The sequence below is a fragment of the Sinohyriopsis cumingii genome, chromosome 3 (genome assembly GCF_028554795.1).
Source record: "Sinohyriopsis cumingii isolate HCF-2022 chromosome 3, ASM2855479v2, whole genome shotgun sequence".
Lineage (NCBI taxonomy): Eukaryota > Metazoa > Mollusca > Bivalvia > Unionida > Unionidae > Sinohyriopsis > Sinohyriopsis cumingii.
Window position 1 is genome coordinate 11,836,755 of NC_142963.1, and position 144,179 is coordinate 11,980,933.

The following is a 144,179-nucleotide window of genomic DNA, read 5'->3' on the forward strand; positions in this document are numbered from 1 at the left end:
AATCATGTTGTTTTTTTTTTTTTTTTGTTTTTTTTTGGGTGTTTGAGGTGTATATTTGGAGTTAGACTGGATTGCTTTGCGTATGTGGATAGTCTATTGAAGTGATTTATAAAAAAATTTAAAATAATGATGGGTAGCATAAAAAGTGATTGAGTGTTTCTTTTAGGTCCGCGCGTTGTTGTTTTTTTTTGGTTATGATCTAGGTAAGATCAATTTTATGTTTTTAGGGGATGTTTTCCATCACGTCCGCGCTTTCAGTATAAATTGAAACTCGCTCGGCAGTCCAGCTACCCTTGTTGATTGATCAACACAAGAATGAATAGCAGAATTGTGAAACTGTTAGAACTCCAGATGCACCTGGAATATGCCAGGCGCATAGTAAACGAACTATCAGCGGAGGCTATCGTAGAAGAAGCAAGAATAAAGAAGGAAGAGGAGGAGAGAAGAGAGAGGGAAGAAGAGGAAAAGAAAATAGGAGAGAGGATGTCATACAATATTCCCGAGACAGAGGATTGGGGTGCTGAAGCGAATCATCCCGCCTCTGCACTCTCAAGACAAAAAGTAAAAAGAGACTGGAGTCAAAGATGCGTGTGTGGCGCCAGGCCAGGAAGGTGCAACCATTAGATAGGTGCATCTGGAGTTAAAAAAACAGCCCTTTTCAGGGCTACCCAATACTCTAGAAAAGAAATAACGATCAATTTGCCAATGTGTAGGTAGAGTAGTGTGAAAATAAACACTAACTCTTTATTGATAGTGAGAGTGTATGTGTTGGTGTGTTAGTGTTTATAAGAGCTCAGGTATGTTTGTGTGAATAGTAGATTATGGGTTTATTTATTGTTTCTTAGCGTATGTGAAGAGTATAGTTAGGGTTTTTATTATATGAAATGAGAAAGTAGGGGATGTTTTCCTTCACGTACGCGCGTTGTTGTTTTTGGTTATGATCAAGGTAAGATCAATTTTATGTTTTTAGGGGGATGTTTTCCGTCACGTCCGCGCTTTCAGTATAAGAACCCACCACGTTCGTCGTTGGAACCATTCTACGGAAGAACCCAAGAAAATGAGTATTGAACTATTTAATGAGCTAAAGGATAGTTGGTACTGGATGACAGATGCAGCCTATGTGGTGGAAAGGCTAGAGAAGGAGTGGATTTATGAAGTTACTAAGGACTTTGTCAAAAGTCAAGTAACGAGTCTAAAACTTGCCAGGGATCTGATTGTGGACATGATTGAAGAGGAAGTTAAAAAGTTAAGAGGCTTCATAAAACTTGACTATGTGAAAGTAGGTAAACTGAAAGAGGCCCTTGATTATGCTATTGAAGTGAGGTGTTTTTTAAAAGATATTTTGGAGTGGACAGAGTGGTCCTATGTGAAATGGGGTTTAAACCAAATGATGAAAGCAGAGGAGATGATGAGGAAAATGATGAGAGAACAAGTCAAGATAATAAAATAAAAGTGGTCAAAGGAAAGAAAAGAAGAAGAAAATAGAAGAAAAAAGGATGAATTCGAAAAACTGAACACAAACTGGATGAAAATCCAAGAGAAGTTCCGGGCCATGGGTCACCCGGACTGGCTGCCGGAAAAAGAAAAGAAGAAGAAGAAAGGAATGATGGACAAAATAAGAGGATGGTGGAAAAGGTTAAGAAGTTAAAAGAAGAAGAAGAAAAAAACCCAAAGGCCCTTTTCAGGGCCAGCCATATTTCTCGAAAAGAGATAGCCTTTCCATTGCCTACCCCTTTTTTTAATTTTTATTTTTTTTTAAAAAAAATCCCATGTTCAATTTCCCTTGACGCTATAAAGGCCCACTTTAGTGAAGGCCCTTGACGCTATAAAGGCCCACCCTGTTTAATTTCCTTTGACGCTAAACTGCCCCACAATTTTTTCTTTCTCCATGTTAATTTCCCTTGACGGTAATCTTACCCACGATTTTTCTCCATGTTAAATTTCCCTTGACGGTAATCTTGCCCAGGGGTGTTTTTAATACTAATTCCCATTGACCGTAAAGTGCCCCCCTTCACTACTGTTCTTTGTTGCCAAGGTGTCAATTGGCATTATTTTAGTAGATGTTGCTATCGATCTATCCAAATCCACATGGTGTTTCGTCTAAATTGGTTTTGACTCTACCGTATCAAATTTTCGAATGTCGATATTCTGCTATGATTTCGATACGTGGGACGTTCCTACAAATATTGATTATAGTTCACTTTATGAAATATTTTTACCTGAAATGTTATTTATATATTGAAATACTGGTATTAGATCCTGACTCAGTTGTGTTCATTATGATTTATGGTCTAATTCAAACTGGATTCTGTAGAGCACGGCACTCCAAAAATAGTTATAACTTCCCGTAATTTATATTGGAAAACTTCAAGTTGTTGATTATTAAATATCATAAATCCACCATAATACAATGTATATATCTTGCAGAAGTCTAAATAAGCTACTAAAGACGAGAGGACTTTCTTTAATATATGTATTATTGTATTTTTGCAGTGCCGATATGCTCATAAGGTGAGAATTTCAAAATATCTACCATCATCCACCTGGGATTAGTGGCATAATACTTTTTAACGAATAAAACCATTAAAAATAACCCATTATGTGATATGTGAACACATGGTGCTGCTGAATACGAAACACTACTAAAACATCTATTAATATGGTTGGGGATTACAACGGATAAACAAAATGAATTCGTGAAATATGTGTCTTTACAGGTGACTTAATACCGCAATACCTCTTCAAGAAAGGCCAAGAGAGAGAGAGAGAGAGAGAGAGAGAGAGAGAGAGAGATGTCACACACACTTATACACTATATATATTGTACGCAAAATATGGTTCTTTTTTGTACAAGGTACACCAAAATCTAAAAATGTGAACACTGTACACATTCTGTCATGCCTGTTTGCACACATTAACACATTAACATAGAAGAAATTATGCAAAACAGTGTATAAAACACAATATTCCCCAATAAATCTACGTAACAGCAGCATTTAGCTAAAATGCACGTACGTGTGTGTGCATGTGCGTATGTATACATGTATATATGTGTGTGAGTGTGCGTTTGTATGTATGCATGTATGTATGTGCACACACGCATTCTCACACATAGACTCATTATATATATATATATATATATATATATATATATATATATATATATATATATATATATATATATATATACACGGCGACTGTAAATTTCATAGTTATTTAGAAAGTAGCTGTGTGTGTGACCTATTAAAATAGATATATAAACTGTATACAATAATTCTGTTGCATTATATAGAAAATGTCTTAGAATCGAAACTTTGTAAATTCTATTATAACTATCAGAAGACAAATCATAACTACCAACTGAAATCTATGGTAAACTACCAATTAAACCTGAAAGAAGGAAAACTACCCAACGAACCTGATAGACAGAATACTACCAATATAAACTGAGAGATAGAAAACTACCAATCGAAACTGATAGATTGGAAGCTAAAAATCGAAACCCATTGATAGAAAACTACAACTGAAACTGACCGACTGAATATTACGAATTGAAACTGATAGAAGACCACCAATTGAACCTGATAGATAGAAAACTACCAATCGAACCGAATAGGTAGAATGCTACAAATAGAAACTGATAGATAGAAACCTATCAATCGAAACTGACAGATAGAAATCTACCAATTTAAATTGATAGAAAGAAAACTACCAATCGAAACTGATAGATAGAAAACTACCAATTGAACCTTATAGGTAGAATTCTACAAATAGAAACTGATATATAGAAAGCTAACAATCGAAACTGACAGATTGAAAACTAGCAATTTAAACTGATATATAGAAACTTAACAATTGAAACTGACAGATAGAAAACTACCAGTTGAAACTGATAGATAGAAAACTACCAATTTAAACTGACAGATAGAACCCACCAACTGAACCTGATATATAGAAAACTACCAATATAAACTGATAGATAGAAAACTATCAATTTAAATTGATAGAAAGAAAACTACCAATTGAAACTGATAGATCGAAAACTACCAAACGAAACTGATAGATAGAAAATTACCAACAGAAACTGATATATAGAAAACTAACAATCGAAAGTGACAGATTGAAAACTTGCAATTTAAACTGATATATAGAAAGCTACCAATTGAAACTGATAGATACAAAACTACCAATTGGAACTGATAGATAGAAAACTACCAATTTAACCTGATAGAAAACCACCAACAGAAACTGATAAATAGAAAACTACCAATTGAAACAGATAGATAGAAAACTTTCAGTTTAAACTGATAGATAGAACCCACCAATTTAACCTGATAGATATAAAACTACCCATATAAACTGATAGATAGAAAACGACCAATATAAAATGATAAAAAAAATACGAATCAAAACTGATAGATACAAAATTACCAATTGAAACTGATAAAAAACTACCAATTTAAACTGATGGATAGAAGACCACCAATTGAAACTGATCCATAGAAAAATACCAATTGAACCTGATATATGGAAAACTACCAATTGAACCTGATAGATACAAAACTACCAATTAAACCTGATAGATAGAAAAATACCAATTGAACCTGATAGATGGAAAACTACCAATTGAACCTGATAGATAGAAAACTACCACTTGAACCTGATAGATGGAAGACCACCAATTGAACCTGATAGATACAAAACTATCAATTGAACCTAACATTTAGAAAATTACCAGTAGTACCTAATATATAGAATACTACGAATTAAACCTGATAGATTGTGAACTACCAACTCAATCTGAAACTGATAGATAGACAAATACCTATTGAACCTGATAGATGGAAAACTACCAATTGAAACTGATAGATAGAAAACTACCAATCGAAACTGACAGATAGAAAACTACAAATTAAATCTGCTAGATAGAAAACTACCAATTTAAACTGATAGATAGATGTTGTTGTTGTTGTGGGGTTTACCATGATTTTTCAGCACACGATAGGCTATTCATGGCGGCCAGTATTAATGGTGGAGGAAGAACCCGGGAAAAGCCCAAGAAGAACCACCGACCCTCGAGAAGCTACTGGCAAGCATTCTTACATACCCACATTGGCCAAATCCTAGACTTGAACCCAGGCAGACAGAGGTGATCTGGCAGTGATCCGTAATGAACATGATAGATAGAAAACTACCAATTGACCCTAATACATAAAATACTACCAGTCGAAACTGACAGATAGAAAACTACCAATCAAAACTGCTAGATAGAAAACTACCAATTTAAACTGATAGATAGAAAACTACCAAACGAAACTGATAGATAGAAAACTACCAAGAGAAACTGATAGATAGAAAAGTACCAATCGAAACTGACAGATAGAAAACTACAAATTAAATCTGCTAGATAGAATACTACCAATTTAAACTGATAGATAGATGTTGTTGTTGTTGTTGTTGTTGTAAGGTTTAACATTATTTTTCAGCACACGATAGGCTATTCATGGCGGCCAGTATTAATGGTGGAGGAAGAACACCGGAAAAGCCCAGGAAGAACCACCGACCCTCGAGAAGCTACTGGCAAGCGTTCTCACATACCCACATTGGCCAAATCCTAGACTTGAACCCAGGCAGACAGAGGTGATCTGGCAGTGATCCGTAATGAACATGATAGACAGAAAACTACCAATTGACCCTAATACATAAAATACTACCAGTCGAAACTGACAGATAGAAAACTACCAATCAAAACTGCTAGATAGAAAACTACCAATTTAAACTGATAGATAGAAAACTACCAAACGAAACTGATATATAGAAAACTACCAAGAGAAACTGATAGATAGAAAAGTACCAATCGAAACTGACAGATAGAAAACTACAAATTAAATCTGCTAGATAGAATACTACCAATTTAAACTGATAGATAGATGTTGTTGTTGTTGTAAGGTTTAACATTATTTTTCAGCACACGATAGGCTATTCATGGCGGCCAGTATTAATGGTGGAGGAAGAACCCGGGAAAAGCCCAGGAAGAACCACCGACCCTCGAGAAGCTACTGGCAAGCGTTCTCACATACCCACATTGGCCAAATCCTAGACTTGAACCCAGGCAGACAGAGGTGATCTGGCAGTGATCCGTAATGAACATGATAGATAGAAAACTACCAATTGACCCTAATACATAAAATACTACCTGTCGAAACTGACAGATAGAAAACTACCAATCAAAACTGCTAGATAGAAAACTACCAATTTAAACTGATAGATAGAAAACTACCAAACGAAACTGATAGATAGAAAACTACCAAGAGAAACTGATAGATAGAAAAGTACCAATCGAAACTGACAGATAGAAAACTACAAATTAAATCTGCTAGATAGAATACTACCAATTTAAACTGATAGATAGATGTTGTTGTTGTTGTTGTTATAGGGTTTAACATTATTTTTCAGCACACGATAGGCTATTCATGGCGGCCAGTATTAATGGTGGAGGAAGAACCGGGGAAAAGCCCAGGAAGAACCACCGACCCTCGAGAAGCTACTGGCAAGCGTTCTCACATACCCACATTGGCCAAATTCTAGACTTGAACCCAGGCAGACAGAGGTGATCTGGCAGTGATCCGTAATGAACATGATAGACAGAAAACTACCAATTGACCCTAATACATAAAATACTACCAGTTGAAACTGACAGATAGAAAACTACCAATCAAAACTGCTAGATAGAAAACTACCAATTTAAACTGATAGATAGAAAACTACCAAACGAAACTGATAGATAGAAAACTGCCAAGAGAAACTGATAGATAGAAAAGTAACAATCGAAACTAATAGATACAAATCTACCACATTAAACTGATAAATAGAAGAGCACGAATTGAATCTGATAGCTAGAAAACTACCGTTTCAAACTGATAGAAAACTACCAACATAAACTGATAGACAGAAAACTACCTTTTGAAACTGATGGATAGAAAACTACCAGTTTAAACTGAAATATAGAAAACCACCAATTGAACCTGATAAATATAAAACTACCAATTGAAACAGATAAGTAGAAAAGTACCAATTAAAACTGACAGACTGAACACTACCAATTGAAACTGACAGATAGAAGACCACCAATATAAACAGATATATAGAAAACTTCCAATCGAAAGTGACAGATATAAAGCTACCAATCAAATCTACTAGATAGAAAACGACTAATTTAAACGGATAGATAGACAACTACGAATTGAAACCGACAGATAGAAAACTACCAATCAAAACTGATAGACAGAAAACTACCAATTAAACCTGATAGATAGAAGACCACCAATTGAACCTAATAGATAGAAAACTACCAATTGAACCTGATAGAAAGAAAACTACTAATTGAACCTGATAGATAGAAGACCACCAATTGAACCTAATAGATAGAAAACTACCAATTCAACCTGATTAAAAAAAACTACCAGCTGAACCTGATAGATAGAAGACCACCAACTGAACCTAATAGATAGAAAACTACCAATTCAACCTGATAGAAAGAAAACTACCAATTGAACCTGATAGATAGGAAACTACCAATTGAACCTGATAGATAGAAAACAACCAATTGAACCTGATAGATAGAAAACAACCAATTGAACCTAATAGATAGAAGATCACAAATTAAACCTAATAGATAGAAAACTACCAATTGAACCTGATAGATAGAAGCAATTGAACCTGATAGATAGAAGACCACAAATTGAACCTAATAGATAGAAAACTACCAATTGAACCTGATAGATAGAAAACAACCAATAGAACATAATAGATAGAAGACCACAAATTGAACCTAATAGATAGAAAACTACCAATTGAACCTGATAGATAGAAGCAATTGAACCTGATAGATAGAAGACCACAAATTGAACCTAATAGATAGAAAACTACCAATTGAACCTGATAGATAGAAAACTACCAATAGAAACTGAGTTATTAATAAACGACAAATTGAACCTGATAGATAGAAGACCACCAATTAAAAATGATAGATAGAAAACTACCAACTTACCCTGATAGATGGAAAACTACCAATTGAACCTGATAAAAATAAAACTACCAATTCAACCTGATAGATAGAAAACTACCAATTCAGCCTGATAGCAAACTATCAATTGAACCTGATAGATAAAAGACCACCAATTGAACATAATAGATACAAGACCACCAATTGAACATAATAGATAGAAAACTACAAATTGAACCTGATAGATAGGAAACAACCAATTGCACCTAATAGATAGAAGACCACAAATTGAACCTAATAGATAGAAAACTACCAATATAACCTGATAGATAGAAAACTACCAATTGAACCTAATAGAAGACCACAAATTGAACCTAATAGATAGAAAACTACCAATTTAACCTGATAGATAGGAAACAACCAATTGCACCTAATAGATAGAAGACCACAAATTGAACCTAATAGATAGAAAACTACCAATTTAACCTGATAGATAGAAATCTACCAATTTAACCTGATAGATGGAAAACAACCAATTGAACCTAATAGATAGAAAACTACCAATTCAAACCGATAGATATAAAACGACCAACTGAAACTGACAGATTGATCACTTCCAATTGAAACTGATCGACAGAACACTACGAATTTCAGCTGCTAGATATAAAACTACCAATCGAAACTGCTAGATAGAAAACTACCAGTTTAATCTGATAGACAGAAAACTACCAATTGAACCTGATAGATGTAATACTACCAACATAAACTGATAGAGGGAAAACTGAAAATAAAACTGACATATAGTAAACTGCCAGTTAAAACTGCTAAATAGAAAACTACCAATTTAAACTGATAGCTAGAAAACTGCAAATTTAATCTGATAGAAGAGCACTAATTGAATCTGATAGATCGAAGACAACCAATTGAGCATGACAGATAGAAAACTACCAATTGAACCTGATAGATAGAAGACCGCCAATTGAGCCTGATAGATAGAAAACTATCAATTGAACCAGAGAAAAAGAAAACTACCAATTGAACCTGATAGATCGAAAACTACAATTGAAACTGCTAGATAGAAAACTACCAAATGAAACTGACCGACTGAACATTACCAATTGAAACTGATCGACAGAACACTACGAATTGTAACTGCTAGATAGAAAACTACTAATTGGAACTGATAGATAGAAGAGCACCAATTGAACCTGATAGATCAAAAGCTACAATTGAAACTGCTAGATAGAAAACTATCAAATGAAACTAACCAATTGAATATTACCAATTGAAACTGATCGACAGAACACTACGAATTGAGACTACTAGATAGAAAACTACCAATTGAAACTGATAGAAGACCACCAATTGAACCTGATAGATAGAAAACTATCAACTGAACCTAATAGATAGAACACTACCAATAGAAACTGATATATAGAAAACTATAAATAGAAACTCATAGCTAGAAATCTACCAATCGGAAATGATAGATACAAAATTGCCAATTGAAACTGATAGATAGAAAACTACAAATTTAGGCTGATATATAGATAACTACCAATACATACTGATAGAAAACTACCAATTGAAACAATGATAAGAAACGCAGTGTTTGTAACTTGTGTCGCTCAGCCATAGACGTTGAATATCGTTACGTCTTGGAATATACATGATTATGTTGCCGAAGAAATTGCATATAAAACCATACTACTGAAGCATCCAAATATCTTCAGTTTCATATCATCAATGAGACCTACCAAGAAAAATAAACAAAAATGTAATCTCCTGTCGTTGATACCAGACATGTATCCGCAATATCACCAGATATAAGTCTAAACATGTAGGTGTTGTGTGTGTATATATATATATATATATATATATATATATATATATATATATATATATATTCCTCCTGGAGCCCTTTCATTTTTCCTTTTCTAAAAATTATTTAGTCGTTATTTCTTTATTTTTTTAATTCATCCTGCTCAATATGATAATTCATTTTATGAATCCTTACATATTGTATGTTATGTGGTCTGAGGGAATGATAAAAGCTGGTAGAAACCTGTCAGTTTTATTGCAAGTAGCATTTGGGAGACAGAGTTTATAAAGATACAACTAGAACGTTCAGTAAATGCTTGGAAGAGTTACGTTGGCTGAAAACTTAGGCTGAATGTCAGAAACACGGTTACTTAAATCAATCTGAATTACCCGTTAGTTTATCACATTGTCAATATAACATACACAAGATGCAAACCATTGGCCCTGTTGACGAAATTTGAATAGAAGCTTAACCGTCCCATCTCGGTGGCAAAATCCCCATAACCTCATTTGAATTAAAAATTGTAATTGGCATGGGCATAAATTACACTCAAAAAGCTAAAAATGGTAAAAGGAAAAATATTGGCTATTATTTATGCATTTTATGATCCTTCTGGTAAGTAGGTTTTAGGAAGGTGTATTCAGTACACATGCACACTATTGCTTGTTCTTATTTAATACAGATATATTAATTGATTACGATAAATGCAATAAACTGACAACGAACAGTGCACAGCTAGTATCTAGCTAGCCTGAGCGCTTTTGACTCATTATTAATGAATCTTTATTAAATATTAAACATAGACAAGACCAACAAATAAAACAGAAAAACGGTTATGTTTGCGAAACTTAACATGGCTGTTTCTACAGGAATTCAACCTTTTGACTACATTGTGTCAACTAGTTTATTTCAGTTTGTGGCTGATACTAGAAAATATTTGTATTCACCTAGAAATTGATGAGCCATAACGACATCTGTTATTTTATGTAAATTTATGTAAACGTAGATTATATCCCAGAGATTTCATTGTTATAGTAGTCATAGGCTATTAAGAAAATTTAGAGAATTATTTAAAAGAAAATGTGTCGGCTGCAAAAATTAATTTGATATGTGCATGGTTTTCTTTATCTAATCTTTTTGGTTCAAACCGCTTGGTTTCAGTGTTCTAAGGTGGTGTATCCAGTAAGATTACTATTCTTTCCTGATTTGGGGACTCCAGTTGGGGTTGTGAGTAATTGCAATAAGTGTTATATCATTGAAAGTGTGGCCAGGGGAGGATACGTGTTCTGCGACCGGGCTTTTGTACAGCTTCTTTGTCATCCAAGATCTATGAAGCTTGATCCTTTTATGTAGCTTTTCAGGTTCTCCGACATACTGAAGGCTACAGATCTTACACGTGATGAGATAAATTACATTCTGTTTTGCACGTTTTTTTGGACCATGTATGTTTAATTTTTCTCTAGTCACTGTGCTAGAAAATACCATTGTCTCTATCATATGTTGACAGGTTGTGCACCTTTTATTGCCACATGGGCCAGATTGTCTAGGGTGGTCTTCATTAGTGATTGGTGTTAGCTTCGCCCTGACAAGAATGTCCTTGAGGAATTTTGGTCTCCGCTAGGAAACTACAGGATTTTTAGGGAGGATTAACTTTCGTACGTCCGACGATTCCACGATGGGCCAGTGCTTCCCGATGATTTTACCGTTCCTTTTCAAGACGTTCAACCAACATTCATACACGGTGTCGAGGATTTCTTCAGAAGCTGTTTCAGTGACTTGTTTTCGCTTGGAATGGAATGGGCTTTTGTAAATATCGACATGTCCCAATGTTTATCCAAACGAAGAGATATTCCTTTTCCTTTTCCTTTTTTGGCAGGAGCGTTTTGTGCACTTCTGGGAGTGACATCTTCGTTCTTTCAGGAGTAAAAAAGTACTGAAGCCAATCGTCTGACACATCTTTGATACAGGAATTCGTCTCTACTGATTTTCCGTGCATTGTATCGTCTTCGTGGTTACACTAAAGTGAATAGAGTCATACTATGTTAGCAGATTGGTTACACTAAAGTTAATAGAGTCATACCATGTTCCATCGCTTAAAGCCTCACAGTATGGCACAGGGACAACTAAATTGTGTGTGTGATTAACATGGCTATCTCTATCAACATACTCTTTTAACATTTTTATATGGCAAAGTTGTTCTTATTTTCGCTCCCTGGAGTACTGATGATGTAATTAAAATCAATTACTTCATTTTTGTTATACCTTATATGGGCAAGAGAGCCAGAACTCCATTTCTAGGCTGAAAACTGCTTTCCTTTGTATTTTTGTTATACCTTATTTTCATTTTTGAATGACTGATAGTTCACTTACCACTCGTCACCAGCAGGTATCTCAAGTGGTCTCCATTTTCTCATCTGATCCTCATTTTTAACAAAACAACAAACAGGTATGTATGTGGCTGAAATTGTGCTAATGCCCCTCTGAGACAAACAGGTGATCTCGGGATCTTTTTCCTATCCCAAGACAAGCGATTGTCGTTTTTTACCCTGACTAAAATAAAGAGAACGATTTGTAAAAAAGAAGATCACTGTGATCAGTACCTTTTCATTGATCCAAACGAGGAGAAAATGTGCCCTCGTTAAAAGCCTGACCAATATATATGTCGGCTAAAGGAATAGTTTCTTGACCATCATCATTTAATTTCCTGATCAACACAAGTCTCAAGAGCTTTTTTCTCCAGAGCTCGAGTGACTACACAAATTGAGTATAAATTATTTGCTTAAAGAAAATAAAATTCAAGATTGCAGGTCAAGTAGAAAAAAATGAACTTGATTTTGGACAAGATCAAAACCAACATACAATGTTCCAGTGTCAATAATATATAATGAAAAAAAAAATACTAACAAATAATGCAGGTTAAATATATGTGTGTGTGTGTGTGTGTGTGTGTGTGTGTGTGTGTTTCCAAACAGTTTTAAAGTTGCATAAGTATTGAAACATGTTTTCAATCTTCACTCAAACAAACAACGGTATTTAAGGGGATCATTTTCTTAGCAGTAAATGCACAAAGTATTGACTTTATCCAATTTCAGCTATCTTTGATATACTATAATCCTTTTTCGGAACTATTTGGATAAATTTGTCAGTTGTATGTGACCCAGTAATCATGATATCTAGTCCTGGTATTTTTATCCTCTAGAATATATTCATATTGTATGCAAGCCATTCATTAATGTATCATCCAAAAGTACCAGTTCTGACTTATGTCAAAATTAGAAACCAAGACAAATAGCCTACCTGACTTGCAGGTAACAATTGTGAAATAATTTCGATTTATGATTTTCGTGGACCTTAACTACGATTGCGATTGTTTGAAATGCTTCGAAATTTAAGTAGTTAGCATTAAACCCTCTGAGTAATGTAAATATAGTTAGGTACGCGTTTGAATTGTATTCGTGTTTATTTATAGGTTCAGCATTTTTATAACATTTGTTGGGTTCAAAATTATTACGTGGGGAGGGGGCCTTTCTTCTTCTATTTAGATGGATACCTTTAATGTTTATTAAAACAATTTATTACAGAGAGAAAAAGAGGTCTCTTATCTAGTTCTCATTATTGGGGACACCTTAGTCCTGAACTAATTTGTGAATTTTGCGAATTGCATTCAGATTCTGTTATATTCATCAGTTATATTATCGAATTTGATGCATAAGGTAAAAGATTTATTACCAACTTAATGAGATCTCATGAAGATTAAAGCATTTATATATTTATATGCATCTTAAACATTTGTTAACATTTTTAGAACTTTGCGAGATAGTTGTTTTAAAAGTTTAAGAAATATAAAGTGTATTTCTAAATGTTTGAATTATTTTTGATCTTGCAAAGTTTAAAAGATAGCCGAAGAAAATCATTTTATAAGTCTTCAAAGAATATTCAAACCATGGAAAGCCTAAAACTTGGTGATACTATTTTTGAGTAACAGCAACTATCTGTAATGTCTTAGTATTCCGTCAGTAAGAAACGTATGTAAATTCCCAAGGAATCTTTTTACGACTTTAACAATATCAACAGCTTGTTTTCATTCTTAATGACAAAATAGGTTAAAAAATTATCTTTCTTGTGCAAAATGGTTTTCCATGTCACAAATAAATTCTGAATATTACAAATATAAATTAGATTTATTAACCATTAATCACATGTTTGACAAGCGTCACGTATGTCAACGCGGTGGCCAAATGGAATGCTGTGAAACATAGCCGGGTCAAGTGGAACTCGGAAAGAAAACTTCATATTAAAAGAAACCCAGCAAAACAAAGAAACAAATCCACGCGAGCATGCAATGGACTGTGTAAAGTTCTCTATCCGCCTAGTCTCGAAATTACTGTACCAGTTGATTCAGAGGTGGAGATACAAGAGTGTCGACGACAGCTGATTCAGAGGTGGAGATACAAGAGTGTCGACGACAGCTGTTTCAGAGGTGGAGATACAGTAGCGACGGGTAACCATGCTTAGCTAGTCGGAGATGGTTTGTGAATCCTAATTAAATAAACTCCCATATATATCTAAACCTGAATGGCGTTGGGACACAAAAAATGCCTTGGAATGCATGAACTATTCGCAAAATATTCCACAATAGATACTGTAAAACACGTATGCTAGTGTTACGTGCTAGTCTAGGTGCTAGAACACATCTTAAATTTGGCATCGGACTCAAATCACGCATTCAACTGTGCCGGACTGCACAGGCGCATATGACTGCAAATAAACCTCTGATAGCACAGACATCTAAGTTTAATCAGACAGATAACAGAAATAAACGAAAAAATAGCTAGAAGTGAAGCAATTGCAATTTCTGATCCTAAGTAAAATACCAAAACGAAAACACGTTCTTGACGGACTTCTTAATCATGAAGCATTACCTTTATGTAAGCATTCCTACAGTGCTTCGGCTAAAGCAAATCGCTAAAAATCATGGAATAAAAATACCAAGTCGTATTCGAAAAGCTGACATACTTGAATTATTGAGACATATACTTGCACTGAATGAACCTGTTCCACCACCGGTCACTAATTCTCCGCGGGTTGCTGCAACAGAAACAGCAACGGTACAATTGAAACAATTTGCAAGAGGTGCAAGAATACATAATTGGATTAGAGGTCGCTTTTGGGCAAACCATCCTCGTATCTGCTGAGTATGTTCATGCAAAAGCGCAGCCAACACAACTCCCTAAATTAAAATTTCAAACGCCAAGTGGTGAATTAGAAAGTCACGTGGCATTTATTCCATCCACATACAATCCAGGTAAAACTGCTAAATAAATATGATTCCTGGAATCAAATCGGCGCTGCAGCACTTTGGCCAATCTGGAGTTAAAGCTGATATTGTCCTTAATGCACATCTGGTTATGTTGCTAAGTCGCGACAATGATGGATTTAAAACTACTGCACCGTGGGTTCACATTGGTGCAAATGCAATCCTGAGCCGCAACAACACCAGCACCATCAATGAGGAAAATGAAAAGGACATTGATAAATATTCTGGATACGTTTGAAAAATACAACAACGCTGAGCCGGGATGGGCTCTCCAAATCGAGCCATGTATTTCTCCATATCATCCGTTTCTTGGATCCAGTTACATACGAACACCAGAATGTGTTCAGACGAGGTCAGTTATAAATGTAAAGAATTCTGACAACAGATGTTTAAATGAGCAATTTTGTCAGCATTATATCCGGGTAGTGATCCTCAAGACATGCCACCGAAAATACCGGTAGAACCTAGGTGAAATTCATTTTGGTAATAACTATTTTCCCTTGCAGGTTACTAAAGCCACACTAAACACATTTGAAATAATCACTCTGGTTATTCTGTTAATGTGTTGGGATATAGGATTTTATCCGCTTGTACTATCGCAATATGCGCAGCATGGACGAACTCGGATAATTTGCTGGTGCTGAGTGAAATGACAGAATCGGTATCGCACTACTTTCAGATAAAGAATCTGTATCGGTTGCTTTATCGACGGAAGAAATGTCAATGGAGACGTTGCATGAATGTATTTAACACCCAATAACTGCTCACCAACAATGACGTTTACTATGGTGGTACTAGTTAAAAACTGCAGTGGACAATAATGCCAGAACCATGTAAAACATTCTCAAATTCACTGAGTTGCAACGAAAGATGAAAGTTCCTCGTATCAATTACGCAGATTTTTGAATGTCTCAGCACTCCAGTAGAAATCTCTGCTTTAAGAGATACAAACTCGTCCAACAACGATCAAACAATACAAGTCGATGGCCATCCATCAAGCGGATTTTGTTGCATAGCAGTTAGGTGTTACTGAGCCACCAATATCGTGCCGTGGTAAGGACTCTGTTGATGTGTTTCTTACATCGCTCGAGGTTACAGCGAAATCGATTCGACAACAGTTCTGTTCACCATCATTCATGATTATGACCCGAGATAACATTTCCCAAAGCTATTAATTGCTGGATCTGTAAGAAATCATTTACTGCAACCCATAAAAAAGTCCGTGACCCTTGTCACATCACTGGCTTGTACAGATGAGCCACACACGATACTTGTATTCTAGTCAGTTAGTTAGTTAGCTGGATTTGCGTGGTTTTCGTACTGTTGTACATGTTACACAGGTTTATGGCTGCACAGCTGCCTGATAATTTATCCTGGGGGAAGGAATCATCCCCGGGCATTTATGTGCACAATGTGCACTGTTAATTATAGCCTCAGCCGTGAGTCCAAGTCGGACCCTAATGGTCTGAATGGAGGGCTTACATCAGTGGGACTGGACCCACACACTCATGTTTCTAAGGAAATTCTAGTTTACCAATCAGTGGGGTGTCAACCAATGCAGTATGTAACACCAGTCCCGATTGGTCGGCAACTATGACGTCACATCGGGTCACCTATTTGTTAGCGGGTGAAATCGTTTCACATATCCGCTTTTGTGTACGAATGTCAGGTATTGGAAGGAAAGAAAACGGTCCGACAAGAAGGCTATCCGCCTGAACGTCACTGAACACCAGCCCATACTAAATCAAATTTTAGTCCAGTTATTTATGGACCCTAACATAACCAATAATTTGTCAGCCACCTGTGCAACTGAGTCGAATCCAAACAAGTCTTTTAATTTTCCTATCTCCTAACGATTCCAATAATACTAGCACATAGTGTACATAACACTTGCCCCAACAATTTCAATTTGCTAAATGTCTAAGCGACATGTAAAAAGTTGAGTCACTATTAGGTAAAACAGTTTTTTAATTTTGAAGCAGGCGATCGAAAAGAGTCAAGTCAGTATAATGTGCTTTGTCGAACTGGGAGACCAAGCTAAAATGGTTCCCTTAAATAAGAGGCAATTTTGGTAGCCTTTAGAACGGCTGTTATTTTCTAGCAGGTTTAAATGTTTGCCGGCTGGTTTCTTCATCGCGTAACTTTTCAGCCATCCGGTGTTCCTTATACCGCCGAATTGGGGTTGCCTCTATCCCGTGATGTTGAGCAAGAAACTGCGATATCTAGCAGGGTTGACATCGGGTGTTGCATGTAAGCCTCGTTGTAGTGGTGGTAGAGAATGCGCCTATCATGGTGCCAATCTTGTGGTCGAGGTTTCTTAATTCTGAGAGATCTCCACGCCACAGTTAAGACAGCCTGCATAAATTCTTCAGCTTGATGTTGGTCTACAGAGGCTTCGTGTAAACCGAGTGTGTATAGTCTCATGATGTCAGGATCACTATCTTCATCAAACTGCATTGTTTTCCCTTTGATTGCCCCTTGTTTCTCTTTCTCCAGTTTTCTTTGTGTGGGTATGATGACCACTTAATTGGGTGCGTATGATGACCACTTAATTGGGTGGGTATGATGACCACTTAATAGCGTGGGTATGATGACCATTTAATTGTGTGGGTATGATGACCACTTAATTGTGTGGGTATGATGACCACTTAATTGTGTGGGTATGATGACCACTTAATTGTGTGGGTATGATGACCACTTAATAGCGTGGGTATGATGACCACTTAATAGCGTGGGTATGATGACCACTTAATTGTGTGGGTATGATGACCACTTAATTGTGTGGGTATGATGACCACTTAATAGCGTGGGTAAGATCAACACTTAATTGTGTTGGTATGATGACCAATTAATGGCTTGGGTATGATGACCACTTAATGGTGTGCGTATTATGACCTCTTAATGGAGTGGGTATGATGACCACTTCATAGCTTCATAGTGTGGGTATGATGACCACTTAATAGTGTGGGTATGATGACTATTTAATAGTGTGGGTATGATGACCACTTAATTGTGTTGTATGATGACCACTTAATAGCGTGGGTATGATGACCACTTAATAGCGTGGGTATGATGACCACTTAGTAGTGTTGGTATGATGACTACTTAATAGTATGGATATGATGACCACTTAATAGTGCAGGCAGTAGCAAAGGCGTCATAAATCACGATAAGCGTGATCCACAACAAGATGGAAAAGGAAATGACGTTTAGGCCCGAAATATTACAGTTCATGGATTCATTACAGTTTATGAACTCGGCTTGGACATGTTCGTGAGTATCTAACAGCTGAGAGGGTGTTGGTGCCAAAAATATATGGATTTGCTTACAAGATATGACGTGTATTGACACTAGCACACGAGTGACTGGGACGAGTTTGCCGAAACTCAGTTACCGCCGATCGAAGTGTTTTATAAGTCATTGGATAGCGAGGGTATCTCAGAAAAAGATAAAAATTACGCAAACAAGATTTGGTACAAATTCGAATGCAAAAACTTGGATGACTAGAACGATCTGTATCTGGACATTTTTATGTATTATGTATTGTTGCTAGCAGATGTGTTAGTGACCCTGCCATGCACGTGAACAAGTTATATCCCGTAAATTATTCTCGTCACAGGGTATGGCTTGAGATGCGTTGTTGTCCTAATTCAAAATCGAGTTGGAATTTCTCACCAATATTGACCAACATATGTTTACTGAGCGATCTCTTGGTGGTGAGATTTCTAAGGCGAGTCACATATATGCGAAAACAAACCAAGCGTGGACAGATATCTCCCCGCTGTCCCTAACACTTGTACCATCTATTTGACTGTTGGAGCGTGATTGATTCTACACACATTGACTTGCAGAAGCACATAAGCGATTATGACATCAACATTGATCACGGATACTCTTTGAAGTCGATCTAGGATGCCCTGAATGACATACACACTGATTATTTGCTGGCACCAGAAGCGTTGTCTGTGCCTGGTACGAGGTTGTCTCCGTATCAGCGCTCTATTCTTGATGAATCTGGACCTAAATACACCAAATGTAACAAAATAGTACAATGTCTTAGGACAAAACACAGTTAAGTATTACACTTGTGAAACTTCCAACTGTATCGGCGATTCGGTATGCGTGTAACTAAGATCCAGCACGCATGGATGGCACCGTATATATAAATGAATGCATATCTGAGAACAAAGGCCAATGTTTGGTCAGTGACTGTGATGCCAGAGATTATCCGAAACAACATCGGTTGTTTAGTAAGTCGAATCAAAAGGTTGTTGGTTATTACAAAGGCGAATGCTCGGGTAAACAAGCCGAAGGGTTTGTGGGACAGCAAGCTAAAATGTATTCTGTTGTAGTTGAACCACGCGCCTTTGAAAATTAATTGAAGGGAAACGGTATTCACCGGTTATTGTGCTTTTGTATTTCAAACACGAACTGTACGTGGACTATCTTCGAGAACGACGTGAAGTCGTGCACACGGCAAATATGATACGGTACCAAAAACATTGGATGGGTGTTTATTGATGCACTAAAATGAATTTGTCCCCGCTTGATGGGAACCTACTGACAGAATCATGGCCATCATGTAGTTATAAATCAACATAGGGCTGACACAGGTTGATGTAATGCATTAGTGCATGAAAAGAGACCTTGGTGGCAGTTCTGTATTCGCTGGGACAACTTGCAATTCCTTTCGCAGAAATGCTGGGCTTGATGACTTTGGTTCACGCGGTGACGGTCCCAAAGAGTAACTTGTTGGTTGCCTTGGAGTGTCGAGCTGTTTTGAAATGGTAAACACATCGACGGACCATACTGGGTCCGTATCACGATGTTGTCTACCTCTTAACTCGCCAGGAGCATATATATATATATATCGAACACACTTGTCTACAAGTGGTTGTAATGGTCCCGTGTGTGAGATCATTTTCTGAGTAAATGTGACAGTCTTTGGCCGAATTGCATTAGCTTGTTTGAATCCAATCGCACGTGTGACTTCATTGTTTAGTGCTGCTATGACTAATGGAAGTCGTGCTTCCCATTTGTGAGGCCGCTGAGGTTTCATCAAGAATTCCTGCGATTACTGATGACAAAATAATCGTTCAACAAATGTGAGATTAAATCGTTCCATAATAGCTTGCCATGAATGCTGGTATTCCGAAACGAACTCGTACTCTATGCTTGACCAACAACGCAGCAATAGATCCGAGAAATTATTTACCAGGATCCACGGATCCACGTGTAACAATCATTGCCATGTGACTTGTACGCGGCAGAAACTTGTATAAACTTTTGTAGTCAACGTCTCAACTTCTTTGAATCTACTGGCAGCTTCGACAATTGTAAGTGCGTACATCTAAGTGCGGCCCTTGATAGGATCTTGTGGAAGAAATAAGACACCGACCTGATGAACCTCCTTTGGTGTTTGGACATAAACCTCCCACGTAACAGTTTTCTTCTCACGAGTAGGTAAATTTGCGACAGCACTTTTTGGGCAACCATGTTCGAGCAATCTTATGAGTGACCTTTTCCGCGCTTGCTAACCTTTCTATAGCGGGTTCATCTTTCCAATAGCGGCTCGGACTGTTCGGCTGTTTGTGTTCATTGTTTGTTTATAACAGTATAGTTTACTTTTAATGAGAGATGTTACCTTCAAGTGTAATCTTAGTTTTTATAACTCCTTTGATGATCCATCTTTCAATTCGTTCTCCAACATCTGGTCCTACAATTGCATCCAACTCCAATCGCATCCAACTCCAATCGCATCCAACTCCAATCTCATCCAACTCCAATCGCATCCAACTCCAATCTCATACAACTCCAATCGCATCCAACTCCAATCTGATCTAACTCCAATCTCATCCAATTCCAATCGCATCCAACTCCAATCTCATCCAACTCCAATCGCATCCAACTCCAATCGCATGCAACTTCAATCTCATCCAACTCCAATCGCATCCAACTCCAATCTCATCCAACTCCAATCGCATACAACTCCAATCTCATCCAACTCAAATTGCATCCACCTCCAATCTCATCCAACTCCAATCTCATCCAACTGCAATCGCATCCAACTAAAATCTCATCCAACTCCAATCGCATCCAACTCCAATCTCATCCAACTCCAATCGCATCCAACTCCAATCTCATCCAACTCCAATCGCATCCAACTCCAATCTCATCCAACTCCAATCGCATCCAACTCCAATCGCATGCAACTCCAATCTCATCCAACTCCAATCGCATCCAACTCCAATCTCATCCAACTCTAATCGCATACAACTCCAATCGCATGCAACTCCAATCTCATCCAACTCAAATCTCATCCATCTCCAATCTCATCCAACTGAAATCGCATCCAACTAAAATCTCATCCAACTCCAATCGCATCCAACCCCAATCTCATCCAACTCCAATCTCATCCAACTCCAATCGCATCCAACTCCAATCTCATCCAACTTCAATCGCATCCAACTCCAATCGCATCCAACTCCAATCTCATCCAACTCCAATCGCATCCAACTCCAATCTGATCTAACTCCAATCTCATCCAACTCCAATCGCATCCAACTCCAATCTCATCCAACTCCAATCGCATCCAACTCCAATCTCATACAACTCCAATCGCACTCAACTTCAATCGCATGCAACTCCAATCTCATCCAACTGCAACTGCATCCACCTCCAATCTCATCCAACTCCAATCTCATCCAACTGCAATCGCATCCAACTAAAATCTCATCCAACTCCAATCGCATCCAACTCCAATCTCATCCAACTCCAATCTCATCCAACTCAATCGCATCCAACTCCAATCTCATCCAACTCCAATCGCATCCAACTCCAATCTCATCCAACTCCAATCGCATCCAACTCCAATCGCATGCAACTCCAATCTCATCCAACTCCAATCGCATCCAACTCCAATCTCATCCAACTCTAATCGCATACAACTCCAATCGCATGCAACTCCAATCTCATCCAACTCAAATTGCATCCACCTCCAATCTCATCCATCTCCAATCTCATCCAACTGAAATCGCATCCAACTAAAATCTCATCCAACTCCAATCGCATCCAACCCCAATCTCATCCAACTCCAATCGCATCCAACTCCAGTCCAATCTCATCCAACTCCAATCGCATCCAACTCCAATCTCATCCAACTCCAATCGCATCCAACTCCAATCTCATCCAACTTCAATCGCATCCAACTCCAATCGCATCCAACTCCAATCTCATCCAACTCCAATCGCATCCAACTCCAATCTGATCTAACTCCAATCTCATCCAACTCCAATCGCATCCAACTCCAATCTCATCCAACTCCAATCGCATCCAACTCCAATCTCATCCAACTCCAATCGCATCCAACTTCAATCTCATCCAACTCCAATCTCATCCAACTCCAATCGCATCCAACTCCAATCTCATACAACTCCAATCGCACTCAACTTCAATCGCATGCAACTCCAATCTCATCCAACTCCAACTGCATCCACCTCCAATCTCATCCAACTCCAATCTCATCCAACTGCAATCGCATCCAACTAAAATCTCATCCAACTCCAATCGCATCCAACTCCAATCTCATCCAACTCCAATCCAATCTCATCCAATTCCAATCGCATCAAACTCCAATCTCATCCAACTCAATCGCATCCAACTCCAATCTCATCCAACTCCAATTCAATCTCATCCAACTCCAATCGCATCCAACTCCAATCTCATCCAATTCCAATCGCATCCAATTCCAATCTCATCCAACTCCAATCGCATCCAACTCCAATCCCATCTAGCTCCAATCCCATCCAACTCCAATCGCATCTTGGATTCACCGCAGCAACAAATAGAACGACAACAATCTCTTTCACAAATTTCTTCAAGACAGAAAACTTCATAATCTTTTAGAAAAAAAAGGAAAGAATTTTACGATGCACATGATGCTGGTACTACTGGTAGCGGTTTTACTATTGGAAGTGTTCTTAATGCCTGTCCTAACAATATTCTCGATGATGTAGGACGACTAGAAGTTCTCATACGAGGAAAACGAGTCGGTAATAATTCTCCGGAAATAATCAATGAAGCACTTGATATTTGTCGACGATTATTTCAAGGCGGTATCATGGATATTAATGTTTATCGGGAACTTATTGACGAAATCGTTGATGATTATCATAGTCACTAGTTGTCACCATGATTATATAAATGAATAACAAATAAGATGATCATACACAACAACGGTCACCGCAGACCCGTGATGGTCAGAGTAGTAAATTCACGATTACCTGTTTACAGAATGTATTACGGAGATGGACTCGGTAATGTTATTCAGGGATTTTTTACAAGGATGGCTCCAAAAGCAGGACCAATCGCAAAACAATTTTCAATGACGTTATTCGTGAAAAAGCTTCTGGTGCAATCAGCGACGTTGCTGGTAAGGCATTATCGGTAGTCAAAGACAGAATTACGCGATTAATACGTAAACGTCAAAGAGGTTCACCGCAAGGGGTTCAGCCAAATCCACCAGTAAAATTACCCAGCACTGACGTTATGCCCGCAAATGTCAGTACAGTAATAAATCAAGCCGCAAATCAAAAACTAGCAGAGTTGGCTGGTGTACCTTCCGCTAAAGAAATAGAAAACAGCATAGCTGCAAATCTGATAGCAGGAAGTGGGCTTCGTGTGAGACAATAACAACTATAATAAAAATGTTCAAGCGCATATCCGACACAGCATTTGTCGTAGATGCACCAGCTCCCAAAGATGAGTCTGTGCGTGACTATCAGCATTATTCTTATGATGCGCGCACAACAGACGCACGTGGAAGAATCGAATTACAATTTCAGGATACAAGCAGATATTTCCTACCCTCCGAGGCATTAATTGAAGTTGAAGGTAGAATTTTAAAAGCAGATGATACAGCATACGGAGGTTGCAATCGAGTTGGGTTTGTTAACAACAGCGTAATGGCGTTATTTAACAGTGCTATTTACATGATTGACGGAAAAATATTGAATCGTGTCTTGAAAACGTCGACGTGGCCACGACGATACTTGGTCTTGCAAGATACTCCGACGACTATACAAGATCGGCTGGTCCAACAATGATGTTTGCAAAAGACACAACTGATCAACCAGAGAACAGAAACGTAACCGTGCGTAATGTGAGAAACGCGGCTGGAAACGCAGAAACACCTGCAGTAATATCAGTGAATGCAAATCACAACTTAGGATTTACCACACGTCGAGAAATGTTGAACGACGATGAAGAGTTTTCGTGCGCGATTCCACTGTCTCATATTTTTGGATTTTGTAAAAATGTCAAAAAGGTTATATTCGGCGCAAAACACACAATATTGCTTGTCAGAAAACCCACCGATAACGATGCGATATGGCATGCTGATGGAGTTGATGCTGGTAAAGTAACACTAACAAAACTGTCGCTATGGATGCCAGTAATGACTCATTCGATTACTGAGGAACAGCGATTGCTTTCTTTCATGAACACAGGCGGTAAATCGTTGCTGTCATGGCATACAATGACCACATATAGCGCCCCAATTAACGCCGCTGGGCTGTTCACGTGGTAAATAGCATCAGATCAGGGAGTGGCAGCACCACGAGATATTTTTATCGCGCTTCAGAATAATGCTAGATTAAACAATCAACATAGAAATCCAATGGTATTTGAAAATTTAGAGTTGTTTTGAGGATAAACGGACATCGAGAACCTTCTGAAGAAATATTGTTGGATTTTGAACACAATCATGTTGCACGTGCATATCATCGATTGATGTCGTATATTGGGCGTGATCAGAATATTGACACTGGGTTGCAAATATCTCAGCGTGATTTTACAACACTGTATCCGGTCTATTACGTTTCGTTGGTACACTTGGATTTATTCAGACAATCAGTCGTTGATATACACTTCCGAGCTCGCATAGGTGATTTACCCGCTGACAGTGCCAGAGCAATCGAGGTTATACTTAGCGACAAAGCAATGTTGCTTGAATGTGTTGGTGGTCGAATGAGAGTCATTGATGCACGAGTTGAAAACATGTAACTGGTGATTTAAAAATACAGTATAATCATACATGTCAACGTATCATCACGTTAATGTCAGTCTGACTCCTGGTTAGATTAAAAAGCTACAATCCGCATCAGTAAGAAAAACAGGAACCACAATAACGATAAAGCAGTCAGATTACATGCTGTGAAAACAAGTTGTCGTTGACAGAACGCCAGCTTAAACCCCTTAATAAAGCCAAACGATCCAAAACTGGAATAAAAATTGAACCTTCCGATGGTGCCATTAGAGATACTGCTAAGACCGGCGGTATATTTCCACTTCTCGCAGCAATACCAGGGCTGATAGCTGCTTCTTCCCCAGCTGTTGCAAAAGCGGCCGCGTTAGGTGCTGTTGGAACCGCTGCTGGAATGGCATTAAAGAAAGCAACGGGACAGGGCTTAATACGTCCAGGAACTTATCCTCGGGGAAAGAGTCTGAGACTTCTAGGAACACTGCGTTGAAAAACTATAGTTTTCTACCGATGTCAAATTTTGATTTATTTGATGCTGGTAAGCAACTAAAAATAAAAAAAAATTAGAGGTGTTTTTTTTATGCGCGATCAGTTACTACACCAACCAAACAGGTATAATTAACCTCGATAACAGCACTGGACCTGGAACACACTGGGTAGCATACTCAACTGATCCTCGTGGAATTGTTTATTTTGACTCACCGCAGGAATTTATCAACTATGTCACACCACTTCACGTAAAAACCTGGTACTCAACGCTACCAACACAAACATTAACCGATCCACCAATATGTGGCTGTGAAGAAATTGCTGTACTCGAAGCTGTATCACAATGATCGTTGCCACCTCATAAAGTCGTATCTAATTATACAAGTCAACAGTCTGAGAAGAAATCATTGATTTAGATCACCAGTTGGAAAAACGACAAAGAAAATAATGGTAGATATTTACAGAAGATCCCGCGCTTTTTTAAAATTTAAATCTCTTGAAGATGTGCAGCATAGCTGATGTGAATACGGCACGGTGGATTGTGGAATACCGAGAATGACCGCAACGACGTCATCTCGGTTGATATGGTTGCGTGTTATCCGGGAAGTTTTCTTGGTTACGGAGAATGTTCTGGATATTTTAAAAGATTTGGACACCCCACACACGAGATGACTAAATTATCGATAAATGGACCACTACCAGATTTTGATCTAACCGAATTCGCCCGTATTGTATCATTCGAGTTTGCTAAAGGTCTTCATCCGATCTGTTAGATTTGGTTTGGTAGGCATTTTTCAGAAAAACTTTGGGCACCAATAGTTTTATTACGATATATGCTTGATTGTAAAATATTAATATCGTTGATTGTAAGTGAGGCAATTATATCATACCGTCCTCAGAAAGAAATTTGGTTAGCACCACCTGATGATGATAAAACCGCAAAAGATCTTGGTAGAAGAATAATCGGCAAATTTACTCAAGGCGGAGCATATGATCATAAGCGACATTATGCACGATTAATCATGGATGATGTTGAATATGATTTTATAATCGCCGATGCAACAAAGAGAGATATAATTGTAAGTCGAGAAAACGTTTACTTGTCTTACCGAACACGAATAGGTACAATTGTTGGTTATATTGATGGTGAGTCACCTCAGTTTACTCATTTAAGATCCCCAATGCTCGCTTATGTTTCTATAAATTTATTATCGATGATAAGTAGATTCCCTACCACTGCAGTCAGAGTTGCAACGGATTCATTCTATATAGAAAAAATTATACAGAATTACTGACTCAATTTACTGGTCATGATGTATCGTGGGGTGAATGGAGAATAAAACAAGAAATGTTATATAATTATTCTGAATCCGCAGATATTGAAATCAAATATATTTATTACAAAAATAATCAGATATCAGAATTATCGTCTGATGCCTCTGTGTATGATCCAGTATTCAGACACAAGACTGTCTATCTAAACAGACCGGTGTGTTCTGGTAAAACAACGCTAGTTATTTAATTATTTCGTTAGAGTTCAGATGATATGGTTGTTTTAACACCTACACACAGACTCGCAAGAGAAATGATAGAACGAGGAGTGCAATCATGTACTTATCATAGCTTTTGCCTATGGAAGTGAGACGCATGGACTCCTGATCGAATGGGAGAGAAATATATTCCAAAGATCATCATTTGGATGAGATATGTACAGTGTCTCTAGATACATTAAAAATGTTTCTCGATTGGCTGTTATTGAAAAATACAGCTGTGATAATGTGCGGCGATCATGGACAACCACCGCCGTTTGTTGGGTTATCTCCGCACGAATGGCTAAAGAATTTTGTGGATTATTATGAAGTAACTGATGATCATAGATCTCTTGATGTAGAATTAAGGGTATTAAAATATTAATCAGACTACAACCAAATAAAATTCAATGTGAAATAATGCGTAAAATGATTTCAGAAACGTCTATAAACGACTTTCTGCAAGTGTGGAGACCAAATGATTTAATAGTGGCAAGTAGAAAGATAGTTCGTGATACACGTTAACAGCGGTTATTTGAAAAACATAAATAAAGGTTTTCACATCTACGTGTACCATTGTGCTATAGACCAGCTGACACACGACGACAGAATATCGACGATCATATACCAGGACAGACTGAGAAACAGAATCTCGTATTAAATGATGTTGTCGCAGTTGTTGTCAGTGTTGTTGAGGATACGCTGAGCGCGGATAAGACTCCATGAACAATGGGATACGCGATGACAATTCACTCATCTCAAGGGTTAACCATCTCTGATACGCGAGTTTGGATTGTCGATGATCGTGTCGAATGGTCAAACTTAGTTTATCTCGCAGTGTCTCGAGTCAGAAGAATATCTCAGCTGCGGAGAATTGTCATAGACGTTACAGAAACCATTGATAAATGTCAAAGTAATAATGATATAGTAAGAAAAAAATTAGCTGGTTATAAACAAACTGAAAACAAAACAACGAGATTTTGATCTCTGTGTTGAATTTGGCTGTAATTGTATAATGTTGTGGCGATATTCAAATAATGATCCAAGACAATTTACCGTGGATAGAAAAGATAGTAGTATGGGTCATACGCGCGAAAATGTGATGCTGACCTGTTTTGAATGTAATCGGCGTAGAGGTGCTTGTTAAGTGATCGCGGTGGTAATTGTGTGTCTTCAGGAATTACTTGTAATTGTTCAAGTGTAAATCCACGTTGAGGAGCAGTTGAATCAAAACATAGTTACGTTTAGAAATTTATTTAGTCAGGCTCAGACAACCCCGCATGGATTTATAACAATAAACTTACATGACCCACGATCGCGTTATGGCATAGGTCTTGATAACATTTTTGGATAGTAACAGCAGCGAGTGTGTTGTCTCGGCACCCCCAGTCACCGCCGCGATCTTTTTTTTTGTTGCGATTTTCAGGAAAGCTTATTTTTACGATTGGAGAGTGAGTCAATTAGCGCTTTTGCGATTTTCAGAGGAAGGCTTATTTTGCAATTAGACAGATAAGTCAATTAGAGTCTGTTCACCCTCTCTGCTGCTGTCTGTGCACATGCGGAAAGAATTATCTGATTTCCGTAGAGGTATATATGGCGAAACTTTTGCTACGAATTTTAAAAAATCAATGATTCAGGTCTTGTAGCAAATGAACTTGACGTTAGACAAGGTCAAGTCCAACATATATGTTTCAATAGAGTAGAATGAAATAAAAATAAATACATATATTTTAAAAAGTAGCTAACAATCAATGAAAATTAAATATACATGCCACAAGGCTGTTTGTAATTCTTTAATTATCTATAGCAGCTTGTAGAAGTAAGGTAACGTCACTGCAGTGATCTTAGTGACGTGTAGAGGTAAAGTAACGTCACTGCAGCGATCTTAGTGACGTGTAGAGGTAAGGTAATGTCACTGCAGCGATCTTTGTGACGTGTAGAGGTAAAGTAACGTCACTGCAGCGATCTTAGTGACGTGTAGAGGTAAGGTAATGTCACTGCAGATATCTTAGTGACGTGTAGAAGTAAGGTAATGCTACTGCAGCGATCTTTGTGACGTGTTGAGGGTTGTAACGTCACCGGAGCGGCCTTAGTTACATGTGGAAACACAGCAACTTCAATAGAGCGGTTTCACTGACGTGTAGGTAAGGTAACTTTACTAACGCGGTCTCAGTGCCGTGTATATAAGGTAACGTCACTTAAGCAGTCTCACTGTCGTGTAGAAATGCTGCAAATTCAGTGGAACCATACCTGTTCCATACCTTATGCAACAATCATCTGCAATGATATATTTTTGTATTTTATTATTTATCTTTAATGCATTTTTAAAAATTCCTGGTGATTATTATTTGAAATATTTGCCAGTCGTTTGAAATGATGATTTAGGATGGTTACAATCGATTTTTGCTCCTCCTTTAATGACAAAGTTACACGTGTACTATTTGAAATTCTGGATGGAAATTGCCAATATAATGAAACGCAGATATGTAAATAGCTATCAAGATTGCTAGACAACTAGATAGCTGGATGGATGGATTGAGTAATGAATTGATGGATAAATACATATACGAAAGACAGATAGATAGTGGGTAGGCAGATGAGTTGGTACATAACTAGATCCTTGCCTTCAAGAATAATGAATAATCTCTAGCACTACCAAATAACAAATAGGAAAGTTCCTAAGTCGCTCAAGCAATGCAGGTAGATATTTTTATTTGTACTTATGCTGGTAGCTTTTGGTTAGTTTGTCCATTGTCAATTTGTCCGTAACAAAAACACGTCTGAGAGTCGGTGTATGTATGTATGTATGTATGTGTGTGTGCGTGCGTGCGTGCGTGCGTGCGTGCGTGTATGTATGTATGCATGCATGTATGTAGTTATGTAGTTATGTATGTATGTATGACTGACTGACTGACTGACTGACTTTATTTCCTCTTAAAAAGAGATTACATCACGTTAAACAAATTCATGATAATACAAGATCATAAAATAGAACAGAAAATTGACAAAAATACAATAGTAATACTGTGTAAGCTACCGTATTGACAAAACGAAATATCTCAATACCTGCAATTATGCAAATCTGCAGTCATTTGGCGGAACAAGGCACTAATCTTTTAACAGTTGCTTGATGATGATAATATTTCGAAAAGTTAATACATCTATAGTGTTATATGCTTAACATTAAGTTCGAGATAGTAATGAAAATGAAATGAAAAACTTATAACAGTGTAATTCTATATGTAGTTTTTTTTTTCTTCATATGACGCATGTATTTATGCATATAGATACTTGTTTGCGCGTATGCGTGCGTGCATGCATTTATCTATGACTGACTGTCTAAATGACTTAGTTACCTCTTCAACAAAGATTATATCAGGTTGCTAAGATACATATTACACATATCATAGGATTATGAGACACATCATAGACGAGAACGCAAGCATGATATATACATCGTCAACTAATGCATTTACAAAATGAGATATATAAATACAGAAAACCATATAGAAATCTCTTGGAAATAAACATAAACAAATACATAAACAAATACATAAACACACACACAAACAGCTGTCATACAACAAAATTTGCGGATTTGACAAGAAGACTTTGGCCTTTAATTGTTTATTTTTAATGTCAATTTACTACTTACTTTTTATATCATGTTAGAGCATGTTAGTTGATAGTAGGGCACACATTTTATTGTAGAATGAAGCTATGCTGTTTTCGGTCACCAACATGAGCCTATCTGATACATCATCGTCAATAGACGACATGTAGTCAACCCTGCTTCCAAGAAGTGTCTCCAACAATATGTCTTCTTCTTGATTGACTAAGTTAACCCCGTCTCTCACTTCTAAAGAGTCAATCACTCTCTCAAAGAAAACGTTTCGTTCCTCAAGCAGCATTTCGCAGCCTAAAATAAGATGTTTCGCTCTGTCGTCAGTCTCTTTTCCACAGAGTTTGCATACCATAACTTTACCAACAGGCATGATATATAGTTTCATTACTTCAGAGAGAGGCCATAACATGGATGGAAATTTACGCCCAAGAAACCATATACTACTTGGTTTTAAGTCCAAATGAATGTTTCTGAAGTGAATTAAATCACCCCTTAGTTCCATATTTGCTCTCCAGGTAGTTTCTTCATGGTTTTGAATAATATCAATAATATGTCGATTCCAGACGAGTTTTTCTTCAGTTTGTACTCTTGCTGCATAGTCTAAAAGAACACTTCCCATACCATATTTCTTAGTTATTCTGTCAATATCAGGTATAAATCCCGTCTGTTTTAGCGGGTTGTTCAGATACTGACATAGGCGCATAATGAAAATCTTTTTCCAGATAAAAGTCCAATCGCCCTTACACAATCGGTTGAAAAAGAGCAATTTCATCCTATCTATGTACGCTTCCATTGACCAGAGTCCTAAGGTACTACTCGTTACCTCCGTAGGAGAATATTTATCGAAAGCTTGCATACGTCGCGCTGCATATCTCTGGCATAATTCAAGTTCTTCTATATTCGAGTTTGTGATACCTGACCATAGTTCACATCCATATAGGACCGAGGGTAGAATAATTCTTTTCCAAATCTTCAGACTTGTTAGTGGGTTCATTCCTCCATCTCTGATACCAATAAAATATAAAGAGTTTAACAAGTGTTTGCCTTTATCACATGCTTCTTTTATCGCGTCGTTTGGTTTTAAGTTGTATTTTAGAGGTATGCCGGCATACTTCTTACTTTTGACTGTCGGAATTGGAGATTTGTCGAGCATAAAAGAAGGTATACCAGTCGTTCTTTTGTTAGTAAACAAGATGGTGCAACTTTTATCTGCATTATATCTTAATCTCCACCTTTTCGCATAGTCGGAACTTGTATCAAGCAGCTGTTGCATTGAATCATGCGAGTTAGACATTACAGTTGTGTCATCTGCTAATAAGACACAAGGCAGGTGGAGATCGACAAGATTTAGACCTCGCAAAATGTGATCTAATTCCGTGATCAAATCATCTATTATTACAAGAAAGAACCAGGCAGACAAGATACGGCCCTGTCCTACACCCTGCCTAATATCGAAGCGTTTGGACAGCTTGCCCGCATATAAAACAGAGCTTTCTACTCTCTCAAACGAATCTTTCGTGATGCGCCAGGTCTTGATGCCAAGTCTGTACAACTTGTAGAATAACCCGTTGTGCCAAACTGTGTTGAAGGCTTTAGCATTATCAAGAAATGTAGCATAGACAGGAGTATTTTTATCCAAATAGTAGCATATAGATTCTTTAATACAGAACGCTGCAGTGATACTACCGCAATTATTTCTAAAACCGTGTTGCAATGGATTTGGAAAAGAAATCTGCTTAGAAAATATAAGTAGTCTACTATATATAATTTGTTCTAGAACTTTCTGAAGCACTGGAATGATAGTTATATCGCGGTAATTATTCATATCTAATTTGTTCTTTCCTCCTCCTTTGAATATTGGTATTACCAAACCTTGTTTAAAGTGGCACGGGTACTTCTCGGCCTCGTACACTTTTGTGAATATAATTTCAAGTAAATGTGCACTGCTTGGAGGGTCCGCAAACAGTAAATGCTCAGCAACAATACCGTCGTGGCCACATGCCTTATCTTTATTGAGAGAGCTAATTGCACTACTGATTTCGTCTCTAGTGGGAATTTTATCAACAACTTCATCAAAGTGTGAATAGGTTTCTTTAGTCTGTTACCTCTGCTAAGACCATCTGGTAATGATTTTCATCGTACAGATAAGTATTGTCAGGCAGTGATAAACTGGAGAAATGATTTGCCCATAACTCTCTAATAGAGTCGTGATCGCGTACAATTTTTCCGTTTGATTCGATTTCGTGAATGTAATCGCGTTTATTTCTTTTATTCCGTATAAACTTATAGAAAGTAGAAATATTGATCTCTGCAGCCTTTTCAAGCTCACTAAATTGTTCTCTATCGTATATTTCTTTAGCTTTCAATAATTCTTTTGCAAACAATTTCTTCGCTTTCTTATAGTTCGCATATGATATATATTCCCAGCCTCTTGGCCTACCATTAGAAATCCATACCCTGCGTTTCAGCCGCATTTCCGTGTGAGACTTTTTTACGTTTAGTAGTTTCCAATAGGGGTTAGCGTATGGGCAAAACCTCTTTATGGGGAGAAACCTAGAAGCTGCTTCATGTAAAATCTTTACGGTGTCTTGAATAATAATTTCAATATCGACATTCGTCGCTAGTTCTGCTTTATGCATTTGCGCTAACAATTCATTGCGTGTTGCTTCCTTATATCTATTTATTTGTTCTGCTGAGGCTTTCTTCCAATTTATGGAATGAATGATATGCTCGTCAGCCATTGTTGCATTATGTACTAAAGGTGTGACCAACTCTATTTTTACAGGAAGATGATCTGAAATGTTCAAAGGATGATCATCTATTATTTCTGCCTTAACCACTAAATCGAATTTACTTTTTTGCAATAGTATATGGTCTATCAAAGATTTTGATTTGCCATCGGTTGAGAAAAAGGTAAAATCTGGCCCTTCACAAATGGATTGACTATTAACAGATACTAAATGTCTATCGCTCAGAAACTTTTCCAGAATAGTGCCTCTAGTGTTTGATGTTAGACAATTTGCTTTGGAGCTAAACAGTGAACTTAGCTGACCATTGAAGTCTCCGGCAAGTATGGGAATGCCTTCTTTGCATTAATTGACGTACAGTACACTACATACATACATACATACATACATACATACATACATACATACATACATACATATACACACATATATACATACATACACATATATATACACACATACATATATTCATACATATATACATACATGCACTCATATATATCCATACACATTTATACATACACATATACACACATATACACAGATAAACACATATGCATGTATATATTATGAAACATAACGAAAACGCAATATCTAAACACATGAGTGAGAGAACTCGTTGCAAACGAGATATATACGCAAAATAGATTAAGAGAGGAAAATAAAGGAATTGGAATTCTTTACATTCGACTGTAACGATTTATATGGATTATCATGTTCTCTCTCACTTACAACACATGTAGATAATTTATAAGATCGAAATGAAATGGGTCCATTTCCCTAATTTACTGAACAAGCATAATATCAGATATGGTTTTCAAGTTCATTTGTTCTTCTGTACATTGTGTCTATTCCATCAGCCACCACACACATGAATGCCTGCCATGATTGATCATCCACAGAATCAAAGATGTCCACTCACTTGCCCAAAAGGATATGAAGTAATGAGTCATTGTCCTGACATAAAAGCCAGTGCGAGTCTAGAATGTCTATTGCATCTATTATTTTTTCAAACATAGTATTATGTTCGTCGTTTAGGGCTTGGCAGTATAGCAACATATGCTTGGCTCTGTCTGTAGTCAATCTCCTGCAGAGTTTACATTTATTTTCATTCTCTGTTGAAATTGAACACATAGTTAAATAGGCAATGTTAGCTAAAGTCCAAGTTTTATTAGGAAAACATTTACCAAGCTTTCAGACATCGAGTGGTTGAAGACTAGTATGGACACTTGCATAATGTAAATGTTCAGGTCTCATTTCAAGTTTAGATCTCCACAAAGATTCTTCGCAGCAGTGAACTGACGTTTCAATATTCCTCCTCCAGACTGGTTTCGGGACAGAATATAAGGCGTTCACGTATAGGTGAAAAAAAACCCCGCTAAGCTGGTATTTCAAAAGAACACGATATATATCTTTAACAAAACCTACGCTCTCGCTCTCGTGCATCAGGAAGTCAAGAATTCTACTGCTGAATATAATTTTCCATGCTAGTGAACCATTAGCTCTGCAGATTTTATTGAAGAAACCTAATTTGATTTTATCTACATATCCCTCAACTGACCACAGTCCAAGACTGCTAATTGTTGTTTCTGTAGAAGAGCGCTGATCAAGCCCTATAATTCTTCTTGCAGCTTTTTTTTGACATACTTCTAGATCATATACTTGTGACTGGCTCAAGTTGGACCATAATTCGCATCCATATGTCATTGCAGGTAGTACTATTTTTGACCATATTTTAGTACTATTAATTGGATTCATTCCATCCTTTCCAATGCCAGTCCCAACAAGGGAATATGTGTGTGTGTGTGTGTGTGTGTGTGCATGCATGCATGTATGTATGTTGTTGTTGTTGGGTTTAACGCCATTTTTCAGCACACGATAGGCTATACATGGCGGCCAGTATTAATGGTGGAAGAAGAACCCGGGAAAGCCCCCGGAAAGAACCACCGACCCACGAGAAGCTACTGGCAAGCTTTCTCACATGCCCACATTGGCTGAATCTGAGACTCGAACCCACGCAGACAGAGGTGAGATGGCAGTGATCCGTAACGGAGAGCGCTTTAGACCACTCGGCCAATCGGGGCCCCATGTATGTATGTATGTATGTATGTATGTATGTATATATATATATATATATATATATATATATATATATATATATATATATATATATATATATATATATGCATGTATGCTTTCAAAGAGCTTTAAAAGTTTTATAAGTTTTTAATATTGTTTTCGTTCAAACAATCAAATTGAAATTAAAATGGACTATATCTTTGTAGCTGGAACACAAATTATTGATTATTTTCACACCAACTTTTATGTTTCTTTGTATCTTTATCACATGGCTTGGTCCGTTTATCAACTTCGAAGATGATGAAATTTCGTTATCGCATGGCTTGGGCTGTTTATCAGCCTAGACGATGATGAAATTTATATTGTATTGAATTCATATAATAATAAATCATCTCAATTGTACTTTGGTGATAACGTCAAAATTAGAGAGTAGAGCAAATATTATTATGTGCTTGCAGGAAAATAAGAATTATGAAACTGACCCCATACTAGGATTGCTGTCAGCAATGCAAATATATATGAGTGTGCATGGAAATTATTATAGCCTTCGAGATTCTGCATTTTTTGTAAGATCTGTTGGTTTGAAGGTTAACTACAAATTTCGGAGGCCTTTGTCATCAATTTTTAAAGACTTAGTTCATGTTCATTAAAACAAAGTTTTGAAAAAAGAAGAAAAGGTGTCAATCTATTACAGTCTCTTTTTATAGGACAGTCTTAGTCCTGAACCATGTTAAATTCCATGGTATCGTCCTAATTTGCTAATGGCAGACACAAATGAGTCCTGAACCATGTTATATTCCATGTTGTCGTCCTAATTTGCTAATGGCAGTCACAAATGGTTTCAGATTAAGTTAAATGTATCACATGTCTTCACAAAATTTTATCTATAAAGTATCGTGTCAATCTTTTAAGATGCCCTTCTTAGTTAATTACAATTACATGTAAACTATAGTATCATTTTATTAGATTCCTCATCAACAGTTTTAGATAATTTATGAATTGTAGCCATATATATTTTGAAAGGTTATGAAATATACCATATAGTTAATGAAATATATCATATAGTTAATGAAATATACCATATAGTTTATGAAATATATCACATAGTTAATGAAATATACCATATAGTTAATGAAATATACCATGTAGGTTATGAAATATATCATGTAGTTAATGAAATATATCATAAAATTAATGAAATATATCATATAGTTTATGAAATATATCATATAGTTAATGAAATATATCATATAGTTAATGAAATATACCATATAGTTAATGAAATATACCATATAGTTTATGAAATATACCATATAGTTAATGAAATATATCATATAGTTTATGAAATATATCATATAGTTAATGAAATATACCATATAGTTTATGAAATATACCATATAGTTTATGAAATATATCATACAGTTTATGACTAATCCTTTTAATTACAATTCTGTTGTGTTTTAAAAAGTTTGCAAGATATGTCACGGACAAAAATCATTTTAAATATTTCAAAAGTCTTCAAAGGACGTAAAAACCATATGAAGATTGAAACTTCATGATAGATCTTTCAATAATGGCCAGTATCAAACCACCCCCACCACCCTTAATATGGCAATATCAAACCACGCCCACCACCCTTAATATGGCACAGATACAGTCGAGGCTTGTCGTATAAGTATTGCATGCCAACAAGTCAAAATTATTCATTCCAAAAGTCAGATGTGTATCATGTGTATTATGCCAAATATTTTAAACGTTTTAAAATAGCCAATATTATTTCGTTAAGATACCACTTAAGAATCTTATGAAATAGCTTGTAATGCTAGTAAGATGCATAAAACAACATTAGAAAATGTATGATAATGATAGCCCACCAATATTCATACCATGTAATGCTTACACAATATTCCACCAATATCCATATACAACCATGTAATGCTTACACAATATCCCACCAATATCCATATACAACCATGTAATGCTTACACAATATCCCACCAAAATCCATATAATATCATATAATCGTTACACAATATCCCACCAATATCCATATACAACCATGTAATGCTTTCACGATATCCCACCAATATCCATATATCATATAATCGTTACACAATGTCCCACCAATATCCATATAATATCATATAATCGTTACACAATATCCCACCAATATCCATATATAACCATGTAATGCTTACACAATATCCCACCAATATCCATATACAACCATGTAATGCTTACACAATATCCCACCAATATCCATATACAACCATGTAATGCTTACACAATATCCCACCAAAATCCATATAATATCATATAATCGTTACACAATATCCCACCAATATCCATATACAACCATGTAATGCTTTCACGATATCCCACCAATATCCATATATCATATAATCGTTACACAATGTCCCACCAATATCCATATAATATCATATAATCGTTACACAATATCCCACCAATATCCATATATAACCATGTAATGCTTACACAATATCCCACCAATATCCATATACAACCATGTAATGCTTACATGATATCCCACCAATATCCATATAATATCATATAATCGTTACACAATATCCCACCAATATCCATATATAACCATGTAATGCTTACACAATATCCCACCAATATCCATATACAACCATGTAATGCTTACACAATATCCCACCAATATCCATATAATATCATATAATCGTTACACAATATCCCACCAATATCCATATAATATCATGTAATCGTTACACAATATCTCACCAATATCCATATAATATCATGTAATCGCTACACAATATCCCACCAATATCCATATAATATCATGTAATCTTTACACAATAACCCATCATTATTCATATATAATATCCAGGTGAAAGTTTTCAATTGCATCAACTCCATAGGAAAAAGAATAACAAAAGAGCAAAGACAAAACGCTACAATGAATATATTTACCATTCGGGGAGGATACTCTTAAGAGAACAAATTCACATGATCGACATTGACAGACATCTTTCATGACAATGTCATTTTACAAAACACAGCGCTGTCCAAAATATCTTCAGAAGCTATTAAAATCTTCTCTCTCTCTCTCTCAGCGGGGTGTTGGATATATTGTGAGGAAATATATATTTACAGTAGGCTGGCATTAGTTGTAACACAGTGGTTGCTACACGAATGTTATTTATCCTGGATTCTGTACTAGTGTTTCCCATCGCAAAAGAGTAAAATGTTACTTACATTTAATTTTTCTTGGTTATCGATAAAATACTGCACAGAATAAAGAATTAAGTAACAGAATAGCAAATACCGCCCGGCAACCGACCCGTCCAGAAATTGGAGTTAGACATCTACTACGTTCAAAATAAAGAGAATATCAGTGATCTAGACGCAAAGGATAATATTAAATGTTACATGTTGTATATTACATATTACAATATCACATATTACATATTACATGTTGTATATTACATATTACATATTACAATATCACATATTACATATTACATGTTGTATATTACATGTTACAATATTTTCATTTTACATATTACATCTATGGCGTCTTCATCTGCGGTTCTATCTGAAAATGCGTGTCCTGAAATGAAATATAACAAAACGTATATATTGCTTCGTTGGTAACTGTTATTTGAGAGTCTTTCCTTCCCTTATATTTCAGCTTGAGCAGAAAGGATCAAATAAGATATAAAAGACCATATTCAATTTTTTTCTCATCTCACTCATTTGTCATATTTCTCTCAACCCGGTTGTTTCACTTAATTTGTTTATACCTCTAGGTAGGGCAGCACAGTCAAACTGGATAATTATTTGGTTAGTTATCGCTGGATATTATTACTTGATTTTGACATCTACCGTATTATTTCCTGTAGCCTGCGTGCCAGTGGGTTGCGGAACTTCCTTGGCAGAAAATGATTTGCTAATATTGTCACAACATTAATAAACAGGCCAGTGCAGGCCGTTCCCATAGCCATTAGTGGGGACTATCCACCCAACAAATATCGTCCCGAATTCATGTTTATCTTCTTCTTTTTGTTCTAGGGTAGAGCGCCAAAACGTGTTGGTAAAGTACGATGGGCGTGTTTTATCCATAATAATGTCACATGGTTCAACCATATCATTTCAGAAATATATTTGCCTGAGTGACCTTTGGATGTAATTTCCAACTCGTGTCTTTAGCAAGATACGCAAAGTTTCATGATGAAATTGCATCAAGCACTGTGTCTTGTTTCCTTGTATCTGACAGGTAAGATATTTTATTTTTGAATCAACAATATTTTCCTCTGGAACAATTTCAGTGATGGATCTTTGATTACGTAGAGGCAGATATGATCTGTTAATATTGCCTGAACAAAGCCTCACCGAAGAGTTTTTATTTAAATTTATTTTGAAAATTTGTCAAGAGTACTGTACAGCTGCAGCAGATTGAATGAAACATTGAGATAAGTTTTAAAACTTAGGACACAGCGTGAAATTTAAATTATGGCAGTATATTGTAAATGAATCATGTTTTTGTTTCTAAAACAGCATTAAGGGTACAAATCAGAAATCATTAAAGAGACTATGGTTTCATTTACCTGGCTTTTCTAACATATGAAACTGCACGTGACAATTTGTTTTGGTCAGAATATTTTAACATACTCGTAAACAAGCATTTTAATTACAAAAATTAAATAAGTCTTGCTTCTCAGTTCGTGTGCAGCTTCGACTACCTTTGTAAAAGTTTTAAAATGTTGCTCTGGAAAAGCATATGTTAAACGCATACAGGATATGTTATACAACAATTATGTTGGATGCCAACAGGTAAGAAATTGGGGATACCCTTCATTTACACACTACAATCTATAGAAAGTTATACTGTTAAAGTATTCTAGCGTTCAGCATAAAATTATTGGGCGTCCGGAACGCAAAAGTGAAGAACCTTTCAGATTAATATAATAACCTACGGATATCTGTTACCATATTTGTCGGGTATCTAATGCAGTTTGACGTGCTCACGCGCGATGAGCCAGTTCTTGCTCTTGTTGATTTTAATGTCATTTTTCAGCACAATATAGGTCACACATGGTGGCCAGTATAACTGGTGGAGGAAGAACCCGGTAAAACCCCGAAAAAGACCACCGAACCACGGAAAGCTACTGGCAAGCTTTCTCACGTACCAACATTGGCCGAGCCCGAGACTCGAACCCACGCAGAGGTGAGATGGCAGTGATCCCTAATTGAGAGTTTTAGACCACTCAGCCATTAGGGGCCCCGATATTTCTTATCGAAAGTCTGAGCTATTCTTTAAAATCGCTTGTCCTCTTCTTATGAAGCTATATTTCGCTGTGTCCATTAAAGACAGTGAATAGAGTAATAAAAAAACGATAATGGTCCAAACGAAACAGAACGAAAAGTAAAAATGAAATAACAGCACAGTCATAAACACATGCTAACAAGGTACACATAAAAAAATCAAGCTACAAGAATTAATACAACATCAACGAAAGACAACCTGTAAAGAGAGATAAACAATAGGAAAACAACTATTTCTAAATTAGTTCTACTACAGTGAAATGTACACAACTATACTTATAAGTACCTTCCAGGTGAAATACACACAACTGTGTTTATATGTATCTTTCAGGTGAAATATACACAACTGTGTTTATGTATACCTTTCAGGTAAAATGTTCACAATTGTGCATAGATGTACATATGTAGTGAATACTTAATTACATACCTAGCAATTTCCAATAGTACCTCCTACTAGATCTTCCATTTCATCCGTCTAGAATGCAGAAGCCAACTTTCTGCCGGCAATGTTCAATGGGACACAATGTTTCCCTTAATAAATATACTGTAGATTAACAACCAATACAAATGATTGCAAGACAGATTGCAAGAAATTATATTTTTGTTTTACTAAAAATCATACAACAGGAAAGTTTTACTCTTACTAAGTGTGTATAATAATTGTGAGCAAGGTTTATTAATTGTGAAAATGAGATAAACAAATTAAATATAAAATACCTGTAGGCAAGGTTTATAAATATTGAAAATGAGACAAATCAAATATCAACTTGTCGTTTAGAGAAAAATATCAAAGCATTAGATAATACAATTAGATATATTAGAATATGATTTGTCATATTTAGAGGTGTAAGAGGAAATCTAAGACAACTTAAAAGAAAAAGGAAATTGCAAGAAGAAAAACAAATTATGAGTAAAGACGATCCAGCATTAGTAATACTATTTATGTGTTTGCTCCTATAAGTATGATGTACCTTATCTATAAATGTAACGAGAAAGAGCATGTCAGACAGCAAACACATCCTACCAAATACATCCTACCAAACCAAACACATCCTACCAAGCCAAACACATCCTACCAAACCAAATACTTCCTAATAAATACATCCTACCAAACCAAACACATCCTAGCAAACCAAACACATTCTCACAAACCAAACACATCCTACTAAACCAAATGCATACTACCAAATCAAATACATCCTACCAGACCAAACACATCCTACCAAACCAAAAACATCCTACCAAACCAAACACATCCTACCAAATACATGCTACACGCAACTCCTACCAAACACATTCTACCAAATACATCCTGCCAAATACATCCTACCAAATGCATCCTGCAAACACATCCTGCCAAACACACCCAACCAAACACATCCTAAAAAATGCATGCTACACACAAATCCTACCAAACACATCCTGCCAAACACATCCTACCAAGCCAAACACATCCTACCAAACCAAACACATCTTTCTAAACACATCCTGCCAAATACATTCTGCCAAACACATCTTGCCAAACACATCCTGCCAAAGACACCCTACCAAACACATCCTACTAAATACGTGCTACACACAAATCCTATCAAACACATCTTACCAAACACATCCTGTCAAATACATCCTACCAAACACATCCTACACACACACATCCTACCAAGTACATCCTCCCAAACGCATCTTCCACACACATCCTACCAAACACATCCTGCCAAATACATCCTACACACACCCTACCAAACACATCTTACCAAATACATTCTTTGTTTATTTGTACAAGAAATGTATTATTGCTTTCATGGTAGAAGTTATGCGAATCACGCTCATCCAAACCAAAATAGCATTGATCACGCAGGTGTGGTCAAATAATATCATACTCATATTTTAAAAGACGAACAGTGTGTAGGTATTTTATCGCTCTTCATGGAATGTTTTTAAATCCTGTAATTGTAACTTGTTGGATAAAGTTATTTTTTAGAGTGTTTTAATTGTTCTTGTTATATGAATTGTAATTCGTGTGTTTATTAATTTGTGGGTTTTTTATGTGTTTTGACACTTGAATTCTTATATTCTTACGTATTTAGACTCTTACAAAACGTAGCAGAAAAGAGTGAAGACAACAAGCTTTGTAAAATTTAACAAATAATTTTTTCCCTAGAATGTCAGGTGAGAAATGAAACAAGAACTGGGGTTTTACGAATCAAATCCGAAGTTAATCCAAGAATAAAAAAAGAAGTCCTATTATTAAAAAGTCCTTAATGAATCTGAGTTCAAGTTCCGATGAAATCTTAAATAGAAGGCGATGACGTCTGTTCCAACCTTCAAAGTGCAGTTGTTTCAACAGTTCCTTGTTGAATCCCAGACCTAATTAATTCAGTTTTGAATTCCGAATACATTTTAATGAATGTCTTTATCCAAGAATATCTGTATGAGCACTTATATATTTCCAGGGAAACGAATCACTTGTATTCTATAAAATAAAATTTCAACTCAAACTGGTTACAACAAAACACCTTTAATTGTCAATGGTTTAGAGCCAGAACGCCCAAATTCTGTCCAGAAAACAGTTACACACTAATTTAAGACGCAAAAGAGATTCCAATATGAGGGTCACATAGTTACCCTTCCTGAACAAAATAGAAGCATTTTAAATGCCTAACATCACGTAATCCCAGTATGGCCTTAACTGAAATCAGTGGTTCTTACTCTGGGAAGAATGAAAAAGTTAAAAAAAGTTTTTTTTCTTACCAGAACTCTTACTGGCTCTGAATCAGGTTCAGCAGCTAGACACACTGTTTCTATCTTATAACAGTCAGGTCAAGCAGAACTGAACTAAATTGGTGAGAAAGAAAATGTAAAATCCAGTAGACAAAGTTACCTTGTGATATCTAGTAATGGAATTTACAAAAAAAAAACAACTAACAAACAAATAATTAAATTGCATACACATAAGACGTTCACAGACACAAACGTGCAGTCACTGCTAACTTGAAATTTGACAGCGCACGTTTTTTGGGTATTATGCAAACTTTGAGTAGATGGACAAAGACTTTTGCTTTAGTAACCTTTCAAACAATGTCAGGACCCCTTTGAAATTTTGGACCCACCCACCCAACACTTGGCCTGATCAGACTGTATCATGCATTTATATTATATCTTTCTAGTCTGTGGTTTATGAATACTTTTATAAGCATTATTAATATGAGGTTTCATGATGTGGAATTTACTTTTATATGTGTATTTTTGAGTGTTTTCAAATAAGTGGGTGTTTTATTAACAATATGTTCTAACCGTTAAAAGTAATAAAGTAATTACAATAAAAAGTGTTCTAGTAAATTTTTTTAATTGTTAAAACTAAGATACAGTAGTGGACAATGAAGTCATGCAAACAAAGGTGTTACAAAGTGAGCTAATATATTTGCAATATTTTAATATCATGCAGTAGTGAAAACAGGTAGAAATGCAAAACAGAATATAATACAAAAGTGAAAGAACGGTGGTACAGAAAAGCAATTGTGAAAAATTGAACCTGGATTTGTTAAAATAATACAATAGAAAAGCTTACAATCAAGCTTGCTTCAGAACTAAAGTAGTACAAAACGTAAGCATATGTAGCCCTGAAATACAGTAGTACAAAACATAGGCTGTGTCGCCCTGAAATAAAGTAGTACAAAACGTAAGCAGGTGTCGCCTTGAAATACATCAGCACAAGACGTAGGCATGTTTTGACGCCTGGAAATATCGTATTACAAAACGTAAGTAAAATTGTGGCCTATAAATAAAGTAGTACAAAACGAAAGGATGTGCTGACGCCTGGAGATACAGTAGAACAAATCATATGCATGTGCGGGCGCCTGGAAACATATAGTAAAACATACTAAAAGCGAATGGCTATTACGTATGGAAATAATAAACTTACAATATCTATGCTTGTATTGTATTAGTCGCTTCTGGTCGCCATCACATGAAGATTCATCCAAATTATTTAGTTCATACCATCTTCAGAAACATTCAGTTTTACTTGCAGCTATGAAAGATTTTCGAAGTTTTCTGAAACGAACTTTGGAGTGAAAGTTCTCTATTGAAACACAGGCGTTTGTTTATTTTAGGCCATTCTTGATTTGTTTGGCAGTGACTAGCAGTAGATTCAAAATGCAGCTATATTATGGAGGAAAACTTTGGTGTTCGTTCTTTTTAAATCACCATTCCCTTCCATTTTAATACATGTGCATATGCATAAGCTAAGTTCTGAAATGATGTTAAACAAATGACTGAAGACAAGTAGTTTTGTGATGTACGGACACGATATTAAACGACTGACTGAAAACATTTTTTTATGTACGGACACGATATTAAACAAATGACCGAAGACATATAGTTTTATGATGTACAGATACTAAAGAAATGACTCATGACAAGAAGTTTTGTCATGTACGGACATGGTATTAAATAAATGAATCAAGACAAGTAGTTGTATGACATACTGACATGTTATAAAACAAATGACTGAAGACAAATAGCTTTGTGATGCATTGAAATGTTTATTTGCAGGTATGGAGTAACATTTCTTATTTCTTTCAGTGTACACTGTAGCATTTAATTTTTTCCAGTTGTTTTGTAAAACGTTGTAATGAAATCTCATCCATTTCTATTAATAACCACTTTACATTGTTAATATAGTACTTAATACTTATCTTTATTGCTTTAAGAGTACGAAAGATACAATTCTAAGGAAAATCTCCGGCTTTTGAGCTCAGTGCATGCTTATGTGGGTCCCATTGTAATGTGCTATAACGTCTTCTAGTGGGCCCCATTGGTATGTGCTACAACGTCTTATGGTGGATCCCATTGTAATGCGCTACAACGTCTTATAGTGGGTCCCACTTGTAATGTGCTATGCACAACGTTTTATTGTGGACCCCATTGTTATGTGCTACAACGTCTTTTAGTGGGTCGCATTGTTAATATAGCACATGATACACATTTTTGCTGCTTTAAGGGTACGCTCATATGTGTACTCAATTCTTCACAAATATGGCAACATATGTCCAAAGGTTACCAGCTGAATCTGAAACTTTGTTCAATTCTGTGTTATACGCATCCAATAATTTGATGCAGGCTGCCTTGCATTTTCCGTGCATCCAATTACTTATTTACTTGTGTATTCCTTGCATCTAATTATTTGCATGTAGGGCAATGTCATCTTTTTTTAATTCTCAGAACAAGCAGCGGAGAGGGCGAACATACTCTAATTGACTCACTCTCTATTTCAAATAATAAGCCTTCCTGGAAATGGCAAAAAAAGTTTCGAAATGAACGTGCTTGGAGACTCGTAGCGAAAATAGGATTTACCACTCGAGTGCCGAGTAGAAAACTTCGCCCTCTCTGCTGCTATTAAATTTTTTATCAAGACCGATTCGATATCGTGACCGTGGGTCATGTAAGTGTATTGTTATTAAACCATACGTGAATAACTGAGCATGACTAAATAAATTTCTAAACTTAATTATATCCATATCACCGCTGCACCAAGTCTGATGAATATTTCGTAACGTGTGAGTATCAACTCCATTAAACACAGCTAAAATATTACAATTATCCCTGATCACTTTAGGGATTTGTGTATACCGCTGGGTTACATAAATCACGTCTGTGTTTTTATGCCTGCCTCGGGATTTGATTGCTTATCCAGCCTTACATCATCGTAAACAACTAAATTATTAATAAATCCATCAAGGTCATCTATGGACGGCGCTTCATCGATATCAGTAATAAACTCGATAACATCATCACCGCGTTCATCCAACAACTTTGTGTTTTCATTAAAGTCTTTAAGTACATCATAGCATCATTGATCTTCAACTGACGGTGCAACTAAGTACAACTTATCCCACTTGAGCCACCTCATTATCAAATTAAGCAGCAGTTGCGTCTTGCCAGATCCAGATGGACCTATGATAATCATTCGGACCAGTACACTGACAACTATTACAGATCAGCAGTTACAGGTAAGTGTGAACAATGCGGTACAAAGAAATTTAAGTTTGTTTCTGATCCAAACAATATTTTTAAAAAAGAGGAGGTGATATTGCCGCCCAGTTAGTCAAACTACCAGGAATTCCGTGGGCGACGTACCCAGGAGAAAAACACCTTCCAGAATATAATTACTGTGGTCCTGGAACTCGACTTGATATCAGACTTGATAGCCAAGGTCAACCAAAGGCAGGTGAATATCCAATAAATGCTATTGATAAAGCGTGTCATGCTCGTGGTGGATGCTTATAAAAGTAAAGATCTACAGTATAGGCATATCGCAGATGTGAAATTAATTCACGCGCTAAATTCCATCAAAAATAAATCTTTCAAAGAATCATTAGCAAATTGGTTGGTGAGATCTGCAATGAAGGGTAAGCTTGTATTGGAAAACGGAGTTTCCTAAGCTGGTAAGTAATCATCCGATTATTGAAATAATGGAGTCGATTTATCATTCCCCAAGAGGATACAGGAAAGGTAGAGCAGCGATTAGTAAACTCGCTGAAGCAGCAGGTGTCGAACGTTCTACTGCTGAAAAATGGTTACCCTGACAGGCAATACGGCAAATTTATCTACCACCGCGTAAAACAATACAATACGCGCATTTTGATGTCAGCGTACCTAATGAAGTTCATCAGGCTGATATTCTATTTTTACCACATGATACTATCAAAATTGGAAGACGTCGAGTAACGTACAAATACGCGTTAGCTGTCGTTGATGTTGCAAGTAGATATAAAGAAGCAGAGCCATTATCAACGTAGACAGCTGCTGAAGTAGATTCTGCGTTTAAACGAATTTATCGACGTGGTAGTCTACGATGTCCACAGCTGCTACAGGTTGATCCTGGCAAAGAATTTCAGGGCGCAGTATCATCGCTGATGAAACAACAACACGTTAAAATACGACGAGGACATAAAGCAATTCACCGCGATAAGGCAATTATTGAGCGATTTAATCGAACACTTGCTGAGCGGTTATTTGGATACCAATACGCAAAGAAAATAATTCAGGATACTAGATCTCGCGAGTGGGTTGCAAAAATGCCAAGTGTAATAGCTGCGCTCAATAATGAAATTACTCGAACAAGCAACATGAAACCTATTAACGCAATCACAAGCGCGCATATACCTGTACAACGACGTGATTTTTCAGCGCAGCCAGTGCTGGGTACTATCACAGTAAGATATTTATATGAACCCGGTCAACATGAAGGTGGTAAAAAAAGAGCAACTGATCCTGTCTGGAGTATTACAACACACAAAATTTCCAGCATGGTAAGATCCACGGGTAGACCTGCAATCTACAGATTAGATTCATCTGCTCCTCAACGTTGATTTACACATGAAAATTGCAAGTAATTCTCGAAGACACGCAATTTCCACCGCGATCACTTAACTAGCACCCCTACGTCGATTACACTCGAGACAGATCAACATTGTATTTTCACGTGTATGACCGCGACTAATATCTTTTCTATCTACGGTAAATTGTCTTGGATTATTACTCGAGTACTGCAACATTACACAATTACAGCTCGCACAGTGATTATTCTGCTGCTACTTCAGCGCTATGACAAATTCAACATCTAGATCAAAGTCGCGTTTGTTTGTTTTTTGTCACTTTGTTTATAACCGGCCAATTTTTTTCTTACTATATCGCTGTCAATAACATCATTGATGGTTTCTGTAGCGTCTATGAGATATTCTTCTGACTCGAGACACTGCAAGATAAACTAAGTTTGACCATTCGACACGATCATCTACAATCCAAACTGGTTAATATCTGAGATGAGTGAATTGTCATTGCGTATCCTAACGTCCACGGTGATTTACCCGTCCTCAGCGCATCCTCAACAACATTGACACCAACTGCGACAACATCATTTAATACGAGATTCTGTTTCTCAGTCTGTCCTGGTATATGAACGTCGATATTCTGTCGTCGTGTATCAACTGGTCTATAACACAATGGTACACGTAGATTTGAAAACCTTTCTTTATGGTTTTCAAATAACCGCTGTTGAAGTGTATCACGAACTATCTTTCTACTTGCCATTATCAAATCATTTGGTCTCCACACTTGTAGAAAGTCGTTCATTGTAGTTTCCGAAATTATTTTACACATTATTTCACATTCAATTTTATTCGGTTGTATCTGATTAATTTTTTAAACCCCCCTTAATTCTGCACCAAGAGATATGTGATCATCAGTTATCTCCTCGTAATAATCTACAAAATTCTTTAGCCATTCATGTGGAGATGGTCCAACAAACGGTGGTGGTTGACCGTGATCGCAGCACATTATCACAGCTGTATTTTTCAATCACAGCCAACGGGAAACATTTTTAATGTATCTAGCGACACTGTACATATCTCATCCCAAATAATAATTTTTGGAATATATTTCTCTCCCATTCGGTCAGGAGTCTATGTATCACCCTTGTTTCGAGAAAAGCTATGATAAGTACATGATCGAACTACTCGTTGCTTCATTTCTCTTGCGAGTCTGTGTGTAGGTGTTAAAACAACCATATCATCTGAATTCTGTCGAAATAATTGAATCATCCGAGTTGTCTTACCAGAACCTCCCGGCCCGTTTAGATAGACCGTCTTGTGTTGGGATACTGGATCATACACGGTTGCCGCAGACGATAATTCTGTTTTCTGGTTATTTTTGTAACAAATATCTTTGATCTCAACATCTGCGGATTCAGAATAATTATATAACATTTCTTCTTTTATTCTCCATTTGCCCCATGATGCATCAATACTTGTAAAACGAGTCAGTAATTCTGTATTATTTCTTTTTCGATATAAAACGAATCCGTTGCAACTCTGACCGCGGTACAAGGGAATCTTTTTATTATCGATAATAAATTTATAGAAACATAAGCGAGCATCGAGGATCTTAAATGAGTAAACTGAGGTGACTAATCATCAATGTAACCAATAATTGTACCTAACCGTGTTCCGTCAGATTGTCACAAGATGAAGCCGGGTTAGGACTGAATTAGTGAAGACGCCTAAAGCAACTGCGTTAATAAAGAAGTTTATTTATAAACACAAATTAAATATGAACAAATCTGACACCATTATATTCAAAAAGATAAGGAAAATGGTAAAGTTTCTAACATGTAACTATCAACAACAAGTAACTTAACGAGAAAACTCAAAGATGAATTTACGAATGGAATTTTAAACAAACGTGAATAACGTCCTATCACCGATCAACAAATAAAATTATATGATCAACACCCCAATATAAACAAGGTCTTATTAAACACCAAGGGTGACCAAAACATGTGATTTATGCACTTATCAAGATAATACTCATTTATTCATCAATCTATCAACTCATCAATTTAATCAGTTCATCAAGTGATATTGGAATATATATGATTTTATGAATCTATCGATCGTTCATATAACGATATTGCAATGGGAATGCATGAAATTATGAATCTACCGATCGTTCATATTACGATATTGCAATGGGAATGCATGAAATTATGAATCTATCGTTCATATAACGATATTGAAATGGGAATGCATGTAATTTTGCTCAGATAGCAATAGTGAAATAAAATAGCATGAAACACGTAATATATAACTATCGTGGCGCCCATTTGACGTCCAAGATGTATTTCTGGTTCCACCCACTCTAGCCAATGGTCAAGGAGCCACCACGCATGGTCCACCCCTCTCTGTCTGTTGAAGGATCCCTCGAGAGTCCTTACATTCAACACAGACCCGATGGTCGCGAAGCCTTGGTCCCTCGCACTGAGAACACCAGTACTCTCTTCCGAACCAACGTCACCAGACACAGCGTACACGTCACAAGAAACCACACAGAGTTCTGTGACTCCACATCACCAAACCATATATAAGGCAGCTAAAAGTATAACAACTAAACCGTGTAGTACATATGATACGGTTAAGAACTTCTGCATTGATATATGTTCCGCATGCGTGCACATGAATTCGTTACCCATTATATTAATCGTTCAATGCATGCAGCCTATAATTAAATTCAATCTGTCTGTTCAGTTACAACAAAGAGCTAACTCGAACCAGACTATAGTATTTCTAATATCAAGGCATTGTATAACCTAGGTATTGACTCTCTGTAGAATTTAGAATAAATTCTAAAACATCTAATATATGAAACAATTATGTCATATAAAACGAATAATGATAAAGAATACAATCTTAAATTTCAATACGTCTACAAATGAAGATTTGCTCCCGTACAGAGGTAAGCCTTCTGACAAGACTCGTCGTAGTGTAATTTGTATATAGAGAATTTGATCTATATGTATACTAGCTGTGACAGATATGCGCAGCTAGGTACTTAAGTTTTCACTGCAGGCAATTCGCACATGCAGCATGGGTTGGGTTGCGCTCAGTATTTCGAAATAACTAGAACCGAAAAAGTAAACCACCCTCGGGTGACGCTGTACGTGGCAACGAAACCTGAGTACATATTTCATCACATATATTGATATAAATCATATACAATTCTGTGACACATATAAGTTAGCGTTTTCTCGACTTACAAATATTTTTATCGCTATTGCATCATCGATTATAAAATCATATTCAGCATCATCTAGAATTAATTGTGCATAATGTCGTTAGTTATCATATGCTCCACCTTGAGTAAATTTACCGATTATTCTTCTACCGAGATCTTTTGCGGTTTTATCATCATCAGGTGGTGGTAACCAAACTTCGGTCTGCTTCCGATATGATATAACTGCCTCAGTTACAATCAACGATATTAATATTTTACAATCAATCATATATCGTAATAAAGCTATTGGTGCCAAGCGTTTTTCTGAAAAGTGTCTACCAAACCAAACATAACGGATTGGATGAAGACCCTTAGCAAACTTGAATGATACAATACGAATAAAAGCGAATCCGGTTAGATCAAAATCAGGTAGTGGTCCATTTATAGATACTCTTGTCATCTCGTCTGTGGGGTGTCCAAATCTTTTAAAATATCCAGAACACTCCACCAATCCAAGAAAACTTCCAGGATAACACGCTACCATATCAACCGAGATAACGTCGTTGTGGTCATACTTGTTATTACACAATCAACCGTGTCCGTATTCACAGCAACTTAATTGTACGTCTTCGAGAAATTCAAATCGTGTTGGCTTCTATGAATTTTTCTCTCTTGCAAAGTGAGCTGCAACAGATGGAACTGTATAACAATTGTTTAGTAATTGCTCAGTATTCTTTGTTGAAGGTTTCTGCGCAAGATTTTTCATTTCTTCATGAAGAGATTCTTTACGACATATTTCGCCGTTAGGTCGTACAAATTGAATATCTGAACTCTTAAATAGCCATACTGATACATGATCGTTTTTACTTATTTCGTGAATAAAATCAAACATGTCTCCAGTTCTATCTCGAGGAAACATTGTGACTGCGCAGGTCCAAGCGTGAGCATTATGATCAATAATTTCAACGGGAGCCACTCTGGATTTATTCTTTAATTCATATAAAATTTCTCTGGTTAACGTTTTTACTTTTATTGGAAATTTTAATTTATTTCCTAACTCGACGACATCAGTTATTGTAGCTCCGGTGTAACAGGCAATAGTATACCCCTAGTCCGGCGTATACCTGGGGTTAAAGCGACCTAGGCTAGATTATACCCGGGTATATTATGGCCTAGGCCAATTCATACCCCTCAGGCCAAATTATACCTCCATGATATCAATTGATATCAATAGCGTTGAGCGATATACACAAGAATTACTTTCTTTTTCAACATTTTATTGAGGATTCAGCTTTGTCAGGTAAGTTAAGTGACATGTTTCAGTCGTACTCGTAGTCTGTTAAGGTATATACATACAAGATAAGGTTATATATATATATATATATATATATATATATATATATATATATATATATATATATATATATATATATATATATATATATATATATACTCTTCATGTCCAGAGACAGTGTTAATCATGTGGTACACTATCGTGGTAGTGTCAATGCACAACAATTTGAGCTTTTTGTGGAAAACTTGAAGGAATCAAGAATCATGATACAATATATATCTCACATTCTTCCAGTCCAAAATTGTATTGATTAACTATTAGATTTCCAACACTCCCATCAGTGTGTTCTAGTTTTTAAATCACAATGGTATTCTTGTTTCTTTAAACTGAAGCTATAACATACCTCAATAAACTCAAAAACGACGGTGATGATTGTTGTTCATGTTTTCCTGCTACAAATAAAGACCAGAACGATAAGTAAATATTAATTTAATATACAAGTGGGGCATATTCTAGCCTGAAGGATTATGGTCTGGCCCAGGCTATTTTACACCCCCGGGCATAGTTTAGCTTAGGACACGTTTTGCCCCGGAGTATACTCTGGCCTGGGCAAAACTATACCCGGGTTTAATCCGGGCAGGGGTTAATTTGGCCTGCTACACCGGCATCCTTAACATATTCAGCCTATTTGTTTATTTTTTCACGTAGTAGATTCGATAACCCATTTCCACGCATCGCGTTTGTAAAATGTTCGAGTACTCGCTCGGCTACACAGTTCAGCTTTGAAAATCTCATTGCAGCAAGATCATTAATGTTGGATTTATCATTTAGGATACGCTCGTTGGTAATATGGTCTGTCAATACCAGTCAGTAATCCTGGCTGGGAATTTTTACTTAACACAGCGGTTTTTCCATTAGCAAGGACAGGGTCACGTTTGTCACGGATAATCCACTCAGCGGAATTTATTTTTGCTAGCACAATAAACGTCATTCTGAAAAATATTTCTGATCGTTGATATAATCGATAATCGTTTTCACCCACGTATCGTTCAATGTAGCAATAATAACATTTTCGACACCTTTTGGCGTCATGTATAATTTTGAATGTCGACCATGTGTGAGATGCCCCATCATCACGAAATTCTTTTTTAGCATCCCTGATAGCATTAATCAGATTAATCGTCCGATCAGTCAGAGTTCGCCTCCGCAAATCAGGAGTTATTCTGTCAAAATCAAATCTGGAAGTTTTGCAAGGCTCGATTGTAAATAATCTCTCAAACTCTTCCATATTATATTTCAGACAAGTATTTAAATAAAAAATATTCTATATATATAATTACTCAAACAAGAAATCAGTGCAAGTTCTTGATGGTAGGGTCTTCAACTCCATGTAACACATCCCGCGTAAATGAATTCTGCGGTCAACATTTGCATAGTATGAGGAGGGGTTGTCTTGGTCCACAACCGTGTTTACGGTGTGGTGTTGGAGTTAGAGGGAAAACACAGCTGTGCACGCGTTCTTCCGGTAAAAGATATAGAGAACTAAAACATTATCATAATAAAAAATAACAACCCTGTCATTGATAAGGTTATAAGAACCCCTGAAGGCTATATAGCCAGATTTGAAGATAAATTATAATTTAGATCAACAATATTATATATAAAATGGAGCAGAAAGAATTTGGCAGAGATCCCATACTTAAAAATTATGAAGCATCTCGTGATGGTACAATCAAAATTGACGGTTAAAAAGACCAGTCGGTACTGTTGATATCGCCAGTTATCTTAGATTCAACGCTTGGAGGAAGATTTATTACTGTCACAGGTTCGTGTACGAGACTTTTCACGGGGAGATCAAATACGGGTTAGTGATCGATCATATTGACTCGTATAAAAAATAATTCTTCACAGAACCTTCAAGCTATTACACCGAGTGAGACTTCTGCACGTGGGGGTACTGGTCGGTTTAAGACTGTTTCAAGAAAGGCGGTTAAATCTGTCAATATAGAGACCGGTAACGAAATAATATTTCAGTCAATGACCGCGGCTGCCAAGTATTTTGGTATAAACCCCGCAGGGGTACAATGTGTTGCAGATAAAATAAACAAATCGACCTTTTCAAACAGTTATGAAAACTGGATCTCATTTTCTTATGTTTAGATACAGTCAATGAAGAGAGATAACTCTACCGCGGATATGTAACGCGGTTGATAGACTTATTGTTGTTTCCTGTACTGATTAACCGCCTCCTAGATTCATTATCGTATAGTTGTATACACATTACACCAAAACTATTAGCCGCTTATCTGGGCTATTACAGTTTCTCAATGTATCATAAATGTACATGCTGGCTGAAATATACTCAATTGAAAATTATCATTCTTTCCTCGTTTAGTCGGTATCCTTATTTTTTCTCTGTCCTTGATTTCTGAATACCTATAAGAAATATTTTTTTGTGGTAACGGTTCGACAAACACGGAAGCAAAATAACTATGGTCTATCTCAACAATCAGTCTGGCATTAGATTTCATGGAAGTTCTATTTCAAGCCCTAACAGTTATCTCCGCTGTTTTATAATATTACTTCCCGTAGATATTTATCAAGGACTGTCAGTACGGGTAGGTGTAATCGATTATTAGTATAAATAATATTTTTTCAAAGACAGTATATTTGTTTTTCTGAATCCGTCCGGTTTTCTGGTTCATCTACATTTTTTCTGCAATTATAATTAAAAAAATTAAGAATCTAAACAACAAATAAGTCACGCCTATCGCGTGAACTATCTTTGAATTTCCAAGTATCAGTCAGCTTATATACTATAGGACCTGTTTTATTATTGGGGTTCTTCCCCATCGAAACTGATAAACACACCTTCCCGCCATGTCAACACGTGGCGGCGCCTTTGCACTCTCCAGGAGTTGATTTTTGGGGGAGATGTGCAAAATTTGTTGAGCGTAGAAAATGACCCCGTGTCCGTCTGTACCGTCCTATATGTGTTGTGCTGTCCTTATTGTAAATAGTGTAAATACCTTACTGTAAATACTGTATGTTTTGTGCCGTCCTTACTGTAAATATTGTAAATACCTTACTGTAAATACTGTCAATAATATATGTGTTGTGCCGTTCTTTGAATTAAGGTTTACTGTTTCCTTCTGGACTTGCTTGGATGTCATACGACACTCCAGGTGTTCACCACGGATGATTGTGCCGTCCTCCTTAGAATTAAGATTTATGTGTTGTGTCGTCCTCCACTAAACACACTTTCTTGAGCATACTAGGCTGTTGTTTGTTCTTTATAATAGCGGATTATGACACCGTAGATAGACCGGGTTAATTGGCTCTTGCACAATGAGAGATCCAGGTGGAACATGCCGGGTAAAAGTATAAAGGATATATCCTTGCCGTGTCTGCGCTGATATTTCTGTGTTTGTCTGATAACTTCCATCAATTGCATCACAGACGAGTTGACCGCGATCGTTGAAGTTATGTTTACGATTCCCGGAGATACATGGCGACCTTGTCCGTGGAGATCATTGTTGTACCTGACAATGTTATCCTGGAGTGGTGTTATATTTCTCCATTCGGCGAGTATTTTAGGGAAAAACTTATCAATGATATCATTGACAGATATTTGCAGTTCGTATGGGTTATACCCGGGAAATTTAAAATTTGGTAGAGCCGCGGCTGTTATCGAATATGCACCTAATAATCGTTGTTTATTGAGATTTTCGTCGTCAGTGTAATCAGTTGTTCCTGATTTACTCGCCGGTTAATATATTCCATGTCGGATATAAGTTAATTTAATATTTCTCCTTGTTTAATGATTTCCTCGCGTGAATTTTCTATATAAAAAGATGTTCTTGGAAACTTTGCCGTAGTTTTTCTCGTTGTGTTTTATATTCTTGATTAATAACTCTGAAATATTTAGCAATTTCATCTTGGCGAATAAACGTAACTTCAGCTCCATCATGTTTATGAAAATACCAAACTACAGCAGTCTTATTATTAAAATGAAAACCGCCAACCTGAGCTGCATCTTTTATATCAAGTAAACGTTTTTTATATGATGGGGCAACTTCGTAGTATGATTGTTTGTCAGAAGCAAAAATCAGATTTTTTCGGTTCTGGTAACGGCGGAGGTATCGGCGGTGCAACATCAGACCATCCTAACACTGATGTGATTGATGATTGATATATATCAACAACGTAATCGGGAGAATTTATCTCGATGGCCGCAGACAGTGTTGGTTCGTGGACAGTTACAGCTATCTTTGATTCTTTCTCGGTAATATGTTTTATTCTGCGCGTAAATTCATCATTGATTTGTTCGATTTGATAACTTCTGGTTGGTATTACAACAACGTTCTAGTCGGAGGTTCCATCTGGTTTATTTTTGTTCGCGAATACCAGCGAATTATTTAATTGTAAACCACCGAATGATTTTGATCTGATATTTGGCCAACTGTAGTATAGTCGCAACTGCACAAAGGCTATTTCTTTTACCGGAATCGCAGTTTGAAAATTAATACTGAATTCATGGTTGGTGGAGTTTACTGTTATCATTGTGTTTTAGGCGGACTTGTATTTGTGGCCATCTGCTGAAGTAGTTCGGTCATTATTTAAACCGTCATTTTTCAAATGGTGGTTTCTAAATCAATTAATTCATTGTATATCTTAACCATTATGGCATATTCGGAATCTGATATCGTTGTATCGCCGAGGCTTGATGATATCAGCGACAATAATTTCGAGTACGCTTTTGTTGCCGCGTGTAACCGCGTAATATAATCTTGCAATTGTGTACTCGCGCACGTGGATATCTTTTTCGCGATAATATTAAAAACCGCAGCAATTGCTTCTGATGATCAAACACATATTGTTACTGCTGCTACAGTTAGCGGGGTTAGAGCTGATAACACCACACCGGTGGACGCAACGAGTGTAGATACCGAATATACTACAACATCAATGGCAACTACACGTCTTCGGTATTTTTTTACTTTCGCGGTATACTTGTCAATGATGGTTTTTAACGCTGATTGCCATTTACGTACTTGATCATTTCTAAAGTTTTGAACTTCCATTATACCTTGCACAGTAACTAATTGAGGTGTTTCGGTATCGGTTGAATGCCGCCAGCGATATGTAGTGTATACACTAAATTTTGCAGTGCTAAACACAGACAGCCTGTACACACCAGTGACTTCCACGGTATGTTTGATAGTATTATTTTGCTGTGACCATGTTGCGAACCCGGATGAGACTGTATATACGTTATTGCTGATCTGTTTCTGAGGAATTTTAATCAGATTAATTTTCTTAACGATCTCAGGAATTCCCCTTACGACAGCTTCTAGTGTTTTTTTAATAGTTTCGATATTCGTCTTGACATCGGAGAGTTTCATATTAGCGGTCAACAGAGTACCACATAATTCCTCTGCGGTTTCATTAATTTTTCTAAAATTTCTACGAAAATTAGTGAACATATTCGTGAACGTCATACTCGGCCCGTAACGTGGATAATTTATTATCTACAGTGCTGTAGTTAACGTCCACATATTGTTTTTTTCCGCGTCTTCGTCGGATTTTGGCTCTTTTAAAACCACTATTTTATTTCCGTTCATGCTGAGTTCACCTGTTATTGTGTCACCGGTATTCTTCAAACGATTAGCAACACTTCTTTCAATTTCATCTCTGATAGCTGTAAACGATAAACTTGAGTCTCTGATTCTACCGCCGTCAGTAAACACAGGGATGTTATCCGTCACAGCACCGAGTAACCGTCGAACTATATCATTCCATTTGATATTGCTCGTTTTCAAAACACTGTTTCTGTCATGAAAAACAACAACCTTATCCCGGTCAACCCCAGCCAGGTTCATGAGATCATTAAGATCGTCTTTTGTCGCGTAATTTGACAGATCCATGTCAGAATTTATTTTACTCGTAGTAATATCATCACGGGAATTTCCGTAAATATCTACCATTTTTCTTTTATTTCTGATCTAAATCAATGATTAGAAATCGCAGATTTCCAGCGCTGACTTGTATAATTGTGCACAACTTTGTGAGGTGGTAATGATGATTTTGATATAGATCCGAGTACATCAGTTGCTTCACGGCCGCATATTGGTGGATCGGTTAATTTTTGTGTTGGTAGCGTTGAGTACCAAACCGCTACTTGTAGCGGTGTGACCTACGTGATAAATTCCTGCGGTGGAGCTAACCCATACGAATCAAAATAAATATTTACACGAGGATCAATCGCGTGTGATACCCAATGAGGTCCAGATCCAGTGCTGTTATCGAGATTAATAATACCGGTTTCAACGCTGTTTTGATGTTTTGGCAATTGATCTCGCATAAACAACCTCTGAAGTTTTTTATTTTTAGTTGCTTAGCTGCATCAAGTAAATCAAAATTTGACATAGGTATAAAACCGCTTGTTTCTTAATGCAGTGTTCCTGGAAGTCTTGGGCCCTTTTCTCGATAAGTTCCTGGAAGTCTTAAACACTTTCCAGTTGCTTTTTTTAATGTCATTCCAGCAGCGGTTCCAACATCACCTAACGCTACCGCCTTTGCAACAGCTGGGGCATCAGCAGCTATCAGCGCTGGTTTTGCTGAGAGAAGTGGGAATATCCCGCCTGTCTTAGCGGTGTCGCTGATGGCTCCGGTGGAAATTTTAAGTCTTATTCCAGTCTTGGATTATTTGTCAACAACAGTTTATTTTCACCGCCTGTGATTTGATTGTGCTTTAGCGTTCGTGTGGTCCCACATTCTTTTGCTGATGCGGATTGTAGCTTCTTGATCTGACCAGGAGTCAGACTAACATTAACATGATGGTAAGACATTTTTATAAAATACTCGTGTTTCTAAATGCCGTGGATTAAAGATTTTCCACTGACGCATCAACGACTCTCATTTAACCACTTCAACCTTCAAGTAATATTGCTTTGTCACTGAGTATGAACGCGATTGCTCTGTAATTAACACCTCCACCTGTATTCACACTGGTTCTGAAGTGTATATCAACGACAGATTGTTTGGATAAATCAAGATGTTCCAGCGAAAATAAATAAATAACGTCCCATACACGTCATTTACCGAAAGTATATACGTGCTATACGATTTTGTTCATAATTCAGTAGTATGTTTTCTGTTAGTTTTTGTTGTCCGTTTATTCTCAAAGAATCCTCGGTAACACCCAGTTTGTCAAATATCATATGGGAGTGAGTTTGTGAGTTCAATCGATCATAATTCTGAAAAGCAGCAAATATATGTCGTGGTGCAGAAATACTTTGATGTGATGCTATGTGCCATGTAAATTGACCGTTAATATCAGTTTGTATACTATCTGTGGTTGTCGTCAACTAGGACAACAGAGACTTACCACCTGTGTCCATAAAAGATAATAGTCGCTGTTCTTCTGCGATCGTTGGAGTCATTACCGGTGTCCACAACGAAAGTTTTGTCAGTACTACTTTATCAGCTTCACCAGCAGGTCTCCAGAGCGCGTTGCAGTCGTTACCCTTTCTCACAAGAGCAACTGTGTGTTTAGCCCCAAAGATAACTTTTTTAACGTTTCTGCAAAATCCAGAGATATGTGATAGTGGAATTGCGCACGAGAAATTTCTACGACGCCCTTTCAACATTGCTCGGCGTGTTACAAATCTTAAGTTGAAATTTTCATTAGCGCCATGGACCACCCGCGTCACATCAGCGTCAGCGTTTCCGGCAAAATTTCTTGGTCGTCTTATATCACACTGTTCGATAACGGGGGAATCAGAATTGTCCTTCGCAAACATCATTGTGGGACCTGCTGATCTTTTATAATTATCAGAGTATATTGCCAATCCTATTATTGTTGTATCAACGTTAACATCTAAATTGTATCGATGTTTCTTTCATCAATTATATAGGTGGCGCTATCAAGCAAAGCCATGATGCTGTTGTTTACAAAACCAATAACGGCATCATCTGCATACACAGTATCATCTGTTTTAATAATTTCACCTTCTACCTCAATAAAAGCCTCAGCGGGTAAAAAGTATTTACTTGTATCATGGACTTGTAATTCAAGTCTTCCCTGTTGATTGGGTAGTCATGCGTTATAAGAATAAAATTGATAATCACGCACAGACTCATCTTTAAGGACCGGTGCTTCCTTTGTCAAATGCTGTGTCGTATATGCGCTTAAACATTTTTATTATAATTATTCTCGTCTAACACGAGGATTACCCCTTCGGGAAACTCCGCTTCCTGATATCAAACTTGAAATATTATGCCCTGCTTCACTATGTCCTTGATCTGCTAACGATGCCAGTTTCTGATTTGCAGCTTGATTTATTATTTTACTGAAATTTGTAGGCATAACTTCAGTGCTTGGTAATTTCACTGATTGTGGTCGGACCGCTTGCTGTCTGCGTATTAATCTTACTAGTCTTTCTTTGAATGCCGAGAATGCTTTACCAGCAACGTTGACGATTGCACTAGGAGCTTTTTCACGCACAACGTCAATAGCTTTCATTGATAATTGTTTTGCAACAGGTGCCACATTTGGAGCTAACCTTCTGAATAATCCCTGAACAATATCATCAAGTCCATCTCCATAAATCGCTCTGTAGGTTGGTAATCGTGAGTTTATTGCTCTGACCATTACAGGTTCACGCTGACCATTGTGTATGATCACTTATTTTATTTGCCATTTATCTAATCATTGTGACAACTAGTCACTTAGTCAAGGTCGTCAACGAGTTCATCAATAAGTTCTCGGTAAACACTAATATCCATGATACCACCTTTAAATAATCGCTGACAAATATCAGTTGCTTCATTAATTATTTCTGGAGAATTATTACCAGCTCGTTTTTTCTCCTATGAGAATGTCTAGTCGTCCTACGTCATCGAAGATATTGTTAGGACAAGTAACAAGACCACTTCCTGTAAACCCACTTCCGGTTGCTCCTTCTTTCTCGCTTGTTGTTTCCGCCTTTTTCTCAAAGAGTCTTAAGGGTGATCTTTCTACTTTTGCTTTTTAAATAGCTCTTTAGACCTTTCAAGTTCCGACATCACCTTTTGCTGCGGTCGAGAAGGTTGTGGTTGTTTGTTAAGCTCTCTATCAAGTCTTCTTATTTCTTCAACAAGTGCATCGAATTTAACATCATCACGTTTGACTTTTTTTTTGTTGCAATATACACGATATACCCATTTAATAAAATTGTCATCAATTACGATTTCATAACCGGGTTTTAACATTTTAGATTTATCATACACACCAAGTAGTATTTTTGCAGGCAAATCATGTTCTTTAGTATTTGTAATATCCTCAATAACCGCTTCGTTAAATTTTTTAATCAATTCAATATTTTCTTTTATTGGTTTAGGTTTAGGTGCAAGTTCTCCTACTCGGCACTTGATTGGTAAATCCTATTTTCGCTATGATTTTCCAAGGACGTTCATTTCGAACCTTTGTTTTGCGATTTCCAGGAAGGCTTATTATTTGAAATAGAGAGTGAGTCAATTAGAGTGTGTTCGCCCCCTCTGCTGCTTAACATACGGTGTAATTATTGCTTAACATGTCTTGACATTTACTTCTCAGATTATATGTCTATTTATTTACTATAAACCATAAAGGCATAATTAAATTTACACATACAAGATACAAAGAAATGCAATGACATAAAAACGTGTTGTCGCTATATTATGTATTGCGCTAGTTTCTCTAGTATAAACCTAATTTATTTTCAGGTCAAAATGTCTGCCCAACATCTTCAACGTCAACATCTAGTTACTCGAGTTCAACAATTTCAGATACTACATCAATACCTATCACAAGTTCTAATATTGTTGCAACTTCCGAAAGTACAGTGACCACTTCAACAATCTCAGCTACAATGCCTACAACAAGTTCTAATAATGTTGCAAGTTCAGCTAGTACATCATCTGCAATGACTACATCCACAGGTTTGTGTTTTAAGAGATCAGTCATCTGTTTTGCTTTTCATATTAATTTGCAACGTGAATATATGAATCAAAATACCTCATATTTTGCATTATTTTTATATGGAGCAAGTCAAGTCACGTTTGGCGTGTTTCTGAATTCAGATACAATTAAAGTAACCAGTACAATTATTACTGTCACGTGTATACTGTTTATAAAAACAGTAGACTTATGTAGTAAATGACAATGTAAAAATGTCCAATATTTGGCATAAAATTCATTTGGCATATAAATGAAATTCAAATCAATTTAGTATTCGTTGTACAATTTGTTTTTCTTCATTTTGTTTTAACAACAAATGTTTGTTTGAAATATGGCAAACTTCTAGAACAGGCCATCAAATTATGACTCATAAATATTTAACGTTCACATTTACCACGAGCTCCTATTGTAATGTGCTATGCACAACTATTGATATTTGGTCCCATTTTAATGTAATATGCACAACGTATTATAATGGAACTATTTGGACAAAATGTTTGAGTAAGACTATTAAGATTGAAATTTTCTCTAAATCGTATGAAAAGTAATTTTTCGTTAAATTATATTGACAGTAATTTTCCACTAAAATATATTGAGAGTAATTTTATTTATTTCTGTGTTACAACTGTATACTATTTTAATAACGAGCCAGTGAAAATCCCGTGTGTACTATATATTTCTCTTGTGTCAGAAAGTCAGCAAAATTATGACTCGGGAAGTTGTGTAAGTTGAAGAACAAGCAATTTCCTAAAATTTCCCTTGATTGAGTAAGCCAGGAGATTCGCAAAGCAATTTCCTAAAATTTCCCTTGATTAAGTAAGCCAGGAGATTCACAAAGCAATTTCCTAAAATTTCCCTTGATTAAGTAAGCCAGGAGATTCACAAAGCAATTTCCTAAAATTTCCCTTGATTAAGTAAGCCAGGAGATTCGCAAAGCAATTTCCTAAAATTTCCCTTGATTAAGTAAGCCAGGAGATTCACAAAGCAATTTCCTAAAATTTCCCTTGATTAAGTAAGCCAGGAGATTCACAAAACAATTTCCTAAAATTTTCCTTGATTAAGTAATCCAGGAGATTCACAAAACAATTTCCTAAAATTTTCCTTGATTGAGTAAGCCAGGAGATTCACAAAACAATTTCCTAAAATTTTCCTTGATTGAGTAAGCCAGGAGATTCACGCGTTTCTTGAAGCGAATAAGCTGATGCAGCATAATTGTCTGTCTGTTGACGTACTCAGACGCAGTCGGTTTCAATGAGAAGAGACGAGAACCTCGTTCTGACTCTAAATGATCGAACACAAGTACATAGACGAATGTCCACATTTGGCCATGAGCATACTTTCAAAATTGCGTATAAATTAAGAACAACCTTGTGCAAAGTTAGTTCGTTCATCGAGAATGGGAAAGAGTCTGTCTTTCCTTATAACCGTTCCCATTGTACGTCCGCTTGCCATATTCCCCAAGATGTAGCCGTATCTACACCGGTAGGAGTACACCCTTTTGTTAAGCGGACCTGAAATCTTTCCATCTCTCTCACTCTAACCCTGAGCAAAAACAATTCTTAACTTATGAGTAATTCCTCGTCATAGCAAGAAATAAGAAGTAGGTTATGATCAAACTACTTATCATAACAGATCCCATTGTAATGTGTTATGTACATCGTCTTATAGTGGATGACATGACCGAGCAGTTACTATGTCCTGTATCGTCCACGTCAAAACTGTATTCATCTGCGTCTTGTTTCACAAAAGTACTCCTAGAACAATTTAACGAAGCTGTTTTTTAAACAAAGGTCATTCGATATCTATTAACGGTAAGACTGTATCATAAATTCTTTCACAAAGCTAGCTGAGAAACATCGTTCAAAGTCATCCCAGAAACTATCTGTTATTTAATTCACATGCATACAATTTGCACAGTGTCAGTTCTCCACCAAATATGACGGCCGCCATGTAAAGATTATCATTGCTCAAAAACGGGCGTTAAACTAAAAAATCACAAATCATCTGACAACCTCAACTAATATTGCTAGTAAGAACAACAACACGTGTCTAGTAGGTAATTATACATTCCTAGTGGATACAGATGAAATTGCCAGTAGGTAATTATACATTCCTAGTGTATACAGATGAAATTGCCAGTAGGTAATTATACATTCCTAGTGGATACAGATGAAATTGCCAGTAGGTAATTATACATTCCTAGTGAATACAGATGAACGTGCTAGTAGGTAATTATACATTCCTAGTGGATACAGATCAAAGTGCTAGTAGGTAATTATACATTCCTAGTGAATACAGATGAAAGTGCTAGTAGGTAATTATACATTCCTAGTGGACACAGATGAAAGTGCTAGTATGTAATTATACATTCCTAGTGGATACAGATGAAATTGCCAGTAGGTAATTATACATTCCTAGTGGATACAGATGAAAGTGCTAGTAGGTAATTATACATTACAAGTGGATACAAATAAAAGTGTTTTGATATTTTAACATCAGGATCCTGGTGATAGTGGAAATAAGTTTGGGAAAGAAGTATAATCGTGCAATCCTTGTCTCAAAGAAGTATAATCGTGCAATCCTTGTCTCAGTGAAGTATAATCGTGCAATTCTTGTCTCAGTGAAGTATAATCGTGCAATCCTTGTCTCAAAGAAGTATAATCGTGCAATCCTTGTCTCAGTGAAGTATAATCGTGCAATCCTTGTCTCAAAGAAGTATAATCGTGCAATCCTTGTCTCAAAGAAGTATAATCGTGCAATCCTTGTCTCAGTGAAGTATAATCGTGCAATTCTTGTCTCAGTGAAGTATAATCATCGTGCAATCCTTGTCTCATTGAAGTATAATCGTGCAATATTTGTCTCAATGAAAATAAAATATTCATTACTTTGGTTACTACACAATGCATTCTATTTGGCTCGAAGCAACCCCCACCCTCACTGCAAATTGGAAATCAATCTGTAATGGCAATATAATAATTTCTGAAAGTTATATTTAATATGTTTCTATTTCTCTCTGTATATAAGTTGTCTTTGGGTACAATCAATAGGATACAATCAATAGGATAATGAATAAATTAAATGCTAAGTGAAGTTCTCCTTTGGCAAAGTCAACGTTAATCATCCGTACCCTGAAACATTATGTTCTGCTCTAACACAAATCATTTCTGTGGCATTAGAGTAAAATCTCAGAAATAAACTCGATATGGTTCGTAATAAAACTTTACGATTTATTAGTAACTTTACGATTTATAAGTAACTTTACGATTTATAACTAACTTTGAACCCAGATCACGCATCTATGACTTTGAAAGCTGAGGATAGAGTAAAACGGGAAATCATACATTTCACACTTTTATGAGATATGTCCATTTTATATGAGTCAGAGATTTGTAGTGATTAATTATCACGAGACCTGCAGTAGTAGATTTAATTTTGATGCACCATGTTTCAGTAGTGTAGCCTTGACAGCTTTCTTTTCTGTAAAGGACTGTAACCAATTGTGTCAAAACGTTTTTAAATAAAATTATTAATTCAAATCCGCTTTTTCTTTTCAAACAAAATAAACCAATAGAATATAAAGTAACTCAATAGAATATAAAGTAACTCAATAGAATATAAAGTAAATCAATACAATTTAAGCAAAACAATAGAATATAAAGTAAATGAATCGAATATATTAGTGTTGTTCCGATTATCGATTATAATTGATCATCAGTTGGTTGAGCGAACCAATAAGATAATCGATTGTGAAACCCCATAATCGATTATGTGTAAAGGGAGACTACTTTTTAGTTGCATGCAAAGCACAAAGGTTAGCAAAACTCCCAGCCACTAAAGCTGACCTGAGATTTATTAATTCCCTTCACAACTACAAATATAAAACCATATATTTCATAGGTGCAGAATTTCATAATTAGGAACATATAGCAATTATTACAGGATCAAGTTGTTAAATAGTTGAGTTAATACATTTAAACACATTTTGTTCATTTGTTTTAGTTTTAAATGCAACATTATTTGTAGTATTTGTAAACAATGACAAACAAGAAAACCATGTCCTTCTACACTTAAAATTGAAAACACATCACATATGAATGAAAAGATTTTGGGGGATTGCAGCATTATTTCAGTTGCATATCACTTATCAGCCATAAAATGTTGCGTTTATTTAACAAAGATGTAGAACAAAAATAACACACAACACAATAGACAAAAATGTAATATTATTATCAGGTTAAAGTATACATGTCGTTAATATTGATTACTCCTGTACATTTACTAACATCTTGAACTATTGATCAAAGATATAACTAAATAACAAACAAAAATTAAAATTTGCTCTTAGTAACCGATTATAATCCATTATCAGTCGGTTAAGTGGAACCTATTATCGATTATGAATTTCTGACCGATTCCCATCACTAGAATATATATTAACTCAATAGAATATAAAGTAAATGAATAGAATATAAAGCAAATCAATAGAATATAAAGTAAATCAATATAATATAAAGTAAATCAATAACATACAAATTAAATCAATAGAATATAAAGTAAATCAATAGAATATGAAGTAAATCAATAGAATACAAATTAAATCAATAGAATACAAATTAAATCAATATAATATGAAGTAAATCAATATAATGTGAAGCAAATCAATAGAATATAAAGTAAATCAATACGATACAAAGTAAATCAATACAATACAAAGTAAATCCATACAATACAAAGTAAATCAATATAACATGAAGTAAATCAATACAATACAAAGTAAATCCATACAATACAAAGTAAATCAATAGAACATGAAGTAAATCAATACAATGCAAAGTAAATCAATAAAACATGAAGTAAATCAATAGAATATAAAGTAAATCAATAGAATATAAAGTAAATCAATAGAATATGAAGTAAATCAATAGAATATAAAGTAACTCAATATAATACAAAGTAAATCAATAGAATACAAAGTAAATCAATAGAATTCAAAGTAAGTCAAGAGAAAATAGTTCAATGGTGTTTTATTGGAATGAAGTGTTTTAGTGCTCCCTATTATTTCTGAAATCAGCTTTTACATATTTTAACACTGACTGAAATCTCATAATTCAGTAAAATATATAATTTCAAATTGCCAAACGTACCCTTTGTTTCAGGATATTGATCCATCAGGATCACAGTTTGTTTTGAACACTGTTATGGGTCAACCTTGATGGAAACTTTTAACAAAATATGTTATTCGTTTTTTCATATCATTACGGCTTTTTTGTCTTAAAATAAGTAAAAAAATAGCGTGAGAATCATCATGGTTTTGAAAATTCAACTAATAATTTATATTCATAGAATACGAAGTGAAAATATAAAAAGAACTTACAGTATTGCGAAATAATCTCCAAATTGTCCTAGAATGTCGAATACAAGTCCTAATGAATAAAGGTTGAACAAACCATCGCCTGAAGTGTGGAAGTGCCTGTGGTGGCCAGTTTCCTAGTGATATTCCAATAGTCTTTTGTTCAACCACAATAATACAATCCAAGAATATATCCTTATTTGAAATTTCCCTATAAATTCAAATCTCTATTTGCAAGACTTTGTAGCACTTTGTAGTTCCAGAGATGATAAATGAAATAATTTGAATAAATAAATTCCAGCCCAAAAGAAATACTAGACACAATAGTAATGCAACGATTCTGCTCAGATCTTATGCACGAATAAAAATTTTCTTGAACAACAAGATTATATAGTCATCTACTTGACCTCAGGTCACAATTAGCATTTTCTAAATGAAAAATAATATTACCTATTGGAAAATATTATTCTGGAAGATTCCAAATGTTTACAAGATAAAATCTTAGTTATAATTAGAAGGCCTATTACTAAAATTATAATATACGAACATGGTAAACACGATTGCATTGACCCTGATAAAAGAATGATCCTAATATTTAAATGTTATGTATTTTTTTATAACTCCTGGTACATGGCTTTATCTAATTTTTATAATTTTTATTCATGACTGTAATGTGTACAGAATATCTTTAGTTCAGTCTGGCATCGTGCGTTGAGTATAGTATTACATATGATTTATGATTAGAAGTTTACGTATGTGTTGACAATTAGTACTAATAATCTTAATAATATGACTTAAATGGCGTATATGAGTAGTTTCTCAGTAACTCATGGGATATCGATGTTTCTAGAATAATTATGTGGCTTCCCATTGGTTGCGCGAGGTTACGTGAATAATCTTAAATGACGGAAAATCAATAGTTTATGTTGACACATGGGGTCTATTGCGAAGTCGCAATATAAGGTGTATATAAAGAGAAAGTTAAGCAATCAGATTCATTCAGAGTTTTGGTGTTATTCACACTTATTGTGGTCCTGATGTATGTTTGCAGACTATTTTATCATGTACTTTGACATTGTTTGAGAGAAAACACATTTGTCTGGACTGTTCAGTGGAAATAGAAAAAGTGCTCATTATGGGGACTATAATATTATTCTGGAACTGTTATAAATCGTTCGAAAGAATTCTGGACAACGCAATCTTGACAACGTCACTGTTCTTGGAAGACCAACATATTTCCGGTATTGAAGTTGATAAAGAACTTTGTTTTCGTTTAGGACTTTAATAGACCTTTATAGTGACTAGTTTGGATTAGCATCATAATACTGTAGGTTCCTCTTATATTTGTTATTTATAACTTTGACAATTAAATTGTTTGTTTAGTTTGATTAACTTGTTGGTTTTGGTTCTTTTCTGTTGCTTTAGTTTGTGACCATAGAGGCGTAACATAACCCCTACTCTTAGAGAAAATATTAGCTATATTTTAGTTGTTTACAGATGTTTTAAAAAATCAACTATTCGGGTCACGTAGGAATTTTGTTGACAAGGTCAAGTCTAAAAAACAATTGTCCATAGCATATAATGAAATCAACAACATTAAAAAGCTAATAATGCAAATTAAATATACATAACACTATGTATGTATGTATGTATGTATGTACGTATGTATGTATGTATGTATGTATGCATGTATGTGTTGCAAAATGTTTATCGTGTTTGTATAATGTTATGTGTGAATGTCCTTTAATCATTATGCGTATGAATGTAATATTACTTGATATTTGCTTATCCTACCTAACAGTGTATTATTATTATTGTTATTATTATTATTATTATTATTATTATTATTATTATTATTATTATTATTATTTGCTATAGGCTACAGCTCGATATCAACAGTGACACCAGCGACAAGAGCCACAACAACCCCGGTACTGAAATCACTTCTATTGCTTTCTCCCGTCCTCCCTTTCTTGCATTCCTAATGGCATCAGCATCATGGAAATGAAGATATGATTTTAAATTGTTCAGTCAAATAAGTACATGAATGTTCTTAAATTATGCACAATTCAGTCCCTGTATCTCGCGGAACATTTATTATCCCAATGTCTATAGTAGTAGTGAAGTGGGATACTATAGGGTCTATGGGACTTACCATTAAAAACACCCCTGGGACGATATAGGGTCTATGTAAATTTAACATGGACAAAAACCCTGGGACTGTATAGGGTCTATGTAAATTTAACATTAACCACCCTGGGACTGTATAGGGTCTATGTAAATTTAACATGGACAAAAACCCCTGGGCCTGTATAGGGTCTAGGGGAATTAGCATTACAGACCTCCCTGGACCTGTATAGGGTCTATGTAAATTTAACATTAACCACCCTGGGCCTGTATACGGTCTATGTAAATTTAACATGGGAATATAGCTTGGGCCTGTTGAGCGTCAAGGGGAATTAACATGGGAATATAGTTTGGGCCTGTATAGCGACAAGGGAAATTAACATGGGAATATAGTGTGGGCCTGTTTAGTGACAAGGGAAATTAACATGGGAATATAGTTTGGGACTGTTTAACGACAAGGGAAATTGAACATGGTGGGGATTTGGGGTCAGAGTTCTCCCCCCAATTCTACAGACAAGCCTACACTGGATACCCCCTCAGTCAGCTGGTAGAAGCCGCTGACTACAGTGTCGCCCATCATGGCTACGCATTTCTTGATATCAAGAATCATGAGACTAGGAGTGCGGGAAAGATCGTGAGGGCGAAAGAGAGACGTGGTACCTTCTGGCAGAAAAAAACAGCCCTTTTTAGGGCTCCAAAAGATTGCCTTTAATTAAATAGGGAACCATATTTGGCTTGGTGTCCCTCCTTGACTAAACTATTCTCGAAACAAACTTGACCCATCGGAACACCACAACAAACTTAACTTGTTAAACCTAACAGTGACAAAACTTGTATATGTCGCTTAGACATATTAATTTAAATAAGACCAGTATGGCTATTTTTATGTACACTAAGTACTAATATTAGATAGATACGTTAGGAAGTAGGAAATTTAACAGACTCGTTAGATTTGAACTAACTGCACAGGTGGTTAACACATTATTGGTACTTTTTATTGTCCATTAGCAAAAACGGGACTTGTTTTGAAATAAGTACGGGCTGGCGTTTTGGGGAGTACTTAACATCCATGGCTGGCTTGCTGAGCACCTTTTTCCTCCTTTACCACGCTCGGACATCGTACACGTGGCAGAATGTGGAACGATTTCCACCTGCCGCACGCCCATGTGTCCTAATGAAACGTCATCGCTGCCGACCAATCGTAGCGGGCTTTACATACTGCTTGGGTTGACACCTGAGGCATTTCAAACCAACTAAGAAAAATGAGTGTGTGGTGAGACTATTCCCACTCATGTTTAAAGCCTTTCAGTCAGGTTGTTAAGGACTAGTTAGTCCTACACCTGAGTGGCTAAATTTAAAAGTAGTCTGTGAGTACATAAAAGCCTGGGGGATGAGGCTCTCTTTCCTTCCCCAGGAGTAATTAAAAATCGCGCAGTGCGTGATTAAACCAGTGATACATGCTCCAATGGAGCGAAAATCACTTTAATTCAAGTAATCAAGCAAGCAAGTTCGGGTTCCGTCTCTAGCACTCTTGATGACACCAACTGTCTGGGTTATTTTCTTTCTTGCAAGCCCCTATGTTCCACTTCTGTTTGTGATAATAACTTTTGATACTTCGCATTTTCTAAAGTGGAAATCTTTACAAGCCGTACAAAATACAAAACTTATATGACTTTGGCTTTTGACACTTACACAGACTCTTCACTTTATAAGTGTCACGAGAAAATTGTTTATCCAATTTTTACCGTTTTCCAAAACACGCACACACTTGCAGCTTGACCAGAAATATGTACATCTTGTTTTGTGAATAAGTCACAGACAAGTCCAAGCATATATAGGTGGTTATGAACGTTAGGAATATCCCTCATTTTTCAGAAATATCAAAGCTTTTATGTGCATTTTCCCTTTTCCACTCTATATTAGTGCTTAGATTTGTTCCAAAAAAGAAAAAAGAAACGAAACAATTTTGAAAGAAAAACAACTGAATTTTGAATTCAGGTTTCTCTCTGTTTATAATTTTTTTCAAGTTGATGGTGCATGACAGATTACATTCGCCTATCTTTCCAAAGTGAGAGACATTTCTTCACATGTCATTGCCTTTGTTAAATTCGGTTTCATTGGTTAGTTATCGTTAATCTTTAATTTTTTATGCATTTCTTTGTGATAGAAGATTTAAGGCTTTCTAGTGTTGTAACGGTATTAATGTTGTTTAGTCTGTTGATGAAATTATTTATAGCAAAGTGCTTAAGATTTTTCAGTTTTTTCTTATTTCAAGCCCTACAAAAAGAGACCAAGTTTGTCTTGAAAGAGGATTGAAACTCTAAATTACACGGGCGTGAAGGAAAACATCGTTGTGTTCATTCTTAATCATGCTTGCCGTATCTCTTTGTGTTTTAGAGGTCATATTTCTTCTTAAGTAAATACACGCATCAATAGACAGACAGACTGGGTCATCATCCTTGAGGTTCACTGTACTTTCGGTTCTTTACTTCATACAAACCCCAAATTAATTATTTTGAAGAAAGAAAAAAGATAGCATGCCCCTCAATACGGTAACACATCTGTTCTGACTCTACCGATGTGAGTGTGAGTGTTTATGTTAAAATGTTAAGTGAGATATAAAAAAAATGGTCAACTTGAAAACGCGAACTAATACTGTGACGCTCAGTATTTTGATATGGTAAGAAGAAATGGTACAATACACAAAGAGGGCTTGTAAGTTCACATTTCAGTCTGTCTGCACTGTAATGGTAACAACGCAAGAGCGTAGGGATTATTATGAAACACAGTCCTAGAACAAAACAATGCATCACCCGTTGTAAGCCATTTCATTGGCTATACTTATTTTCTTACCGCGTTCACTTGGAATTGACTTGAGTAGCTATTCAGACAGTGACGAGAATGGCAATGCTTTACTGGGTCTATCCTATAGGCGATTTATATAAAAAAAATTAAACTAATGCACGAACAATCGTACCATAGGCGATCCCATGGAAATTGTGTCCGTCTTATTGCAAAATACATCAACATTTGATTTAACTGTGCAGATCGCTAGAACAAACCTCTGATAATATACATTTTGAAAAGTGTTGTGTGACACAGATCGTCATTGTCGCTTGGTGTCTGCTTTCTTGTTCGAAAAGAGTTCGTTTCGTCTTGACTATAAAAATTTAATTTGACTAAGTTTTACTCACAACTTGAACTCATACATTTCACGTTGTAGGTGTAAGCCGTCGTTCTCAGTTTTCTGGAAGTTCGTTTTTGCGTTTCTCAGATGTGATACTATTTTTTATGGACCGAACGAAATTTCTTTTGGTGTGAATCAGGACTGGTTTTGTGGCATAATTGGAGAGCATTGATTAAAGCTCAGTTATGTCGTCTTCGAAATCGCTGACACGGATTTGAACTAACACTTCAGGTCTTATGTGAGGCGACACGGCACGTCATTGCCTTTTACTTTCTCAATGAAATCGTTTCATCTTATTGTAAAATTACATTTGACTAGTTTTCATACGCAGCAGGTCCCTGTATATCGGGAGAGTGTCTTAGCGTCAGAGTAATCATTCCACTCTCAAACGATCAAGAAGATGGAAGAGTCAGCACAGATCGACCTGTTGGTCAAATATTTGCTAAAAGTCATACGAAAGCATAATTCACAGGCGAAAGTGGCAACAACACTTACTGTTTTGGTAGTTTTTTTGATGAGAGTCATACGAAAGTGTGTAAGTGCTAATGAAGTTTATTATGTCTGCAAAGGTAAATGGGCATTTGTCTCCAGAATACCTGCTTCGTCTAAGAAAGAGAGACCAAAGTCAAGATACCTAATATCGTTGTCGGGAGAAAGGACACTGGGATTCAGAGTGCCCTACGAGAAAAGAGAAGAAACAGAAACAAGACGAAAAAGAGAAGAGAGATTCAGAAGAGGAAGAAATTGAAGATGAGGAAGAACTTGTGCCAGTGAAGACATGGAAATGGAAAAAATTGACAATGTGAGCCGATACATTGGCCCTGATGTGAAATTTCATACTAACTTCTAAAAGAGAATAGACCAGAAAGAAGACGTAAGTGTCTCTTGGTCTTGACATTGTATAATAAGGATGGCGTGTTTTGTTTTTACTCACACTTTATGAAATTGTGCTTTTTCACCTCTCTCTATCTCTCTGGATCATGTTTTAGTTAGAATTGAAATAGAAGGATGTTTTCCTTCACGCACGCTCTTTAGGCATGCAAGTCGGTAAACAATAGTCAGTCTATTCATCCATCACTTTGTGTCTTGATGTTTCCTAAATCACACACTGATGCCATAAAATAACGGGTTAAATGGGTTTTGTAGTGTTGGGTGGGGGTGGGGTGTAGGTGTTTGGCAGAGTTGGTCATTGCAGATGAGGGCTTAGGTGCTTTCAAAAAGCTTGTTCTTCTTCACTCTGTGTTGATGGAATATAATGGGTCATTTTCTTCACTCTCTGTTGATAGTATATATAAAGGGTTATTTCTTCACTCCGTGTGGATAGTGTATAATGGTTTTCTTCTTCCCTCTGTGTGGTTAGTATATTATGGCTTTTTCCTCTTCCCTCTTTGAGGATAGTGTATATTGGGTTATTTATTTCTTCTTCCCTCTGCGTGGATTGTAGATATGGGGTTTATTTTTCTTATATCTCACCTACGTGTGGATAGTAGGTATGGGATTTGTATTCTTCCTCTTCCATGTGTAGATAGTATATTTGGGGTTTGTATTATCTCCCTGCTGTGTTGATAGTATATTTGGGGTTTGTTTATTCCTCTTCCCTCTGTGTGTGTGTGTGTCTGTCTGTCTGTCTCTGTGTGTGTGTGTCTGTGTGTGTGTGTATGTGTGTTTGCGTACGCTGTGTAGATCGTATATTTGGTTCTTTTTTTCTTCTTCCTCCCGAGTGTGGATAGTATATTTGGGGTTTGTACCCGTTAGCGACGTTGTGTGGATAGTATATTTGGGGTTTGTATGCGTTCACGTACGCTTGTATGGATAGTATATTTGGTTTTGTTTTCCCTCCCTTCCGTGTGGATATTATATCATGGGTTTGTATGCGTTACCGACATTGTGTGGATAGTATATTTGGGGTTTGTATGCGTTCGCGTACCTTTGTGGAGATAGTATATTTGGGGTTTGTACGCGTTATCGACATTGTGTGAATAGTGTATTTGGGGTTTGTATGCGTTCGCGTACGTTTGTATGGATAGTATATTTGGGGTTTGTTTTCCCTCCCTTCCGTGTGGATAGTATATTTTGGGTTTGTTTGCGTTAGCGACGTTGTGTGGATAGTATATTTGGGGTTTGTACGCGTTAGCGACGTTGTGTGGATAGTATATTTGGGGTTTGTATGCGTTCGCGTACGTTTGTATGGACAGTATATTTGGGGTTTGTATGCGTTCGCGTACGTTTGTATGGATAGTATATTTGGGGTTTGTATGTGTTAGCGTACGTTTTTTTTGTGTGGGTAGTATATTTGGGGGTTGTACGCGTTAGCGACGTTGTGTGGATAGTATATTTGGGGTTTGTATGCGTTCACGTACGCTTGTATGGATAGTATATTTGGTTTTGTTTTCCCTCCCTTCCGTGTGGATAGTATATCATGGGTTTGTATGCGTTACCGAGATTGTGTGGATAGTATATTTGGGGTTTGTATGCGTTCGCTTACGTTTGTGTGGATAGTATATTTGGGGTTTGTACGCGTTATCGACATTGTGTGAATAGTGTATTTGGGGTTTGTATGCGTTCGCGTACGTTTGTATGGATAGTATATTTGGGGTTTGTTTTCCCTCCCTTCCGTGTGGATAGTATATTTTGGGTTTGTTTGCGTTAGCGACGTTGTGTGGATAGTATATTTGGGGTTTGTACGCGTTAGCGACGTTGTGTGGATAGTATATTTGGGGTTTGTATGCGTTCGCGTACGTTTGTATGGACAGTATATTTGGGGTTTGTATGCGTTCGCGTACGTTTGTATGGATAGTATATTTGGGGTTTGTATGTGTTAGCGTACGTTTTTTTTGTGTGGATATTTGGGGGTTGTACGCGTTAGCGACGTTGTGTGGATAGTATATTTGGGGTTTGTATGCGTTCGCGTACGTTTGTATGGATAGTATATTTGGGGTTTGTATGCGTTCGCGTACGTTTGTATGGATAGTATATTTGGGGTTTGTATGCGTTCTCGTACGTTTGTATGGATAGTATATTTGGGGTTTGTCTGCGTTCGCGTACGTTTGTGTCGATAGTATATTTAGGTTTTTTCCCCTCCCTTCCGTGTGGATAGTATATTTTGGGTTTGTATGCGTTAGCGACGTTGTGTGGATAGTATATTTGGAGTTTGTACGCGTTAGCGACGTTGTGTGGATAGTATATTTGGGGTTTGTATGCGTTCGCGTACGTTTGTATGGATAGTATATTTGGGGTTTGTATGCGTTCGCGTACGTTTGTATGGATAGTATATTTGGGGTTTGTATGCGTTCGCGTACGTTTGTGTGGATAGTATATTTGGGGTTTTTTCCCCTCCCTTCCGTGTGGATAGTATATTTTGGGTTTGTATGCGTTAGCGACGTTGTGTGGATAGTATATTTGGGGTTTGTATGCGTTAGCGACGTTGTGTGGATAGTATATTTGGGGTTTGTCTGCGTTCGCGTACGTTTGTATGGACAGTATATTTGGGGTTTGTATGCGTTCGCGTACGTTTGTATGGATAGTACATTTGGGGTTTGTATGCGTTCGCGTATGTTTGTGTGGATAGTATATTTGGGGTTTTAACGCGTTAACGTACGTTTGTATGGATAGTATATTTTAATTTTGGTTTTATTCTTCGATCTGTGTTTGTGTTTGTGTGTGTGTGTTAGTGTAAGATCGTCTGGATAGTATATTTGTTGTTTTTATTCCTCTTCCCTGTGTGAATAGTATATTTTGGGGCTTTTTTTCCTCTTCCCTCTGTGGTGTGCGTGTATGTGTGTGTGTGTTTGTGTGTGTGTGTGTATTGGTCTCTGTTTGTCCCTATAAAACTCTCTTTATCCCTATCAAATACATTCTACCTACCTACAGTAGCGCGTATTCAGGTCAGCCACTTGCAACACTGTTACCATTTATCCCCTAGTTTCCAGTACAGTGACGTCACTGACGCTGGAAATTTTGAGACTATAAATATGGACTTGGGGATTTCCACAGGTTGTAGCTATACATATGTACTAGAGTTCATAAACAGGAGCGTCACTCAAGCTGAGGCTATAAAAAGATAGTGGGGTTTTCCAAAGGAATAACCCACAAGTTGTAGCTATAAATAGATAGTGAGATTTTATAGGAATTTCAGCTGATTATAGCTATAAATAGAGACATGGGTGTTTATCCACGATGGTCACACCAGTTGATATTGTAAGTAGTTACTAATTTTATCCATTTTAGTCTAAACCATTGTAACTTAAATTTCGGGGATCTGTTTATTTTCCTTTAAATTCTGGGACAATGTCGTCATTTTAGCGTTACTTTTAGTCACATCCATTTTGTCGTTGAGCAGTTCCTTGATTATAGCTATTTATAGCGTCATTACAATTATGCAAATTTTTTAACACCCCAGCAAGATTTCAGGTCTTGGTAATGCTTTATATATAAATCTCAGGCTTGTACTAGTGTATGTCTGTCTCTGTCTCTGTTGTGTTTGGCCCTCTACCATCATTGTCCCTAGACAGGTCCTATACAAATTCCCCATTGTCCCTAGACAGTCCCACCATGTTCAATTTCCCTTGTCGCTAAACAGGCCCACACTATATTCCCATGTTAATTTCTTTTGTCACTAAACAGGCCCACACTATATTCCCATGTTAATTCCCCTTGACGCTCAACAGGCCCAAGCTATATTCCCATGTTAAATTTACATAGACCCTATACAGGCCCAGGGTGGTTAATGTTAAATTTACATAGACCCTATACAGGCCCAGGGAGGTCTGTAATGCTAATTCCCCTAGACCCTATACAGGCCCAGGGGTTTTTGTCCATGTTAAATTTACATAGACCCTATACAGTCCCAGGGTGGTGAATGTTAAATTTACATAGACCCTATACAGGCCCAGGGGGTTTTGTCCATGTTAAGTTTACACAGACCCTATACAGTCCCAGGGTGGTTAATGTTAAATTTACATAGACCCTATACAGTCCCAGGGTTTTTGTCCATGTTAATTCCCATAGACCCTATATTGCTCCAGGGGCTTTGTCCATGTTAAATTTACATAGACCCTATATCGTCCCAGGGGTGTTTTTAATGGTAAGTCCCATAGACCCTATAGTATCCCACTTCACTACTTATAGTGGAGGTTTTTCTGTAATCACTCCACTCCCTGTGTGCGCTTGTGTGGAAGGGTGTGAGATGTAAAGAGAAGAAGTGGTTACTTGTAATCCTTCTTTACAACCGCTTGGAGAATGATAGGAACAATATGAATAATATCTCGTACTAAGCGTGTTGGTTTGTGACCTTCCTGCCAGCAATGGTTTTTGTCGATAGTACTGAACATACAAAAGAACAAAACATAACTGTGCAGGCTGAGACTCGTATGCCATGCAATTGCCTCTGTGGAATGTCTCTCTAGAATGTTAGCATTTTACCACTGTCCTAGCATTCTCGACGAGCGATTTATTGCGTGTGCATATATAGATGATCGTCTAATTTAATTATACAGCTTACGAGATATACATAATCATTCTGCTGTCAGTAATACTGCTTACGAGATATACATAATCACTCTGCTGTCAATTGTACTGCTTACGATATATACATAATCATGCTGCTGTCAATTATACAACTTACGAGATATACATAATCATTCTGTTGTCAATTAAAATACATGCAGCTAACTGATGTAATGCTACTCGACTCTTCGTGACATAATCTTCACACACTAATTTATTCGACGTGGTGTTTTCTTAATTAGTTGTTTTACTCTAAGTTCAAATTGTGATATATTCTAACACGTGTAATCTATTCAAGGCGTCCCTACAGGGTGAAAAGATGAACTTTGGTCGTATTGGTCAATGAGTCAGACGACCCGTGGTTCTGTCCTATGGACGTTTTGGTCGATGAGTCAGAGGATCCATAGTTCTGGACCAGAGTCATAATGGTCAATGAGTCAGATGATTCATGGTCCTGGACTAGAGGCATATTGGTTATTGAGTCGGATGATCCATGGTTCTGGACTTAGATATATTGGTCATTGAGTCGGAGGATCAATGGTACAATACATGAGATGTATTGGTCAATGAGTCAGACGATCCATGGTTCCAGACTAGTGTAGCACTGGTCAGTGAATCAGAGGATCCATGGTTCTGAACTAGCGTAGCATTGGTCAGTGACTCAGAGTATCTATGGTTCTGGACTAAAGTATGATAACAGAATTGTTCTGAGGCATTATAGTTATTTTCTTGACGTATTCCGTGAAATATGGTTTTCGACTATTTGTATTGGTAAATGTCAGATGAACCATGGTTCCGGACTAGAGACGTTTTGGTCAATGAGTCAGAGGATCCATGGTTCTGGACTAGATACGTATTGGTCATTGAGTCAAAGGATCCATTGTTCTGGACTAGAATTATGTGGGTCAGTGAATTAGAGGGATCCATGGTTCTGGACTAGAGACGTATTGGTCAATGAGTCAAAGGATCCATTGTTCTGGACTAGAATCGTGTTGGTCGGTGAATTAGAGGGATCCATGGTTCTGGACTAGAGACACATTGGTCAGTAAGTCAGAGGAGTCATGGTTCTGGACTACGGTAGTATTGGTCAATGAGTTTTAGGATCCATGGTTCTAGGCTCGAGAAGTTTTACTGTTCCAAACATTAGTCTTCATTGCTTCGATTTTGTAAATTCCTTGTGAAACAAATACATCGTCTTCTTCCGGAAGACAGTGTTGTAACCTCTATCAGCATCAATTCACATGTGTGAGTAGTAGGAAGTAGGGGTGTGTCGGAGAGTAACTGTGTTTTTTTTTCCATTCCGAGCGATACGTTAACACAAAAACATCAAATTTTAAAACTGCTAATGCAGTCAATATACGAAGGCAATAAATGTAAACTGTTTACACAGCAGCAGCAGAGGGGCTGTACAGACCGAAACTTTTTGCACAATAAACCCCTCCAGGAAACTATTCCTCGATAGAGGGCTTATTTCGACGAAATAAACCCTTCTATTCAGAATACAGGACAAAAAAAAAATGTCCCCCGAAAACTCGAAGAGTTTCCAGGGACAAACTCGTTGAGTTTGCACTGACAACTTGGGTTACTTCAATAAATCTGAAACAGTTTCCGTGGCGGGGTCGTTATTGAAAAATCCATGGGTCGGGTCCATCCCCTCTGCTGCTCTGGGAAATGAGTTTCCAAGGAAAAACATTTTTATGTTAGCGGAATTAAATCATTGACAAATAAATAATGGCAAATATTGGAGAAGCACATACGACTAGATTAGCTCGAGAACGTCTCGAAGCAATTCAGAAATTTCTTCCTGTCCGTGATAGTGTCAGACAAAAATTACAACTAAGACAGCAAGCACGGGAAGGCTTTGCAGAGACTACGGAGGAATTATTTAAACCCGTGACCAAAGCTACTGAAAAATCCGCAGCTGTTACCAAAGAGGCTTTAATAGAGCAAAGGAAAATTTTACAGGATATTTCAGCTGGACTTAAACCCCCGCCTCCACCCGATGAAGTTGTTGTGTCAGTACCTGCTGGTAAGCGAGTAACAGGGAGAATTACTGACCCCGCCAAAAGATTTACGCCGGATTATATTGAACTTCTTAAAAATGTACCAGAAGAGAAATTACCTGAGACAATACTGTTAGGATTGATTAGAAGAGATGTGTCTTTAAACCCAGAACACGGTTCTATGACAGATGATAATTTTATCAAATATTCGTATCGTATACGTGAAAATAAAAAACAAATCAGCAGGGACGATACAAAATACGATAGACTTGTAGATGCTATACGTAAACTTGAAATTCCACCATCGCAACCTCAAGAAGAAAAATCACCGTTGCAACACACAGAACGACAACAATATCCTTCACGGCGAAGAGCAATAGATCCTGACCTAACTCCGTTAAGTGAATACGAGGCTGCATCTGAAGGAAGTCCGCGGGGCCAAAAATTCAAACAAACTAGGTCGCCGATAATTAGCTTAACAACATCTTCTGAAAGTTTGCCTCAAGACATTTTATCCCCAAGAATTGTACCATCAACAGGGGAGGGTTTAGGATCCGGTTTTATTGCCTGCCCTAATAATATCATCGATGATGTATCACGGTTGGAAGTTCTCATCGGAGGAAGACGTGCCGGAAACAATTCTCCGGAAATTATAAATGAAGCCGCAGATATCTGTCAGAGACTATTTCAGCGTGGCATCATGGATATCAGCATCTACCGGGGGCTCATTGATGAACTCGCAGACGGTTACCACAGCGACTAATAATTAAATTTGCTAGCAAATTCAGTTAGATAAACAATAATTAAATAAAATGATACTACACGATTCTTTTCGCAGACCAAGAAGTGTCAGAGTAGTAAACTCACGATTACCAGTATACGAGGTTGTTTACGGAGATGGAGTCGGTGATGTTGTTAGGGATTTAGTCACAAGAATCGCTCCGAAAGCTGGACCGTTAGCAAAACAATTCGTGATGAAAGCCGCTGATGTTGTCAAGGATAAAGCCATTGGCACTGTTGGTAGTCTTGCCGGGAAAGCATTTCAATCAATCAAGGATCGACTAGCACAGCTGATACGAAAAAAAAACCCAGTCGAGAGGTTGGTGCCAGTAAAACTACCATCCACTGAAGCTATGCCGGCAAATGTTAGTAGCGTAGTAAATAAGGCCGTAAATCAGAAATTAGCTGAGATCGCAACAGCAGGAATTACCTCCAAAGCGTTGCAAGATAGTGTAACTGCTAATTTGATAGCTGGTAGTGGTTTCCGGTGACGATAACATTTTAATTAGATCATCACAAATAATAATAATGTTTGCACGAAAATCCAATGACGCGTTTGATATGTCCAAACCAGTACTTAAAGATGATTCTGTACGTGATTTTCAATATTATTCTTATGAAGCACGTGATCCTAACCAACGCGGAAGAATTGAACTACAGGTCCAGGATACAAGTAGATACTTCTTGCCCGCTGAGGCCTTCATCGAAGTTGAAGGTAGGCTTTTAAAGAATGATAACACTAACTACGGAATCGGCGACCGAGTTGGATTTGTTAACAACGGCATCATGGCGTTATTTAAATCCGCTATTTACATGATAGATGGAAAAGAAATTGAAACAATTCATGATAACGTCGACGTTGCCACAACAATTCTCGGGTTGGCGAGATACTCGGATGATTACACCAGATCAGCCGGACCATCAATGATGTTTGCAAAGGATATAACCGACAGCCCCGAGAACAGGAATGTAACAATGAATAATGCCGGTGACGCAGTTGCATCGATGAACGAAAATTTTAATTTGGGTTTTGCAACACGTAGATCGATGTTAAGTGGAGATGAAGAGTTCTCAGGTGTGATTCCATTGTCTCACATCTTTGGATTCTGCAGAGATGTCCACAAGGTCATATTCGGTGCCAAACACACAGTTGTACTTGTGCGAAAACCTGATGATAATGACGCTATCTGGCGAGATGCTGCTGTTGCCCCTGGTCAGGTAATACTAACTAAACTGTGGTTGTGGATGCCAGTGTTGTCTCCGTCAATCACCGAAGAACAACGACTGTTGTCTTTCATGGACACGGGCGGTAAATCACTGCTATCCTGGAAAACAACAACCACAGACGTTATTCAGGGTGATAATGGTGGGTTGTTTACATGGCATATATCATCGCAACAAGGAGTATCAGCACCACGACATATTTTCATTGCATTTCAATACCGTGCTAGAACAGATAGCCAGGAAAGAAATCCAATGGTATTTGATACACTTGGAGTTTCTGAAGTTTCGTTGAGAATAAATGGGCATCAGGAGCCATCTGAGGATATATTAATAGATTTCGAACATCATCGTGTCGCACGCGCGTATCATCGTCTGATGTCATTTATGGGGCGCGACCTTAATGTAGACACTGGCCTGCAAATATCACAGCGAGACTTTATGAGTTTATATCCGATTTATTACTTTTCGCTGGAACATCTTGATCTGGTTAAACAATCTGTTGTCGACCTACATTTCCGAGCTCGTGTAGGTGTTCCTGCTGGTGGTTACAGAGCGATTGCTGTCATACTCTCCGATAAAGCAATGCTGCTTGAAGGTGTTGGCGGACGAATGAGGGTCATCGACGCTCCAATCGAGAATATGTAACGCAATTAAAATCAAACTTAGGATATAATGTCATACAGTCATGTTAATGTCACCTTGACTTCCGGTCAAACGAAGAAATTGCAATCAAAGAACGCAAGCACGTGCGGGACATCAATAACACTAAAACGAGATCAGATTACTGGTGGTCCAAACAAATTGTCGTTGACTAATACTCAGCTTAAACATTTTAATAAGGCACTAACAGCAAAAACCGGTGTCCGACTTGATTTCTCTGCTGCAGCTATCAAGGACATGACTAAAACCGGTGGAATATTTCCTCTTCTCGCAGCAATACCGGCGTTGATTGCCGCGGCAGCACCAGCCGTAGCAAAAGCCGCAGCACTCGGTGCAGTTGGAACTGCAGCTGGAATGGCACTAAAAAAGGCAACGGGAAAAGGATACAAGAAAAAAAAGGGACGCGGTCTAAGACTACCAGGAACTCCACCATCATGGTATCCAAAAAAATTCTAACGCCGTTGAGCAATTTTGATTTACTCGATGCTGTTAAAAAATTGCGTGTAAAACATTTCAGAGGCGTATTTATGCGAGATCAATTACCGCAACGACCGAATAATCCAGAAACTGGCATTATCAATCTCGACAACAAAGATGGTCCGGGAACTCACTGGGTTGCTTACGCGATCGATCCACGTGGAATTATCTATTTTGATTCGTACGGTTTAGCACCGCCAGTTGAGTTTCTCAAGTATGTCAGCAGATTTTCTAATGTTCCAGTGTGGCAGTCGACGTTACCAACACAAACATTAATTGATCCGCCCATTTGTGGGAGGGAGGTTTTAAATGTTCTTGATGCAATCTCAAGAAATCCAGCAACTCCTCCTCATAAAGTAGTGTATGAATATACCGCATCGAGAAATGCTAGCATTTGAAAAACAGCAATAAGAATAATGGTGGATATTTACGGAAGACCTTTCACACGAGGAGGTAAACCAAGCACAGATGCTGATCTCTCAAAATATGCGACCAAAGATGAAGTCGATAATCTTTTGAATATAGCTGGAGTTGACCCAGATGAAGTTGCTATTTTCCAAGACAGGCAAGGAAAACTAAGAACGAGCAACATTAAGTGGAATGATATAATTCGCAGAGTTCTTGGAGCTACCAAGGATAACTTCGTTGCATTTAGTGATGGCGGCCGGATCAAGGACTCGAATATATCAATCGCAAGCATCAAAGACAGTATTGATAAAGGTGTTGATAAATGTGTGAAAAAAGCCGGTGACACGATGACAGGCGAACTCAGCATGAGCGGCAACAAAATAACCGCGTTAGCGAATCCCGAATCCGACCAGGATGCGTCAAACAAACAATACGTGGACATCGTCAACGGTAAACTAAATACGCTGCGTGCAGAGCATGATGTTCACGTGGGCGCGTTTACAAGATTTCGAAGAAACTTCGTAAAAACTGATGAGGTCGTGGATAAGTTCTTTGGGACTCCTCCAGTCGTCGATGTAAAACTCGCTGATGTAAAGACCGACATTAACACGATCAAACAAACACAGCAGGATATCGTATCGGGTATTCCTGATATCGTTAACAAAACCAGTTTGATTAAAGTTCCCACTGGAGTTACTCCGGGGCATATCACCAACATCGTATTCACGGTATCATCGGGATTCGCAACATGGTCACGACAAAATAACACTATCAAATATACAGCAACAGCCACCGGTGTTTACAGGTTGTCTGTGTTTTCAGCCGCTAAATTTGAAATCTTCACAACATATCCTTGGAGACATTCCACCGATAAGTATTCCGGGGTTTGCACTGTAATACTAAACAGCGGAACCGAGGAAACATTTATGCTTGAAGCCGAGGACGATAGTTTAACAGCAACATCTTACTGGTTTTGTTTGGAATTCGTCGCTGCAACGCCTCAATTGGTTACCGCGTAATTGAATAATGTCAACGACGCCAGATGCTCAACAATATCGATACAATCAAGTCCGTGAGTGGCAATCTGAGTTAAAAACTGTCATCGAAGTAACTAGTCAAAAAGTAAAAAAATACAAGCGCCGCATAACAGTGCTGGATATTATGGTTTATTCAGTATCTGCCGTTGTTGCATCTGCCGGAGCAATACTATCAGCGGTCACTCCGGTAACTGCAGCAGTCGCCGCCACGATCTGTGTTTCCGCGGCCACAACAACAGCTGGAGTTTTCGGCATCATAGCAAAAAAAATATCATCATGTGCTAACACAAAATTACACGATTACACGACAAAATTAAATACAGCCACGACCGCATATCAGAAATTATCATCGCTGATATCATCATCGTTAGACGTGCAAAGTAGCGACGCTACGATATCAGATTCTGAATTCAAACTAATGTCAGATGCGTACAATGACTATTTGAAAACTAAACAAATAAATAATGTCAATAGAACTGCTTCAACAAATAGTCACAAACACAACACCGGTAAGGACCACAATGATCTCAGTGTCCTCGACGACACCAGAATTCGGTATTAATTTTCGAACTCCAATTCCAGTGAGTGAAATCGCGTTAGCAAAGCTCAGTGTGTATCACAGCTGGCCCAATGTTAGGTCGGCATCATTTGGTGGTCTGCAGCCAAATAATTCATTCGTGTTCGGGAAAAGCAAAGCCGACTCCGGCGAACAGGGTGAACTTGACTGGAATACAATTACACTTCCCACTGGGAGTTATCAGATCGAAGAAATCAATAATGAGATACAACGCCAAATAAAACGAATCACCGGCAAGGAAGCCAAAATATCTATAACAGCTCATGAACCAACGCTGTCTGCGGTCATTGAAATCTCAACGCCAGGATACGCCGTGGATATTTATAACAGCTCAATCCGAACATTATTAGGATGGCCAAAGGCCCCCGAGGTTAAACCTCGTCCACCAAAACCTGAAAAATCGGATTTTATGACCTATAAAGAAGCACTACACGACCTCGAGTACAATTATTATTTACTCCTTGCAGATCAATTACTAGCAAGAAAAAGTACTTTAATGCCCGATACTTGGAGTATAGAAGCTCCACGTGTTAAGGGGGGGCAGGAGCTCCGTGTTTACCGTCTAGATGATATAGAATCTGAATTATTTATTCCGATCAATCTAGTACATAAACAACAGCTACAACTCCTGCGAGTATATTTCCAAGATTATATTTCTGATTTAACAAGTCCGCGTGATAATATTATCACAACCATAGAAAAACTAAACAAACTCGCATCGGCCATGGAAACTATAAATCTAAGAATAATTCAGGCTTTACTGGATCTTAAAGACTATATCGATGATAATTATAGACAGATAGCCAGAGCAGATTTTGCAATTAAATATGGTATTCAAGTGAATGATATTTCAGATTTTAAATTTCCTGGATATAACGTGCCCGAGCTGAGAAAATCAGTCTCTGATCTCATCGATCAATCTTTCGAAGATATTCTTGCCGCGTACGAACGAATAAAACCACAACCTGTTATTCTCAAGCACGACAACAGTACAGCATCCGATGGCAGACACATCTCACCCGGGATCGTAAATATCACAGATGTTATTGCGGTCAATCTTGTATGTGACGTCATCGATGGCAGTTACAGCGCATCAGATACTACGACGGCACAACAGGGGTTTATCCTGTATACGTTCACACCAAGAGACCCCCCTGGTTTTCTGATTGTGCAAGAACCAATCAATCCGGTCTATCTACGGTGTCATAACCCGTGGTTGTCAACGATAAATTTCAAACTCACCGACCAGAGGGGGAATTTGTTGGACCTGCGTGACGAGACTGTTAGTATAAACTTACTGGTGAAGTCCTAAGTCAAGGGATCCATAATATTTATAATAGTTTTTTTTTCTGCACTGATCCATTTTCGTCATTTTATCGTGCAAATACCCTATCAAAACCAGCATAAGTTATCGTTGAAAGTGCTAGCACGCATTTAAAAAAAAACGGTTGTGTATAATGTATCAACCCGAGTACATTCATGCACGAGTTCATATTCATGATAAGCAAATTCTTTACGAGGCAATAAAAACCGCATTTCAAATACAGACATTCCCAGAACAGTATTTCCCCGTTAAAATAGTTATTGACGTGTATGGTGACGAAGACTTCTTGTTAACTCCGTCACAATTAACAGAGCTACAGCAAAATCATATGATCATAGTTTGGTGTCAACGAGAACAGATTATGAACTATTCTCATTCCTGTATTGATGTTGAAACGCTTAAGCAAATCCTGAAAATCTGAAAGCGCCCTTCACTTGAGAAACTCTTTGAGTTTCCAAGGGCAAAAAAAATAATACACTTTTTTTTTTACCCGTGGAAATGTGCTTTACACTCCAAGCGGGGGGGGGGGGGCGCTAGCGTTCTCAGGTTCTACTTTCACTTTGTGCTGTGAGTCACACGCTATGCGGTTTATACTTCCTTGTCGGCCTCGTAGTCAGAAACACTAGTATTTTTGTCAGAAATGCAAGGCATTTCCGTGTCTAGATTCTTTATATAACCTTTTAACCGTCTCACCCTGGTGCTAATTAATTTTCGAGTCTCATACTCTTGTGACAATCCAAGACGAATCTTCTCAACTGCACGGCACAGTGGAATAAATTCAGATACCTGATTTTCAGTTATCCCGGCAAGTGATCTGTAAACACGATCTTGCAAACCCTTAATGAACCTATAACGAGCAGGGAGATTGTTCTTCCCCAAGCGTGATAGCTCATTCAAGGATTCAAAATCTGACATAATTGTTTCAGTGTCTAGTAAAATATTAAAACCTCGCTGTTGTAATTCTTTAATTTCAACAAGTATGGTATTTATATTTTCGTGATTCATATTATTATATATTTTTATATTTTTAATAGAAACACTTTGCATGAGAAACGCTAGCTTTCCAAAACAAAACGAGACAGTCGGAAACATTTATCCCCTGCAAGGGCCTAGATCGTCAAATAACGTTCTAGAACCCCACGAGGACTGCTTCCGACATGACAATACAACATGTAACACGAAACACTTTATCCCCTGCAAGAGCCTCTAGATCGTCAAATAACGTTCTATAGGCTCAAGAGGACGTGTTTAGTGAATTGACAAGGACAAACATATAACACGTAACTTATCCTAAGGACGGACCCCTCTGACTGCCAAGTGACTCAGAGGCACATTTATTTACAAGACGAGACAGCCCTGGCTTCTAGGATCGAGTTCTCTAGCAGGCCCGGCAAACATTTATTTGACAACACAAACAACCTTTACCTCTGATTCGAGTATCACAGCAAGCAAAGGTACAATGAACATGTAATCTTATCCTAAGAGACGGTACAGAACAGACAACCTTTACCTCTGATTCGAGTATCACAGCAAGCAAAGGTACAATGAACATGTAATCTTATCCTAAGAGACGGTACAGAACAGACAACCTTTAACCTCTGATTCGAGTATGACAGCAAGTAAAGGCACAATGAACATGTAATCTTATCCTAACTTATCCTAAGACCTTATCCTATGACGACACAAACATACACAGGTGGGTCATTTTCTACGGTCAGCAGCAGAGCAAAACCATCCATTGAATCGACCATTGGATGGTGCACAAAAGACACCCGCCATTGGCGGATTAAATTTATGGTTTTGCTTGCGCGTGCTGACTTTCGATCGACCCAAAGGTCTTAGGGAGCGATTTCGTATATAACCCAACTGTTACTTGCGAGTTGGAAATTCGCTCTAGCAGTGGGCGGGACTTGTTTAAAATATTTTAATTGTATGTTTTCTTAAGCGCGGTCATATAACAAGCACAGAAGAGCAAAACAGTCGGATATATTCAGTAAAACGAGGATATTGTTTGTAAAAAAATATATATTCTACGGTAAATAAATGATTACATGTTATGAACTCGATAAAATATTTTATCAAGGTGGCTTTCTTAGGGGGAGCAAATCCTCTGACCAGCAACGACAACTCTGCAAAGCGTTACACACTCTCGGAGGAGTTATCGTCGTTTGTGTCAACGATAAGAGTTATATAACAGAATGAAATCTTCTGTTTGAGCTTCTTTGAAAATGCTGTTTTGTAGATCCCATCTGCGACATGCTGTACAGAAGGTGGACAAATACCGAAATACCTACCGGCTGCGCTCATTGATTGAAATATTATTTCTTCACGAGTCTCAACATTCACAGATTTCACTGCTCTTCTTATAGCTGTTTTACATTTAACTCTTCCTCGTATGGTATTCTTGCTCTGAGTGATCGCTTGAAGGTTTTCAATACTGTTATCAAGTCTGTTCCCGTTAATATGATCAATGACAAGGCCTTTAGGGATCTCTCCGTTAAAAACCTCATAGACGAAACGATGACATAAATACCTCCCTTTCCTAACAGTAAATCTTAAATAACCAGCATTATCAACTGTACCAACTTGTTTCCTCAGCCTGTAGTTTCTCACTATGCCATCTCGGTTTGCCTCATAATTTGGAATAGTTGGATGTCGGACGAATTCTTGATTCATTATACTATAAGCAAATCATTGTCTAATTCATAATTTGTCTGAAAACTTATTTATGTAATCACGCTCGCATTTGAGAGCGTTATCACAGTCTGGATTTTTTTAATCATAATACCGTTTTAGTTCTCGATAGCGTTTTCCACCACACGCTGAACATAATTGCGTTTTTCCTCGTACTCCAATGCCGCATCTGATACACGGTATCGGTCCTAGACTCCCACCGCGGACCTGTTGAGCATGTTGTCCACAGTATTCGCCTCTGCAGGGTTTGCTACACGGCGCTGATGAATTTAGTTTGATCCACTTGCATTGGTTCATCATATAATATATTTGTCTATTTAAATATTTGTCTTAATTATAATAATGGGTTTTGAAAGACTATCCAGAATAAAACCCATATCAGGTTCTAGATTCGATCTTGACCGGTTAACCGCTGATCCACGACGAAGAGAGTTAGCAGAGGGTAATTGGTGTTATCAAGAATGCCAAAGAAGAGTTTCGTCGTGATGGTGCCGCACACACGTGGTCTTCGTATAAAATTATCCTCGGAAACGCGAGCATTTCTCGTGACCGTATCATTGATGCTACCATGAACGATACAATCGCGCGTAACATAATTGGGTATCTCGACGATAGAAGATATTTCGTACAGATAAAATTTATTGTTGGAGTCGGCGAGGGAACGTGGATTATCAGAGACAAACTAGACCCTGTTCTTGATGCCAGAGGCGTTCGTGGAAAAACCGTTCTGTTAAGTAAAGACTCAAAACCGGGAGTACTTGTTGGGATTGATATACCATATTATGCCAGAGCGTATCCTGTGACCGCAGTTGTTTATGGAATTTATCCGATGAAGAAACCACGCGTTGATAAACTCAAACCGATGAAGGTGTCGGTGTTGAATTGTGTAGCTGAGCGAGTAATGGAACATTTTAAAAATGCAATGCGAGGAAACGGCCTAACACCGCTAAGACAAACTAAAATAACAGCGTGGGCGACACGAGTAGCGGATAAAGGAGCGTCAATAAATGATGTTGCTGAGCTAGAGCGATTACTAAAATTTCCTATAACGGTTTCATCGTTAACCGGTGAGGTATTGTATGAGTGTAAATAAATTCCCGTGGAACACCAATAACTATTATCGATCATAACAGTCACGCCTGGACTGACTCGGTTAGGATATTTCCGCAAGACCGTGTTGTGAAGTATTATCCGGAATTGCAAAGCAATTCTGGGAGCATGTTTGATTTTATTTATCAGATAAGTAAAACCGATCCAGTGTCTGTGTGGTTATTCAGAAGTAGCGAAGATGGAGAATATGATCAGTTTGTGAGACCCAACGGGGAAATATACAGAACAATGGCGTTACAGCAGGAAATGAAAAAACTCGCAGAAAAATATCATGCTGGCAACACTGATACGTTACTGACACACTGTTTTACTGTCCCGGGTGTTGTCGCGCATGTAGCCCGGGAACGAAATTCATGGAGACCAACTCCGAAAAGTTTTCTTGCTGATATCCAGCAGAGCTGTGTCGAATACGGACACGGCGGTTTGTGGAATACTCAGTATGATCACCGCGGTATGATATCCGTGGACATGACGGCGTGTTATCCAGGAAGTTTCCTTGGGCGTGGAGAATGCAGCGAATATTTTAAACGGTTTGGCCACGCTGGCAATACCATGACAAGAGTAGCTGTCAACGGTGTTTTACCCGATTTTGACTTGACCGGATTTGCTTGTGTGTCGTCGTTTAAATTCTCTAAGGATTTACATCCTGTGTGTTATGTTTGGTTTGGCAGACATTTCGTTGAGAAGCGATGGGCACCGATAGTGTTATTGCGATACATGCTTGACAGTCGAATACTGTTGTCGCTGACGGTCAGCGAAGCGATTATATGTTATTGTCGTCAAACCGAAGTTTGGTTGCCAACTCCAACGCCGGTTACGTTAGAAGAAGTCATCGAAGATTGGTCACGAGAATATCCAGAAACTTCTATCGACGCTATCATCAAGAAAGCTCCTGAAGTACTTAAAAGCAAACTCAGAAATGATGAAAGCACAGCAAAAGATCTAGGACGAAGAATAATAGGGAAATTCACTCAAGGTGGAGCGTATGATCATAAACAACATCACAGTCGATTAATCATGGACAAGACTGAATTGGATCTTATTGTCGCTGATGCAGCCACGAACAACATGTTCTGTAACCGCAAAGATGTGTTTCTGTCAAACGGGGAAAAACTAGGGACTGTTTTTAGTTATATTGACGGAGAATCATCTCAGTACATACATTTGAGATCTTCGATGCTGGCTTATGTATCCATAAATTTGTTGTCGATGATCAATAGATTCCCTGTTGCCGCAGTGAGAGTTGCAACGGATTCATTTTATATTGATAAAAAACACTCAGCGCTGTTGGATAATGTTATATCGGATGATCCATCGTGGTGCTCGTGGAGAATAAAGAATGAAATGTTACACGGATATTGTAAATCGGCTGATGTTGAAATCGAGGATGAGTATCGCAGCGCAGAAATATCTTCGATGGTTTCGTCGGGGGCAACTTCGTTGTTGCCGCCGGTGCACGATCCTGTTACAAGACACAAAACAGTTTATCTGAACGGTCCTGGTGGTTCTGGTAAAACAACTCGAGCGATTGAATTATTTAGAAACTCTGACATGATTGTGCTAACACCCACACACAGACTTGCCAGGGAGATGAGACAACGGGATGTTAACGCGTGCACGTATCACAGTTTTTTCAAATACAGCGGCGGCACGTGGACACCTGAACGAATGGGAACGAAATATATTCCCGAGAAAATCATCTGGGATGAGATAGACACTGTGCCGTTGGATACATTAAAACAGTTTCTGGATTGGCTGCTAAAGAAAAATACCGCAGTGGTGATGTGCGGCGATCATGGTCAACCACCCCCATTTACAGGTGAATCTCCACACGAGTGGCTGAAAACTTTTGTAGATTATTATGAGGAAATAACTAACGATGTTAGAGCACTCGATGAAACGCTGAAAGAGTTTAAGGCACTGATCAGGCTACAAACCAATAAAGTCCAGTGTGAGATAATGCGTGAAATAATTCCAGAGACTTCGCTGAGCGACTTTTGGGAAACGTGGAAACCAGGTGATTTAATTGTGGCAAGTAGAAAGATAGTCAGGGACACACTTCAGCAGCGGTTATTTCAGTTACATCAGAAGAAATTTCCCATGTTGCCAGTGCCGTTGTGTTATAGACCAGCTGATACGCGATTGCAGAATATTGATGTTGATATTCCAGGGCGCCTGACTGCGTCGGGTCCGGAGAAACAGAATTTAGTATTAAATGATATTGTCACAGTTGATGTTGATGCTGTTGAACAGGCACTGAAAATGAGCAAATCCCCGTGGACGCTAGGATACGCTATGACCATCCACAGTTCGCAGGGACTAACTATTTCAGATACAACAGTTTGGATTGTTGATGATCGCATCGAGTGGTCAAATTTAGTTTATTTAGCCGTGTCAAGAGTAAGAAGGATAGGTCAGTTACGAAGAATTGTATTAGATGATGTTGTCAACGACAGCTCAATCGCTGATGACACAATAAGAAAGAAATTAGCCGGTTACAAACAGAGCGACAAAAAAAATGGTAGAGAGTTTGATCCCAAACAAAGTTTGGATGTTGAATTTGTAATACAATTACAACAACAGCAGAATAATCACTGTGCGAGTTGTAATTGTTTATTGCTGTGGCAGTATTCGAAAAACGACCCAAGGCAATTCACCGTAGATAGAATAGATAGCAGTCGCGGTCATACACGTGAAAATGTGATGTTGACCTGTCTTGAGTGTAACCGACGCAGAGGTGTTCCTGCAGTTATTTAAATGATTGAATCACTTCAGTGCGGATCACTTTAGTGATCGGGGTGGTAATTGTGTATCCTCGGGAATCACCTGAAGTTGCTCGCGTTTAAATCCGCGTTGAGGAGCAGTCGAATCTAATCTGTAGATTGCGTTTCTCCCAGTTGATCTGGTTATGCTGGATATCTTATGTGTAGTAACACTCCATGTGGGATCGGTTGCTCTTTTTTTTCCTCCTTCTAGTTCGCCTGGTTCGTATAAATACCTAACGGTGACATTACCCAGCAGTGGGGACGCTAGCGTCCCTGGCTGCGTTGAAACATTTTGTTGCTGTTGTCCGCGTTCACTGACGCGGGGTATATATTTTTTTGTGATTGCATTTACAGGTCTCATGTTTGTTGTTCTGGTAATTTCATTATTCAGTGCGGCTATCACGTTTGGCAGTCTTGCAACCCATTCACGAGATCTCGTATCGTAAATGAATTCCCTCGCGTACTGGTATCCGAATAATCTCTCAGCGAGTGTTCTATTAAATCGCTCAACAATTGCCTGATCCCGATGAATTTCAGTATGTCCTCGTCGTATGGTAACGTTATGCTGCTTTGTCAGTGATGACACCGCGCCCTGAAATTCCTTGCCAGGATCAACTTGTAATAATCGTGGCCAGTTTAGAGGTCCTCGTTGATAAATTCGTTTAAACGCAGAGGCGACTTCGGACGCTGTTTTAGTCGCTAACGGTTCTGCTTCTTTGTATCTACTGGCAACATCAACTACTGTTAGCGCGTATTTGTATATTTTTCTACGGACAGTATCATGAGGCAGGAATAGTATGTCAGCCTGATGAACTTCATTGGGCACACTAACATCAAAATGTGCAAAGTTGATTTGTCGAGGTGGTGGTAAGTAGATTTGCCATATTGCTTGTTTTGATAGCCAATTTTTGGCAACCTCGCGTGTTACTGATGCCGCGTTGGCGAGTTTATTAATTGCTGAGTTACCTCTCCAGTATCCGATTGGGGAATAATAAATCGCTTGCATTTTTATTTAATTATCCAGCGCCTAATACTAATTTAGATTTCATCGCTGATCTTACTAACCAATTAGCGAGTGACTCCTTAAATGATTTATTTTTTATGGCGCTTAGTGCATGAATTAATTTCACATCCGCGATATGCCTGTCTTGTAGATCTTTACTTCGATAAGCAACATCATGTATGTGACACGCTGCGTCGATAGCGTTTATCGGATACTCTCCCGGTTTTGGTTTAGATTGTTCATCAAGTCTGATATCTAGTCGGGTCCCTGGACCGCAGTAATTGTATCCTGGGAGATGTTTTTCTCCGGGATACTTTGCCCAGGGAGTTCCGGGGAGCTTTCCAAGTTTGGCTGCAATGTCACCTCCGCTAAATTCTCGCTTTTTTTTTGAAATCTAAATTTTTTTGTGCCACATCGCGTACACTTACCAGAAAGTGCTTGTCTGTTATTTTTTGTTGTAATGGTTGTTAGATCATTCGTAGGGGTTCGTGCCTTACACTTCACACAATATAGATCCATAATTATTATTCTTTATATACAAATGGAAATTACAGATTTTTCTGCGACAAAAAAGAAAGAGCCAGTTAAGCATAATTCAGTGCTACCAAACTCTATCCGCGCGATTATAATTGGGCCATCCGGTTCAGGTAAAACACAGCTGTTGCTGAACTTGATAATGAAGTGGATGAAATGGGATAAACTGTATTTGATAGCTCCATCTGTAGATGATCAACGATGCTATAACGTTATAAAAGATTTTAATGAGAGTGCAAGCGCGCTGAGTAAAGACGGTGAGGATGTTGTTGAATTTATCACTGATATCGAAGAAGCCCCCAGCGTCGAGGATCTTGATGAATCAATTAACAACCTAGTAGTGTATGATGATGTTATGTTGGACAAGCAAAAAAATCCCGCAAGAATATTTTCCCGGGGACGTCACAAAAACACTGATGTGATTTATGTTACTCAGCGTTATACACAAATTCCTAAAGTAATCAGGGATAATTGTAATCTTCTTGCGATATTCAATGGAGTTGATACACATACACTGAGAAATATTCATCAAACCTGGTGTGGTGGCGATATGGATTTAAATAAATTTAAAAATTTCTTCAGTCATGCTCAAAGAAAACCTCACGGATTTGTGACAATAAATTTACACGATCCCAGAACAAGATACCGTATTGGACTTGATACACTATTTGCAACATAAAAATGTTTTTCCTTGGAAACTCATTTCCCAGAGCAGCAGAGGGGATGGACCCGACCCATGGATTTTTCAATAACGACCCCGCCACGGAAACTGTTTCAGATTTATTGAAGTAACCCAAGTTGTCAGTGCAAACTCAACGAGTTTGTCCCTGGAAACTCTTCGAGTTTTCGGGGGACATTTTTTTTTGTCCTGTATTCTGAATAGAAGGGTTTATTTCGTCGAAATAAGCCCTCTATCGAGGAATAGTTTCCTGGAGGGGTTTATTGTGCAAAAAGTTTCGGTCTGTACAGCCCCTCTGCTGCTACATCATACATTCTTGAATAAACATTCTTTGCATTTTCCTATCTTGTGAAGGACAATATAAATAGTTCACGAGTTTAACACGGAAAAGAAAACGTCCGTATTTTGAGATAATGCGTCTTTCTTTACAAGCCTGATAAAATGGTGGTCAATTCAAATTTTATTGATAACATTCAAATGACTATTATTGTTTATTTATTGATATCAAACATTAAGAGATATACTCCAATGTTCAAGAAAAGATTCAGGGTTAATAATTAGCTTCAGTGATGGCAATATTGAAATATGTAGCTTCGGCCATTTAGTAAGGAGCGTTAAACATTGCAGAAGGAGAAATGAATAAATTACATAACATTTGTTGATAACTAAAAAATTTAAATTCGGATTAATTTACAAAACGACAGGAAGATGTCGTAAATTTTACAAAGTCACTCTATCGTGAATATGACCGCTTCGGTGGTCTAGTGGTTAGAGCGTCCGCCTCAGATGCGGGAGGTCGCGGGTTCGAACCTCGGCCGAGTTATACCAAAGACTTATAAAAACGGTACTTGCAGCTGCTTCGCTAGGCGCTCAGCATTAAGAGTTTAGTATTAGGACTGGTCGGCCTGGTGTCAACATAATGTGACTGGGTGGGACATCACGTTACATGTCTGCGGCATGATGCCCCAGTGCTAGACATCATTAAAAACTGCCACAATGCAGACATCGTAGCGATATGACTGAACTATTGTTAAAAGCTACGTTAAAAATCCAAATCACACACACTATCGTGATTACAAAAAAAGAGAATGAATTATTGGATTAAGCAGATTTAAGAAGCACATGCAAGAGATGTATATGAAGTAATCATAGCAGGGTCGTGCTATTGAGAACCTGTGATGTCAAAAAGGGGATGGCAACATTGTATAGACCTGAGAAAACGGTGAAGGGGTTGAAGAAATGATATAAACTGTTGTTTAAAAAAATGTTTTATATACCTTGGCTTTCTCGTAATACCTCAGAACATTTCTTTGATGGTTTTAATTCGTTTTAAATTTCTGACAAAGAAAATTATTCAGACATCTTTATTAAGATCCTGATGTTCAGTTGCTTGCACAAATGTCAGTCAGTTATGGGATAAACCTCAAAGAAAACACAAATATCTAATGGACAGTGGGCCAAAGACTATGACTGATATTGCCAGTATGTGAAATAGATTCTTCTAGACACAAGAACGAACCCACTTACTAAACCGGCTTCTTTCTTCAAGACAGCGACGGATTAAAATATGAGAGAATGAATAAATTGTGGAATCATTACCGAAGTAGGTAAAATGAAACGTTCAGAATATATAGGTTTATGTTCGTCACGTAGGTGACGAGTTCCAGGCAGATATCACTGACATACAAGGCTGCCAAAAATGTACTACTGGTTGTAAATACATTTCAACAGTGAAAACTGCCGTCTCAATGTATGCCTGTGCTTAAAAAGGTAGAAAACAATTAAGAGAACATACATAACGCTGAAAAAGAAATATTTGAGTAAAGAAAATCAGAAAAGTACAGTTCAACGAAGAAAAGTAATTTTGTAATCTAACGGTCATTGAAGTATTGTGTAAAGAAAATATTGATTACGTTTCGACTTACTCAGAAAATAAGAACTGTTTTTCTAGAAAGGTTTAGACAAACTCTAATGTCTAGAATTATGAAGTATGTAGTGAAAATGAAAGATTAAGATATATTGCAATTCAGGTCATATCATAAATTTATAACTGCGGGTCACCAGTTGAAGCCAGTAAACCTAATTATAGATAAAAGTATTGATTAATGTATTTGGTTATCTTGCAACAGACGCATGTGGAATACCCAGCTATGTATTTGGTGTGAAACGTTAAGATCTCAGAAAATATTAGTCTGTTTTGATTACATCTATCTTGCAAATTTCAAGGAATTGATTCTATATTCAGAGACGTTGTAGTAGGAGACCCTTTAGTATATAAATTTAAGACTTAACAGGGAGGGAATATTGTACAAAAGTAGGAGTTAACTCTATACGACAAAAACCAGAAGATGTATTCAAGCTTGAGATTTTTTTAGTTCCTATTTCCTCGCATGCAATAGCAACTATTGTGTTAAAAGTCCCGCTAAATTCTTGAAAACAAATTACCAGCATATATGTTTGACATTAATATGTTAGTTTTCAAAATATATTTCTCATCTTCTCTTTACTGATCTGCTTATTTAAACTTGTTTTTCAAGTATTAAACCTGGAGTGTGTGTGTGTCAGACATTGATGTGTGTGTGTGTGTGTGTGTGTGTGTGACATTGATGTGTTGTAGTGTATGTGTACGATATTGATGTGTTGACTTTGCTGTGTTGGAGTGTGTGTTTGTAAAATATTGATGTGGTGGAGTATGTGTGAACGCTATTGGTGTGTTTTAGTATGTGAGTAAGATGTTGATTTGTTGGAATATGTTTGTAAGATATGACTGTCTTGGCGTGTGTGTGTGTGTGTAAGATATTGATGTGTTGGAGTGTGCGTGTAAAATGTTGATGTGTTTGAGTGTGTGTAAGACATTTGTGAAGTTCTATGTGACCCACTGCTATGCGTTGGGGTGGGATGCTCCCAATATTTATTTGAATTGCTGTGGAATTCCCACCCTGGCTCGTTTTTGTAGGAAGTGAAATTAGTGATAGAGAGAGGTAAAGCTCCGAGCCCCCAGTCAGCAATACCGACAATTAAATTATTAAGAACACAAAGGTGAAATTCAAAAGAATAACAATTTAATACAAATTAAATGATATTAATTTCTCAACCAATCTACTTCCTCTCGACCATGTTACAACCTATTTCATCACGTGATTATAGTGTGAGATGGCTTTCCCCTGTACTTGGTTTCTACTCATCTGTGTTTACTACGCCAATTGCTTTTCTCCTTCCGGCGTTCTCAGATTCTTCCTGCCCTCTTCCCCTTTTGTCTTCTTTTCTCCTCCTCCTTTTCGTTCTCTCTTCCTCCTTCAACGAGGCTTGTTCTCCGCCTACTTCTATTCTCTATTTCTCCTTCATCAAGGCTTGTTCCCCGCCTACTTCTATTCTCTATTTCTCCTTCAACGGAGCTTGTTCTCCGCCTACTTCTATCCTGTCTCTCTGAGACTCGGGACTTGACTACTCTGTCCCTGAAAGCTTCCTACGAAAAACACAAGGACGTTAGCATTTGTGTTAGCCATCTCGCTCACACTAAATCAACAATCAATCAATCATCAGATCAAGGTTATCTACATCTATGGTCACGCATTCGTGCACATCGAAAAACACACACGTTCTTATAGAAACAACGTTGCAATAAGAGCGGTATCCTACTTATCATACAGAAATCACTAAATTGCGTCACATCAATATATATATTTCCTTAATCTCATTATTGTCAACAATATCACAATAATCCGACGTATTTCTGTACATTACACTCCCACAAGTGTACACAAATATTCAAATATTCATATTATTTAAATTTACACACTGCAGCCATTTTACAAGCTACCATTTAATTCACAATGGCAAAATCTAGAATATCACATGAATAAATACACTAGTTTACTACGAAGTAACTAAATAGCGAAATACAATATTAATTCTGACGAGCGAGCAATCTACTTAATCATAGCTCATTTCTCAAGTACGCATGTAAATTAAACAACACAAGGGTAGTTTTATGTACTAATGATTCTAGTAAGTAAATATACATGCTGCACTTAATTACAATTACAATGCCGTAACATTCTGCAACATTCGAGCAAATAACTCACTGACCTTTACGAAGCTTTCTGTCCTTAGAATGTTCTAAGAGTTTTCCCGCCAAATCACGAGTGGCTCCCTCAAAGTGAGTATATTCTGCTTTACCAGTACGACGGCTTACAAATCACTAATTCGTTATCAGTCCGACTGACTGTTAAGTTCTGGTTCGAATTGATGGCCCCACCCTTCCTCAGTTGTGATTGGATATCAATTCTACCCCCAGTCGGTCCAGTTAACAGATGAGCCTCAAGCCATCTGTCAAAGCGGGGAGATTTTCAATAGCGTTGAGGGTCCTTTGTTCTTAGAACAAAGCTTCTAACATCTATATGCGAGTGTTAACACCTAACGGGGGTTTCTTGTACAAACACAATCGCCATAACAGTGCAGGGTCGACATACTCATTGTGCTAATCCATTCCTTTGTTCCTAACTTACGTAATCGCGGGCAGGCAAACGTGACAAGCACTTTGTAATTCAAGTGAATAATGGTTTGAAGAAATTATTCTACTTAATCATGTACACAGTGAACTTGATTTAGGGCTAAGGTCAGGTACGAAATGCAGATATTCATAACATACAGTCATTACGAAAAGCCAACAAGTAATACAAATTAAACATTCATTATATATATATATATATATATATATATATATATATATATATATATATATATATATATGTGTGTGTGTGTGTGTGTGTGTTTGTGTGTGTGTGTGTGTGTGACACGTGCCTCTTCTGGTCACAAATCCGAGGCCTCCTAGATAGATAGAAAAACGATAGACAGACCGACGCCTAACACATTTCTCTTCAAATGAGAGAGGATATGTTATGAGAACGCTTCAATAATTCCATTTGATTTTATACACAGGTGACCTTTATCTGCGTTACACATACATGCATCTACAAAGGATGTTTGACTAATGCAACCGTAACCAACGCAACCACAGGGAACTGTACAGGATCATTTTGTACTGTAAGTAATGATTTTTTTAAATCAAAGATTCCATTGTATGTAGTCCATCAAGTACAGTGTATTTGTATTATGTTACGAATACATGGCCCTAAACAACGTAACATTAAATTGCGGACCACACCATTTAAATAACATTCAATAAATAATTTATTTATCTGGAATACAAAATGAAAATCTGAAAGAAACTTACAGTATTATGAATTAAAACGCAAATGATCCTAAACCTTCTACCACACTTCCAAAGGTATGGAGTGTTCAGAGTGTATTGCATTATTGAATGTGCTGATGTGTCAGCCTTGAATGTGCTAATGTGTCAAAAGTCTCGATGCATCAAAATTATATAATCCAGAATGTTCTTGAATGAATTCCCAATAATCCCAGCATAATGAGTTAGTCCAAAAGTCAATGAGCTTTTTGTAATAATTAAAATAAAAATGTCGTCTCAATTTATAAGTTAACACAGATAAAAGACTGTTTCCACCATACAGATGTTAAAATAGGAATAATTTATTATGTTTATCATAACCATTTATATACAAAAATCTTGAGACACAATAAGAAGACCAGGAATAAGATCATTTTTTCATCAAATTCGTAAACAAGATCTAGATTTAAAAATTTAGACCTTGAACTCAAACATCAGTAAACAACCTATTTATAACTTACATTAAGTAGTTTACTTATATTGATTTCATGCAAGTAGCCCATATGACCGCTCCGGTAACCTAGTGGTTAGAGCATCCGCCTCGGATGCGGGAGGATCGTGGGTTCGATCCCCGGCCGAGTCATACCAAAGACTTACAAAAATGGTACTAACAGCTGCCTCGCTAGGCGCTCAGCATTAAGAGGTTAGTGTTAGGACTGGTCGGCCTGGTATCAGGATAATGTGGCTGGGTGGGACATCATGCTACATGTCTGCGGCATGATGCCCCAGTGCTAGACATCACTATAAACTGTCACACTGCAGACATCGTAGCGATATGACTGAAACATTGTTAAAGCTACGTTAAAAATCCAAATCACATACACACACACGCAAGTAGCCCATGAAGTACAGCGTACTTCTGTTGATTTCTTGCAAGTAATCCTTCAAGTACAGCGTATTTCTATTGATTCCTTGCAAGTAGCCCATGAAGTACAGCGTATTTCTATTGATTCCTTGCAAGTAGCCCATGAAGTACAGCGTACTTATATTGATCACTTGCAAGTAATCCTTCAAGTACAGTGTAGTTGCATTAATCGTACTTAGAGCTTCAGGAAAAATTAAATGAAGGAGCCATGCCCTATGCACTTCAACCCAACTTTATTCATCTTAATTCAACAATTTGTTATCATAATCTATTGCATGCTTGTATGGTACATATTACATTTTTTACAAGTATCGCATGGTTGTAAACTGCTATATATGTACAAGTTTAATAAGGAAACTTTAAACGGTACTTGAAAAGAGGAGATGGACACACGTACTAATAAAATAATAACCTATCTTTTAAGCGTGTGTAAACACATTTAGATACTGAATATGTATTCCCTATTATTAGAAGTTAACAATTTATTGTGTGGATGGTTTATTGCAGAATTACTTTCAATTCTCAGATATGGGGAAGACACTCATAAACTTTTCAAAGTTTATCTATTATTATGGTTACACAAGAATTTGAAATAATCTTCGAGGCCGAAATCAGCTTTTATATGTTTATGTCGAGACAGTTTGTTAGAATATTTAAACGTATTATTCCAGCATGATAGAAAAGCATCTTTAACTCTTTGTTTAAAACTTGGAATAAACGTGGAATAAACGTGGAATAAACTTGGAATAAACGTGGAGCAATTTACAGAATCAAGAAACATTCACACTTCATCAAAACCAAATGTTTTTAAAGTACCTGATAGGAGTGTAACTAAATTGACGCTTTATTTGGATTAATTTCCAATTTATAACCCTACCCCTACCCTTAACGATAAAGCATTGCTTAGTTTAATATTTTCAGAAAGTTTAATCCTAAAGCAACATTTAATTAACTTAACCATCTAATTAAGTGGAATTCTTCCACATTCACCTTTTACCCTACGTTACAAGTAGATATTTTTAATTTTAACAAATATTTTTTAAATCCTGGGTTATACACATTCAATGACGACCGCCGGGTGAAAACTACACTTCTGATGTCTAGTTCAAACTGGAACAACATCATTATCACAAAGTTTCAAGCATTCATTATAATTTAGGTAACATTTTTTCAAGTTGCAAATAAACATATCTATTGCCTTTAGTGCTCTATCAGCCAGTATTTGTTCAGCTTAGAGAATTTCCCGTCGCTTGAGAAAACAAGAACAATAACCGAAGTTATGGTCTTTTGAAAATATGATCCCTTAAGACAATACGAGGTATGGAATATAGCCGGGAGTAATACTGATGTGGTTGAAAATTTTAATTTGTATGTATGACGATTCATATTTAAATTTCATTTATTACAGTAGTCGTTCATATTATCCATGAGTGTTTGCAAACCCTCAATGTTTCCTTAAATAAAACAAACTCGTCAGCATGCAGTGTCAAAAGTAAAGACAACTCGCCTAACTCTATTCAGGTACATCTCATATATTGTAATTATGTTTCCAGATCTTTAATAAATAACGACAATATGATCGGTGATAAGATTTCACCTTGTATCAAACCTGCTCCAGACTTAAAAAGGCCCTCAGAATACCTCATTGTACATGATTGAACTACACTGTACTTAGAACGAAGAACATTTAACATTTTGCCATTTACAATCTGTATTAAAACTTTCAACCACAAACCATTCTGTAAACTCTATATCATCTGGAAAAGACGTCAACAAATATGAATTACCTTCATATTATTTTCTTGCTAGTTTGGCATACAATGTGTTGTTTGTTTCAATTTGACTACAATATACTCATCTCTCAATTTTAGAAGGTAAATACTGTATGAAACGTACAGCATATAACAGGTTTTTATTAAACACTATGCTATATTTCAATTATTCGTTTTTTATAGCCATTAAGTTACTTTAAAAAACTTGTTATCACACACTGAACATTTTAGATCGTACAACGCTTCGATGAAACATCCTACAACATTACAGCGGGATGCGTTAGTAGTTGTAAGGAGGATGACCAAACAAATGGTAATTTCACCGTACGCACTCGTTGCTGTCAAAGAAACCAATGTAATAAGGATGATCTGGGGATTGTGGCTCTTCCTCGTGGAAATGGTGGCTCTGCAATCAGTTCGGCACCGTTCTGGATCCTGTCCATCTTGCTGGTTATAGTTGCATTTAAAAAGTCGTAATGAACAGTCGCTTCACTAAATATAGAAAAGACAAGTAAAAATTCAGCAAAAATATGCGATGTAGTCAGACAGCTTAATTGACTTAAATCTAATGTTTTAACAAAATATATTATGCTTTGGGGTGGGGTGATTAAATCCCTCTTTTTAAAGATATATTTAAGGAAGATTATTCTTTGAGGACGTCTAACTGAATATCAACATGTTGTGCCCTTGAAAATGTATTTTAATGTAGCCATTTCTCGCAGGAATATTAATTTGCTTGATGGTTTGTTTCACTCTTCCCTGAGACGAGGACACTTTTAATGCCTTTAATAAATGTGCATAAATTCCAGACTAGTAAAGTACCTCGCTTTAGAAATAATTCCCGAGTAGATTGTGACACATTGGAACACATTATAAACTTCCTTCAAGGCATAAATATGTACAGAGTATGTCACCTTTCTATCAATGAAATCCAAAATGAGATCATATCAGATTATATCTATTGGGATGCCTGTAATCTAGCTAACTATCTGCGTTCATTGCACTCACCAAATGATATGAGATACATTGGTTCTTTAAAAAAATTATGGCTAAAGAAAATAAGAGTATAAATACTCATTCTATGATTTTGTAAAGTATGAAAAACAACCATCCAAAAGCAATGCATGGTGGGTAGCAAGGTCAACGGGCACTTCGTACAGACATTCTTTAGATAACAATGGATTGTAATATTGCATATTTACAACACTTTTGCAAAATAAACTACTGTTGCGAATAGTTTAGGAGTGACTACACCGATATTGCGCAAAATGCCTACTTTTGTCTGCACTTAATAAGGACAAGAAACATTTACAGGATATCAACACATACGATTGTAGATATAGCATAATAAACAATATACTCGTTATTTTAATGTAGTTTTCTTCTTTTTTATGCTTTAGCTTGCATTATTATGATTTACCCAATTAATTTTAAAATAAAACTCAGTTGTAAGTGGAAGGATTTGCAATGGTTCGTTTAGCAAAGAAACTTTGATATTTACAAAAATCTGCACCTCTGGATTATCCGTCCACATTAATCACATTATCTGAGATCCAAAGTGCAATAACAAGACAAAAAGGAGGTAAATGACCAGGATCATATTTTTTTATTGTGGAACATTTTAAATTTTCAGATACTAGACTTCTGATTTTGATGATTTTACTTAATTGTATGTTTGTACATAACTTTGTTCCAGGTGATTTCACAAAAGTTATAATTATACCGCTACTAAAAAGAAAAATTAGTAACCTGGCGGACAAAATTAAGTACAGACCTATAGCTCTTACGACTATTATTTCAAAAATATTTGAATGCATCATACTGCAAAGATGTGAAGTCACAATCTCCGATGATCAGTTTGGTTTTTAAAAGCAGCATTCAACAGATTTATGCCTTTATGACTTTAAGGAAACTTTTAGCTATTATGTAGAGCATGGCAGCCCAGTGTTTGCATACTTTTTAGACGCTAGTAAGGCATTTGATAGGGTCAATCATTGGACACTCTTTAAAAAGTTGTTTGATATTAAAATACCTGTCTACATAGCTCATATTTTAGCTAACTAGTTATTGTTTATAACTAGTTAACTAGTTATTGTTTATAACAATAGTCTTCGTTTTGTTTTTGTCCTTCCGCGATGGAACAGTGCCTCCAACATGTTTGTAATGTATAATGGATTCAGTTTTGATGAAGTAATTAGAAAGTGTGATGAAAAGAATATCTAATAGAAAGAACTTATATTGAAATATATTTAGAACTATGACATTTATTTAAATTCTCGTATTAGTAGATGGAACAAATTACTCTTTAAATGCGTCACATAATTTCATTCTTAACGATACAGGGCATATTCCTTTGTTGTAGATGTCTCTGTATACTTGTACATAGGAGGTATATGATCTTTTATGTCTACAGTGGTTTTACTTTATATCTATATTTTAATTTAGATATATGGACTATGTTGTCTGATATAGAGAATTCTTATCTTATCTTATCTAATAACCGTCACCACGAAATAATCAATTTATAGGGTCAGCTTGTTGGTGACATGACCTTCTAAAGGTTACTTTCTAATTTAGGCTCAACATGTACTGGATTATGATGCGTACATTTTCTTTTTCCCAGATGTTTGGTTGCTAAGGATGGAAGAAGTGTTCTAGAATTAATTATGAATCAGGCAGAAAACTTTACGAGGTAGCACAAACTCTACCTTATCATGTCACTGCATGGGGCGGATGCTTGCAAAAAATGATTTCTTCTCAAATGTAAACGAATCATAATATTTTGTATTGAAGTTATTATACCTATTGCAAATTTAAGACTGACTCGAGGCCAATATCCCTTAGACCCTTAACAATGCACTATGACGGTTATATGTACTTTTTCAGTGCTCTTGTTATGACAATGTATATGGTGGCTCTTCTCTACTGATGTAGCAAGTAAGGAAAATCGACGGTCAAAACGAAACGGATGCAGATTACACAAGATATTCAATGATATGGTGCTTCTTATCTTGCTTATTGCAAGCCTTAATTTCATCCATCTAATGATAAGAAACATGTTGGTTTAGATGTTTGATCTCAATAAGACCATTGTCCAGACTTGACAAAAATGGTCTTATTACCGGGTTTGGTCTTTATAACGAAGTGCAATTAATACTGGTTAAAAAATATGGTTCTTTCAATTTTTAGTCGGTTTAGTTGGATAAGCTTAGAAATTTTAAAGGTCCTTTGTCTGATATTACTGTAAATAAATACAATAACTAACGGCCTACTTTTTTCCGTTATTTTGCTGGAATTCTCAATGCTGAGATGAAGAATGTACTACCTATGGAATTACGATATATGTGACTGCTCCATTGTGTAAAACGCGAGGAACCGACAACGGTGATGCGATGAAACGAAAGCGACAATGTTCAGCACATCGCTTCATCGCGTCATCGTCATATCCATACATCCAAGGCGCTCGAGGTATGGAACTAATGTCCCTAACACGGATCAGTATTTACCATGCTGTTGAATAATTGCTATCGAAAACTTCATTATGACATACAATCAATCGAAAAGTGCTATATGATTCCTGTGAGTAGTTGATTGACTTGGTTTTATTTTATCACTTTGACCTTGTTAGTGAACAAAATCCTACTACCCTTTCATTGCCTGCTATTTTTAGAAATATTTGTTTTTGCGAATTACAGATTGAAATTTATTATCAATATTGCTGCTGGGAAATTCGATGGTAACAGAATATTAGAATTTTGGGTTTTTTATGAAGGGTAAATCCCAATTAAACCAAATAGTTTTACCTACCGGAAACGGACGTCTACATGGCTTGAATACGTCTTTAACGCGTCTAAGACATATTGGGGTTGTTCATTTTATCATTGAGTACAAAGCTAATAGTATGAAATGTAAATTAACATTAAATTATAGTTTATATTGAACAACGCCGATGGTGTTAAATTCCTGTTATAAAACCAAGTAGTCGGTTTGCTTAATTACAAATTATATACATATTTAAGGAAAGCCACAACCAAGAGAAGAAAATAAATCACTGTCGAACATTTTTTTGTTTGAAAGGGATGTATAGTTATTTGAATATATTTGGCTGCCATAATTTGATATGCAGTATCGAGCTCCTTTAATGTAACCAATGGAGCGATTAGGGATGTTCATTCCCCCTATGTTATTTAATATATACATAGACGAGTTATGTCGTCAAATTGGTTAGTGTCACGTGTGGTTATTTTTGACGCTTCTTAACAATTTTAATTATCCTGATAATATGTCATTGATGAATCCTTCTGTATCAGGTGCTAGGAAATTATAAATGATATGTGAACAATAGGCATTTGTGAATGGCATCATTTATAATATACATAAATTGGTATGCTTCTTTCAAATTACCATCTCCCTCCATCTCCTCCTGTATATCTTAACGGTCATGTTCTTACATGTATCAACAGTTATGCGTATTTGCGTCCTATTTTAAGATCCGATCCGTCAGATGATGAAAATATGATGAGTCACTAAACCATTGACAAACTTTAGCGAATGTATTACAAAACTAATGATTGGTCATAATAATAGCCTTTTCTTTTCAATTAAGTCCTCAAACATGGGCACCTGCCTCTGTCATGTTTGTAAACTATAAAGTAATCAGTTTTTGAAGAAGCAAGTGGAAAGTATGTGTTCTCAATGCTGACAACAATATCCAATAGTAAGAAATGTATCATAAAATTTCTGTAGAACAAAGACATTAGTTTGACTCCTCGTCTTAATAATAGATGAAACAATTATTTTTTAAATGTCTTACATAATTTAATTCCTAACAATGCTGGACACAGTCTGTAGTCATAGATATGTGTGCATATTTATCAACAATATATCTGGGATATTTTTATGCTATATTTTAATTTCGATGTATGGATTATCGGTCAGAAATAAAGAATTCTTATCTTATATTATGGATTCTTATATTGTACAATTACATAATAACAAAGATACATGTATTATATATGTTTCTGCTGACATTACGTACATAGGTCAATATGTTTTGGATATTGCCACGTTTAAAGAACCACGCCTACGATCAAAAGAGTTTCTAGATTGGGAGGTGCGTCCCTAAGGCTTATCAATGTACATTAACTTGTAACTAAAATATATTGCTGATTTCCATTTAGATATAATATTAGCCAAAATTTATATTTTTAATCAATTTTTTGTTTCATTTGTTTTGTTTCGATATGTCATCTATTGTTTAGCGTATATATCTGCTCTATACTTGTTCTTGTACCAAAATTACATGGATATGTCAAGGAATAGACCAGTGTATGCACTTATGTCCATTTTTTTTTATAGAAGCACTCTCAAAATACATTAAAAAAGATACGTATAATACATGTTTAAGCTAATAGGCTATTTTGTACCTGAGTCAATAGCTTGCCTATATCATTTGGTGACCACTTAGGGGAACCGTGCCAGTGACCAAGGGAGTTTAAAACTTGGAAACGTGTTCCACATTATGTTCAATGTACAATGACCTTTTGTAACCTCAAGACATTGTTCATTTCCATTCAGAAATACCATTCTAAAATCTATTGTGTTTTTACAACGTCTGAGCAATTGCATTTTGTTAATCACTACTTGCCTGTTTTGTTGAGCTCTGAAAAATGCAAACATTAACTGAACAAAAATATATATAGCTGTAACCAACAACAGACCAGTGGCCACAAATTTCATTTCTAATTAAATAAATTTTCTCAAAAGATTTAAGAGATCGTTCGGAATACATTGTGTATTAGAGATTGATTAAGGAAATTATTTTTTAAAGTTTCTTTATGAAAACGTGTTATATGTATCGTATATGCTTGAACTATTGTGCAGTGAGGTGTGTTTTTGATTAAAGATATTGCAGTGAAAATAACTGTTTTCCTTGCAACTTCATACTATAGTATTAAATCCTTCCCAAGTCATATTATGGTATTACGTTCTTTCCATGTCATGATATGTTATTACATCCTTCCCATGTCATGATATGTTATTGCATCCTTCCCATGTCATACTATGGTATTACGTGCTTCCTATGTCATACTATGGTATTACGTCCTTCCTATGTCATACTATGGTATTACGCCCTTCCCATGTCATGATATGTTATAATATCCTTCCCATGTCATGCTATGTTATTACATCCTTCCCATGTCATACTATGGTATTACGTCCTTCCCATGTCATGCTATGTTATTACATCCTTCACATGTCATATTATGGTATTACGTCCTTAATATGTCATACTATGGTATTACGTCTTTCCCATGTCATGATATGTTATTACATCCTTCCCATGTCATATTATGGTATTACGTCCTTCCTATGTCATACTATGGTATTAAGTCTTTCCTATGTCATACATAGAGGATCTCAAATGGGTACTTAGTTAATATTGAAATTACTAAACGAGTTGAATAATGTCAGCTTTTGCTCATTACCCATTTGAGATTCTTTTTATCACATAGTTTTTATTTCAGTAGAAATTACTGAGATAGAAAGAAGAATCAATAATTTCGTTCGTTCTGACAGACGTAGAACATTTCATTTATTGTGCGTAAAAAAATAGTCCCAAGTAAAATGAACTAGTATTAACGTTTAAAAGTAAATTATACTTTTCTTACAATCTAAAAGTCAAAGAACAAGCGTCCTTCCGAATATACAGAACATTTTACACAGACAAAATCATTTTTCAACACAAAATGTCCAATGCTCGAAATGTCACATTGTTTGATGCGGTACGTGTTAGAATGCAGTAGAGACGGTACATGTTTACGTAACCTAACACAACACTTTCACATCTAAACATTACATTGTTTCATTATTAATTTGAAAGACGGTTTCCTGGATGCAGAAATTCATACATTTACTGTTATGTATTTGTGACTGGATATTTGCAGTATTTGACTTGGAACAGCGGACTGCAGAATATGTAAACTAATTTCATTTTGAGTCGGAATTGCATCACATACTTACCGCGTAAATATGCAGTGGTTGGATAAACTTCTGTAAATTTGGAAACCGGTTTATATCCACGTTCTTCTGTGAACAGAAGTGAGTTTATTTACTTCTGTAAACTAACATTTAAACCACGCTTGTATATACAGTGGATTCCATGCTTCAGGTTTACCGCCCCCCTCCAACTCCAGCTTACACATTCGCCATGAACTGAGCAATACCCTTAGTTTTACTTGTTGTTGTTGTTCGTGTCTTTGGATTTTAGCCATTTTTGATGTTATGGCATGTTATACATGACATATCAAGCCCCTGTGGTGGTAAATTAGCCATATTCAGACAGACGAAACCATTTTCCCCAATTCCTTTCGCGAATCGAATAAAAAAAATGACCGTCTAAATGTTTATTGACAACGAAACAATTCAGATGGCGGGGTGAAAATGTTTTCTTACGATCGCATCCAATAAGTAAAGGGAATACTGCACACTGCTACTACTAATAATAATAATAATGAGGACTTTGAATAGCGCCTAATTTTTAGAAGCTCTAAGCGCTTTACAACATTAGACAACACCTATAAGATAAAAAAACATATAATAATATTATTACAAAAACAAAAAACATTAAAAAATAAAAAACATGCTGAGAATATTTCAGGTAGGAAACATTATTAGATCTTTAAGTTTGTTCTTGCAGTTGAAATAAGTGAGTTTTGAGAGCCCTCTTGAATGTGATCACTGTGTCTTTGTGTCTAAGTTCAGTGGGCAATTCATTCTACGTTGCTGGGCCTTGGTATGCAAAAGAACGCTGTCCATATGACTTTGTTTTCATAGTGGTAATAATGAGTATACGATTGTCAGAAGAGAAGAGTAATTATCTTGCTGGTGTGTATACATGGGTGAGGTCGGATAGGTATGTTGGACTAGAGTCCGACATGAAAAGTAGCACAGAGAACAAATTTTGTGTTTGATTCTGGATTGAATGGATAGCCAGTGTAGGGTACAGAGCAGCGGGGAGGTGTGCTCTGATCGTGGTACTCTAAGTATGATCCGAACAGCTGTGTTTTGAACTTTTTGAAGTTTCTGGAGTAGATATTGAGATGAACCAGACAGAATTGAGTTACAATAGTCCAGTCTTGAAAGTACTAATGAACACACAAGTGTTTTAGTGGCATCACAAATATGAAACTGTACACACAATAGGCAAAGTGTACCGACTATGTGATAATATGGTATTAAGTCCTTCCTATGTCATACTATGGTATCATGTTCTTTTTATGTCATACTATGATATTACGGCCTTCCCATGTCATACTAAGGTATTACATCCGTCCCATGCCATACAATGGTATTACGTCATTCCCATGGAATACTATGGTATTACGTCCTTCGCATGTCATAACATGACATTACGTCCTTCCCATGTCACGATCTGGTATTACGTCCTTCCTATGTCATGTTATGGTATTACATCTTTCCCAATGTCATAGTATGGTATTACATCCTTTCTATGTCATACTATGGGTATTACGTAATTTCTATGTCATGATATGGTGTTATGTATATCTCCAGTCGACCTTCCGGACATGTTTGCAAATTTCTTCCGTGACAAAGTACAAACCATTAGAGATAAGCTTGACACCACAATTTCAATTGACACGTCGTCACCATACAGTTGGGATACAGAATTTGAGCGGCAACGGTTAGCAGCATTTGAACCTGTCTCTATGGATTTCGTACGTACAATCCTGATGAACTGAAGTCATGTGAACTTGATCCAATGCCAACATCACTGCTGCTTGAGTGCTTATATCCAGTATTGCCTTCACTAACTGATGTTATTAATACCTCTCTCATTAGTGGAATTCCCAAAGCCTCTGCTGAAGAAACCAACACCAGACTATAACGATTTAAAGAACTAGCGCCCAGTTTCTAATCTCCCATTCGTATCAAACATTTTAGAAAAGGTTGTTCTAGCCCAGCTTGTATCTCATCTGAATTCAAACAGTCTTTTTAGCATATCGCCCTTGCCACAGTACTGAAACTACTCTTCTAAAAGTAGTTAATGACATTATCTCTGCTTTGGAAAGATTACAGTCCTCGCCCTCCTTGATTTGTCTGTAGCATTTGACACAATTGACCATGATATATTACTTCATCGTCTCCAGCATGTATTTGTATTTGGAATTCATGATCCAGCCTTACTGTGGTTCATATCCTACTTGTCTGCAAATGGAATACACTCCAGTCCAGTTGATCTATGTTGTGGTGTTCCACAGGGGTCTGTTGTTGTACCTGTTCTCATCAATCTATACACTCAGCCGCTCTCAAGTATCATAGATCATCATCCAGTGTCTCACCAACTGTACGCTGATGACACCCAAATATACAAATCTAGCCGCCCAACTGAAGTTGATGCTACCGTCCAAGGTGTAGAGAGGTGCATTTCTGATGTGAAATTATGGATGACATGTAACAAGATGCAGATGAATGATGATAAAACTGAGGCCATTATGATTACAACACAAAGAATTTTCCATTCACATCCTTTACCTCAAACAATAAATATCAGCAACACCAACATTAAATTCTCACAGTCAGTACCAAACCTAGGTGTTACTCTGGACAGTACTCCCACATTGCACAAACATGTCATGAACATATGCAAGGCTGCATATCTTGAGCTGAGACGCATCAGCTCAATTCGCAAATATCTTTCAGTTGATGCCACTAAAACACTTGTGTGTTCATTAGTACTTTCAAGACTGGACTATTGTATCTCAATTCTGTCTGGTTCATCTCAATATCTGCTCCAAAAACTTCAAAAAGTTCAAAACACAGCTGTTCGGATCATACTTAGAGTACCACGATCAGAGCACACCTCCCCGCTGCTCTGTACCCTACACTGGCTATCCATTCAATCCAGAATCAAACACAAAATTTGTTCTCTGTGCTACGTTTCACTGACGGACTCTAGTCCAACATACCTATCCTACCTCACCCATGTGTACACACCAGCAAGATAATTACGCTCCTCTTCTGACAATCGTATACTCATTATTGCCACTATGAAAACAAAGTCATATGGACAGCGTTCTTTTTTGCATACCAGGGCCCAGCAACGTGGAATGAATTGCCCACTGAACTTAGACACAAGACACAGTGATCCCATTCAAGAGGGCTCTCAAAACTCACTTATTTCGACTGCAAGAACAAACTTAAAGACCTAATAATGTTTCCTACCTTAAATATTCTCAGCATGTTTTTTTTCTAATTTCATGGTGTTTGTTTTTGTAATCATATCATTATACGTTTTTTATCTTATAGTTGTTGTCTAATGTTGCAAATCGCTTAGGGCTTCTAAAGATTAGGCGCTATGCAACGTCATCATCATTACTATTATTATTATTATTATTACGTTCTTCCCTTCCGATGTCATATTATGGTATTACGTCCTTCATATGCCATATGATGGTCTTTCGTCCTTCCCATGTCATGATATGGTATTACGTTCTTTTAAAATTATACTATTGTATTAGGTCCTTCTCATATCATACCATGGTATTACGCCCTTCCAGTCATACTATGGTATTGCATCCTTTCTATGTCATACTATGGTATTACGTCCTTCCTATGTCATACCATGGTATTACGTTCTTTCCATGTCATACTATGATGATATGTCGCTTCATGATTAAAACTATTTTAAGAACAGTGTCCCCTAAAATAATAATACATATTTAAAAGAAATCTTCCGATAATAGAATGATATAGAATAGTTTAATTTTTCCTTTTTTGGAAATATGGTTGACCAGACGATCAGTTGTGTGACTTTTTGTGGTGTGTTTCATGTAATAAAGCAATGTTTTCACTCGGGGACAAGAAAGAATACGTACAGTTGTTAAGACCATATGGTCTTAAACTAAGTAACAGAAAAAACCATAACAAACAAGTTCAGTCAAATTCAACAAATAATTCATTTCTCTAGACTACCACTGAAAATTTGAAAGGACATTTCAGTTTAATGAATTAAATCCCAGCTAGTACTGAAAGCTTCATCACAAGTCCAAAAAATATACAGTGTTCTGAATGAGTTCCAGTATTCAATGTGCTGATGTGCAAATTGGCTCGGATAAGCAGATGTTCCAACAGTATTGATATATCACAATGATACAATCAAGAATGTCATTGAATGAATTCACAATAATCCCAAATTAGTCACGTAGTCCAAACAGTCAATGAACAATTTCCATGAATCACGTAAATAAATAATTCATCTGAAATTAGAACTAAAAACATCTAAAAGACTGATTCCCATAGTTAGATGTTAAAATAGTAACACTTAATTCTGTTGATCACAACTTTAATATACAAACCTAAGACACAGTAAGAGGGCATAATGTGGATAATTTTCCAATCCTATTCTTAATAAGGTCATGTCTGGTTACCTAAATTTTAACAAATAACAGATAGCCCATTCTTTTCCAAGGAAATAACCAGTGTCCTGAACTCAGATTCAAGATATGATGTTACTCACAAGTGGTTATTACCTTAAAATATAATTTACATTTATGGACAATTGTCTATGAAATGTGTTGTTTACAAATGAGCATTTTAATGTAGATTCGTTAACAATAGTTAAATACTCAATATAGACATATATAGCATAGTGAAAAGCGTACAACAGCCAATACATGTTTATATTTTCACAGAGAAAAATAACTATTCAGAATAATGAAAATACACAAACTTAAGAAAAAGAATAAAATAACACGACGTAACTACATATTTAGAAGGGATCTGTTGTCTATGGATGAGGTGTAATAACACATGACTAGAAGAAATCTACTGTATATAGATGAGGTGAAATAACCACATGACCAGAAGGGATCTCTTGTATGCCAATGAGATGACATATCTAAATAACTAAAACGGATCTATTGTATATGGATGAGGTGAAATAACAACATAACCAGAAGGGACCTATTGTCTCTGGTTGAGGTGAAATAACTACATGACTAGAAGGGATCTATTGTATATTGATGAGGTTAAATAACTACATAACTAGACCGGATTTATTGTATATGGATGAGGTGAAATAACTACATAACTAGAAGGGATCTATTGTATATGGATGAGGCGAAATAACTACATAACTATAAGTGATCTATTGTATATAGATGAGGTAAAATAACTACATAACTTAAAGGGATCTTTTGTATATGGATAAGGTGAAATAACTACATAACAATAAGGGATCTTTTCTATATGGATAAAGTGAAATAACTACATAGTTTTAAGGGATCTATTGTATATGGATGAGGTGAAATAATTACATAACTTAAAGGGATCTATTGTATATAGATGAGGTTAAATAGCTACATAACTATAAGGGATCTATTGTATATGGATGAGGTGAAATAGCTACATATCCAGTAGGGACCTATTGTAATGAATGAGGTGAAATAACTACATAACTAGAAGGAATATATTGTATGTGAATGAGATGACATCTAAATAACTAGAAGGGATCTATTGTATAGATGATGTGAAATAACTACATGACAAGAAGGGATATATTGTATATGGATGAGGTGAAATAACTACATGACCAAAACGGATCTATTGTATATTGATGAGGTTAAATAGCTACATGACTATAAGGATCTAAGGATCTATTGCATAGATGAGGTGAAATAACTACATGACTACAAGCGATCTATTGTATATGGATGAGGTGAAATAACTAGAAGGGATCTAATGTATATGGATGAGGCGAAATAGCTGCATAACAATAAGTGATCTATTGTATATGGATGAGGTGAAATAACTACATAACTATAAGGGATCTATTGTATATGGATGAGGTTAAATAGCTACATGATTACAAGGGATCTATTGTATATTGATGAGGTTAAAATAGCTACATGACTATAAGGATCTATTGTATAGATGAGGTGAAACAACTACATAACAGGAAGGGATATATTGTATATGGATGAGGTGAAATAACTACATAACTTAAAGGGATCTATTGTATATAGATGAGGTGAAATAACTACATCGCTTAAAGGGATCTATTGTATGTGGATGAGGTGAAATAGCTACATAACTCTAAGAGATCTATTGTACATGGATGCGGTGAAATAACTACATGACTAGAAAGGATCTATTATATATGGATGAGGTGAAATAACTTCAAAACTAAAAGGGATCTTTTGTATATGGATGAGGTGAAATAACTACATGACTAGAAGGGATCTATTGTATATTGATGAGGTTAAATAGCTACATACTATAAGGATTTATTGTATAGATGAGGTGAAATAACTACATGACAAGAAGGGATATATTGTATATGGATGAGGTGAAATAACTACATAACTATAAGGCATCTATTGTATATAGATGAGGTGAAATAACTACATAACTTAAAGGGATCTATTGTATGTGGATGAGGTGAAATAACTACATGACTAGAAGGGATCTATTGTATATGGATTAGGTGAAATAACTACATGACTAGATGGGATCGGTTGTATATGAATGAGGCGAAATAATTACATAGCTATAAGTGATCTATTGTATATGGATGAGGTGAAATAACTACATAACTTAAAGGGATCTATAGTATATGGATTAGGTAAAATAACTACATAACTATAAGGGATCTATTGTATATGGATGAGGTGAAATAACTACATAACTCTAAGGGATCTATTGTATATGGATGAGGTGAAATAACTACATAACTATAAGAAATATATTGTGTATAGATGAGGTGAAATAACTACATAACTTAAAGGAATCTATAGTATATGGATTAGGTAAAATAACTACATAACTATAAGGGATCTATTGTATATGGATGAGGTGAAATAACTACATAACTATAAAAGATCTATTGTATATGGATGAGGTGAAATAACTAAATACCTATAAGAAATCTATTGTGTATAGATGAGGTGAAATAACTTCATAACTATAAGAAATCTATTGTGTATAAATGAGGTGAAATAACTACATAACTTAAAGGGATCTATAGTATATGGATTAGGTCAAATAACTACATAACTATAAGGGATATATTGTGTATAGATGAGGTTAACGACTGTTGATCAAAGCTATCAGCAGAATATCAAAATTGCGGTATATTTCTAGACGTGAGCAAGTTAGCTCAATAATTACGAAGAGATAGTGTTTCATTGGGCACCATCTGTAGCAATGCATCTGTAACTATATGTTATTTTTGCTATTAACTCAAAATTCCTGTTATAATCGCCATTACGATAAAGAACAATATAAATGTATTTGCATTACAAAGGAATACTATTGCTATTACTACTACTGATGCTGCTACTACTGATGATGCTGCTACTATTACTACTACTACTAATGATAATACTACTATCACTGTTATTATTATTACTATTATTATTATTATTATTACTATTATTATTATTATTATTATTATTATTAAATTGACTTGAGAATATGCAGGCTGAGTAAACTGACAGGAAATAAAGTGACGGACACTGGGCTAGACAGAAAACGTTTTGACTAGAGTTTTACGTTTAACCCAAAGTTGCAATAAGTTCTGTACTATCCAACGTTTATATTAATGGTCACGTTCGTGGTCATTACATCTGTGCTTTGACTCAGAAGGGACATTTCCAGGGACTGGATGATCATTTGAAATGGTTCGCTTGTTTTGCGTTGACTTTTTCTGATATGATTTTTGTCATTGTTCACGCTTTCTCTAAATTCAGTTGTTTCGATAGCACATTGGCTGCACACATATTGCGTGTCGGACGTAAATGACATTGGTACTGGCACGTCTAAACTTTTGGCTGAAAAAATAAGGAAACTTGTTGATGAACTCGAGACAGTTATAGTATGAGGTATTTGCTGACAGATTAGACAATGTTTGTCCTTACATAAGGTAACTGCTGACAGATTATGCAATGTTTGACCTAACATCCGGTATTTGCTAACTGATTATGTTTGTTCATTTTTCCCCAACTATGGTTTGAGTTGTACTGAGCACGCGCAAGGTTGTCTCTTAAGTCAGTTGGTAATCGGTAAGCAACCAATAGTAGTTCTTTCAATTAGCTACTTTAGACGTGCAGACGAGTCAATAATGTGACAGTCTCCGGTTGTTGATCGTCTTAGCTAGTAACGGACGAGTCTGCTTCAGTCAATCGTATTTTCTTTGGAAAGAAATCATATCAGCCATAATAGTCTTGCTCACGAGTAATACTACTCAAACGCTTAAGCTACCAACCAATCACGCTATCAACGGATCTACACACATTCATAAAGAAATATACGTTGCATATAAACTCATTCATACAAACTAAAAGAATAACATCACCATAAATTTTTGTAAACATCTAATGTCTCACAGATGACGTATTTTGAACTAGTTCTCATATGTGCCGAAAAATAAGCAATTTGCATGAAATTCTTTGCTTCAGTTCCGTTCCACAAAATACCAATATTCAGGGGTATATTGTTATTGTGCGAAATTAATTGCTGACATCTCCAACAAAATGATTTCGCACATACATACCAGATCATGTATTGTTTCCTTCCAATCAACCAATGGACCAGTTAATATGTTAATCCAACGTCAACGAGCACATAGCAATTCCAATGAATAATTTAAATAAATAATTCATATCGAATTATATCTGAACACAGCTGTAAATTGTGATAACAGATGTGATTTCAGAGACTGATTTGAAATGGGAATGAATTACTTGTTTATAAAATCCCTATTTACACACATTTCACTTGACCTACATTTGACTCATTCCAATTGAAACTTCCAGTCAAATTATAAATAAGTCCTTTTTTAGAATGTTCTGAACTAAAAGGTTATGTCAAACATGTTATTTACAACGTACAATCATGGACAAACATTAGTCATGTTAACATCATGTTTACAATTAAGGATTATAATAAACTACAATCTACAATCATGGACACAACATGCATACATACATACATACATACATACATACATACATACATACATACATACTTACATACATACATAGATACATACATACATACAAAAATAATCCTGATATAAGAAATGGAAGTCTTTGTTCCTGGACCGAATTCCTCAACTTACAGCTTCTCTACCTGTGTTTTATGCAACCATTTCAATGTTATACTCATTTATTAAATGATCACCTTCTTTTCGTGGCCAACCAATAAGTGTTTCCTGACGGAACTGTGGTCACTTGCTGCTTAAAGCGATCATTGGAACATATCGACCGTACCCGAATTAATCTGTGAGTGTGACTTGGTATTTATTGATCTCTTTGTTACTTTAAAGCTACCCAATCGCTTCTAAATTGACCTTGTAGGTAAATACTCCAGGTAAATCGTCATTCTTATATACACCTGTACCGACCCACTTTTGTTTGTTTGTTGTTGGGGAGCGGGGTGCACGCTTTTTACGATATTAAACGTATTCATTAAGATTAACAGGGAAGTAATTCTACTCCAAATTTGCCGACGCTTATCCAATTTTACTTATTCGACAATCTTTATCAGTGTTTACTATCTAAGTTTTTCAAATTGGATCGGGTCCCCGAGTGGCCGTGTGGTCTAAAGCGCTCTCCGTTACGGATCACTGCCATCTCACCTCTGTCTGCGTGGGTTCGAGTCTCAGATTCGGCCAATGTGGGTATGTGAGAAAGCCTGCCAGTAGCCTCTCGTGGGTAGGTGGTTCTTTCCGGGGTTTTTACCGGGTTCTTCCTCCACCATTAATAATGGCCGCCATGTATAGCCTATCGTGTGCTGAAAAATGGTGTTAAACCCCATAACAACAACAACAACAAATTGGACCTATCCCACAATTGCCATAAGCGTTTACTGCCTACGTTTATCAAATTGAACCTATCCCACAATGTCCATCAGTGTTTACTGCCTAAGTTATCTACCTGGAATTATTCCGCAATTATAGTACAGACTGCTTATCAACTGATTTAATTTATTTGATAACCTGTACAAAATATGACATGCAATATGTTGGACATACACGTCAACAAGTTTCATAGATAATGAATAGCATCGCTTTCATATAAAACATTGTATGGATCCCCAGTTCTCCTCAAATGATTCAATACATTTCAATACAAATAGTCAGTCTTTACGCTTTCATATAAAACATTGTATGGATCCTCAGTTCTCCTCAAATGATTCAATGCAGTTTAATACAAATAGTCAGTCTTTACGCTTTCATATAAAACATTGTATGGATCCTCAGTTCTCATCGAATGATTCAATGCAATTTAATACAAATAGTCAGTCTTTACGCTTTCATATAAAACATCGTATGGATCCCCAGTTCTCCTCAAATGATTCAATGCAGTTTAATACAAATAGTCAGTCTTTACGCCTTCATATAAAACATCGTATGGATCCCCAGTTCTCCTCAAATGATTCAATGCAGTTTAATACAAATAATCAGTCTTTGCGCTTTCATGTAAAACATTGTATGGATCCTCAGTTCTCCTCGAATGCTTCAATGCTGTCGCAGAATAGAAACCGAGTGGGTTTTTGGACTAAATGAATAAGACAAACACAATGTGAGAAAGATGGAAATTTATGAAATGAATTAATAAAGAAAAATATGTAAAAATACAATGATTCTATCACGCTCTCAACATACGATTGCCTCAAATCACTCTACACAACATTCACACATTGAAAATAAACCAAAATATTAAATCAATATGAAGTACAGATCCAAGAAACCTCATGGACTACAGATACGCTTCAAACAGTATTTTACACTATAAGAGAGATTCACATAATCTCGAATATGAACTCTATTAAGATTCAAAATAATCTTATGAACACAACGAAGATTCAAAATAATCTTATGAATATAAAAAAATGCAATGGAACAACAATTGACCCAAACGTATCCTTCTAGACCCCTTGTACAGTCGCACGATTCCTTGGGTTGGCCCACACTTTTATTGGCCGCTCGCACTCTTTATGGAAAAACGCGTATTCACCCTAGATAACGTTGGACGCATGTACAACGAGAAATAGTCGAATAGTTCTAAGACAAAACCAAGTTATTTCTTTGCCTAATTCTGTGACAATACCTCCCCCCTTAGAAATTAAAAAAAAATGTACACATTTTTTTTTAAACCCTCACAGAATAAAAGAAAAATAACTACTAATGATATGTTACAATATTTACACCGGTAATACTGCAATCTGGATTTTCTATGCTGGATAAAAATTTATCAAAATTTCCAATCATGCCCTACTCAGGTAGTCTGCCCCTATATTTTCAACTCCTCTTATTGCTTCTACACGGAAGCGATAGGGTTTCAGTGTCAGCGCCCAACGCATCAATCGAGCGTTAGCGATTTTGGCCTTGTTTAAATACAATAGGGGTTGGTGATCAGTCTCGAGAATGAAATCTCTCCCAATAAGATACGCATGATACTTCCCAATTCCCCACACTACGGCCAAACACTCTTTCTCAATAACGGAATAGTTTTTCTCCCTGGGTAACAATTTTCTACTCGAGTAAGCTACGGGTAACTTATTGTTATTTTGCTCTTGCAGTAAAACTGCTCCCAACCCAGTTTCAGAGGAATCTGTTCTTAAAATAAAGGGTTTGCTTACATCTGGCAATTTTAATATAGGTGCACTGATTAGTTTCTGTTTCAGCGCGCAAAAGCTCTATCTTGTGTCGGTCTCCGCTCTACTACCTTGTTGTCGATGACTGCCGTACAAACGACATTCAAGACCCCTTTTTCTACATTATCGCTCTGTCTCTTGATGTACAACTTAAGCATGTTAGCAGGGAATATCTTTAAATTACCGTCTATGTCAATTTTGTAGTCCATGTCATTCTTGACCTCCTTAACTTCGTAGGGACCTTTCCACTGGACTAGTAACTTATGTGTGCTAGTAGGAAGAAGCAATATAACTTTTGAGATACGTTTGAACCAGTTTCATCTTTCATTGTCGTTTATTTCGTAATTTTACTGCTTTCACGTTTTTATGTGCATAATTTTGATATTAATTTGTGATGTTTTCAACGTAGTTTCTTTTTTAATCTCTGTTATGTAAGCTATGTTAATTATCATACCGTGCAAATTTTAACCGTCGCATTCTCAACTGCGCAGATGTTTGTCTTCTATGTCTATAACATTCAACACATTTGTTATTGCTCAGAAACGTAACGTTTTCATGCTCGTTAATACTTTTATGCAATGTTCATCAATGGCCTTGAAAGGAGAGGTGTCATTTAGTTAATGGTTGTTCTATATCGAGCCTATTCCAACTGTTAAATGATTCATCAAATCCTTTCCATTTTACAAACTTTCTTCCGTTCATTAATTTGGTTTTCAAAATCTTTTCTATTGTAATTTTCTTTGTCGTATAGAGCTAACTCTTGATCGTAAAATATGACCTAATACCCTCCCCTTCAAATCTGCGAGTTTGTATATGCACACAATACCCTCCCCTCCAAATCTGCCAGTTTGCATATGCACATAATACCCTCCCCTTCCCTCCCCTCCAAGTCTTTTCAGTTTGTATATGCACACAATACCCTCCCCTCCAAATCTGCCAGTTTGTATATGCACGCAATACCCTCCCCTCCCCTCCAAGTCTTTTCAGTTTGTATATGCACACAATACCTTCCCCTCCAAATCTGACAGTTTGTATATGCACACAATACCCTCCCCTCCCTTCCCCTCCAAGTCTTTCAGTTTGTATATGCACACAATACCCTTCCCTCCAAATCTGACAGTTTGTATATGCACATAATACCTACCCTCCAAGTCTGTCAGCTTGTAAATGCACAATACCCTCCCTTAGCAGCAGGGAGGGCGAACAGACCACTTGGTTGAAATATAATTTGCTTAAAACAAAACATCATACGAAAAAAAGTATGTACATTGTTTACAAATATGAGGTCGCGCCCTCCCTGCTGCTATTAATTTATCCAAAAATTTTATCAACTCCAATTCGATATCTTGTTCTGGGATCATGTAAATTTATTGTTATAAATCCATGTGGAGTAGCCTGTGCTCGTGAAAAAAAAGTTTCTAAATTTATTTATATCCATGTCACCGCCACACCAAGTTTGATGAATATTTCGCAACGTATGTGTATCAACTCCATTAAACACAACTAAAATATTACAATTGTCTCTGATCACTTTTGGTATTTGTGTGTATCGCTTAGTAACATAAATCACATCAGTGTTTTTGTGTCTTCCGCGTGAGAATATTCTAGCAGGATTTGATTGTTTGTCCAACATCACATCATCGTATACAACCAAATTATTAATAAATCCGTCTATGGAATCTACTGATGGTGCTTCGTCAATATCGGTTGTAAACTCGATAACATCGTTATCTTTATCCAATAATCTTGCGTTTTCTTTAAAATCTTCAAGTACATCATAACATCGTTGATCATCTACAGACGGGGCTACCAAATACAACTTATCCCATTTTAGCCATCTCATTATAAGATTAAGTAACAACTGTGTCTTTCCACTTCCAGATGGTCCTATTATTATCATCCTAATCGAGTTCGGTAACGCAGGATGGTGTTTGACAGGTTCTCGTTTTCGAGTCGCTGAGAAATCAATTATATCCGTATTATATAAACATATGAATCTATATTGCTTACGCTGTAGAACTAAACCCCAACTAACGATCTATCCACGGTTACAACAAAAAATGCGAGAATAGCATATGGTGGAAAATGTGCATATGTAACAGAAAAAAAGTTTTCTTTTTTACCTGAAAAGATGGTGGTGATATTGCTAAATTAATGACAATGTTCCCAGGAACTCCGTGGGCTAAATACTCTGGAGAAAAACATCTACCAGGATATAATTACTGTGGCCCTGGTACTCGACTTGATATCAGGCTTGATAATCAGGATCAACCAAAACCAGGCGAGGAACCAATAAACGCTATTGATAAAGCGTGTCATGTTCATGATGTAGCTTATAAAAGCAAAAACCTACAAGACAGACATATTGCAGATGTGAATTTGATTCATTCATTAAATTCCGTAAAAAATAAAAATATAAGAGAATCATTAGCTCATTGGTAAGTAAGATCCGCGATGAAAGGTAAATTAGCGCTAGGTGCTGATAATGTATAAATGGAATCAATTTATTATTCCCCATTTGGATACTGGAGGGGTAAAGCAGCAATTAGTAAACTTGCTAATGCAGCAAAGGTCAAGTATTCTACTGCTAAAGTGTGGTTATCCAAACAAGCAATATGGCAAATTTATCTACCGCCACCTAAGCAAATTCACTTTGCACATTTTGATGTTAGTGTTCCTAATGAAGTTTATCAGGCTGATATATTATTTCTACCACATAATACCGTTAAAATTGGTCGACGTCAAATAACATACAAATACGCGCTAACTGTTGTTGATGTTGCAAGTAGATATAAAAATGCAGAACCGCTATCAACTAAAACATCATCTGAAGTAGCTGATGCGTTTGAACGAATTTATCAACGAGGTGGTCTATGATGGCCACAACTATTACAGGTTGATCCTGGCAAGGAATTTCTTGGTCCAGTATCATCGTTGATGAAGCGACATAATGTGAAAATACGACGAGGATATACTGCAATTCATCGTGATCAGGCAATTGTTGAACGATTTAATCGAACACTCGCTGAGCGGTTATTTGGATATCAATACGCGAAGGAATTTATTCAGGATACGAGATCTCGCGAATGGGTGGCAAGATTACCAAGTGTGATAACTGCATTAAATAATGAGATTACTCAAACAACCAGCATGGAACCTATTCATGCAATCACTAAAAAACATATACCAATACAACAACGTGATTTTTCAACACAACGAGTATTAGGTAATACCACTGTCAGGTATTTATATGAACCCCGTGAACTTGAAGGTGGTAAAAAAGAGCGACTGATCTTATTTGGGGTATTACGACGCACAAGATATCTAGCGTAACAAGATCCACTGGTAGACCCGCAATCTACAGACTGGATTCAACTGCTCCTCAACGTGGATTTGTACGTGAACAATTACAAATAATTCCCGAGGACACACCATTACCACCTAAATCACTTAACTAGCACCAAGGGTGCCAGCACCCTGACGTCGATTATACTCAAGACAGGTCAACATAGGATTTTCTCGAGTATGACCATGATTGTTATTTTTTCTATCTACGGTACATTGTCTTGGATCACTTTTTAGATACCGCCATAACATTATACAATTACAACTTGCACAATGATTATTCTGTTGTTGTTTCAGAGCATTAATAAATTCAACATCAAGATCAAAATTGCGTTTATTTTTTTGTCACTTTGTTTATAACCAACCAATTGTTTTCTTACTGTATCACTGTCGAGGTCATCGTTGATCACGGACGAGTCCATGACGATTCTCCACAGCTGAGATATTTTTCTAACTCGAGATACTGCAAGATAAATTAAGTTCGACCATTCGATACGATCATCAACGATCCAAACAACTGTATCAGAAATAGTTAACCCCTGAGATGAATGAATCGTCATCGCGTATTCAAGCGTCCACGGGGATTTATCAGCACGTAGAGCATCTTCAACAACATTGACATCAGCTGCAACAATATCATTCAACACAAGATTCTGTTTCCCCTGTCCTGGCATATCAGCGTCAATATTTTGCCGTCGCGTAACTGCTGGTCGATAACATAACGGAACTGGCAACGTTGGAAATTTCTCTCGTTGTAACTGAACAACTCCCGTTGAAGTGTATCACGAGCTATCTTTCTTCTTGCAACTATCGACTCGTTTGGTCTCCACGTTTGTAGAAAGTCGTTCATGGGTGTTTCTGAAATTACCTCGCGCATTACCTCACACTGAATTTTATTCGGTTGTAGTCTGATTAATTGTTTAAATTCCTTTAATTCTGCATCAAGTGCTCTATGATCATCATTTATTTCTTCGTAATAATCAACAAAATTTCTCAGCCAATCCTGTGGAGATGGTCCGTCTATAGGTGGAGGTTGACCGTGATCGCCGCACATTATCACAGCAGTATTTCTTGTTAATAACCAATCGAGAAATGTTTTTAATCTTTCCAACGACACAGTACATATTTCATCCCAAACGATAATCACCGGAATATATTTTTCTCCCATTCGATCAGGAGTCCATGCATCACCTTTGTACCTAAAAAAGCTGTGATAAGTACATGATTGTACTCCTCGTTGTTTCATTTCTCGCACGAGTCTGTGTGTAGGTGTTAACAAGATCATATCTGAATTCTGAAATAGTTCGATCGCTCGAGTGGTTTTACCAGAACTCCAGGTCCGTTTAGATAAACTGTCTTGTGTCTAGTTATTGGATCGTATACCGATGGTGCAGACGATATCTGATTATTTCTGCCTGATTTATCAGGTAAATATCTTTAACCGCAACACAAGCGGATTCGCAATAATTAAGTATATTTTCCTTTTTTATTCTCCCCGAACCCAACGATGCACAAGTGTCTATATTTAATTTTTCTAACAGTCCTGAATATTTTGTATTGATATAAAACGAATCTGTAGCGACTCTGACAGCAAACTCAGAAATTTCATTTATCATCGATAATAAATTAATCGATATGTACGCTAACAATGATGATCTTAAATGAGTATATTGAGGTGACTCACCGTCCATATAGCTCACAATTGTACCTAGTTTATTTCCATTTGGCAAGAAAGCTATTTCTCGATTTATAAACGTCTTTTTATTCGTTGTATCGGCGATTAAAAATCTAACTCAGCATCGTCCCTGATCAATCTTGTACAATATCGCTTATGATCATATGATCCTACTTGGGTAAATTTACCGATTATTTTTCTACCAAGATCTTTTGCGATTTTATTCTCGTAATCAGTTTTGCTGGGGTTTTAATCATCAGAATATTCCTTTTGTTGTGGCAACCAAACTTCGGTTTGTTTCCGGTATGATATAATTGCTTCATTTACAATCAGCGATATTAATATCGCACAATCAAGCATATACCGTAATAGTACTATTGGTAACCACATCTTTTCTCAATAATGCCTACCGAACCAATCATAACAAATCGTATGAAGATCTTTAGCAAACTCGAATGATTCGACACAAGCAAATCCAGTCAGGTCAAAATCCGATAATGGTCCATTTATCGATACTCGCGTCATTTCGTGTGTCGGATGACCGAATCTCTTGAAGTGTACAAAACAATCTCCGTATCGAGAACACTTCCTGGATAACATTCAACCATATCAACCGAAATAACGTCTTTACGATCGTATTTAGTATTCCATAGTCCACCGTGCCCGTATTCGACACAACTCGATATTATATCATCAAGAAAATCAAATCTAGTTGGCTTCCACGAATTTTTCTTTCTAGCAAAATGAGCCGCAACTGACGGAACAGTAAAACAGTTGCTCAGTAGTCCGTCAGTATCATCAGCATATTGCAGCGCAAGATTTTTCATTTTCTCGTGGAGAAGATCTGTTCGATAAATAACACCATTCGGTCTTACAAACTGATCACATTTACTTTTTTCTTCCATATCTAATTCGTCGTTCTTAGAACTTTGAAACAACCATACTGACACAGGATCGTTTTTACTTATTTCGTTAATAAAATCAAACATATCTCCGCGATAGTATTTCACAGTTCGATCTCGTGGATATATTGTTACTGCGTTAGTCCACGCATGCGCGTTATCATCAATAATTTTAATCGAAGCTCCTTTTGATTTATATTTTGATTCATACAAAATCTCTCCTGTTATCGTCGCTACGGTTATTGGGAATTTTAATTTTTGTCCTAACTCAGCGACATCTTTGATAGACGCTCCGGTATCTTTAACCATTTCTCCCCACTCGTTTATTATTTTACGTCTTTTATCAGTTAAACCGTTTCCACGAGTCGAAACGGTAAAATGTTCTGTTATCGTTCAGCTATACAGTTTATTTTTGAAAATTTCATCGGTTTCAGATTATCAACGCTGGATTTTTCATTCATCGGATAGATTCCATAAATAACCGCCGTCACAGGATACGCTCGCTCATAATACGGTTTGTCAATGCCAGTCAATAGACCTGGATTGGAATCTTTACTTACTGCGACAGTTTTTTTTTTATTAGCATGAATAGGATCATATTTGTCACGGATAATCCAATCATCTGTTTCTGTTAGCACGACAAATTTTATTCTGAAAAGATATTTGCGATTATCAAGGTAGTTAATGATAATTGCTGCTCGTTTGTCGTTCATCGTAGCGTCGATGATATCTTTGTTGCATATAATCTTGAACGTTGACCAGACATGAGATGCACCATCTGCGTGAAATTCTTTCTTGGCGTCGTTTATTTTAGTAATCAAACTTTTATTTTTCGGATCAACCAGATCTCGCACTGGTAGGTCAGGAGATATTCTGTAGAGATTAAATTTATCTGCTTTCCAAGGCTTTATTCGGGATAATCTATCGAATACGTTCATATTATATTTCAAACAAATATTTAAATTAAAATATTATGTATACAATGTCTCGATGCAAATGGTTGATGGTAGGTTCATTGACCCCTTGTAATAAATCCTGTAAAAAGGAATTCTGCGGACAACACTAGCAGAGCGTTCGTATAGGTTGTTTAGGACCAATACCATGTCTGCGATGTGGTGATGGAGTACGAGGAAAAACACAGTTGTGTGTAAATTGTGGTGGGAAAAATATCGCGAGCTTAGAAGATATTGTGATAAAAAAATAATAACAGTAACAACGCTATAAAATCTGTGGAGGATTATCTAACTAAGTTTTCAGACAAATTATGATTTAAACAAATAATGTTATTATAATGAACCACGAGTTTGTAAAGCATCCTACAGTAACAAACTATGAATCAAATCGTGTTGGTGTGATTGGAAATTGCAGGTTGAAGAGACCAGTTGGTACTGTTATTAATACCGGTTATCTAATGTTTCGTGCTGGGAAAAAAGTATTACTGTCATCGTTTCATATACGAGTGTCACAAGGGGTTGATCAAAGACGGTCTTGTGATCGATCACATCAACGGCGGAAAAACCGACAATAATTTATCCAATCTGAGGGTTGTCACACAAAGCCAGAATTGTAAATTTTGAAACACTGGCTATAATGATAAAAGTGCCAGAGCAGTTTTATCCATAAATTTAGAGACTAGAGAAGAAATAATGTTTCTATCATTGTATGCAGCTGGCAAATATTTTGATATTGAAAGATTTTCAATACATTCTGTCGCGGAAAATATATACAAATCCATTTTCTCTAAAAAATATCAACAGAAAATCACCTTCAATATTGTTACAACAGGTAATAACGTGGTTAGATTATACTGCGGTTGTTTTCTCAGTGAAGAAAAGTTGTGTGTCGTTATATATATTAACTATTTATTTAAAAAAAATTCTATAAATTTCAGTGTGTTTAAGGGAGATTACTCCGTTGAGTATATTCATGTATTGAAGTTACCTCTCTTTGACCATGTCACAGACCCGAAGACATATTTACGATAAAATATCAGACTAAATAAATAAAAAAAATTACGTTAATTATCCTTGTAATGTTAGGTGAAAACCCGTAATATTGTATCATAAATTCGATAAATTGTTCTTTTTTTGTATTCTACGTTAAAAATACAAATTTCAGTGTATTTAAAGGAGATAACTCCGTTGAGTATATTTATGCAATGAAGTTACTTCCCCTTGACCAAGACACTCGCAAAGCACTCTGTGTACGCGGAGAATTGTTGTACATAAATATTTATAATATTTTTTCTGTGTGTTTCTAAGGTCAGGTGAGAAAGCGTTAATTCGACAAACCATACTTATTTCGATTTGTCGAGAGGCTTATCAGTTATATTTTCCGTATGCTTGCAGGAAGAATATCAGTTATGCTTGCAGGAAGACTATCAGTTATCTTTCTTATATTTTCCGTTGGCTTGCAGGAAGAATGTCAGTTATCTCCCTTATATTTTCCGTTATTTTGTATGAATAACTATCATTATGGTACATGTGATCTTTTTATTAAGCACAAACAATTTATTTTTAAGAAACAAGATTTTTATTTTATTAAATTCGTTTGGTTTCTTGGTTCATCTGTATTTCTTTCTGCGATAATAATTAATAAAGCAAGCAACAAGTAGCCAGAACGTTTCTCTAATTATTTTCGGGTACATATACTATCCAAAAAATAACTAATTTTATAAATCTGACTTGTTAAGCAGAAATACGTTTATATGATTATTTCTGCTGAATTTATATGTTTTAGAACTAATATTCAGTTGTATTTTAGGAGAAAATACTAAAAACTGATTTCTTTAGTAATGGTTAAACTACATAATAATTCTGAAACACATACAAGCAGATTAGAACCATTAGCGCAATGCTAGCGCAGCTGATTCTTGTCCTGGGGGTGAGCGGTTCGAATCTCTTAACAGGCATATTGTCGACGGTACCGATCGATACGGTTTTTTTTCTATATTAGTGGGGGCGGCAGCCCGAAAGGGTTCATGTACACCTCTGGCCACGTAAGCCGCTTGGCGAATGCGTTTTGCATTCGCCCCGGGGTTTGTCCTTGGGGCGAGGTGTACATGAATGAAGTGCATAGACAATCTTCTGAATATTCTAACATTTCGTTTCGGTTAGAAAATTCGCTGGAGATATGTTTATGAAAGAAATGTGACGCCCCCAAAATAAACAGTAGCGTGGATGCTCTAAATCTCATTGAGGGTACCCCACAAAAAACATTCAGAAAGGATGTGGCCAAAAAGAAACGGTCATAGGGGTGCCGAGAAGACCATAAGAAAGATCTCAAAGAAAGGAGCCCATGGAGACACATAGGCCCTAAAGGAGTGCCAACGAAAGATAACCGCTCATCATGCTACTGTATATTTTGTTAAAATTTATTATATATATATACTAAATAATGAACCATGAAAATATCAATGATGTAATTGTTGCTATTAAAAAGTTAGAAAAAGACGGTATTAATATATCTGATGAACTGAATCCTGGAAAGATTATTTCTGACTTTGATTTTTTAGAACAACGTAAAATTGATGGTGGTTATTCACTGCCGTCTCAATACAAGTTTATAAAACGAATTCAGGCGCAATGTTCCAGTTACTAGCTGCAGTAAAAGATGATCAGGTCAAGGAAATCGTTCCTCTCTCTGCTTCAGTAGGAATAATTAGATTGGGTTTATCTCGTGAATACAAGGCAAAGAAAACAATTAATGCTTGTGTAAGACAATTAAGAAAAATTATGTTAGATCGTGAAACGATCCAACGTAACTTCGTTATCGAACATGAGCACTTGTAATATTTTATTATTATTCTGAAATATTTTTTAATTCTGAAATATTTTATATTTTATTATTTTGAAATATTTTTATTTATTCTGAAATACTTTTTTTATTATTCTGAAATATTTTTTAATATTCTCAAATATTTATTTTTAATATTCTCAAACATTTTTCTCCATAAAATCTGATCGATTTGTATAATTTTGAGTACCAACCACCATTAGAATTAACAAACTGATCGATTTGTATAATTTTGAGTACCAACCACCCCATCAGAATTACAAAACTGATCGATTTGTATAATTTTGAGTACCAACCACCCCATTAATTTCAGAACAATAACAAAATATTTCAGAGCAAATAAAATATTTCTGATAAAATAAAAAAATATTTCAGAGTCATAATAAGATATTTGTTTGTGGTATTTTTTGCAAAACTGATCGATTTGTATAATTTTGAGTATCAACCGCCCCATCAGAATTACAAAACTGATCGATTTGTATAATTTTGAGTACCAACCACCCCATCGATTTCAGAATAATAAAATATTTCAGAATAATAATAATATACTTTTTTGTAGTATTTTTTGCAAAACTAATCGATTTGTATAATTTTGAGTACCAAACACCCCATCAATTTCAGAATAAATAAAATATTTCAGAATAATAAGATACTTTTTTGCAGTATTTTTTGCAAAGCTGATCGATTTGTATAATTTTGACTACCTAACTACCATCAGAATTAACAAACTGATCGATTTGAATAATTTTGAGTATCAACCACCCCATCAGAATTACAAAATTGATTGATTTTGTTAATTGTGACTACCTAACTACCCATCAATTTCAGAATAAAATAAATATTTCTGATAAAATAAAATATTTCTAATAAAATATAATATTTCTGATAAAAATCTACGATAAAGTCTTACGACAAAAATCTATGATTTTACATACAGATTCACAATTAATTCCTCTCCCCGTAGGTCAATTAAGCGTCCAAGGTGGTCAGTGAGTTTAAAATTTATTCGTGTTAACATGTTAGTATGACACCGCAGATAAACAGGATTAGTTGATTCTTGCACGATCAAATCCCCAGAGGAAACTCGTGGAGTGAACGTGTATAAGATATATCCTTGTTGAGCCTGATTTGATTTTCCAAGATCTATTTGATAACCGTCATCGATCACATCACAAACTAGATTAACCGCGATTGTCGATGTTATATTTACTATTCCGGGGGATACATGTCTACCGCCTCCGTGTGGATCATTATTGTATATAAGAACAACCGGAGGTGGAGCTATTTTTCTCCATGCCTCAACAATTTTAAGAAAGTTTTCGTTGATAAGATCGTTCAGTGATTTTGTCAATTCGTAGGTTTCAAATCCTGGTAGTATAAAATTTAATAAATCTGCTTCAGCTATTTTATAATGATTCATATATAATTGTTTGATACTTATTTCTCTATCTGCAACTTTGTAAGTACCGCCATTTATTGCCTCAACAGTATACTGATTGGTATATTTAAGATCTAAAATAATCTGATTTAGATGCTGTATCGCTGCAATGATCTGATGTTTTAAATCGATATTGGGATACTCCAGGATATAATTTTTAAACAACTATACTAATGTTGTTAATGTAGTTGTATACTCAGTTTTAATTCTATTAGCTATTTCTCTGAAGTTTCTTTCATTAATTTTAATATTGGTTTCAGCCAAGGAAAACGGTAGGTGATATCTTTTACAAGGACCAAAATAAGAGAAATAATTTATCCCACCCCATGGATACAAATTTCGATATTTTGGAGTTGTTATAAACTTGGCTTCGTACGTGATAAAATCATTTAACTTCGGTTCTGGTGGTCCTTCATGCACGGGGGGGGGGGAAGGGGCATCCGGCCTACCTAAACAGTTCTGATGGAAGATTTATTAATATCTACGACATAATCAGGAGAGTTTATTTCGATTGCAGAAGACAGTGTTGGTTCATGAACGTTAATTGATATTTTTTATTCTTTTCCGGTGATATTTTTTATTCTTCGCTGAAATTCATCGTTGATTTGCTCAATCTCATAACTACCAGTGGGTATCCCAACAAAGTTTCAGTCAGGTGTTCCATCGGGTTTATTTTTATTAGCAAACACAAGCGAATTATTTGCTGGTGTACCATTAAATGATTTCGATCTGATATTTGGCCAACTATAATATATTCGTAATTGCGCTAGTGCAATTTCTTTTACTGGAATTGCAGTTGGAAAATTGATGTTAAATTCAGGATTAGTCGAGCTTACTGAGATCATCGTGGTCTTTTGAGGGGTTGTGTTTGTCACGATCTGCTGAAGTAGCTCTCCTGACGTTGTCAGTGATGTCATTATTAATACTCGTACCTTTAATACCAGCGCAGTTGTATATTTTAATCATCTCTGAAAACTCGAAATCAGATATAATTCCATCACTGAGACTCGCTGATAACAACGAAGATAATTTGGAATATGCGACAGTTGCTGTGTGCAATTTTATCATTTAATCGGATAATTTTTCATTCGTGCAAGTACATATTTTTTTTGCGATGATATTAAGAACACCTGCAATCGTTGTTGTAGCTGAAATACAGATTATCACAGCTACTGGTGCCATCATTGTCATTGTTGATAATATCACACCGGTTCCAGCAACAACAGCGGCTACTGAATAAACAATCACGTCGACGATAACTAGTCGTCGTCGATATTTTTTATTTTTACTGTATATTGTTCGACGATATCTTTTAATTTTATGCAGTATATAATTGAGGTGTTTCAGCTACAAATTCCAAATATCACCAGTAAGATGTTGAGGTTAATGTCTTATCAGCTGCTTCCAGTGTAAATATTTCTTCGGTTCCTTTATTTAATACAACAGTCACAACCCCGGAAAACCTATCGGTGGAATGTCGCCAGGGATATGTTGTGAATATCTAAAATTTTGCAGCACTGAACACAGACAACCTGTACACGCCATTGACTGTTGCGGTATATTTGAAAGTATTATTCTGCGTTGACCATGTTGCGAATACAGATGATACTGTGCACACGATGTTGGTAATATGCCCGGAGATATTTCCGCTGGAAGTTTAATCAGACTAATTTTATTAACGATTTCAGGAATCCCCGCTACGATGTCTTCTTGTGTTTTTTTAATCGTATCTAATTTTTTTTTATATAAGATAGTTTTGCGTCAACGGTCAAAGGATTACAAAAAAAATCATCTGCGGTTTCGTTAAGTTTTCTAAATTTTCTACGGAGATTTGTAAACGCGTTTACGTGAACGTCATACTCGGCCCGCAACGTGGATAGTTTACCGTCGACGGAGTTGTAGTTGACGTCAACATATTGTTTCGTTGCGGCATCTTCGTCGGACGTTGGATATCTCAAAACCACTATTTTATTCCCGTTCATGCTGAGTTCTCCCGTCATTGTGTCACCGGTATTTTTCAAGCGATTAGCAACACTTTTTGCAATTTCATCTCTGATAGTTGTAAACGATATACTTGAATCCCTGATTTTCCGCTGTCAATAAACACAGGGATATTATCCGTGACCGCACCGAGTACTCGTCGAACTATATCATTCCATTTGATATTGCTAGTTTTTAGTTTACCATATCGATCCTGAAAAATAACAACCTCATCTGGGTCAACTCCAGCAAGATTCATAATAGCAGCGAGTTCATCTTTAGTCGCGTACTTTGACAAATCAATGTCATCTTTCTTTTTCTTAGCGCCGGTAGAAGAAGATCTTCTTCCGTAAATATCAACCATTATAATTTAAGATCTGTTTAAAACGAATCGGTTACTTGTATAATCACGCACGACTTTATGTGGCGGTTTGGATGATTTTGATATAGCGTTAAGTACATTAGTTACTTCACGGCCGCATATTGGCGGATCTGTCATTGTTTGTGTGGGTAGCGTTGAATACCAAACTTGCGCGTGAAGTGGTGCAACATGCTTGATAAACTCACGCAGTGGAGCTAACCCGTATGAATCGAAATAAACGATTCCTCGTGGATCAACCGCGTATGATACCCATTGAGTACCGGATCCTGAATTCCAGTCGACATTAATAATACCTGTTTCAACATTGTTTGGTTGTTTCGGTAATTGATCTTGCATAAAAACACCTTTGAAGTTTTTTATTTTTAATCGTTTAGCAGCATCAAGTAAAACAAATTTGATGCTGGAGCGTCTAACGAAGTGATCCTGGAAGCCTCAGACCTCTTCCCCAACGAGATCCCGGTAATCTTAGACCAGATCCCTCTTTTTTATATCCTTTTCCAGTTGCTTTCTTTAATGCCATTCCAGCAGCTGTTCCAACAGCACCTAACGCGGCTATTTTTGCTACGGCTGGAGCGTCAGCAGCTATTAACGCTGGTATTTTTGCAAGAAGTGGAAAAATACCACCTGTTTTAACCATATCTTTAATGGCACTCGGAGAAAGAACAAGTTGAACTCCACAATTTGATTTCAGTGCTTTATTGAAGTGTTTAATTTGATTCTTGGTTAGTGACAGTTTATGTGGACCACCAATAGAAATCTGATCTTGTTTTAACGTTATTTTTGTTCCGCAGTTTTTTGTTGAATTTGATTGAAGTTTTTTCACCTGACCAGGAGTCAGAGTGACATTAATGTGACTGTATGACATTTTTATGATAAATACTTGCCATGCTCCAAATAATAATTATAGATTTTCCACTGGTGCATCAACGATTCTCATTCGACCACTACCACCTTCAAGCAACATCACTTTGTCGCTGAGTATAACCGCGATTACTCTGTAAGGACCATAAACAACTGGTGGACCAGTCGCGAGTACTGGCGGGGTATTGACATGAGCTCAGAAGTGTATATCAACGACAGATTGTTTGGATAAATCAAGATGCTCCAGCGAAAAGTAATAAATCGGTTACAGTCTTGTAAAATCTAACTGTGATATTTGCAGCCATGTGTCTGTGTTTAGATCACATCCCATAAATGTCATCAAACGATGATATGCGCGTGCCACATGATTTATTGTATAATTTAATGATATATCTTCGGATGGTTCTTGTTGTCCGTTTATCCTCAACGAAACCTCGCTAACACCGAAATTGTCAAATATCATATGTGAACGTTCATGACTATTTAACCGATCATTATCTTGCAGCGCAGTAAAAATATGTCGTGGCGCAGAAACACCTTGCTGTGATGCTATATGCCACGTAAATATACCTCTAACGGTACTTTGAACAGCATCTGTGGTTACTGTTAACCATGATAGTAATGATTAACAGCCTTGATCCATAAAAGACAATAATTTCTGTTCTTCTGTGACCGATGGAGTTAATACCGGCATCCACAGTGAGAGTTTCGTTATATTTACTCTACCAGCATCAGCAACACCACCACATCGCCAGATCGCATCATTGTCATCACCTTTTCTTACAAGTACAACTGTGTGTCTAACTCCAAAGATGACTGTTCTAACAACACAGCAAAATCCGAAGATGTGAAACAGCGGAATCGCACACAAAAAATTTCTATTTCCTAACAACATTTTTCGGCGTGTTGCAAATCCCAAGCTGAAATTTTCATCAATACATTTTATAATATCAAAAGTAGCACTGGTCTATCTTCGTATCCAGGTTCAACTGGTTGTGGATCAGATGCAGTATTTCGTGATGTTTGTACTTTAATATATCGAACATGATCGGCGTAGTTGGCAATATCTTTAGCAAACATCATTGATGGACCAGCTGATCTTGTATAATCATCAGAATATCTTGCTAGACCAATTATTGTTGTAGCAACATCGACATCCTTCTGAAATGATTCGATATTTCTTCCATCAGCCATGTATGTGGCGCTATCAAATAATGCCATGATCCCGTTGTTGACAAAACCAACTCGCGCATGGGCATCGTGTGCAGTACCATCCGCCTTTATAAGTTCACCTTCTACTTCAATAAATGCCTCAGCGATGTAAGAAATATCTACTTGTATCCTGAACTTGAAGTTCGATACGCCCCCGTTGATTTGGTTGTCTTGCATCGTAGGAATAAAACTGAGAATCACGTACCGATTTATCTTTGATGACCGATTCATCCATTTTAAATGCTGAGTCGGATATACGTTTAAACATTTTATTATATATCTTAGATTTAAATCAATTATCGACGAACACGAAGTCCACTTCCTGCTATCAAATTTTCAGTAGTATTTCTTTGTACTTCATCAAATTCTTGATCCATTAAGGCTGCTGTTTTCTTTATTTGCGGCACGATTTATTATTTTACTGACGTCTGCGGGCTTATCTGTAGTGCTTGGTAATTTTACTGGTTGTGATTTTCGTCGCATTAATCGTGCTAGTCTATCTTTGATTGCCGAAAACGCCTTACCAGCAACATTGACAATTGCACCAGGAGCGTTTTCACGAACAACATCAATAGCTTTCATAGATAATTGTTTTGTAACAGGTGCTACTTTTGGAGCTAATCTTCTAAATAACCCTTGAACAACATCACCAAGTCAATCTCCGTAAGTTACTCTGTAGATTGGTAATCGTGAGTTTACCGCTCTGACCTGTACGGGTCTATAATGTCTATTGTACAAATCATTTTTATTTTATTTACCATTTATTTAACAACTAGTCACTGTAATCATCAACAAGTTCATCGATAAGTTCTCGGTAAACGCTGATATCCATGATACCACCTTGAAATAATCGCCGACAGATATCAGCTGCTTCATTGATTATTTCCGGTGAGTTATTTCCAGCTCGTTTTCCTCCATTAAGAACTTCTAACCGTGATGCATCATTGAGAATATTATCAGGACAAACATAATTATTTCCTAAACCATTACCAGTAGCACCAGGTTTTTTTCCTGAGATTGTGATCCAGGAGGTTTTCTGATTTCTTCAAACACATCATGTCTAAATTTATTATATCCTGGAGTTTTTATATTAATAATTGACTTTTTAGAGGCAAAATATAATGCAGAAATCCAATCAATTTGTTCTATAGAATCAATAAATTCAGGTTTTAGATAATTTTCTCTGAAATCATAACCATGTGCAGCGATATTAATTAATCTAAACCCGGTCATTAAAAGTATTAAGAGCGTCGCCAGTAAATATATATTCTGGTAATGGTTTTTGTTCTGTTTGTTGTTGTGGAGGAGGTTGTTGTTTTTTCTGTTGCTGTGATAAAGAAAGATGTACTTGTGGTTGTTGTATTCGTGCAAAAAATCTATGTATTGCGTTAATAAATGTAATATATCTACTATCAGCTTCTCTAGCCTGATCAAGCCCATAGTATATACGATATATCCACTTGTACCAAATATTACGACTGACATTATCATCAACATACTCGGATTTTAAAACCCTTTCTCTTTCATTATAAGTCCGCGCGCAAACTCACCCAAATCATTTATGTTTTTTAGCCCTGGTTTGTTCTGTTTCAATGCTATCCTCGGGTATTTCTTCACTAACAGGTTGAGATTGAGCTGTAGCTATATTAATTGGAAGATCTCGTAAATTCTTTTTTGTTTTTTTAGCCCGCTCAGCCGTTTGTTTTAATACTGGAAAAAATACCCTTTTTCTTCTCCTCATCCTCCTCCTTAATATCTCCCCATATAGTTTTTTCAGCAGCCGCTGCAGCTTTTTCAGTAGCCGCTGAAACTTTCTCACTAGCTGTAGGGACGGGTTTAAATAGTTTTTTAGTGTCTTCTTCGTACTCAGCTTGTGCTTCCTGCTGCGCTTGTAGGTCTTTTCTGAATGAATTTCTAACAGGAAGAAATTTTTTGATTGCTTCTAATCGTTCTCGAGCTATTCTTGCAGTATAAGATTCCTGATGTACAATTTTATTATAACAATGATTGTTTTAATTAATAGCAGCAGGAAGGGCGCGACCTCATATATGTAAACAAAGTACATACTTTTTTCGTATGATGTTTTGTTTTAAGCAAATTATATTTCAACCAAGTGGTCTGTTCGCCCACCCTGCTGCTCCCTTCCTAGTCTGTCAGCTTGTATATGCACACAATACCCTACCCTACCCTCCAAGTCTGTCAGCTTGTATATACACGCAATACCCTCCCTCCAAGTCTGTCAGTTTGTATATGCACACAATACCCTCCTTCCAAGTCTATCTTGTATATGCACACAATACCCTCCACTCCAAGTCTGTCATCCCATTTTCTGGTTTCGCTGTGAGTGAAACATTTTCAGATTCTTAGCTTTAAGGCTTTATAATATTAACAGTGAGGATTGTCTTGTCTCAGTAATTTCAAAGTTGACATTATTCTCCGTTTCCAGCAGTCCTTAATATTCCGCTGTGAAACAATGTTCGCTCATTAAACTGTATATTCTCTTTGAGATTTCATTGAAGTAATCTTCCTTTCCGTTTGCAATTTTCAAGCTTAATGCTCTTCTGACGTGCGATTTCCAGCTTTAGAGCTGACTGATTGGTGATTGATTGATTGATGGCGGGTAACTAGTGACTGGTGAATGTTAAGTGAAGGAGCGAATGAGGGACGGAGTGATAGTTATGCCGTATCTCCATATCTGCACCGTATTGTAGGTGTTGTTTAGCCGTGGTGCTAATTTGGGTTGTGTCGAGGGTTACGTTGGCCGGAAGATTATAAAGGTCATCACGTGATGAAGAACCACGGCTTTTGGACCAACGGGTCTGCAGCGAACAAGAGATTTTACGGATCTTTAGGAAGACCACGAGAGACAGACCGTTCGGGGTGGCTCCTCAACAATTCGACAGAGCGTTAGGGGTGTCTCCTCAACCATTCGACAGACCGTTCGGGGTGGATCCTCAACCATTCGACAGAGCGTTAGGGCTGAGAAGACGTTTCGGATTTGTGTTCGACTCCACAAGATATATGTCCCAATGTTTCATATAATATTTCACTATTTTAGTGAAAACTCGTCATATTTTTCACTATTTTAATGGAAAAGATCATCATATATCATTAGTTGAGTGAAACACATCATATATCAATAGCTGAGTGAGCTAAATTATGTAACACTATTTGTGGGGAAATTGTCAATGTTTGCGTGAGTCATTATTTTCATTGTTAATGTGGAATCACTTTGAATAATTAATCATTGTATCATTTTACTATTTAAGTTTTTTCTTGCATATCAGTACACATTTTATTTAAATCGAAATATATTATCTAGTTCGCGCATATTTTGTTAAATATCCAATATTTGGATTTTGTTGGCGCACGAATCAAACATAGTTTTTTTCTTCATTGAATCATCTATAAATATTGTATTTTTGTCACCATCAAAAATATTCTCTGTTATAATCTAACCCCAACCCAGTTATCTTGTTACATCTACTACCGCAAAAGTTTACTATCGTTGATAGAAGATTGTCTGAGTATCAGAGTCTGGATAAACACTTCAACCACCCACCCCCTGCAATTCCCCCACCCCATTAATGGAATAGAAAAGTTTTTAATCGTAATGTCCTTTATTTACGCAGTCATGTTAGTATAGCTGATAATGATGATTTGTGTACAATATCTTAACAGCAACCATCTGTTATTTGTCTGCAGATTATGTTATCGGGGCGTGTAGCACGTCTTACCTGCAATTAAGAACACCTGGACATTTACAGCGTCATCAAAGTGCAAACTAAATCCTAGTATGCCGCGCCCGCCCACTCAAAGCAATGTTATCGACGGAAAATACCGGAGTTTACTGGAGACACCTGCTATTGAGCCTGTAATGCAATAGCAATGCTCGTTTTAAAGGTTATAGACATGATAATTTTAATTAAATACAGCTCACTGATAATGTCACTTAAATATTGATGTCATGAACGACGAATAAAGGAAAAGTAAAATGTAAATGATATTATGAAAATGGCAAATCTACTCGGCCATTAATTTAGTGTCAGACAAAGAGTTTTAACCCTCTGTGATGTTGCATGTTCCTGATGATTTCTTTCGCAGAAAAGACAGGACACCAAACAACATCAATAAGGCGAGAATAACAAGAGCAACACTACCACCAACATCAATAATAATAATAATAACAATAATAATAATAATAAAAATATACAACAACCTCTAAAATGAATAAATTCGGCATCCTACTTATTGGTGATCACCAGGGACTACTGATCAATTAGACTGACAACCTTTACACAAAGCATTATTATCAATCGTTTATCCGACTGTTCGCTCACTGGACACTGGACACTTAATCTCCAGTACAACATTAATACTTCTATCTCCTACTACGTTTCTATTTTTGGCCTGATTAATTGAGAAATTTGTAGTACATATCCATCATGCTACTGAATTATGTGTGCTGAATGTTCTAGGTTGTTGTTGTTGTTGTTGTTGTTGTTCTAGGGTTTAACGCCATTTTTCAGCACAAGATAGGCCATATATGGCGGCCAGTATAACTGGTGGAGGAAGAACCCTGGAAAACCCAGGAAAGAACCACCGACCCACGAGAAGCTACTGGCAGGCTTTCCCACGTACCCACGCTAGCCGAGCCTTGGACTCGAACATACGCAGACAGAGGTGAGATGGCAGTGATCCGGAACGGTGAGCGCTTTAGACCACTCGGCCACTCGGGGCCCCAATGTTCTAGGTAAATCTATTAATATAAATTATTGCTAATGATTAGTAGGCCTGACGTAGATATGTTAATTGTTATAGTAAAAAAAAAAAATTAAATAAAAAAATGGGTTCCAAGGATTGTCATCGCCGGGGGCGGATGTGGGAGATAAGCACCCACTTACCTTGGAAATTACCCAATGGCTTGCGTCTGATAGAGCCTCTGACAACCAAATCCAGCTCCAGGCCTTCGCGAGTGGCGGAACCTGTTTAAACTGACTGAAGAAGGGATGATAGGCGAGTTTCTGGCGCCTCAAAACCAGACGTTTCGGGCAGATAGGGCTCGATAACCTTGGGTGGTCGCCCATCTAGGAGAAAGTAAACTCTGATTTCAAACCTTCGCTGCCATGCGACTATACCCTCTCATGGAAAAGGTTAAGGGACTAATCCCCAACGGAAAATTTGGAGACGGAGACCCTAAGGCGACTTGGCATTGCTTTCAGTGTCATCTCGGCAACTCCTGCGACGCAGCTGATGCCATGAGGTATCGACTTGTCCTTTCCCTTGGATCCATCAGCTGCGTGAAGAAGGGGGATCAGCTGCATGGGCAACAGTTGATTCCCCATATCATCCTGCCCAGGCTTGCGCACTGGAGAGGACACCCCAGCTTCGCTCCACAGCGTCGCTACAACACGGGAATTAGCAGTTTACCGCTTATAAGTCACCGCTCGATTGGCGTAGAGCCAGACGCCTGGGGTTGCTTCTGACAGTGGGAGAGACCAACAGGTTTCACTGGACAGCTACGGCTCGCCTCAAACTGGGCAGCCTCAAGCCAATAATGTGTCGTCCCGCCACAGTTCGACTGCCTTGCTGGGTGCGTAAGGCTTAAGGTACGTGAGTACCTGACAAGCGGACTGCAACTAAGGCACCAAGAAATAACAAACGAAAACCAACAAGGAGACCTCCAATCCTCAAGCTAGGTACCTGAAATGTCCGGACCATGCTGTCTTGGCTCTCAGATGATCTCCAGACAATCAGTGATGTTCGAAAGACGTCAGTCATCAA

General features: G+C 36.8%; 1 protein-coding gene across 1 annotated transcript; it reads left to right on the forward strand.

The window, feature by feature from the left end:
- Positions 1–39,758: 39,758 nt before the first annotated feature.
- On the forward strand, positions 39,759–110,047 carry LOC149802463 (uncharacterized). Its single transcript, XM_089951701.1, has 5 exons — positions 39,759–39,916; positions 62,558–62,773; positions 70,021–70,073; positions 101,178–101,282; positions 104,356–110,047. The coding sequence occupies exons 1-5, from the start codon at positions 39,868–39,870 to the stop codon at positions 104,599–104,601; spliced, it is 669 nt and encodes a 222-aa protein (XP_089807827.1). The 5' UTR covers positions 39,759–39,867; the 3' UTR covers positions 104,602–110,047.
- The last annotated feature ends 34,132 nt before the right edge of the window (positions 110,048–144,179 follow it).

Bases quoted from the DNA above. Each gene is read 5' to 3' on its own strand.
- LOC149802463 (XM_089951701.1), top strand. From the start codon at position 39,868: ATGATGAAATTGCATCAAGCACTGTGTCTTGTTTCCTTGTATCTGACA. The intron at 70,074-101,177 runs GTACTGAAATCA...TTTTATACACAG, and splicing joins CAAGAGCCACAACAACCCCG to GTGACCTTTATCTGCGTTAC. The intron at 101,283-104,355 runs GTAAGTAATGAT...TGAACATTTTAG, and splicing joins GTACAGGATCATTTTGTACT to ATCGTACAACGCTTCGATGA.